Here is a 140,601-nt window from a genome sequence, read left to right as displayed (position 1 = left end):
AGGCAAACGGACAAACAACGAACAGGTAGATGAAAAATGAAAACAGTTGTGATATTGTGGAAAAACAAGAACTTTTAAAATAAAGCTATTAAAACTTTAATCTTGTTAAAATACTGCCTCTGTCATCTCTAAATAGAAAGCGATGGTGCAAAAGGTGGTATTGGAGAAGCTCTCCTTAAGTCCTTGCTTTATGTATGAAGTTGAGTGCAGAATCCTATGATACCGAACCCTGCAGGGGAGAGGGACTCTTAGGGACATCTCAATACATTTTGTAAGATATATTTAGTTTATCAGAGAACCAAATACCGCCTGTTCTCACTTACAAGTAGAAGCTAAATGATGAGAACACATGGTCACATAGAGAGAAACAACAAACACCCGGGCCCACTTGAGGGTGGAAGGTGTGAGGAGGGAAAGGAGCAGAAAAAAACTAGGTATCAGGTACTATGCTTATTACCCGGGTAACTAAATAATCTGTACACCAAGCCCTGGCGACAGGCAGTTTACCTACATGACGAACCTGCACATGTATCCCTAAACCTAAAAGAAAAGGTTTCTTAAAAAAAGGTTTAGTCTGTTTAGTTTCCAAGACAAGGATCTCACTTTTATGATGTTGGGGGCCACAACAATTTAATCTCCAGCTCTTTGGGGAGTCATTTTCAGGAAATGACTTTTCATTCAGCACTAGAAAGGTCATATTTGAGAAAGTTCCTCACAAATTAAAAAGGCAATTTTAGAGTACTTCTGAAAATGACATATAAGCTTAAATAATTTTTTTCTCACAAACAGATCTATATTTCTGATATACAGGTCATTTCCCCAAGGAAATATGTATAAATGTTTATAAAATGCAAATCTGTTAAATTGGTAGAAAGAACAGATGTACGTTATCTTGTTTTAAAATACATATTAAAAGTACATAGTAAAGCATTATATATAAACATTAGAATTAATTTTCTAATAGAAAAAAAGACATGTAGTTGGGTCAAATTGCAACAAGCAATCCACAGGGTAATTAAAGAAATGCCACCTGAAAATCATACATCCCAACCATAGTCAAGAAGTGATGGAATAGGAGTTTATCTGTGCAACTGCTAATACCAACCAGCTAGTAACAAGTGATCTCATGAAATTATTGAATTTTGAGTTAAAGCGAACCTTGAGAAACCCAACAGCTTTCATAAAAATGACCTAAGAAGGTTCCATGAGTGACTCTTAGGCTGTTCCAAAATGCAAGAAGGCATTCAAACATATTTGAGTGTAGCTTATAGTACCTGAAGAAAGAATAAGGAAAGTTACTTTTTCTAAAATAACTATCAGTTGGAGTCTAGCCAACTGACATTTAAGAATGTTAGTATATTGTGATCTCTTCCACCACTCACTTCTTAACCTCATTTCTATATCAGTGCAAGAGTAGAGTGGGTCGAAAGATTTTTCTTTGAAGGGCAAGTTTGGGGGACTTTTGTTGTTGGATGTGTGTGGTTGGTAAGCTAATGCAAATTGGACAGACAGTCTCTATCTCTCTTGCTCCATAAACTTCTTCCTTGATGAAAACATTAAAGAACCTCCTAGTTTGACTCCCTTCATCTAATGAAGATTTTCATCTTTATATTCTGTAAACACCAATGCATCATTCATGAATGAGAAAGAGGCCAAGGTTGCTATACATAAATGATTATTTTATTTAAATGACACCTACTTATTACTATGAGTACTTGGAGTTAATACCCTATCTCAAGCTGGAGACTGAAAGAAATCACTTCTGGCATCTCTGATGAAAAGCTACAAGTGGCTGGACATGGTGGCTCAGGCCTGTAATCCCAGAACTTTGGGAGGCCGAGGCAGGCAGATCACAAAGTCAGGAGTTCGAGACCAACCTGGCCAACATGGTGGAACCCCATCTATACTAAAAATACAAAAAAATTATCCAAGCATGGTGGCACGCACCTGTAATCTCAGCAACTCGGGAGGCTGAGGCAGGAGAATCACTTCAACCCAGGAGGTAGAGGTTGCAGTGAGCCGAGATTGGGTGCCACTGCTTTCAAGCCTAGGCATCAGAGTGAGACTCTGTCTCAACGACGGAAAAGGCTACAAGTGGGCCCTAGACTCAGGTACAGTAGATACTGATGGTAATTGAATTGCTTTTACTTTCACATACAAGGAAAAACACAGAACTCAGTTGTAGGCCATTGCACCATAATATTACATATTTAAATAGTCACAAATTTGATATTTTTCTTAAGTCACTTGGCCAAATAAGAGATTTGGTCATAATATTGCATAGATGTTCTTGTATAGCTGTACTAAGAAGGGGAAAAAGCATAAAATATTTTATGTAACTCAAAATTTGTTATATTTGGCTTTAAAGTCAAGCCAGAGTGAAAATTCATAACAACATATAATGTTAAATAAAAAAGAACACTGCTAAATAGTATATGGAAGAAAAATCCCAATTTAGTTGAGGAAGTATTTTTATAACATAGCTTTTCAACATTTATTGCAATATTTCATAATGCATTTATTTATATACTTACATATTTATATAATATGTACATCTTCGATATTTTAAACCAATGCCATGCGTATCCAGTTTGCCTGGAAACTAAGTTCAACATGTTTCCTGCACTAATACAGAACTTTTGATAGTGATTCCTAAGTCAGACAAAATTTCAATGTATGAGGAAATGCCAGAAATTGGATTTCTTCACTGCTCCACTTAAAAAGGAGTTCTCAAGCAAAAACGCATAGGAGCATCATCTTTAACCTACATATCACCAGTGAGCAAATTTCAGAATTCCTGGACTCAGATTGATGTGAGCAAATGAAAATTCTGTCCCTCAACCAAATAAATTTGTCCCATGAATTCTCTGTAGTGGATGCTGTCGAATGGTAACCTGGGTGTCAAAAGCCATTGCCATCCTTCCTTTTGCCAGCCTACACACTGTCACAAGGGAGGCGGGCCTGGCAGGCAGAAGCCAACACAACTCACACCTATGAAGTTTTTGGGTAACCACCACACTCACCCAAATCCCTCCAATGCCTGCAGCATAGACATACATTTACTGCCTCTTCCCTTGGGTGATTTTAAGATTTGCAGGAAATGAAAAGTCAATTCATGTTAATACTTATTTATTTAACAAATGTATATTGAGTGTGTACACCATGCTAGGTGCTGAGAATACAGTAGTAAATAAGACACGGGAGGAATTCAGGGGACGTCCACAGCCACCATCCTCTTCTCTGAGGACAACCACTCTCCTCCACACTGTGGCTCTCATCCACCAGCTTTTTAAAAAATGTTATAGGACTTTATCTTGGTAAATAAAATAGATTCAGTTCCTTTCCTAGGAGAGCTTAGAGAAGATTGGAGGAGACATTCGGTAAGTAACTAAACAAATGTGTAGTTACAAAGGGACTCAGGGCCTTGACGAAAATAATCAAGGCCCAGTAGATGGGAATATCCGGTGATAATACCAGAGAAGGCAGGAATGAGGAGGTGACTCAGGCCAAGCCCTAAGAATGAGCAGGCAGCAATGGGAAGGGCTTTGGAAAGAATGGTGCAAGTTTTGTAAACAAGGCCACAAATAACTTAGCACATACCAGCTTTCAATAAATCTGTCTAAATAAAGAAAACAGGCAAACTACTATAATTAAATCTTCATAACTGGTGGAAGAACTTAAAATTGTAATGTTTTCTCTAGCGATGCAAGATCTAATGTATTCTCTTAAAAATAATATGTGTCTGTTGAATAGTGCTGCACTTTCTCGACCACACTCTAAATATAGCTTAACTCAGTTAATTAAAAACAGCAAAATGGAACAAGCATTAAAATTCAGGAATGAAGTGAGGAATTCAATCTCTTTGCTGATTTGCTGATGAACGTGAGTCAAAAACTGAACTTAACCTTCAAAGCAATAGAAGGAAAATCACATACACACCATGGATACAATTATGTAAAAAGTATGTGTGTGTGTGTGTGTATGTGTGTGTGTCTATGAGTGTGTACATATGAGTGTTTATAAACAAAAGAATGGAAAGCAACAAGGAAAATCAAAGCAGTTGAATTATTATGGCAGTAGGATTCTGAGTAATTTGTATTTAAATTTTTGATTTTATGTTATAATATTATTTAGGGCAATAAGTGGAAGTTTTTCAATGAAGCAATTTTAAGAAACCTTTAAAAGTACTTCATAAGGCCTCACAATTTAATCTTTGCCTTAGGCTATAATAGTGCAAGATAAAAGTCCAGTTACCTTGGCAACTATTTCCTTCAGACATAAGCCCACACAGACATGCCCAAAACCACGTGTACTGCTCCTAAGACTGAGGATACTGATGCTGAAGTGTTCCTCTTCCAGCCTTTTATGGTCTTCTATCTAAATACCCAGTGCTCATTTGCAGCTTTCTTTACCTTTTAAGAGCTGAGATCGCCATCATCCTGACATAACCAGCTTCTTATCCTCTCACCTTCCCTAACCTTACTCCATCCACAGGAGTATAAATAATCCAAGCTCGTGCTGGATCCTAGTCACAGCTACTGCTAGGCTCTGGCTAAACAAAATCCCTAATTAAGTTTGATAAATCCCTTACTCTATCTGCCTAAAAGAGGAAAGGGGGAACTCTCACTGGTAGAAGACATTATGTGGAGCATTTCTGTTTCATTTATATACTATGTCTGGCATGCAATAAAAAAGTATTAGACATGCAAAGAGGGAGGAAGAAGTGACTAATAAGAGAAAACAATAGAATTTCATCACTTGTAATGACTAATTTGGATATATCTCAGGAATGCAAGGGTAGTTCAACATAAACAGTTCAAAGGAAAAACAACATGCAGTCAACTCAATAGATGAAGAAAAAATTCATTTAATTAAATTCAACACCCATTTGTGATAAGTAATCTCTTAGCAAACCAGGAATAGAAGAGACTTCCCTAACCTCATAAAGAATATCTACTAAAAATCTGTATCAAACATCATTCTTAATGGTTAAAATCCATTATGTATGCTCTTTAAAACAGAAAAAAAGATAAAAATGTCTGCTGCAGCCACTCTCTTTGACACTGCCTGCGAGGTCCTAGCACACAGAAATAAAAGCAAACAAGTGTGAGGACTGCAACGGGAGAAACAAAACTTATTAAACACAAAAAATGTGATTGGAAAATCCAGATCACTCTGTAGAAAATGTATCATTGAAAGGGTTTAACAAGGTGGCTAAGTAAAAAGTGGTTAACAAAAATAAATTCCATTTATATAACCAACAAAACACAGGAAACATCAACTTAAAAATGTATTAACTTAAATAACAAAATTATAAAATATTTAGGAATAAATCTAACACAAAAAGAGTGAAGACTTTCATGGAGAAAATTAGGTGTGGTGCCTGAATGGACTAGAACCGTGCTGTCCAATATGGTAGTCACTACGCACATGTGGTTATTTAAATCTCAATGTAAACCAATTAAAAAGATATAGCATTAAGAATTCAATTCCTAAGTCATATTAACCTCATTTGCACTGTTCAATAGGCACCTGTGTCTAATTGCTACCCAATTGATAGAGTAGATACAGAATGTGTGCATCAGCACAGAAAATTCTAGTCCAGACAGCACTGGACTAGAATATGTCAATCCATCACATACACTTTTAATACGAATACAATCATTTGTACTACACTGCTTATGTTATACCTCTGTATTATTGTGTTCTTATGTTGCTAAAAAAGACAAACCTGAGACTGGGCAATTTATAAAGAAAAGGAAATTTAATGAACTCACAGTTCCACATGGCTGGGAAGGCCTCACAGTTATGGCAGAAGGCAAAAGAGGAGCAAACGCTCGTCTTAAACATTGCGTCTATCAACATGTGGGGATTATGGGAGCTATAATTCAAGATGAGATTTGGGTGGGGACACAGCCAAACCATATCAATCCCCACAATGGAAATACAGATTAGAAGTTGTAAAGTTGTAAAGTTTGTTTATCTTCTCTTTCTTTGAGACAGAGTCTCGCTCTGTCACCCAGGCCAGAATGCTGTGGCACAATCTCGGCTTACTGCAACCTCCACCTCTAGGGTTCAAGCGATTCTCCTGCCTCAGCCTCTTGAGTAGCTGGGATTACAAGCATGCGCCACCACACCTGGCTAATTTTTGTATTTTTAGTAGCAGCAGGGTTTCACCATGTTGTCCAGGCTCATCTTGAACTCCTGACATCAGGTGATCTGCCCACCTCGGCCTCCCAAAGTGCTGGGATTATAAGTGTGAGCCACCACACCTAGCCCAGTTTGCTTATCTTCTATGTTTGTGGGGGATATTTGTCTTTTGTGGGGGATGCAGTTTGCTTAGCATCAGAAGGTCCTTCGAACACTTAAGAAACCAACTATCTTGTGAGTCTTTTCATTGTAAAAGTTCCAATGGAGAGACAATTGCTCTTCCAGTACCCTGACAACAAAAATACAGGCACAAGACACAAGACTAGCCAATCAAATACTCTTTGAAGAGCTGGGTGTTGAGTAAGCAACACAGAGATGCTGGATTAGTTCAGAGTTCATTCTGGCACAGGTAGTGGTAGCCTCTAGTATCTAGTGACCACCAATGGTGCTAGTGTCCAGAATGCTAGTGGCAGTTTCTAGTATCTAACAGTGGCAGCATCTTAATCAGGTCATTTACGTTCTGGCCATGGCTGCAGCTCCAGCTTCCTGGATTCTCTTTGGTGCCTGCCCACTCTCCAAACTCCAGCCTTGTCTCTAAGAGCTACTTAATATCTTCCCTAATAAATTCCTTTTCTAAGTTAGAAGGAATTGATGTCTTATGGATTATCTAGTCCAACCTTACTGAGATTCATAATGTAAATGCAAGTAAATGGAATTCTATCTGTTTTAACACTTATGTATCTGTCAGCTTAGGCTAAGCTACACTGTGGTAAAAAAAAAAAAAATGACCTCCCCAAATCTCAGTGGCTTATGAAAAAAGAAAGATTTATTTATCACCTTATGTCCATTATGGGTCAGCTGTGGTTCCTGTCCATGTCATCTTCTCTCTAGACCTGATGAACCCAAACTAATGGGTCAGCTGCCATCTGATATATTGTAGGTATCATTGGTTGAAAGAAAAGAGACCAAAAATAAAACTCCTGCTGGCTCTTGAAGCTTCCATGCAGAAGTGATATTCATCATCTCCCCTCATATGATGTTCACTAAAGCAAGTCACACACTGTGATGTATAATCCTCCTAAACAGAGGGACACTGTAAGTCACATGGAAAAGCCTGATCTAAGTGATATGATATCCTGCAAGGTCCCACCAAGGAGGTCATCAAATATTTGAACAATAATACAACCTTACACTGCCATTATGACTCAGGGCTTTGTTTATTAATTTGGTAAATTTCAAATTCCATAACATGAATGTAATGAATTTATTTTGAAAAAACTGTTTTTCTGGAGATTGGTTTTGAAACATTAATATTAGTAATATCTGATTCCGTTTATTAAGCTTAGATGCAGGGCTTCGAAAGTGTGACATTGCTATACATAACTGAAACAAGGATGAGTACATATTGAAATTCCACTGTAATTTTAAGTAAAAATCTATGTTGCAAAATTACATTAAACATCTACCAAACCTAGAGTTAAACTTCGGGACTTTAGGGGATATACGTCTAACTACTAAAACCTGCATAGGAAAATTGATGGGCAATTAAAGGGAAAATAACATGCTCACAGATAATATAAAGCAATGATAAGAGAGGAGAGATGGAATAAAGGAAGTTCATAGGATGGAATAATTATGGACTTCTGTAGCTTAGAGATTTAACAGACTTGTGGGGGGAACAGATTGCTTTTCATGCAATCCAAACGATTGTATACCACATACACACACACACATACACACACACACACACACATACACACACATTTCTTTTTTGAGACAGGGTCTCATTCTGTCTCTGGCTGGAGTGCAGTGGCACAATCTCAGCTTATTGCAACCTCTGCTTCTCAGACTCAAGCAATTCTCCTGCCTCAGCCTCCCAAGTAGCTGGGACTACAGGCATGAGCCACCAATGCCGAGCTAATTTTTGTATTTTTAGTAAAGATGGGGTTTCACCATGCTGCCCAGGCTGGTCTTGAACTCCTGAGCTCACAGCAATCCACCTGCCTTGGCCTCCCTAAGTGCTGGGATTACAGGCATGAGTCACTGTGCTCGGCCTACACATTTTACAATAATTTTATACCACAGGATACGTGTGTTTAGGAAGAGACATACAGGGAAGAAAAAAATTGATTCAACTTATAAGAATTCCTAAATTTTGTCCTTACTAAACACAATGGCTCTAGTGATGAAATTTCATTAAATTCTTTTTTGCCAAGTAAATTACAAAACTAGGGGAAAATACCCTTGCTTCCTTTTTCTTAAAAAAAGAAAATCTTGCGATCTTCATCTTGTAGATAACAGTGAGTATCTGGATTTCAAAATGCCAAGTTTTGCATGTGGTTAATCAAAAATAACTTTTTTTTTTCACACAGTCTCACTCTGTCGCCTAGGCTAGAGTGCAGTGGCATGATCTCAGCTCACTGCAACCTCCCCCTCCTAGGTTCAAGCGATTCTCCTGCCTCAGCCTCCTGAGTAGCTGGGACCACAGGTGCGTGCCACCCCATCCAGCTAATTTTTTGTATTTTTAGTAGGGACAGGGTTTCACCATGTTAGCCAGGATGGTCTTGATCTCCTGACCTCATGATCTGCCCGCCCTGGCCTCCCAAAGTGCTGGGATTACAGGCATGAGTCATCATGCCTGGCCCAAAAATAATTTTTGACACAAAAGTTGGAAGGACTATACTTGTAACAGGTAGAAATGTCAAATTATGCAAATTCAGTTAAAGCTATACTTTAAGTAAAGGTCAGTACAGTTTATTTGGTTAGTAGTGCAATATGGTTTACTTCTTGAGCTAAAAACAAAAAATGATGCGAAAGAAGCCAGACTAAAAAAAGCTACATATTATATGGTTCCACTTGCATGAAATATCCAGGATAAGTAGATCCATAGGGACAGAAAGTAGATTGGGGGCTGGGGGCTGGGGGCTGGTTGGAGGGGTATTAGAGAGTGGCTATTAATTGGTACTGGGTTTCCTCTTGGGATAATGAAAAAAATTCTGGAATTAGATAATGATGATAATTGCACAACTTTGTGAATATACTAAAATCCACTGAATTATAACAAAAAAATGCACATAAACTTTAAAAAACTCATATGTTGGCCAGGCACGGTGGCTCACGCCTGTAATCCCAGCACTTTGGGACTAGAGTCGGGTGGACCATGAAGTCAGGAGATGGAGATCATCCCGACCAACATGATGAAACCCCATCTCTACTAAAAATACAAAAAATTAGCCGGGTGCGGGGGTGTACGCCTATAGTTCCACCTACTTGGGAAGCTGAGGCAGGAGAGTCTCTTGAACCCAGGAGGTGGAGGTTGAAGTGAGCAGAGACTACACCATTGCACTCTGGCCTGGTGACAGAGTGAGACACTGTCTCAAATCAAACAAAAAACCTCATTAAGTTACAAATAGTGTTTATGTGTATGATTTGGGGAAATTATTTTCAAAGAGTCACTTCTAGAATTACTGACATATAGCCAAGTACAGTCTGTAATGCATGCTAACAGATAACTAGGTCAGCAACAACAAAATCACCAAACAATTCTAATAACCTCTTTCAACTATATTCCTTATTAAGTACTTGTAGGGTCTTCTGGCAAGTAAAACGATGAACAAATAGAATTTTGTTTTTGATCTCCTTTTCTTTCTAACAATGCTATTGAACACTAAAACAGAAAATAACACAAAAGAAAGGGAAGGATTATAAGATAACTGAACAATTAGCTTTATAATAGAGTTTGAACATACATAGCCTAAGACTTTATAGTATATGTGATGTTTACTCAAAGATACTACATACATGGAGAAGAAAACTCCAGGCTGGGCACAGTGGCTCACGCCTACAATCCCAGTACTTTGGGAGTCTGAGACAGGCGGATCACCAGAGGTTGGGAGTTCAAGACCAGCCTGACCAACATGGAGAAATCCTGTCTCTACTAAAAATACAAAATTAGGCAGGCCTGGTGGTGCATGCCTGTAATCCCAGCTACTCAGGAAGCTGAGGCAGGAGAATTGCTTGAACCTATGAGGCAGAGGTTGGGGTGAGCCGGGATCATGCCACTGCACTCCAGCCAGGGCAATAAGCGCGAAACTCCATGTCAAGAAAAAAAAGAAAAGAAAAGCTCCAAAATATTCTGGGAAAAAAAAATATTCTCTCCTTTCCAATTACCCATTCTTCCTACTCTCAAATTGTTATGCCTATCATAAACTATGGTCATGCCCTCTGAGCTTGTTTTTAATCTTTTACCTAAATGTATGAATGTATTGATCTGTCATATTGCTGGCTCTTCCAAATTTCTTAGGTGCACTCATTCACCAAATATTTCTTGAGGGCTTTCTGTGTACCAGGAACTATTCTAGGGGCTGGAGATTAGCTGTGAACCAAAAAGACAAAAATCTCTGACCCTGTGGAATTTACAATTCAGTGAGAGGAGATCAACAACAAACAATATAATTGAGCAAGGCATTGTATTTCTTTCCTATTTTCTTTTTTTGAGACATGATCTCGCTCTATCTCCCAGACTGGAGTGCAGTGGCACGGTTTTGGCTCAGGGCAACCACCACTTCCCAGGTTCAAGCAATTATCCAGGCTCAGCCTTCCAAGTAGCTGGGATTACAAGCACGCGCCACCATGCCCAGCTAATTTTTGTATTTTTAGTAGAGTTGGGGGTTTCACCATGTTGGCCAGGGTGGTCTCGAACTCCTGATCTCAAGTGATCTGCCTGCCTCACCCTCCCAAAGTATTGGGATTACAGGCATGAGCCACCATGCTTGGCCTCTGATTTTTAAAAATAGAGTCAGGGCATTATACTTCAATTGTGAATAAGCGTTATTTTAAAAAATCAGGAGTTCAAGACCAGCCTGGCCAACATGGTGAAACCTCATTGTATGATGAAACCTTGTTTTTGTATTTTTGTAAAAATACAAAAAATTAGCGAGTCGTAGTGGTGGACACCTGTAATCCTAGCTACTTGGGAGGCTGAGGCAGGAGAATCTCTTGAACTTGGGAGGCAGAGGTTGCAGTGAGCTGAGATTGCACCACTGCATTCCAGCCAGGATGAGAGTGAGACTCTGTCTCAAAAAAAAAAAATAAAATAAAAAATCAGAAAGAGTGCTAGGGAATATAGGGAATGTAGGAAGAGGCCAGGGAAAGCCTCACTGTCCCAGGTGACATTTGAGCTAGGGCTTGAGAGAGGTAAGTTAAGTCATTAGAAATATGAGAGGCTGGTTGCAGTTACTCACGCCTGTAATCCCAACACTTTGGGAGGCTGAGGTGGGAGGGTCACTTGAGCCTAGGAGTTTGAGACTAGCATGGGCAATATCACTGAGATCTCATCTCTACAAAAACAATTTAAAAATTAGCCAGGCATGGTGGCATGTGCCTTGTAGTCCCAGCTACTCGGTAGGCTGAGGTAAGAGAATCTCTTGAGCTTGGGAGGCAGAGGTTGCAGTGAGCTGAGATCGCACCACTGCACTGCAGCCTGGGTGACAGAGCTAGACCCTGTCTCAAAAAAAAAAAAAAAAAAAAAAAACAAAGAAAGAAAGAAAGAAATCTGGGGTATGAAGATTCCAGGCAGAAGCAACAGCCAATGGAGAGGCCCTGTGGCAGAAATATGCCTGGTATGGCCAAAGAGCAGCAAGGAAGCCAGTGTGACTGAATGTAGCCTCCACCAAGGGGGTATTAATAGCAGGCAGGGAGCTCAGAAAGGTAACAAGAAGGTGCCAGATTAGTGAAGCTTTAAAGCTCACTGTAAGAACTTTGCCTTTCTATTGGAGACAGGAGCCAACAGAAAGTTTTGAGGAGAGAAAGGTAACCTGATCTGATTTGCATATTTTTTCAGTAACACTCTGGCTGTTGTGTTAGAAATGTACTTAGGAGGCAAGAGTGGAAGTCAGGCGACCACTTGGGAGGTGATATTTGTATGACAATTGGTCATCTAGGTGACAGTTAGCCAGGTGAGGACAATGCTGGCTTAGAACAAGACAATGGCAGAGAACATAATATGTGGTCACATTTCAGGTATTTTTTAACAGTGTTATTGAGGTATAATTTACACATAATAAAATTCACTTGTTTTAAGTGTACAATTCAATGATTTTTAAACAAATTTACAGAGTTATTCAGCTATTACCACAATCCAATTTTAGAAAATGTCCATTACCCCAATAGGGTCCCTTGTGCTCATCTGCAGTCACTCCTCTTTTCTCCCACCAGCCCCAGGTAACTGCGAATCCACTCTCCATCTCTGTAGATTTGTGTATTTCAGACATTTCACATACGTGGAGTCACTCAATACATGTTTTTTTTTCGATTGACTTCTTACATTTAGCAAATGCTTCCAAAGTTCATCCGTGCTATAGCATGTACCCTTACTTCATTACTTTTAATTACGGAATAGTTATTGCTTTGAATAACTATCCCATATCTTGTTGATCCATTCACCAGTTAATAGACATTTGGCTTGTTAACACTTTTTGGCTACTATGAATAGTGCTGCTATGGATGCTCACAAATGAGTCTTTGTGTAAATGTATGTGTTCATTTCTCTTGTGTACACACCAAGGTGTAGAATTGCAGGACTGTATGGAAAATTTATGCTTAACTTCTTTTATTTTTTATTTTTAACTGAGTCCTACGTTTGTTATGATGCTTAACTTCTTAAGAAACTGCGGAATTGTTTCCCAAAGTGGCTGCACCATTTTACATTCCTGTCAGTAACGTACAAAGATTCTAATTTCCCCACATCCTCACCAACACTTGTTATTTTCTGTGTTTTTTTTTTTTTCTAATTATGGCCATCCAAGTGGGTGTGAAGTGGTTTCTCATGGTGGGTTTGATCTGCATTTCCCTAAGGACTAACCACGTTGAGCATCTTTTCATGTGCACATTGGCTACTCCTGTAGCTTCTTTCCTCTTGTTTGATGAAGTGCCTATTCAAATCTCCTGCCCATTTTTAAATTGGGCTTCTGGATATATATTTGAAATAGAGCCAATATGATTTGCTGACTGATTGGAAGTATGATATGAAAGAAAGAGAGGAGAGTTAATGATGACTCCATGTGTTTTAGCTCAATGTACACAACTATGGAGTTGCCATTCTGTGGAGAAGCAGGCACTAGAGAGTAGAATGGGAGCTGGATTTTAAACATGTTAAGTTTGAGATGCTCCCTAGACATGCCAATAGAGTTGTCAAGTTGACTGTTAGGTTTCTGGATCTGGAATTCTGAGGGGGTGATGAAAGCCTGAAGATAGACAGGGGCGTCATTAGCATGGAGATGGTATAGAAAGCCGTGGAACTAGAGATAACCAAAGAGTCAATGTAGATGGAAGGGGTCCAAGAATTACATTCCAGGATATTCCATACTTAAAAGGTCAGGAAAGAGGAACCAACAAATGATTCTGAAACAGAGTGACCAGTGACAGGGAAAACCAATGAGAGTGCAACCTACTGCAAGCCGTATGAAAATGTTCTCAAGAAGGAAGCAAGTGTGTTGAACGCTGTAGACAGGATTCAAGGCTGAGAATTCTTCCCTGAATGTAGTGACATCGAGGGTGGAAGTCATTGGTGACCGAGACAATCAGAGAGATCCATGTTAGACTCCATGCTAGGAACTCGGGCATTTCATCCAAAGCTATAAGCAGGAAGGCAGACTTCATAGGCCCAGCTGCTGTGGACAGTTAATATGCACTTGGAGGACTTGGTGAAAAATGCAGATTCAGATTCAGTAGGTCTGGGATGGGGCCCTTGTTTTGGTATTTACTCCCAGGTGATGCTGATCCCAGGGCCTCAATATGAAGAGTAAGAGTGCAGGGCTGATTTCATTTGTGGTTATTACAGTTCTTTTCTGAGTATAGCTCTCATGGGGAATGAAAATGTCAACTGTTTGGGGTTGATTCTAGGGGATTTTTTATTTTCCAGGGGTTTAATATCATTGATAGTTCAACTCAGATCTGTGGCTTGAGAAATGGAGAAGAAACACAAGAATCAATGATTTGGGATCCCCGCTGGGACCTGTGAGCCATGGGAAAGCAGGTTTTTATGCAAAACCAAAAATGTTGGAGGCCAGGAAACTGCCCTGACAACTTCAGAGGCGTGGGGAGACTCACTCTTTATCTGTCAGTGCTCTGGCTAGGGCCCCCTGAAATCCCCTTTGAGAAAGACTGCCATTACAAGCACGGGTAAATTGGGGCTAAGGCTCAGAATGACTTACCAAGATAAATATCCAACAGAGACCCTCTCTCCAATTTCTTCCTTACAGTCATCTGATTTTTTTGGTAACAGCTTTATTGACATTATATATACTATACAATTCACTCAGGCAATGGCATGATCTCAGCTCACCGCAACCTCTGCCTCTTGGGTTCAAGCAATTCTCCTGCCTCAGCCTCCCGAGTAGCTGGTACTACAGGCGTGCGCCACCATGCCCAGCGAATTTTTGTATTTTTAGTAGAGACGGGGTTTCACCATGTTGACCAGGATGGTCTCGATCTCCTGACCTCGTGATCTACCCACCTCGGCCTCCCAAAATGCTGAGATTATAGGTTTGAGCCACTGCGCCCGGCCACAATTCACTCATTTAAAGTGTACAGTTCAATGGTGTTTATCATGTACATCCATCACCACTATCAATTTTAAAACATTTTTAGCACCCCCAAAAAGAACTCCCATGCCCTTTTTTTTGAGACAGCGTCTCCCTCTGTTGCCCAGGCTGGAGTGCAGTGGCATAATCTCTGCTTACTGCAACCTCCGCCTCCTGGGTTCAAATGATTCTAATGCTCCAGCCTCCTGAGTAGCTGGGACTACAGGCATGCACCACCATGCCCGGCTAATTTTTTGTATATTTAGTAGAGACAAGGTTTCATCATGTTGGCCAGGTCAGTCTCGGATTTCTGACCTCAGATGATCCACCTGCCTCAAGCTCCCAGAGTGCTGGGATTACAGGCATGAGAAATCACATTCAGCTTCATTTTTAAATGCTCATAAAAATCCACTAAATTGTCTGGAAACTTTCTGCTCAGCAGTTTGTGAGATTTCACAACGCTGGGGGACAAAAGCCCATCTGTTGAAAGAAAACAAAACTGAAAGAATAGAAATCCTCAGTCTGAAAAGATAAGACAAAACAAGATGGCCTGGTGGACTCATAAACATCAACACACAGTCCATGTAAAACCTTCAAGTCCTTTTTTGCTAGACATGGGTGAACTTTGACTTTAGTTCTTCCCAACTGACATGCACATGAAGTCACACACTAGGGGGAAGAGCCACATGGGACACTGTTGGACAAGTGCCTGGCCATGCTGTGGTTAGAGAAAGAAAACTGAAACTGGTTTTGCAGCTCTGTGTTTATCATTCACAGATAGGCGCACTGGGTGGAATCCAGCCAGATGACTCAGGGCCTCACAATTTCTGCACTTTGGAAATTTCTGAATTTTCTGTTTCCGTCTACAAAGGGGACTTTCGTGAGTTAACGATATCATTCTGAAGCGGTAAAACTAGCTGCCGGGGAGATATCTGTATCTACGTTCACCTGCATTTCAAAAGTGAATATAGTATATTCCAAAAATAAAAAGTAAAGAAGTTTTTGAATGGGTGAAGTTTTAACTTGCTTATTAATTAGATATGTAACTTTACCATGGTTATTTTAGATTTAAAAAAAGTATTTGCCACCGTTTGAAAAAGATTAGTGACAACTTGGAACCTACCCCGATTTGTTCCCATTTACATTTTATAAGAAAGAAGAGTATGTCCAACAAAGTAATTTTAATTCTATTTTTGTCTCTCTGTCCAGGAGGGTACTTACAATAATTTAACAAAGATGCAAAACAACTATTTCTTCATAATTGATTGTTATTTCTCTAGATCATACTGGCAGAACATGAAGATAGGAAAGGTCCTATATTTGGCTGGGCATGGTGGCTCACACCTGTAATGCCAACACTTTGGGAGGCTGAAGCACGTGGATCACATGAGGCCAGGAGTTCAAGACCAGCCTGGACAACATGGTGAAACCCAGTTTCTACTAAGAAAAAAATACAAAAAGTTAGCCAGGCATGATGGCGTATGCCTGTAATCCCAGATACTTGGGAGGCTAAAGCAAGAGAATCGCTTGAACCTGGGAGGCAGAGGTTTCAGTGAGCCAAGATTGTGCCACTGAACTCCAGCCTGGGTGATGGAGTGAGACTCTGTCTCAAAAAAAATAGGCTCTATACTTTATAGGAAATGATATTTGAGACTGCATTTATATATTTATAGTCTTAAAATTCATAAAAATATATAAACATATAAATGTTCCTTAAAAAGCTACATGTTCTTAAACTTTCAAATTTCAGTATTTTAAAAATTACTCACTTTTCAGAACACTGGATAAACCAAATGGATGCCACAAGAAGGTGTCAGGAGAGCCAGCAGTCCTAGCCAGGTGGTCCCTCCCAATTCCTCCATCATTAGGAGGAGTATACTGGGCTAAGGTGGGATCCATACAGCACATGCTCCTGTCATTGAAAGAACAAACCACAATTATAAAATAGCAGCACCTGCCTGGAATTACTGGGAAGCCTGCTGTTATTTCTAGAAGCAATCTGACATACAAAACAAACAAACAAAACCTACTCACTTTGTTATGACTTAGTCCTGGCTTTGTCTCGGTGTACCCTTGGGCAAGTAACTCAATCTCTCACAGCCTCAGTTTCTTCACCTCTAGAATGCTGTGTGGCAGGGTAGTTGTGAAGATTAAAGGACATGCTGTACATAAAATGCCAAGAATCTAGCAAATATGGTGCTGGAACAGACTTTCCCATTTCCTCTGCCTGGCCTTCTTCCCCTCAAGATTTGCCCTAAGGGTCATGGCCTCTATGAAGCTTTCCCCGACCCTCCCACACTGGGTTAGTTGATCCTCTGGGGTCTTCTGCACCCTTTTCCAGTGGGTGTCTCCCTCAGAGCTGTTAAAAGGTGAAATGATTGCTGGCTACACAGCATGGCGCTTCCCCTGCGTTTTGTGGGGCTTGAGGCCTGGGATGGTGTCTTAATCATCTTTGCCCCCAGCACCTAACAAAATGCAAAGCAATGTACTATCATGAACACAGAGCATTTCTGATGATGCATGGTAACATTTGTGGAAAGCTATATATATTTTTTTTTTTTGAGACGGAGTTTCGCTCTTGTTACCCAGGCTGGAGTGCAATGGCGCAATCTCAGCTCACCGCAACCTCCACCTCCTGGGTTCAGGCAATTCTCCTGCCTCAGCCTCCTGAGTAGCTGGGATTACAGGCACGCGCCACTGTGCCCAGCTAATTTTTGTATTTTTAGTAGAGACGGGGTTTCACCACGTTGACCAGGATGGTCTCGATCTCTTGACCTCGTGATCCACCCGCCTCAGCCTCCCAAAGTGCTGGGGAAACCTATTTTTTTTTAGATGGGGTCTGTCTCTGTCGTCCAGGCTGGAGTGCAGTGGCATGATCACGGCTCACTGCAGCCTTGAACTACTGGGCTCAAGTGATCCTTCCACCTCAGCCTCCTGGGTAGCTGAGACTACAGGTGCACACCACTACGCCTGGCTTAATTTTTATATTTTTTGTAGAGACAGAGTTCAGACTGGTCTCCAACTCCTCGGTTCAAGTGGTCCTCCCACCTTGGACTCCCAAAGTGTTGGGATTACAGTTATGAGCCACCGCTTCTGGCCAGAAATCCCAGTTTTAAGTAATAATGCAAATGGGACTATATGGAGTTGTCATCTGGTCTCCCTTCTGATTGTGGGGCTCTTCTAAAAGCACGAAGATGCCTTCTATCACCTAGGTACTTACAGTAAGTATCTCTGAGAGATACAAAAATAATTACTTTAGTAAAATATTTCACATTTACTGGGAAGTTATAAATAACAAAGCAATCTGACCCAGAAAACGAAGGGCCAGCCCTTGCCAGAGCAGTGGGGCACTGCCAGCTGCAGGCTTCCTGACTGGTATTTAGAAATGGTAGTGGCGAATGAAAGGAGCCTCTCATCACAGGAAGTGCTCAGGGAAGAGACAGAGCTGCAATTGTATCCAACTTTTTATCTCAAAAAAGTAACACAGACAAAGGAGAGTGATGTGGAAAAACCCATCAAGAGTCAAGAGAGTGCTCCTACATTCAGGTATGACAACTGGTGTTTATGCCTTACACAGGGACTCCCAGTAACCATGGCAACCAGGATATAGGAGATACTTGTCCAGTGTGAGTTTCCACACTGCATATTATTGTTTATTTATGGGCCATGGGTAGGGAATTTGGAATTTAGTGAATTTTATGAAACATCAATTTGCAAAGTTGTCAAGGACTTTGCTTGCTATAAGGATTCAGGGAGCCCAGTCTCTGTGTACTCTTGCTTGAAACTAGTTATGTGGCATTTGCACCACTGCAACGGTCACCTGTTGTCCCTGCATGGATCCTTGCTTCCTTCCCCGTCTAATTCAACGTAACAGCCAGAGTCATCCTTCCTAAAGGGTGTTCAAATTACATCACCACAAACCCCCCAGCTTCTGTGGTTTCCCGTCATGCTTTAAGAACCCCCCAAATCCTTACCATGGCCAACAAGAGCCCTCATGATGGCCTCTTTGACTGCATCTCTCATCCTTGTTCCCCTTGCTCACTATGACTTAGCTGCCGTGGACTGTTGCTGGAACTTGACTGTATCAGGCACTTTCCTGTGCCAGGACCTTCCATTTGTTGTTTCTGTAAAAGTGATTTTAAATTAAAGAGTCTTGGCCAGGCACGGTAACTCATGCCTGTAATCCCAGCACTTTGGGAGGCGGAATACTTTGGGAGGATGGCTCGAGCCCAGGAGTTTGAGACCAGCCTGGCAACATGGCGAAACCCTGTCTCTACAAAAAATACAAAACTTAGCTGGGTGTGGTGGCATGTGCCTGCAGTCCCAGCTACTCGAGGGAGTGGGGATGCTGAGGTTGGAGGATCAATTGAGCCCAGGAGGTTGAAGCTGCAGTGAGCTGAGATGGCGCCATTCACTCCAGCCTAGGTGACAGAGAACCTATCTAAAAAATTTTTATAAAACCAAAAATTAAAAAAAAGCCAAATCGCATGAGCCCAGGAGGTTGAGGCTGCAGTGAGCTGAGATGGTACCATTCATTATAGCCTGCATGACAGAGAACCTGTCTAAAAAAAAAAAAAAAAAAAAAAAAAAAAAAATCTTTACCCAGCAGTCAATTTTGAAGAAAATCCTTTTTTTTAGGGGAAAGGACATAGGATGTGAAAGAATTATCTATAGGCAGAAAAGGTAATGCTGTCTCATTCACCAAAAGAAAAATACAGATTCCTATTTTCCTATCTTGAGTTGCAAAACTAATAAAGATGAAACGAAATGAGGAAGACCATGCAGATTTTTGTATCTTGGAGAGTAAGGAAATTTCCATTTCAAGTAATTTATTTGTCTGAACATTTAGTTTACCAAATTCCAATATAAATAAAACTACACACATACACACAAACCCCAAAAGCAAAACACAAACGCTGACTTGGACTAATCAAATTTGGTTTTTATGTGCTGTTCTGTTTTGTAACCACTGAATGCTTTTTCAGATTATTCCAAGTCATATGAAACGACACTTTGTGAAACTTTAAGTGCTAGATGACCTTGCAAGTTAAGGACTAAATATGTTGCCTCACAAAAAGCAGCCGGGGGAAGACATGGGAGAAAGTGTATCAAAATAGATTTCACACTTGATGGCATTGAGCCAACTCTTCCAAATCATTTGCAAATACAAACGTAGTTTAGTTTTATGCACGTTTTGGAGAATTTTGTCAGGCAGGTAAAGCGTACATGCAGTTAGGCCTTCAGAGCTCCAACAAAGGAAATTTATAATAGAGTTGAGAAAAGAACAAGTGAAAAAGTGAAAATGTGTAGGTTTGTAGAGACCGCCAAAGTAAACTTTCTAAAACTATAAAACAATGAACATTCTGATTTTTTTTAAGGAAAAAAATCAGCCATAATCACATAGAAGGCTTGCTGTATTCAAATAATTATATAAACTGGTTAAACACTATTTGCAAAGGCCTCAAAGAAGTAATTTCCTCTTCATTTATTAGATAAATGTCTGTTACTACATTCAAAGGCTAAGGCAATGGACTGCCTCTGACAGATTAATGACCATTAATGTCCATCTCAAGGACACTTGCCCTTGAGAACATGATGTGGGATGAGTTCCGGGGTGACTTTTTTTTTTTTGAGACAAAGTTTTGCTCTTGTTGCCCAGGCCAGAGTGCAATGGCATGATCTCAGCTCACTGCAACCTCTGCCCCTGGGTTCAAACAATTGGCCTTGCCTCAGCCTCCTAAGTAGCTGGGATTACGGGCGTGCATCACCACAGTTGGCTAATTTTTGTATTTTTAGTAGAGACGGGGTTTCACCATATTGGCCAGGCTAGTCTCAAAATCCTGACCTTTTGATCTACCTGCCTCAGCCTCCCAAAGTGCTGGGATTACAGGTGTGAGCCACTGTGCCCGGCCTCGGGGTGACTTTTGTGGTTGAAGGGAGACCTGTGAGAAAAGGGGAAAAAGAATGAAGATGTACAAAGAAACAAGAGACATTTTGATTAAACTGCTACTCTGACTAGAAAAGATGATATTCCTAATAAACTTTTCAAAAAATCATTAGAGTTTAGCAAACTAGATTTTTAAAAATTATAGACTTGAATATAGAAAAAACTTAACTCATTTGATCACACAGGGTAATTGTGAGAGATATGCAGATATATTTTTTAAGACTTTTTAAAGGAATTTTCCATTAAATCTCTTAAATCCTTAAAAAAAAAAAAAAAAAAAAAAGAAGATCCAGCCACCCAATGTTAGTCATTTCGTCCCTGACCTCCAGGAACACATTTCTCAGAGGTCAATATTGAGCCAGTCTCAGTGAGTCTGGAGGAAGAAAATCTGGGATCTGTCTGAATTGGACTATTTATGGTTGTGTCACTGGGCAAGTCACCACACCTCTGTGGACCTGTTTCCTCATTTGTGAGATACCTGGAATTAACACTCTTGTCTTAGAGCTGTAAAAAGGATCAAATGAGAGCCTATTTCTCAGTAGTTCTCAACTCTGACTGCATCTTAAAATAACTTGAGGAGTTAAAAAAGAAATGTTGATGCCTGGGTCCCATCTCATAGGTTCCAACGGAATTGCTCTCGGGTGGGTTCTCAGCACCAGTGGGTTTTCAAAGCTTCCCAGATGATTTTAATATGCAGCCACTGCTGAGAGCCACAAGCCTGTTACTAAAGCAGCACTTCTCAAACCATCCTGTCCTAGAAGGTTATCTGGGGATCCTGCCAAAATGTAGATTTGGATTCAATAGTGTGGGGCCTGGGAATGCATTTTCCACAGGCTCCCAGTTTATGCTGAGCTGCTCTCAACCACACTCTGAGGACAGTAAGGTACTAAATGACCATAAGGCCCAACATAAATAGTCATCTACTCCCTCTCCCCAAACTGTAACTTTTAGGGATGGTGATGTGAGCTTCAGCTAATGACTTTCTTTCCTCCTCCTTCTGTTTTAGAGAGTAGTGTGTATAAGATTTTTTAAAAGCACAAAAGAGTTGCACAAATAAAAGGTATCACTCGGGTTATTTGTTAAGAGAACACTGATTTACAGTTACAAGCACACCCAGTTGCTATGGTACCACTGCTCCCCACATTCATTGCAAATTACATAAGTCATCATTTGTTCATCTGCGTTTGAATTCCGCACCCAGGTGGGAAGGAAAAGTGTTCCTCTGGCAATTGTGGTGACTTTGCAATTGTATTTCTCACAGCGTCTGCATTTTATTTTATTTGTCTGTGTGCCATCAATCACTTGGGGAAGGTAATGTTCCTGAATACAAGATTCTGTGTAGGAGGCTCTCAACTGCTTCAGTTCCTTATTGGCCATCTCCATGACACTCATTTCAGCAAACTCTCGTGGAGACATGGTCCCAGAGAACAAGTTTTGTTTTAAGTGAGAATTTTTGGGGTTCTTCAAATTGGCAACTTTGCTTCTGATGCAAGTTTTATATTTTTTGATGTTCTTTGAATAAAGGGTAAAAACATGCTCTTCAATTTCTCTTGCAAAGTTTTGCCACAAATCGGCTCTGGGTTGATCTGTGGAAGAAGTAGTTAAAGCTGAGTAAAGAAGCTCTATGCATTTAGTTCTCATGGGTGTTGGATCCAGCAACTCACTTGATCTCTTCCCAGTGGATTCAGGGTCACCATCCTCAAAATGCTCTTCCTTAGGTTTCAATTGAATGGCTCCATTTTCAGGCACAATCATTTCACTGGGTTTTGCAACATCTTGGGACGATAGAGAATTCGAGCTGCAGATGCCCAGTGTCTCATCATAACTTGGGTCATGAGAAAGTCCTGAATTTTCTTCTTTATTACCCCTCACAGGAAGTAATTTAGGGCTGTCCCTTGCTTTGAAGTGAGTCTCTTTATAAACAGCTTTCCACTTTGATAGCAAACACTTGGCTTTCTTTTTCAAAGCCACAGAGGGGCAGTTTGTCAGGACTCTGTACACAACTCTGACCACATCTGTCTCCTGGAGATGCTCCTTAGTCACATAAATTGTTTCTAGCTCAGTAAGGTGGTTGCCAAGATCCTCAAATTTCCTTTTAGACATCAGTTGCTCAATAAGGGAGGCTCTGGCAGCTATCTGGTTCTTGTTAGACATCTTTACAACTGCAAAGCAAAAAAGAGGTTTCCGCTTTCTTAAGTTTGTCTTTGCTGGCTACAGCTTCTGGATATTAAAAAGCACTTTTTGTCAGTTACCTAGGCAATGTTTTATGAAGGAGTCATGTAATACAAATGCATGTGACATGCTAGAAAATGGAATCTTTAATGTGGTATGGTTTACTTTCAAGAGTTTAATTCCTACTAGTTAAAAAACAAACAAACAAACAAAAAAACCAGTATTGCAAAGCCTCTATATAACATCTGCTTAGAGGCTTGCTGGAGGATCTGCCATAGCTTGTCCAGCTCCAATTTTACAAATCAATTATCTTTAATCTTTTAGTCATTCCATTTGGGTGGAATCTGGTGGTCATGCTGGAGATGAAATCATGCCAGTGTCAGCATCAATATGGCAAGGCTGAACAGTGCTAGACTGTTTTTCCCCCAGAGTCAGCTACATAACTGAACTACTTGCTCATTTCATAATCTTTAAAGTGGCATTCTTCTGAATATAAAAGAGTAAGAAACAGGACAGAAAAGGTTTGCTAATGTCTCAAGCAATCTAAGGAAACTGTGAGATAGCACAGGTTGAAAAGCAGCCAGAGCTAGATCTGCAGGTCCCAAAAGCCAACAGGCTACACTGTGCTGCCTTAGGAGTCTTCTGAACAAGGGAAAGGTTCATTCTCAAGGATCCAGGTGATTTATGACTTTAGACTTACTGGTTCCTACATTTTGGTTTCGTTAATTTAAAAAAAACTTTTTAAGTGTGAAAAGTTGCTCAATGATTATGTCTGTGTGAATCTCATCCTAGGCAGGCAAACATTTACTTTATCTAAGTGGTCTATTTTTTCCCTCCACATAATGTACATAATCCTGTCTATATGATGTCCTTGGATCTATATTTATCTGTCTGGTCTAAATGTAAACATATGCATCTTGACAGCAGGGACTGTGTCTTTTCAAAAATCTATGGGCTCTGTTTTATAGCACTTGATACTAAATAATCACCACTGAACATACACAGGCTAAGAACACTAAAGTGATTACAGAGAGAATTCATACAATCTTCCCAATTACCATCTGACAAGTGACATAAAACACAATGACCTTTTAGTAATCCTACTTCCATAAATTTAAGTAAATGAGAGAAGTGGAGACTGCATATGTAAGAATTTTCTTCTAACTTAGGAGAGACTGGAAGACCCTCAAACAGGAGAATGGTTAAAAATACGGCATACTCCCAGGATGATACAATAATGTAACCATTTAAAAATCATGTATTTAGATAATATTTCATGACATAGAAAAACAGTCATTATGTGAAAAAAATCAAGATTTGAAACTATATATGAAACTACAGTTATCATATGACCCAGCAGAACCAAGAGAAATGAAAACGTATGCCCACACAAAAACTTCCACACTAACGTTCATAGCAATATTATTCATAATAGCCATAAGTGGGAAATAATCGAAATGTCCATCAACTGATGAATGGATAAATAAAATGTGATTCATCCACACCACAGAATATTATTCTGCCATGGAAAGGAATGAAGTATTGATACAGGTTACAACATGGATGAACCTTGAAAACATTATGCTGAGCAGAAGTCAGACACAAAAGACCATATATTATATGATTTTATTTACACGAAATGTCCAGAACAGGCAAATCTATAGAGACAGAAAAAAAGATTAGTTGTTGACTTGGTGGAATGGGACAGAAGAGCAGTGGGGTGAAGGAGGAGCAGCAGCTGATAACATACAGGATTTTTCTTGGAGGGGGGTGGGACAAATAAATTTTCTAAAGTTGACTTATTTGTGGTGATGGGTTACCCAACTGTGAATATACTACAAAACACTGAATTGTACACTTCAGGTGAATTGTATGGCATGTGAATTACATCTGAATAAAGGTGTTATTTAAAAATAGAATCTGATCCAAATTTTATTTAAGAATTATATGAGAAAAGACTGAAGAGATACACAAAATTTTTAAGAGGGGCATTTTCTGAATGGAAAGATTTTAGGTAATTTTCATTTGTTCTTTTACTCTTTTCTGCATTTTCTGTGATGAGTATGTATTGTTTTCACAATCAGAAAAGTTATAGGTCTAATATGATTTCATGATAAACTGTATACATTTAAGATATCCCTACTCAAAAATGGTGTGAGTGATGGATCAATCACCTTCTACCCACCTTCCCTCTGGAATGATACATGTACTTAACATTACTGAACTGCACACTTGAAAAGGCTTAAGACAGGCCGGGTGCAGTCACTCACGCCTATAATGCCAGCACTTTGGGAGGATCCTGCCTTGTGATCCGGTGGGCGTGGTGGCATGCACCTGTAGTCCCAGCTACTCAGGAGGCGGAGGCAGGAGAATCTCTTGAAGCCAGGAGGCGGTGGCTGCAGTGAGCCGAGATCATGCCACTGCACTCCAGCCTGGCGACAGAGCAAGACATCTCAAAAAAAAAAAAAAAAAAAAGGCTTAAGACAGTAAATTTTATGTTTTGCATATTTTATCACAAATAAAAATGTTTAAATAAATATGAAGAGATCAATAAAAGAACATAGAACATATGAAATGAAGAGCTTTTGGGTTGTGACAATTCCCTTCCAGAATCACTCTGAAGCTCAAAAGACCTTCAGTTGAAAACTTCTGACCTGAGTCAAATATTGCTTAACTTCCTTTCGGGCACTGTAGGCCCAACTCTTATTAACCATTTTTCTCAATGCCTAGCAAACCTCCATCCTGATTTCCTCAGTAGTAATGCATACAGAATGCAGGCACACTGAATGTTTCTTCTTGGTTAAGAAACTTTTCAACAAGTAGGGAAGGGCTCAAGTATATTGAACAGCTTGAAACTTTATCACTGTGACGCAACTGGGTGACTTCAAGATCTGAAGAAGACAATTTGGAGAGAAATGCTGGCAATAGAGAGTGTGAATATTTTTTATTTTTCTGTGCTGTCTTGCCTGTTCTTTATTAAGCTTTTGATTCTTAGGAAGAATTCTCTCTTTTAATGTTTGCAGTCTTTAAAAGTGGAATTTTAAAAAGGGAAAAAGAATTATCTTTAAAGTATGGGTTTAGATTAGGAAAATTACGTAAGATCCTGAAATGATGGCCTTCTGTGAAACCAACTTTAAAACAAAACAAAAATGACTGCCAGAGGCTTTCTATAGTCTAGCTCCCTCTGGTGGTTAAAAATGCAGAACTCAGAATCTTGGTTATCTAAGGGTTCTTAACTGTTCAGATATTTTTGGATAAAGTTTGAGGAGAGATGCACCTGTTTGAGATGCAGTGATCGATTTCTGAGGAAATTATGAATGCTTATCTGAATGCAAAGCCACAGGTGATACAGCCACTCTCAAGAGACAATATTCTCATTCAAGAGGGAAGGTGGGTAGAAGGTGATTGATCCATCACTCACACCATTTTTCAGTAGGGATATCTTAAATGTATACAGTTTATCATGAAATCATATTAGACCAATAACTTTCCTGATTATGAAAACAATACACGCTAATCACACAAAATACAGAAAAGAGTAAAAGAACAAATGAAAATTACCTAAAATCTTTCCATTTAGAAAATGCCCCTCTTAAAAATTTTGTGTATCTCTTTGGTCTTTTCACATGTAATTCTTAAATAAAATTTGGATCAGATTCTATTTTTAAATAACAACTTTATTCAGATGTAATTCACATGCCATACAATTCACCTGAAGTGTACAATTCAGTGTTTTTTTAGTATATTCACAGTTGTGTAACCCATCACCATAAAAAAATCAACTTTAGAAGATTTGTGCCACCACTCCCCAAGAAAAACCCTGTATGTTATCAGCTACTCCTCCTCTTTTACCCCACTACCCTTCTGTCCCACTCCAACAAGTCAACAACTAATCTTTTTTCTGTCTCTATAGATTTGCTGTCTGGACATTTGATGTAAATAAAACCAACAATATGTGGTCTTTTGTATCTCGCTTCTTCCACTCAGCATAATGCTTTCAAGGTTCATCCACGTTGTAGCACGTATCAGTACTTCATTCCTTGTCATGGCCGAATAATATTCTGTTCTGTGGATGAATCACATTTTATTTATCCATTCATCAGTTGATGCACATTTTGATTATTTCCCATTTTTGGTTATTATGAATAATACTGCTATGAACATTTGTGTACAAGTGGTTTTTGGTTTTTTTTAGATGGAGTCTCGCTCTGTCACCCAGGCTGGAGTACAGAGGCTAATTGCAACCTCTGACTCCTGGGTTCAAGTGATTCTCATGCCTCAGACTCCCGAGTACCTGGGATTACAGGTGTGCACCACCACACCCAGCTACTTTTTGTATTTTTAGTTGAGATGGGGTTTCATCATGTTGGCCAGGCTGGTCTCGAACTCCTAACCTCAGGTGATCCACCCGCGTTGGCCTCCCAAAGTGCTGGGATTACAGGCATGTGCCACCATGCCCAGCCTGTGTACAAGTGTTTACGTGGACATACGTTTTCATTTATCTTGGATCTGCTGGATTATATAACTCTGTTTAATCTTTTATATAGCTTTAAATCTTGATTTTTTTCACCTAACTTTATGACTATTTTTCTATATCATTAAACATTCTTTAAAAGTAGAATTTTTCAATGGTTATATTATTGGATCATCCTAGGAGTATGTGATAGTTTTTAACCATTCTCCTATTTGAGGGCTTCCAGTTTCTCCTAAGTTTGAAGAAAATTCTTACATATGCAGTCTCCACATCTCTCATTTCCCTAAAGTTATTTCATAGAAGTAGAATTACTAAAGGTCATTATGCTTTATGTCACTTGTCAGATGGTGTCTGGGAAGATTGCAGAATTCCCTCTGTAATCACTTCAGTGTTCTTAACCTGTTTGTGTTCAGTGGTGATTATTTAACATCAAGTGCTATAAACAGAGTCAGTGGATTTTTTGAAAAGACACAGTCCCTGCCATCAAGATGCTTATGTCCAGCAGTCTTTTCATCCTCTGAAACTGAAGCTCTGCACCTATTAAACAACTCCTCATTCTTCCCTCCCACCAGCCCCTGAAATCACCATTCGACTTTCTGTCTCTATGGATGAGACTACTCTAGGTACCTCATATGAGTGGAATCATAGTTATTTCTCTTTTTGTGACTGGTTTTTTCACTTAGCATAATGTCCTCAAGGTTCATCCATGTTGTAGCGTGTGTCAGAACTTCCTTCCTTTTCAAGACCAAATAATATTCCCATTGTCTGTATATACATTTTGTTTATCCATTCAAATGTCAATGGATGCTTGGGTTGCTTCTGCCTTTTGGCTATTGTGAATAACACTGCTGTGAGCACTGGTATACCAATCTTCCTCTGAGACCCTGTTTTCAACTATTTTGAGTATACATCCAGAAATGGAATTACTGGATCATATGGTAATTCTGTTTTTAATTTTTTGAGGACCCACTATATTGTTTTCCAACCCCCTCTACATTTTTAACAGCATTGAAATCCAGTCAAACTTTCTAGTCCTCTGTGGGACAATAATGTAGACATAAAGAATTTATCCTAGGAGGTTTAAAATTCTGACAATTGCCATAAAAAGAAAAAGCAAGGCGTATGTCCAGCTTAGTTCTACATAGTTCATTCAATAAATATTAGGGGTTGAGTATGTACTAGATGCTGAGCCTAAAGAGATAGTCTCTGCCTTGAAGGAGCTGATAGCCCAGTGGAAGGAATACTGACAAGAAACTGGCCAGTTACAACACATGTGGTATTTCAACACGGACAGATACTGGCTGCTAGGGGAAACACACACAGGATGGTACCAAACCGTATCTGGGCTCTCCATTATCTGGACAGCTACATCACTGCCTTCATTCTCTCTCTGGCCCTCACAAGGCCCAATTGTGAGTCTGGCACTTTGTTAGAGGGATCATCCTCTAGTACAGACCTCAGCAAGATATTCCCTCATTTTCCTGCTTAAAGCCCTTCAGAGGTTCCCCCTTGCTTGCAGGATGGAGCCCAAGCTCTTTGGCCAGGTGGCAAAAAGGACCCTAGCTGGCCTCCCCCTTGACTACTCTCAACCACTGATGGGCACAGCTCTGGGCCTTTGCTCAAGCAGCATCCCGAGCCTGGCTTATCTCTCACCATTGGTGGTTCTCAACCCTGAATGCTTATTAGAATCACCTGGGGAAATTAAACAACAAAAAACAAACAATGGCAGGGCCTCACTCCAGAAAGGATGAATTAGAATCTCTGAGGATAGGGCCTGCATATTGGCTCAGCTCTCCAGGGTGACTCTGATTTAAACCACTCACAGGCACACAACCCTCCTCCACACCCCAGCAGGACCTCCCAGTTAGGCTGCCATCAGTCCCAAAGACAACTCTGGTCCTGCTCCTGGACTGAATGCAGACAACTCTCTGACTTCGGCTTTTTCTAGATGAGTCCCATTAAGTCAGAAAAGATTAAAAACACCTACTGTGTACAATGCAGCTGACAACCTTCTCTACAAATTACAAATGACAACTGTAATCTTTTAAGTGTCATAATGTACACAATTCCTGACACTCCCTCACCTACCTCCTCACAGTCGAAGGCAACATTCAGGAACTCTCCGGACCATACACACTCCTGTCATCTGAATCCTCACAATACTCCTGAAATACAGATAATAGCTTATTTTCATCTTACAGGTGAGAAAACCTATTAAAAACAGTAAATAATTTGCATGTTGTTTTCTTCACGGTGTTTATCACATTTAAAAAACATTTCTCCTGCCTTCCCCACAAGACCACAAGAGAAGATCCACATGTTTTATTTACCTATACACACCTAGCAAACACCCAGCCAGTGCTTACTACTACTTAACACATTTTCGTTGTTAAATGAGCGATGAGCATTCAGGATGCTCTCTCTCCTCTCTGCTTGTGAGCTTCATTTCTTTTCATTACACACCAGCTTGCTTGTACTCACTGCACCTAAGCCCAATGCCCCTCTGCCTCTTCCACAGGAGACCAAGCCCATCTCAATTCTAGTTAAAAAAAATCATTCAAAAAATTCTAGTTCAAAGAAATCTCATTAAAAAAACAAAAAACTATGGTGACCACTGTGGGCTCATCAAGTGGGTTTGAAGGGTTAAAATATTTGCATAAGGAAGGTCAAGCAGGTCCAGCCCCCAGAAGTGAGGGGTGCTAACCAAGTTGGATAAGTTTCTTGACCATTCTGTGTCTCAATTTCCTGATCTATGAAATGGGAGAAATCCAACATCCTATGATTAATAAGAATTAAATGAAAGTCTTGATAAAATGCTTTGAACTATGCCCGTCACACAGTAAGCGTGAATAATAGGATGTGGGTCTACACCTAAAAGGCTTAAAAATATCAAACCAGGCATTGTTGTAGAGCAGGGGGTCAGCACATTTTTTCTGCTAAAGATCAGAAGGTACATATTTTGGGCCTTGTAGGCCATATAATCTCTCTGGACTACTCAACTCTGCTGCTCTTGTAGCAGCAACAGCAGATACAGAAAATAACAGTGGATGAGCATGATCTTGTTCCAGCTGACTTGTTTACAGAAATGGGCAGGCTCGATTTGGCTGCAGGCCAGTTCGCTGACCCTTTTCTAGATCAGTGCTGTGCAACATTAATATGACATGCAAACCACAAATGTGATTTAAAAATTTCTAGTTGTCACGTTACAAAACAAAAATAGGTGAAATTATACATTTTATTTAACCCAGTATATCCAGAATACTGTCATTTCAACATGTGAATATGAACAAATTGAAGTATTTTACATTATTTTTTCATGCTAACTCTCCAAATTCACTCTGTCTTACACTTACAGCACATCTCAATTCAGACTAGCCAGATTTCAAGTGCTCGAACCTTATGTAACTAATGGTTACCATTATTAGACACCATAATTCTAGAACTGATGTTAAAATGGATAATGCTTAGATGCATACCTATACCAAAAAGTTTATACAGTGCCAGGAAGAGCAGGCACGAAATATCAGATTGGATGCATATAAAAGCTTGTAAAGATTAGCTAATATTATAGTAAGCAAGGTGCACATATCTGCACAATAATGGCCTAAACCCTGAGAAAAACGAGAGGAAAGTTGTGGAAACAATGTTCCCAGAAACTGGTAACAAGTCAATAATAACCTAGATCTGTTCAGATCTTTAGATCTCCTTAAAGCCTAAATAGAAATTGTAACTTTCTAGTCCTAACCCACATACAGCTCCCAGCTTCACAGGAAGCCCCGCCCTAATGATGCCAAATGTTGGCAGCGGTGTCGCGGTTACTGAACAGCCACTCAGGACTGCGCTAAGGCCCTTTCCCTTAATGGTGACCCCTAGTAAAGGTACAGCGAGGGAAGGGACCAGCCCAGCCGCCCGGTCTAGCCCGGGTTCGAGTTCCGGTGGGTGGGGGCAAGCAACCTGCAAAGCCTGCCGCTAACCATCTCGGGATGACGGCCCGGCACCCAGCACACAAGCAGCGACGGTCCCGAGGGTTAGCCCACCCTGGCGACCTCGGCTGTCGGAGAGGAAGGGGCAAGGGTGCAAACACCTTTGGGCTTACGCCGCCCAGGGCGCACCGGAAAGCCGCCGCAAGCCGGGGTGGGCTTCCGCTGGGAACAAAGGCTCGTCCTTTTGTGGGACAAAGGCCCTGGCAAACCCAAAGTGTGACTCACTGAAAAGCGCAGGCGCAGTTCCGGAGCCTTCAGCCGCCCCGCGTCCACGGAGAACTTCCGGATCACCAGGACTGGGAGGACCGGAAGGCTCAGCCAATCCAAGCCTCCAGGCCAGCGCACGTGGTCCTGGGATCCGGCGCCTGCGCGCTAGACAAATGGCGCTTGCGTAGAGCGATCGGCGGAGGCCGTGGGACTGCTCTCCCGCGGCTTCCTGGAGGCGGAGCTATGGCCCCTCCCACGGCCGGAGAGAAAGAAACCGCACTTTCGTTTTTCAGCAGCAAAGTTTGTTGACGTACTTTACAACTTATACTTTTGGCTTCTACTCAGGACAGGCAAGACAGTGCTCAGCTAGATGTTGACATAGCTCTAGGCATAAATGTGAATCTATTTAAGGCAGTAATTAATTCAAAAAGTGTTTATACCATCCTAGAATGCATCAGTTGATATGAAAATAGTAAATGTTAATTGACTGGTCATGTGCATCCTGGACTTCTCACCTGTGCACATTCTCATTCTTTGTCTGCAAAGGGCCAAAAGCACAGTGATGGTTGAACGAATGTGATAGCCTCCTTTGCTGATTCCTTACACTAAGGTAATTTGGAAAAAGGTTCAGGGAAGCAGCGTATCCATTCCAATACTCTGGACTGGGTGCTGGCAGGAAGCACGCCGATTGTATGATTAAGTGTCATAATAAATCTTACCTAAAAGGCAGGGAGACAAGACCAGTGAATCATTAACTGGGATAGGAGATGTGTTGTCATTTTTGTTGTTTGGACAATGTTTATGTTTTTTTTTCAGCATTCCCACATGATTACAAAAGAGTCTTGTTTTTGTCTTGATCCATCCGGTCAGAGAGCGGCCACGTCTGATGGTGTTCTTGTGAAGTTATTTATGTTCCACAAAGCACCGAGGGCCAGCTGTGAATGCAGAGCAGCTGAGAGCTGTCAGGGATTCTTTTTTTCTTGTTGTAAATTCCAATTCATTGCGTAGAAAATCAGCCTCAGGCCAATAGCCTCCTGCTTATTTAATTTAACATGCTTTATTGGTATTTCTCTTCTCGTTGTTACTTTTTTGGTTCATTTTATGAGTACTCTTGCTCCACTTTGTAAACACTGATTTAAAAATCCAAAGGACTATTGACTCCAAGACCAACCATCTCTAGTTTCAGACAGTTACCTGGGAAAAATACTTTGTGATCAGATTTGTAACATCCAGTTATTACAATATCTGATATTTGTCAAAATAATCACACTCAAATTATGAAAGACTCAACCTGAAAGAGTCAGTTTGGAAACTAGAAGTTACTACAGTAATTGTTATTAGAGCTTTGAGGCATATTATAACCAATTTCTCATGAACTCTATACTGAAGAAAAAATAGAAATTAGTCAAAAGTCTAAAATCAAAAACAACCTAGGTTTTTCTCTGGTGTGAATTATAAAACCATTATTTCAAGAGGCAAGCTATAATTACTGTGTAGTCCTGCCTTGTCTATTACAGTAGCCACATGTGGCTATTTAGATAAAATTTAAAATTCAGTTCCTCAGTTGCACTAGCTAAATATCAAGTTCTCAATAGACACCTGTGGCTAGTGGGTACCATATTGGATAGCACAGATATAGAACATGTTTATTGCTGCAGGAAGTTCTGGCTGAGTTCATCTGGAATGAATCTACAATAGGGCTGCCAACGGATTCTAAAGAGGTTGCTGAAAAGTTGGTTCTTTTGAACAATGTGAAAATGGAATGCCTATAAAAGTACTCACTTCTATGATAATTTATCATGCATAGTTTTCAGGCCTTTGTTTTAAAATCATCTTTCAGCTTCTTCAAACTCTGGAATTCTCTTGACAAATTTCCCTTAGTGCAGCAGAAACCCCTTTTCAATCCTTATTAAGTCTCTGAGTGGCAATATATTAATAGATATTCTGAGCTCATGCAGACAGCCCTTTCCTGCAAATTCCCAAGGTAGAGAAGCAAAATGCTTTATGGGTCTTCTCCAGAGGCTAATGTTACACATTGCTGAGAGAACAGTTACAGATGTTTTCCATGGAATGAGGTCAGAGAAACTGCCTCTTTCTGGGTTCTAAGGTGCTGGCTAGTGTTGATTTCCTGATAAAACACCAGGACTAGACACTGGGCTTAACTGGGGATGTTCTTATAAGTCACAGTACATAAGGCATGAGATTTAAATAATGAACAGTTCCCTTGAAATCTCAGGAGTTACAGAAAATTAGAAAATAGAACAAAAAGGCATACATTATAGAAACAGAAGCCTTATGTTTAAGTTCTGCAACATATTTCTCAGACTTACGCAAGTGAAATGACAGAGAAGCAGTGAACATGATATCTCCAGGGAAAATCCCCAGAGGTTCCCAGAAGAGCTAGTTCTACAGGTCAGGCAGTGCCTAGCTGGTGGGCCACAGATTGCTTAAACCAGTGATTCTCCACCAGGGGTGGGAGAAGTATATCAGAAGTACCTGGGGAGCATTTGTCAAACACATCGGCCAGACTTTCTCCAAGCTGGGCAGGATGGGAGTAAGGTATAGTGGGAGACTGCACTTCTGGTTTAAGAATATTTTCCCCCAGCTTAAAAATTCTTCACTTTTAAAAATTCCATAAGAACTTCCTTGATTGGTATTCCTTCATTGGTATATAGCCTTTTATATGTAATGGCTGTAAACAAATGCTTGAGTTGTATTTTTAAACTGAATAATAACCATAGAGTAAAGCATACCAATCTTAAAATTACAGCTTGATAAAATTATGATATATGCTTAGAGAATCATTACCCAGATCAAGATAGAAAACATTTCCCCTAACAGGCACCATTCTGCACCAGCCACTACCATGGGCAACCTCTATTTGACCTGTATTTCCATGGATTATTGTATCTAGCTCCTTTCACTCCATATGTCTATGGAATTCACCCATGTTGTGACTTTTAATTCTGTGTAGTATAGGATTGTTTGCATCTACCACAATGTACCCATTTTACTGTTGATAAACATTTAGGTTGTGTTCAGTTTTGGACTACTACAAATAAAGCTGGTGTGAACATTTTTACCCATGTCTTTTGGTGAACAGAAGCTCTTATTTCTCTTGAGTATATACCCAGAGATAAAATGCTGGGCCCATAGGATAGGTGTATATTCGTTTTGGCTGACACTACCAAACAATTTTTCAAAGAGGTTGGTCCAATTGACACTCCAGTCATCAATATCTGAGAGTTCTAGTTGCTTCACATCCTCACCAGGAGTTGGATTGTCAGTCCTTTTGATTTTAGCCATTGTAGGCAGACCTTCATAGGTCAGTGGTTTGCAACCTTTGCTACATATTAGAATCACCTGGTGAACTTCTGAAAATCCCAATGACTAGACTGTACATCAGGCCAATGAAGCCAGAATCTCTTGGGTCAGGACTGGCGTCAGTATATTTTATAGCTCTTTGGGTGTTCCCAGTGGGCATCCAAGACTGAAAAATGTTGCCTGAAGTTATTCTGATGCTGTCTTTAACTTCACCCCCAATTTTCACCCACCAAGAGCTACTGATTTAAAATATTCTTAATAGTGTAAACTAGGCCAGGTGTGGTGGCTCCCAGTTGTAATCCCAGCTCTTGGGAGGCCAAGGTGGGAGGATTGCATGAGGCCAGGAGGTTGAGACCATCCCAGGCAACATAGCAAGACAAAAAATAATTTTAAAAAATTAGCTAGCCATGTTGGTGCATGTCTGTGGTCCCAGCTGTTCAGGAGGCTGAGATGTAGGAGGCTAGATTGAGCCCAGGAAGTTGAGGCTGCAGTGAGCTATGGTTGTACCAGTACACTCTAACTGGGTCACTGAGCAAGACACCATCTCAAAAAAAAAAGTGTTAACTAAATGCATTGATTCTTTAGACAATTAAACTGAGCCATTCATTCTTACATAAATAATAACTCTATCTCCCTTGATACATGAGGCAAGATAAACTTAGAGGGACCAGGGATTCATTCCCCTTTTTTTGGAACCTTAGCAAGAAGCTGGTTTAGCAGGTCTGAATTAGCCCATTGGAAAACTCACTCGTAGCAGCCTTGGTGTGTGACCTCCTTTGGGAGGCAGAGGTAGGCAGACTGCTTGAGCTTAGGAGTTCAAGACCAGTCTGAGCAACATGGTAAAACCCCATCTGGACAAAAACCACACAGATTAGCTGGACCTGGTGGCTTGTGCCTATATAAATATATATGAATTGGAACAGGGCATGTGCCCTCAGATGGTGAACTTTCCCTGGGTCCACTTGCACCTGATTCAAGTGTGCTACTCTATGGGACAATGATGGCAAATATGGGGATTGAATGTGTGGTTTTGCTTCTCTGCCTTTAAGTTTCCTAACAAGCTTTGCCTAACCTCCCTTATTGTTAGTGGTATGTGTGGCCCTCTCACATTATATTGCATTACAATTTACAGTTAGAACCTAAAGTGAAGAGAAATTAAGTAGCCAGTATTCGATCCTAGACAGTCTTATTCCACAATAACACTATAGGCTGTAACAGAGTTGTTTTATGGATTACTTTATTTTTTTCCTCATGTAGTGTCTGCATTTTCCAAGTTTTATCAATGAACCTTTTACTTTTATAACCAGATTTTTTGAGGCAGGGTCTCACTCTGTTGTCCAGGCTGGAGTATAGTGGCACCATCATGGCTCACTACAGCTTTGACTTCTTGGGCTCAAGCGATCCTCCCACTTCAACCTCCCAAGTAGCTGGGACTACAGGCACAAGCCACCAGGCCCAGCTAATATGTTTAGTTTTTGTACAGATGGGGCTTTACCATGTTGTCCAGACTGGTCTTGAACTCCTAGACTCAAGCAGTCTGCCCACCTCGGTCTCCCAAAGTGCTGGGATTCCAGGCATAAGCCACCACGTCCAGGCCTGTAACCAGATTCTAAAAGACTTTTAAGGATGTGCAAAAAGAGAGCTATTGGTGTAATAACTGAGATTAAGCTATTATAAACTAAACTCGGTATTTCTGATTTGTTACAAACAGAAAATAGCTTTCAGCTTTATACTTATCCATTGATCACATAGATTTTGAAAATCTGACTTCCATTTCCCTGCATTTTCCATTGCATTTTTGTCATTGTTGCATTTCCTTGATGACTAATGATGTTGAGCTTTTCATTACGTACTTATTGGCCCTTTGTGTAACTTTGGAGAAATGTGTCTTCAGAGCCCATTACTAAATTTATCAAGGCATGTAGTTTGGACTAAGGCTTCAGTGTTAAGACCAGTAGAGCCAAGAAATGCCCTTTTTTCTTGTAGTTCATTTGTTTTTTGTTTGTTTGTTTGTTGAGATGGAGTCTTGCTGAGACACCCAGGCTGGAGTGCAGTGGTGTGATCTTGGCTCACTGCAACCTCTGCCTCCCCGGTTCAAGCGATTTCCTGCCTCAGCCTCCTGAATAGCTGGGACTACAGGCGTGTGCCACCACGCCCAGCTAATTTTTGTATTTTTAGTAGAGATGGGATTTCACCATATTGGTTAGGCTGGTCTGAAACTCCTGATCTTAAGTAATCTACCCTCCTTGGCCTCCCAAAAGTACATTCGTTTCTAAAAACCACTGGAACACTGCAGATTCGTCCTGGATATAACTCAAGAGACTTTAGTTCCAAAAGGCTATTGTGATAATATTTTTTCTATCACAGGAACAAAATGAGCCACCTATAAATCTTATTGAACAGGCTGCACTCTCTACAGTGTAAACAGGAAGAAACTTAACTTTTTTTCCTCACCATTACATTGCAACAATCTCTGTTGGCTGTCTGCCTGGCCCCTTGCTGGAGGTCCCAGGGTTGGAGCTTGGAGCTTGAAGCTTGAGCAAATCCTGTAGTTTTTTCAGTCACTTTCAGGTATAAAGAAACAGTCTGATTTTTAAGGTGTTAAGAAGTCTAGTCTAATCTAATATCAAAACTTCAGTCACTCATTCCATTCAGAGCTCTGACCTTCCCCCGACTCAGGTGTGATCTACAACTCTGTGGACCAGCAAAAGTAAAGGCAGGTGAGTCTGTGTCTTTACTCTCCTTATTCTATCCTTTCCCCTATCCCCACTGCTATTTTCTGGTCTCTCCAGGGTCAGGACAGTAGGAGGAAAGAGGGGTATAGAGATCTTATTTGATTAGTATTGTGATTGAATGGTGGCCCCCTGAAATTGATAGATAGTCCTACTTCCTAACCCTGGAACATGTGAATGTGACTTTATTTGGGAAAAAAAGGTCTTTATCAATGTCATTAAGTGATGGATTTGGGGATGAGATCATCCTGGATTACCTAGGTCCTAAGTCTAGTGACAGATGTTTTTATAAGAGACAGAAGAGGAGAAGACACAGACACAGGGAAGGCCACGTGAAGATGGAGGCAGACATTGAAGTGATGTGGCCACAAACCAAGGGATGCCTGGAGCCACCAGGAGCTAGAGGGAGCAAGGAAAGATGCTCCCCTACAGCTTTTGGAGGGAGCGTGGTCCCGCTGACCCCTTGATGTCAGACTTCTGTCTCTAGGGCGGTGATAGAATAAATTTCCATTGTTCCATGTCACCCAGTTTGTGGTCATTTGTTGTCTGCCACAGGAAACGAATACCATCAGCAATGTTGGTATCAAAGCCCTCTGCATACTGATGTTCAAATGCTATTAGATTGGTGCAAAAGTAATTGCAGCTTTTGCCATAAACTTTTTTTTAAAAATTAATGGCAAGACCCGCAATTACTTTTGCACCAACATAATACCTCTTTTGCTCTTTGGAGGGGCCCCCTTTGGAGATTTTTCTGGGGGCCCTCCCTTTGCTGGTGGCCCCTTCTCACCCATTCCATGGTTCAGATGCTGCACCCTCTGGTTGACCGCCAGCTCCTGCTTTTGGTGGCACATCCCACACAAATATTTTCTGTCAGGTTACCTCACCCGCAAGGAGACCTCCTGGTCAGGGTCCTTCCAAGACAGGCTAGGCCCAGCTGCTTGCTTGATGTGCACTTAGCCCATGGGGACAACCCAGCAGCTGTGCTCCACACCCAGCCCCAGAAGCAGGGCTGTTGCCTCTACAGCTGTCTTGTCATCTTCACAGTCAGTCCTAGGTAGTTCTAGCTAGCTTCTCACCTAACTTTTATTTATTTATTTTTTTTTTGAGAGTCAGACACCATTCTACAACAGGGCCAACTGTACCCTTTCAGGGCAGGGCACCTGTCAATCTCTCTGAGTGGTTCTCTCAAAGTCCCCCTCACTTGCCTTGGAGTGGGGATGGCAAGGAGGCTTCCAGAACCGTAACAACCCTCTTTCACTCTTGCCTTCTCCTGTACCTAAGCTGAAAAATGGCAAGGGGGCATGAGTGGCAGGAGTTTTTGACTCACCACTTAGTAAGCTTGGGTAAATGTTCTAACATCTCTCATTAGAACCAGCGGACACTTAACATTGTGCTCAGCTTTAGGGCTTTGGACAAAACTGAGTCAGGAAATGTCCCATTTAACATCCTCTTGTACCTGTGGTAATCTACAGATCAGTTCCATACCTCTTATTCTCCTTTTCTTGAACTCCTGACCTCAGGTGATCCACACATCTTGGCCTCCCAAAGTGCTAGGATTACAGGCGTGAGCCACTACGCCCGGCCCTTTATTCTCCTTTTCTACACCATTTGTCCATTTTACTAATTTCCCTAGAAGATATGTTATTCTAACACAGATTTATGGCAATATATTTAGTGGAGAAATGATGAAGGACCAGAAAGTCTGGCTTCAGTCACCTCTTAGTTGATATGGTTTGGCTGTGTCCCCACCCAATTCTCATCTTGAATTGTAGTTCCCATAATGTCTATGTGTTGTGGGAGGGACCTGGTGGGAGGTAATTCAATCATGGGGGCAGTTACCCCATGCTATTCTTGTGATAGTGAGTTCTCACAAGATCTGATGGTTTATAAGGGGTGTTTCCCCTTTTGCTCTGCACCTCTCCTTGCTGCCACCATGTGAAGAAGGATATGTTTGCTTCCCCTTCTGCCATGATTTTAAGTTTCCTGAGGCCTCTCCAGACCTGCAGAACTGTGAGTCAATTAAACCTCTTTCCTTATTAAATTACCCAGTCTTAGGTATTTCCTCACAGCAGTGTGAGAACATACAAATACATTGGTGCATATCATAAGATGAAAAGTCAGAAGCAGTGCAACAACATCTTTACTATTTTGTTACTAGGGATTCTTCAAAATTCTCTTTTATCCAAAGAATACAGAAGCACAAAATGGAATGGAACAAGGGGACACCAACTCTACTCAAAGACCTATGCCTGCCTATGCAGTTGCTATTTACATTGCTCTGAAGAAATCCGAGCTGAGGCCCATCATCTGGGGTTTTGTTCTGCCAGAGTAGCTTGTTACCAGGGAGTAGTACAGTCTGCTGGCGATCCTGACATGTGGACCGCCCCATGAAATGCCTCACTTCATTTTGGTTCTCTAGTTTTTGTTTTAAAGGCAAGTCATTTTATAACAGCAGTTCATCAGCATAGTGAGACATAAGCACTAAACATTGAAGCATTGGTCTGTGCTGCTTCCTTTATCCTTCATTATTGCACACATGGCCTCATGGCTCATTCTCATGGACTGACACTGTACACACCACCCACAGCTGTTCTTTCATGATGTGACCTGGCATGCTGCCAGGAGGACATATTCATCAACAGTGACAATATAAAGGACCCCCGTGTTCTCTTCTTAGTCTTCACTGGAAGACACATTTAGCCAGAAGTGTACTGTTCTGATTTACAGTGTCCAAGCGCTTTTCCATTTCAGCCTAATTTTCTCACAAAAAAAAACCTAATACATGGAGTTGCTGCACCATTTGGCTCACATAACAATGTTTATTTTTATTTTTAAATTTTTATTTATTTATTTTTTGAGACAGAGTCTCACTCTGTCACCCCAGCTGTAGTACAGTGGTGTGATCTCAGCTCACCACAACTTCGACCTCCTAAGTTCAAGCGATTCTCCTGCCTTACCCTCTCGAGTAGCTGGGATTACAGGCATATGCCACCACACCAGCTGATTTTTTTTTTGTATTTTTAGTAGCAATGGGTTTTACCATGTTGGCCAGGCTGGTCTAGAACTCCTGATCTCGAGTGATCCACCCACCTCGGCCTCCCAAAGTGGTGGAATTACAGGCATGAGCCACTGTGCCCGGCAATAATGTTTATATTCGTTGTTCTTCATTTCAAACCTTGGCTCAAATACCAACTAGGTTTCTGGTTGCTGAAGAGAATGAAGGTGTCAACTCTTTTGTCGTTATGAGAGTAGATCTATTAGACTGGTATGTGGCCTGGGATAATTACATGTACTGGATCTCAGATTTGCATTATGGGGTTCACATGGTGGGCTTTGGTGAGTTTGGACCACCCAGCTTCAGCCCACCTTCCAAATGGCCAATCAGGTGCCTATTCTGCCCTAGCCAGGTGGCAGCCAGATGACCCCAGCTGGCCCGATTGTACATCCCTCCCTGGAATGTGAATTTTGAGTAGAAGAATGTGGAGTCTAAACATGGTGAAAGATCATTCAGGTGAGGGTGGTGTCCTTATGAGATCATTCCTCCAATGGCTCCTTTCCCATAGTTCTGCTTCTAGCCCAGTGGCCCACTTCCAAAGCTGGCTGGCTGGCCTCTCCCTCCACCTGTACACTCCTGCTATCCTTACTGTAACTTTCCTCTGCTGGGTCTGTTTCAGTGGCTTGCTAACAGTAAACACTAACGGACACAGCCTTTCTTAATGTGGCTGAAGGACATCAGAAGAGAATCCCTGACCTTACCATGGTGCTGGGTTTCCTTTCTTATTCATTCCTTTGGATGAAGGCATTGGAAGCTGCTATTATAAAACAGCAACTATTACTTGGGAAAGGTTACACTTGAAGCTCTTTATTCCGTATGCCTGAGTTATCTTGTAAGGATCGTCTCCCTTCACTTGTCAGAGACCAGTGGAATGGGACACAGGAGAAGTAAATGTTGATGAGAACTGGGAGGGAATGAAAGGTTTGAAAGATTGGATTCTTCTATATCTTAAGGGTGACTGAACTGGAAGGTTCTGGGTACCCAGAAAGAAGCTTGAGTTCATAAAACACCAGAGAGGAGAAGCAATGGAGCAAAGAGGGAGCAGGAGATCCTGAAAACAGCTCTGTTGTTTGCCTGGTGGCGGCCACACACATGCAGCCACAAGGGGGCACTGCTGGAACTCTGAGAGAAGATTGCAAAAAAGTGATGCAAAGGGAAAGCGTCTCATATTCAGCAGGAGAGCTGGGTGAGGATAGACTGGACTCATCTTAGGAGGAAAAAGACTTAAAAGGAGTAACGGGGATAGAAAAATGAGATGTAGAAACTTCCATCACTATCCAGAAAGACTAATAGATGTGGGGCTGGTGAGAGTTCCAGGTTCCTGAGCAGCAGGAATATTTGCTCAAGCTTCAGCCCCTGGGCCCATAGAACTTCCTCTCCAGATGCCGATGCCATTCATCTCCAGCAACCTGGATGGCAGGCCAGGGCACACCCACGGCAAAAGTCATCTGTGGCTGGATTATGCCTGAGTCTGTATAACTTCAGCCACAACCTACCTGTCACTGGGAGGTGAATTCACTCTAGGTGTCCCAAGTCATTTGGCACAAAGCCAGACAGATGAGGTTCATCTTAAGGGGTAGGAGTAGTAATACTTTTACTTTTTGAAGTAAGTTTTTACCAAAGTTTGACACATATATAGAAAAGTCAGTGTACAAATCATAAGTGTACTGCTTGTTAATTTTCACAGTGAACATGCCCATTCAAAAAGCATCATGAAACAAAATTACCAGCCTCCATAAAGTTCCCCCCTTGTGTTCCCCTCCAGCACCCCCCAACCACGGGTAAAAGCATAAACAGAATCCCAACTTTACCATTATAGATTAATTTTGCCCGATTTTGAAACTTAAGTAAACCGAAGTGTACAGTATATACTTTCTGGTGTCTTGATTAACGACATATTTTTGAAATTTATCTGTGTTGCTGTGGGTAGCATTGGGTTGTTCATTCTCATGCCTTCATAGTCTTTTATTGAATGAATACACTACAGTGGATTCATATACCTAGCAGTGGAATACTGCATTGGTAATGCTATTTTTGGTCATAAATGATGATCAAAAATTTTAACCATAAATAGACAATACCAAGTCTCTTGTATGATTTATGTACCTGAAAAGGGCAATTTCAAATGTGTTTTGAATAACGTTGTCATTGAAATAAATATATAGGCCATCAAAGAAATTATTGAGAAGGAAAGGGTAATTAGCTCTTAGCTAATGACATTCAGCACTCTTCATGCTATACAAAGTGACCATAGAGAGGAGGAAACCAAACCAAACAGACAGGTAAAACAACATAGAAATGTAAAACAATTCATGTGACTCTACCAAATTGATTAAAGGTTTACACAAGATAATTACTTTGGTCAAAAATGTGCATATGTAACCCCTCTATTTTATGCATATGTAACGTTTTTATCTTAAGCCCATTTACAGGCAGCTCTTCCTGGCCCCAAGCCAGACTCTCACCACCACTGCATACTACTGCCTCCCAAGATGTAAGCCTATTTATAAATAATTTTACAGATTTTTTTCACGTGCATATTAATGCTATAATTTTTTATGAAGCATAGATATAATGTTTAAAAGTACAAGTTTTTTTTGTTATACTTTAAGTTCTGGGGTACATGTGCAGATCATGCAGGATTGTTACATAGGTATACACATGCCATGTTGGTTTACTGCCTCCATCCTCCCATCACTTACATTAGGTATTTCTCCTAATGTTATCCTTCCCCAACCTCCCCACCCCCTGCTATCCCTCCCCTAGCCCCTCACCCCCCAACAGACCCCAGTGTGTGATGTTTTCCTCCCTGTGTCCATTTGTTCTCATTGTTCAATACCCACTTATGAGTGAGAACATGCAGCGTTTGGTTTTCTCTTCTTGTGTCAGTTTGCTGAGAATGATGGTTTCTAGATTCATCCACGTCCCTGCAAAGGACATTAACTCACCTTTTTTATGGCTGCATAGTACTCCATGGTGTATATGTGCCACATTTTCTTTATCCAGTCTATCCTTGATGGGCATTTAGGTTGGTTACAAGTCTTTGCTATTGTAAACAGTGCTACAATAAACATGTATGTGCACATGTCTTTATAACAGAATGATTTATAATCCTTTGAGTATATAGCCAGTAATGGGATTGCTGAGTCAAATGGAATTTCTATTTCTAGGTCCTTGAGGAATTGCCACACTGTCTTCCATGATGGTTGGACTAATTTACACTCCCACCAACAGTGTAAAAGTGTTCCTATTTCTCCACATCCGCTCCAGCATCTGTTGTCTCCAGATTTTTTAATGATCGCCATTCTAACTGGCGTGAGATGTTATCTCAATGTGGTTTTGATTAAAAGTGCAAGATTTCTAAAAAAGTCAACCTAGAACCCCATTCTCCACATACAAAAGGACCCTTATTTGTATGTACAAAAATCACAAGTTTATATTACCTTACCATTCCTTGACCAGACAGAATGATGAAGCAACTCCAGGACAATACTTTGAATAGCGACAGAACACAGCTATTTGGTATCTGTAGTCATGGTCTGATGAAATTAGAAGAAAGGTTGAGTTCACTTACTGGTTTTTCAGATATTGACTCAGTCTAAGCCTTTTTGACATTTTTAGAGGGACTCAGACTTGCCAAAGGAGTATTTTTTTAATCCCACTTAAAATCAATGTACTGAAATCAATTCACCAACATTCAATAAAAGCCAGTTTCTAAAATAGAAACGTGTCTAGCCACTACCTCTACCCCCCATTCCTTCCTGGGGAGAAACTATCAGTGCTTTGGACTGTCAGGCTGATAGCTTTCTACCTTCCATGAGAACTGCATTTGCCGAACTGATGCTAAATAGTCATTATCCAATTCATCCTGTCAGGTTTCCAAAACACTTTAACTGTTCTAAGAGAGGAGCCAACTTGACTCAAAAAACAAATAACTGCTTTTGGAGGAGAGTATCAAATTATAGCATGTTCCAAAACTGTGATACTTCTTCCTCAAAACTTGGAATGATTTCACTCTATGTTTGTTTCTTTTGCAGAAATTAAATCACCTAACTGATAGAGTCTGATTGGAACCAGGATTTCAATAGTAGTCCTGGGGAAGTAAGTTCCAGAAAGTACACTTCTCTTCACTCAAGGGCCCTATAAAGGGGAGAATGTTATTTGCAAAGTTACAGATTTGTGAGAGGTCACCATTACTATCAAGTCTTTCTGTTGTCCCCTCATTGAATTAATCCTAGAAAATGAAGAGTCCATGTTGGGAAGTGGTTCTCCACAGGTCTGCCCATCTTATGCACATAAGCCCTGGCAGCCTTTGTTCTCAACTACTTTTTCTTTCTTTCGTTTTTTTCTTTTTTTTGAGACGGAGTCTCACTCTGTCTGTCGCCCAGGCTGGAGTGCAGTGGTACAATCTAGGCTCACTGCAACCTCCACCTCCCAGGTTCAAGGTATTCTCACACCTGGCTAATTTTTTTTTTTTTTTTTTAGTAGAGACAGGGTTTCACCATCTTTGCCAGGCTGGTCTTGAACTCCTGATGTTGTGATCCACCTGCCTCAGCGTCCCAAAGTGCTGGGATTACAGGCATGAGGCACTGTGTCTGGCCTCTTCTCAATGATGTTTGTATAGTGAACAGCCTTGGGGAACAGGGATAGCATCTTCCAGGCAGACTTGGTTCCTAAGATGATTGGGATTGTCTCTTCCCAGGACAAAGTTTGGGAAGCTTTACTATCAGCCCTCTTATTAAATTGGAGATTTGCAAAACTCGCGGCTCCTTAGCTGTGGCCCAAGCTCACTGTGCATGCTGCACTCTGTTGCCCAGGCTGGAGTGCAGTGGCATTATACTGGCTCACTGCAACCTCCACCTCCCAGGCTCAAGCAATTCTCCTGCCTCAGCCTCCCAAGTAGCTGGGATTACAGGTGTCCACCACTACACCAGGCTAATTTAGTAGAGATGGGGTTTGACCATATTGGCCAGGCTGGTCTTGAACTCCTGACCTCAAGTTATCTGCCCACCTCGTCCTCCCAAAGTGCTGGGATTACAGGTGTGAGCTACTGTGCTTGGCCAAACCTAGTGTTTTTTTTTTTTTTTTTAACCAATATCTATGAAACCAGGATAGGCTAACCTGCTAGCTTGTAATTCAGGTAAAACATCAGCTTTTCATAGTTCTGACCTATGAAGACATCTCCATGTAAAAAATATTCCATAGCCAGCCGACAAGTATTCTGTGTTTTCAAGGAAAAAGGAGAGAACAAAAAAAACGCAGGCTTCTGGACAGGCATGGTGGCTTATGCCTGTAATCCCAGCACTTTGGAAGGCCGAGACGGGTGAATCACCTGAGGTCAAGAGTTGGAGATCAGCCTGGCCAACATGGTGAAACACCATCTCTACTAAAAATACAAAAATTAGCCAGGCATTATGGCATGCACCTGTAGTCCCAGCTACTCGGGGTCTGGGACAGGAGAATTGTTTGAACCCAGGAGGCGGAGGTTACAGTGAGCTGAGATTGCACTACTGCACTTGAGCCTAGGCGACAGAGTGAGACTCGGTTTCAAAAACAAAAACAATGACAAATTTGCATGCTCCCTCAGGCTAGGCTGGAGGCCAGTGCCATCTCAGGGAGGCATCAAGCAAATGCCTGAGCAGTGGGGACACAGGGGTCACCCAACTCCCAGCTGCCATCTTTCAGAAGAGGTATAGAATACACCCTCCACACTAGTTGGAAGTCCCCTGAGGTCTGTAAGGGAGGGGCAGGTCAGACATCCCCAGCCACGAGGAGGCTTTTCACAGCCCCCTGAGCCGATGGTAAACTTCTGGAGGGATCCACAGGTGGGGCGGAGGCCTGACAGGTTGGGTCAGGAAAAGTGGATATGAGGGAGAGCCAAGACTGGACTTCAGAACACTGGTGGTGACTCAAGGATAAAAAGACATGATCACAAAAGCAGAAGCACAGGCAGCCAGTGGACCTGCCAAGATGCCCCATCTCACTGTAATCAGCAAGAAGCTGGTGTCTGCCCCCAGTGAGGTTGACTACAATGATTTGCTAATATGAACTGTGTGCAGAGAGTGAGGGAATACTACTCTCACTCCACTGTTACTGGGCCTGTGAATTGGTGAAGCCACTTAGGAGGGGAACCCGGCAGTAACTACAATGAAAAAGACTCTGCATGTCCCATGGGAGAAAAGTGGCTGGGGTTCAGTCAGCACCCTCAGAAGTCAGGTGCTTTCCCCTTGAAAATGGAATAGGGAGAAAGAGAAGCTCCAGAGATGACATCTCCATGACCACAGCGAACGTGTCCAGGCCTGATGACATTATGTGCCCTGGGGTTTTACCTGGTTTAGGGTAGGCTTCCATGTTGTCATCTTTGTTTGGGTAAATCTGAGGCAGACAGAGGGTAGTAACCTCCCCAGGGATTCCCACCACTCGGCTCTCAACCACTGTGCTCTGCTGTGTGGCAGGGGAGTGGAGGGAGGCCACTCTCTTGTTGGAGGGTTAAAGCGACCCTCCCATAGATCCATGCATCTTACAGATACTGAGCATCAGCCCCGGAGCCTGCCCAGAATTGTGTAGCTGTGGTAGCAATGCCAGCTCTGGAACCATCTCTCCTGGACCGCTCTTGGTTTGGAAGACCTAGAGAAGGCCAGTGGGAAATCAATTTTCCAAATTCCTAGGGGATTACTAGGAGAAAATTTTCCATACATCTGAAGGTTTAATGCTTCAAGATCCAAATGGTGGCTGGGCGCGGTGGCTCATAACTGTAATGCCAACACTTTGGGAGGTTGAGGCAGACAGATCACATGAGATCAGGAGTTCAAGACCAGGCTGGCCAACATGGTGAAATCCTATTGTACTAAAAATACAAAAATTAGCTGGGTGTGGTGGCACACACTTGTAGTCCTAGCTACTGAGGAGGCTGAAGCACAAAAATTGCTTGAACCCGGGAGGTGAAGGTTGCAGTGAGCCCAGATTGCGCCACTACACTCCAGCCTGGGCGACAGTAAAACCAGGTCTCAAAAAAAAAAAAAAAAATCCAAATGCTTTTATTTTAAGCACTTGTGATGGTAATTTTTCTTAAAAATACATGGTCAATTTCCTTGCTTGTTTTTAAATGTTTTACTGTGGAGAATTTGAAACATACAAAAAAGTAGACCACTTAGTATTCTGAGACCCCCATCACTCAGTTTTGTCAATTATCATCTCATGGCTTTTCTTGTTTCCTCTAGACCAGAGGTCGACAAACTACGATTTTTGGGCTCAGTCTGGCCAGCTACAGGCTTTAAAATTAACTTTTTAAAGAATGCAACCACTCTCATTCATTTTCATGTTGCCTATGGCTGCTTTTGTGCTACAGTGGCAGAGCTGAGTAGTGGTGACAGAGATGTCTAGCCCACAGAGCCGGACATATTTACTGTATGGCTCATTCCAGAAAGAAGTTTATCTCTTCTTCTAGATACCCTCATCGACTCCCCCATCTCCCCCCATTGTTTTTGAAGCAAATCCCAGACCTCATGTAATTTCATCTAAGTAGTTCAGTGTGTTTCTCTACAGGGAAGAATTTTTTCTTTATAAAAAGCATAACCACAGTACCGTTATCCCACCTGAAAATATTGCATAATATTGCCAGATATCTTGCAAGTGCTCAAATTTCCACTTGTCTCCTTGTTTTCTTAAACAGTGAATACTCAACTCTGTGCAGAGCCAGTGCTCAAGTGTCACCTTCTTGCTTTGCTCTTAGAGATAATGGAGAGATATTTGAGGGGTTTTTAGATGTGACAAAGCTCTGACATCAGTCTTAATGTTATAGCAACATGGCTCAGGGGTCTTTGCTCCAGGAGCGAGTTACCTAACTAAAGGTACAACCCCTGGCCAGGGCCCCCCATTCTGGACAGTTTTGGATCATTTCCTTGGTTAGGATCAGACTTCAGTCTGGGGAAGAGTGGAGGTAGTGTTTTGAGGAGGGAGTGGGACTTCCTTCTTGGTCACGTGGCTGGACACAGCCACCTCTGTGAATTATTAAAAGAGGATCCTCACAGGCCAAAGACCACCCAGCCTGAGACAGGCAGGCCTGTTCGGCCAGTTTGTTTCATTCCCCCAGAGGGAGGGAATGAGACAGCCTGTGGAACAGGGAGAGGATCACACCACATGGGTCACATCTGCTGACAGTTGTCTACCTCCTTGCCTTTGAGAACTCCAAACAGTGTCATTCAGTACCCCTTCTTGCTGTGATGATAAAGGCCCAAATGTGGTCTTGAAATCTTCAACTCAGGGCTTTAGTCAGCCAATGACATTTGGCCTTAGCAGGCAAAAATGGCGGTTCATGTCATTGTTATTTCAGTAGTTAATTTTAACTTATGGGGCTGAAGGATGTGAGGACATCCTGGTGGATGTTACTTAGTGTGTACAAGGAAACAGCCAAGCACCACTCAGTGATAAATAATTGGGCATCACTACAGTTCATGGAAGGTTGAAGATCATGGTTTTGTTGAACATTCAGCCTGCACAGTTGTGTAATTTTCTCTAACTGTGCTTAACAGCCTGGAGACACAATGAAGAAAAGAAGGCAGTGGCAGTTGAGTTGATTGGGGACTCTTCCTGGTGGCAGTGGAAGACACATGAGCCTGGGACTTGATGGACATTGATAAGAGTGTCTTTGAAGAGATGATGGGCCTCAGAGTCTAGGCTATATTTTGTCAGAGAGGAAAGTCAAGCCAAGAGGAGTTCAAGAGATAGAAAATGGAGATGTCAAGGGAATGGAGGTTTCAACAAGGCCAAAGAGTAAGTATAAGGGGAATAGGAAGAGGGGGAAGCCAGAGAAACCAGAGAGTGGGATGTTGGCGTTCAAGGGTTCACAGGCAATGATCAAGGCCAAGAGGTGGCCACGGTACAGTGCCTGAGGAGGAGATGATGGTAACTGGGATAGATGAGGTCAAAGGACTGTGAGGCTAGGATCTTGGATGGTTATTTGTATAGATATCGCCATGCTGGTCAATGACAATGGCTAGGCAGGACAGAAGGCTGTAGAACTATTTAACTGCACCTCCAAGGAGCAGCGGCTTTTACATTACAGAAATGAGAGGTGGTGAATAAGAGTGGAATAAGGAGAATGTCACTCTCAACTTTAGACCCTGTCAGCTGTGGAGTGTGGGAAGATGAGTGGTTTTCATTTGATAAGACTGCAGGGGGAGAGATGTCCCTTGGAGAGAGCCCAGTTTCAGCTAAGCTTGAGAGATGGAAGAAGAGACCTTTAAGCATGAATTAAGATGGAGGGGGATTTGTTTACCAGACAATGGAGCATGTGTCGTTGGGGTAGAAATAGTGGGGAGAAGTGCCAAGTGGAGTGAGCCCATTACAGAGTGGGCATGAGGGGGGGAGCTGATGGGTGAGAAGAGGGGGAGTTTGCATGTTGGGTGGTGGCCAGGGACAACAGATACGGGAGTCATGGCTGAACTAGCTGACTTTAAAAGGTTTCACAAGGAATCCAAGTATGATTTAGTGCTGGTGCAGGCTAGAACTGCTTGACATCATAGGCTACTGACTGAAATTCAAAACAATATGTTGGTATTTAAGGATCTAACAAGTTAGTCCATAAGAGTCTCCCAGGAGAGTGATCACCTGGGTCTGCATTATGCTGTTTGAAATCATAGATAGGCCAAGAGAGGACTTGTTTTTATCTTACTTAAGAAAATGTCTAGCAGTGACAAGTCTGGGAAAGGGATAGACACTCCACAAAATCATCAGGGACCCAGGCTTCCTCCAGTTATGTACTTCACAAGGTGAGGACCTTGCCCTCTTGATCTCAAGGGGGTTCATGTAGCTCCTGCTTTTACAGCTACATTGCAAGCAAGGAGGAGGAAGGGAAATGCCAAAAGAGGGGGCTGCCTGCTGGGAGCCTCCTTTAATGATCCTTCCTGAAAGCCCCAAGAATGACTTCGGCTTCCATCTCAGGGGCTTCCCCATCTATAAGAGAGGCTGGGAATCGTAGTCTATTAGTTGAGCACATTGCCTACCTACCCTCTCCTAAAAAATCTATGTACATGTGGTCATACTGGTAAGGAAAAAGATGAGAATGGATATTGTGTAGGCAACCACGAGTCTCTGCAGCAGATTTTAGAGGAACATGAAACTTAACTGAGCTTTACGCACTGATTTTTTATCCATATGTAGCAGAGTTCCCAGGCCTCCTGATTTCATTTCTCGTTTAACATTTCTTCCTTTAGCCTAAATCAGTGGGGCACTGTCCTTCATTGTAAGTTCTCCTCTCCACTGTCCTTTCTTTTTTCTTTTTGAAACATGGTCTCACTCTGTGGCCCAGGCTGGAGTGCACTGGCGTGATCATAGCTCACTACAGCCTCAAACTCCCAGGCTCAGGTGATCCTCCCACTTTAGCCTCCCGGGTAGTTAGGACTACAGGTGCATACCACCATGCCCTGCTAATTTGTGTAGTTTTTGTAGAGATAGGGTTTTGCCATATTATTCAGGCTGGTCTCAAGCTCCTGGCTCAAGAGATTCACCTACCTCCTCCTCCCACAGGGAGTTGCTAAGATTATAGGCATGAGCCACCATACCTGGCCCCATTGTCCTTTCTTCTAAGCCACGTTATGCTCTCAAATGTCCTTGGTCACTGAAGAGACGGGTTCTTCTTTAAGTTCTACAATATCAGAAATCGCTTGTATTAGTTAACTTTTGCTGTGTAGCAAACTACCCCAGAATTTAGTGGCTTAAAATAACTATTTTTATTATCTCTCAGGATTCGGTGGGCTGATTTGCCTTAGCTGGGCAGTTTTTCATCTGGTCTCATCAGAAACACTATTTTTGTGGTTTCCATAACTAGTAGTTATCCTAACAGGTACAGTTACAGCCCTGTATGGATTTTGTACGCCCAGCTTCCCTCACACTAGGGAAAACCAATGTGGTCCCCACCTCATCTTAAAGGTTGTGTGTGTTGGTTCTATTAAAGAGAATATTGTTGAAGAAGGATTAGTTAGAATTTAAGTATTTTAAAACCTTCAAGAGTGAGGTTTTAATTTTATATTAAAATTAAATTTTAAAGATTAGTAAGTGAAACACCTCTCTTTTATTCCTCCCATGGTTCAATGCCTTAATTGCTTTAGGTAACAGAGAGCAAATATCTGGAGAACCCTCATGTTTCTAACCCAGAATCTTAAACAGATTATCAAATAGTCTGCAAGGAATACACTCAGGATTCCTACACAGAGCTCTTCCTGAATTTGGAAGAAAAGAGGAAGAAAAAGAAGGCATCTGTGTTTCTTTGAATCCTGCTACCTGCTCATCTAGTTTTAGGTAGTTCTCTGAGGCTTTGAACTCAACAATATATGCTGGCTGGGTGTGGCGGCTCACTAGCATAATCCCAGCATTTTGGGAGGCTAAGGTGAGAGGATCGTTTGAGGCCAGGAGTTCAAGACCAACCTGGGCAACATAGCAAGACCTCATCTCTAAAAAATAAAAAACAAACAAAACCCCTAATATATGTGAATCTGCTTTGCAGTTATAAGGCCTAATAAAGCAGTCATATTTTCCCATAATAGAAAGTACCTTTGGGGCTGGGTGCAGCGGCTCAACCCTATAATCCCAGCACTTTGGGAGGCCGAGGTGGGCAGATCACCTGAGGTCCTGAGTTCGAGATCAGTCTAACCAATATGGAGAAACCCCATCTCTACTAAAAATACAAAATTAGCCAGGCGTGGTGGCACATGCCTGTAATCCAAGCTACTCGGAAGGCTGAGGCAGAAGAATTGCTTGAACCTGGGAGGCAGAGGTTGCGGTGAGAAACCAGGTGAACCTAGGAGGCTGAGATTGTGCCATTGCACTGCAGCCTGGGCAACAAGAGTGAAACCTGTCTCAAGAAAACAAAATAAAACAAAGCAAAAACGTATCTTTAAAAAATATGAAGTAATAGTGAAAAGAATAAAAACTATATTTTTCAGAAAAGCAAATATCATTTACATAAGTAAACAGAATCAACAACATATTTTCTTAGAAAAATTAAACCATGACACAAGATTATTATTTGGATATTATTAGTACAAAAAATTTAAATATACAAGCTTGGCTATGAAAGATCCAGCTAAGCCGCTTAGGCGAAAGTCTGTCTCTGATGTCAGTTTCCAAGAAGTATCATAAAAGTCAAACAGTTAAACAGTTCTCTGTGCTTTTAAAAAAAAAAAAAAAAAATTTCTAGAAATGTTGTAGAGAGAAGCTCAGCAACTCACGTAGACAGATCTGTTATACTGGGGAGGGAAGATAAACTGACATTTCCATATTTTATAACATAATGTGGAAAGATTCAGAAATGAATGAGAGGATACAGTGATACTATATTTAAAGCAAATATTGGCGTATCTTATACAAGAAAGACATCTTACAATAAGATTTCTGTCGGTACATTACAATTTTTCAGCTAGTATTTCTAAAATGCCAGGGTCCTATGAAACAATATCAAAGAACAGGGAACTGACATACAAAGTCAAATATAAAGATAGTAACATTCAGTCCTCCACAGATAAAAGGCTGTCTGGACATAAGCCTGAAACAAGCAAGACGCCATCCACTGCGATTTCACTGATTTTGCCCTTGCCACGTTCTGCTTCAAAAATGATCTAATAATGGAGAGAGAATTAAAAAATTACTTCAAACTACTGAAAGCAATGATATAATCAAACTACTTAATAGTTGTTAACTTGTGTCCCTACTGCATAGAAACCGCCTTCAACATTGAGTATGTGGTAATAGATTATTTTCTAGATGCCAGGTGTCTACACTGAGAGAACTACATTTGGTGAAAACGAGGTCATAGCAAAGCCCGCGTGGATTCTGAAAAACTCCATAAAGCCGAGAAGAATAAGATTTAAAAAGAAACTTTGAGATTCCCATTTAAAGAAAAGCAAAACAAAAAATAAAATATGGTTTTCTTTACAAAAACCAGTGAGAAGAAATTTAATATTCCTCACAAACATCTAATAAAAAACTATATAGTCAAAAGGGAATTGTTTTGATATATTTAGATTTTAGATTTTATAATAGTGTAATTATTTTTCTTAAAATAGTGGTTTTTGTATTTAGAGATTATCTGGAATGTTGTTTTCATGTGTTGCAAATGTTTCGTAATATGCTGGCTGGGTGCAGTGGCTCATGCCTATAATCCCAGCACTTTGGGAGGCCAAGGTGGGTGGATCACCTGAGGTCAGGAGTTTGAGACCAGCCTGACCAACATGGAGAAACCCCATCTCTACTAAAAATACAAAATCAGCCGGTCGTGGTGGTGTATGCCTGTAATCCCAGCTACTGGGAAGGCTGAGGCAGGAGAATCGCTTGAACCTGGGAGTTGGAGGTTGCAGTGAGCAGAGATAGCCATGCCATTGCACTCCAGCCTAGGTGACGAGCGAAACTCCGTCTCAAAAAAAAAAAAAAAAAAAAGAAAATGTTTCATGATATGCTATAATCACTTTTGTCTAATGAATTTATTAATAATCAAAAGAGAAACAAACTTCTTTATAGTTTAGAAACTTCTAATATAGAGAGAACAGAGGATGAATACCAGAAAAATTATCTTCAAATTGAACACAGACATTTATCCAAACATGTTTTAAATAAATATGATTAAAATCAATATTTGCTGAATGAAGGTTTTGTTTTATCTATTTATTTTTATTTTTTTGAGATGGAGTCTTGCTCTGTCGCCCAGGCTGGAGTGCAGTGGCACAATCTCAGGTCACTGAACCTCTGCCTTCCAGGCTCAAGTGATTCTCATGCCTCAGATTCTAAGTAGCTGGGATTACAGAAATGTGCCACCATGCCCGGCTAATTTTTTCAATTTTTTTATTTTTAGTAGAGACGTGGTTTCACCATGGTGGCCAGGCTGGTCTTGAACTCCTGGCCTCAAGTGATTCACCCACCTAGGCCTCCCAGAGTGTTGGGATTATAGGCATGAGCTACTGTGTCCAGCCTGAATGTATGTTTTTAAGTTTCTTCAATTGTAATGTTTTAAAAAAATAAATAATTCATGTTAATGTTATAATCAGATAAAACACTAGAAATACGGTTAAATTCAATAATTATGAAAATAATAATAGCTACAATTTATGGAGCACTTGTCCAATAACATTCACTCTTAAGAGAAGTATGTCTCCTCTCCCATGCCTCCTATAAAGAAGAGACTAGGCCTAGGGGTTTCTACAATCCTCAAAATCTGAAATAAGCAGATTTAAAGGATAGCAAAATGATCCTGATTCAAAGATGATTAAAATTACCCTGGAACAAACATTTTAGAGAGAAAAGAATATTTAATTTGAAACATGTTATTCTTTAAAATGAAATTCAACAATAGCCTACGTATACTGTGGTTACAGATAGATCAAAATACACATTCATGTGCAAAGTAAAATGTGAAGTATAAAAACACTCATGTTACTGTGGTATGATTATGAATCTTAATTTACTTTCAATAAATTAATTTCCTTTGGTCATTTCTAAACTTTTAAAATTCAAACTTATATAAATCAGCATTTTAAAGAAAGATCCTTTAAGAATCATGCTCACAACAATGCCACCATGCAACGATTCACTATCCCCAGCACTATCTCTTTTTTGCTTAATAAATCACAGAATAGTTTTCAAAAATGAAGCAACTTTAGGCTCGTTGTCATCACCATATCCAGCTTTCTCTGGCTCTCCAAAGAGGAGAAACCTCAGGGGACAAATGGAGATGACAAGGGTCTATGACTGCCCACTACCTGGGCTGCCCTCTTTTGCTCTCAATCTGAGTGCATTTTCTTGAGAAGTGTTGGAGACAAGCTATCAATAAGCAGGCAGTGATAGCACAACTGTGTACAGAAGTTTCTTTTTCCTTTAGTCTCTTCTCAGGAGGGAACTGCTTTCAGAAAGATGCACCTTTTGCACCCAAAGGAACTTTTTTAAAAAGCAGGGGTGAGCCAAACAGCCATTACAGCAACGAGGCATGCTTAGACTCAGGCATGTGTTCCCTGAATTCTTCAGTTCTGGGGGAAATCTTGATGGGGGGATATTGAAGGGTAAGGAGGCTTCCTTACGACTAATCCAGACTAAAGAATATATTCCAGTTTAGCAATATCATATTGTCTAATGTTATATGGGATAATGAGGGCAGGTATGTCTACATCTTGGCATATCGTGGCTTTTCCAAAGACCCCTGACTGATAACCCCTGGATAACTAGAAATAAATGTCAAGATAATTAATTGACATACTAATTTTGTGCTTGTTTTTCTTTTCTTTCTCTTTCTTTCTTTCTTTCTTTCTTTCTTTCTTTCTTTCTTTCTTTCTTTCTTTCTTTCTTTCTTCTTTCTTTCTTTCTTTTTTTATTTTTTGAGATGGAGTGTCTCTCTGTCACCCAGGTTGGAGTGCAGTGGTGCAACCTCGGCTCACTGCAACCTTCATCTGTTAGGTTCAGGTGATTCTCCTGTCTCAGCCTCCTGAGTAGCTGGGATTACAGGCATGCATCACCACGCCCAGATAATGTTTGTATTTTTTTTTTTTTTTTTAGTAGAGATGGGGGTTTCACCATGTTGACCAGACTGGTCTCAAACTCCTGACCTCAAGTGATCTGCCTGCCTTGGCCTCCCAAAGTGCTGGGATTACAGGTGTGAGCCACTGTGCCAGGCCCCTGGTGTTTGTTTTTTACTGTATTTTTACTTAGTCTGTTCCCTCCAAAATTAGGCAGGATTTTAATGTTCTTTTTTAATCAAGGAGATTTGGGATACAATAATCAAAAGCAGACTCTTCTGGAAGACAGTCTCTTTCCTGACATTTGTTACCCACAAGCTTAACTTCCTGAGACTGTGGTTGAAGGTAGAGGGTTAAGAGGAGAAGTGGTGAGGGGAGATGTGAGATTCTCCCGTACTAGGAAGCTGCACCACTGCGTCTCCCTGGCAGAGCCCTGGGCAGAAAATGGTTGTCTGATGTTTCTGTTGAGGCTAGATTCTCAGCCACAAGATTCCAACCCCAGTAAAGGTTTGTGTGTCTGGTCCTGGCATGGAAGTTGAAGAGATGAGTAACTTCGAAGGTCAAGTAGGTGCAAAAGATGTGGGTATCCATGGCCTTCATGATGAAGTAAAGATGTGCTGCCCCCTTCTTAATGTCCGGGCCACTTTTAGCCTTTCAAAAGCTCAGGCTACCCCAGGGAGGGAGCCCCTTTCCCAACCCTGCATAAGGAAATAGCCAAGATTGAATTTCCTCCCAGCCTATTGGGATGGGGCTTTGTATTCAGAAATAATTTGATTTTGAGAAAGTAATGTGACTTACCTTGTATGCCCAAGTTTATGCAGCAAGAGTCACATCTGTTACAAATGTTCACAGCCAATATGACATTGCTAAACTGGAACATATTCTTTAGAGTGGATTAGTCAGCCTCCTTACCTTTCAATATCCCCCCATCAAGATTTCCCCTAGAACTGAAGAATTCAGGGAACAGATGCCTGGGTCTGAGCATGCCTCTTACGAAAATACTGCTGTGTTCCAGTGTGATTGCTGGCTAGGCTCTTTGGTGGCATGTCTACAGAAATGTGCATTAAAAAAATCACTCTTTTGATAGTATACTCACCCTGCAAGCTACCATGTTATATAAAAAATATTCTCCATAACATGAATTCAGTCAACATGGAAGTAATTATGAATGCTGTGCAGAGGCACGTTTCAATTTTCTAACAAGGGATGTCATCCATATATAGCATGGCTCAGTGCCACAGTCTCCAAACCATGCCCCAAACACAACAAGAAAAACACGTGGACTAGATTTGTATTGATTTAAACGTACTGCTCTAAGAGTAAACTCAAATTAATGCATGTGTCATTCCTAAACAAGCACTGGCTGCTTTTACCACAGAAGGCAAGAGTGGTTAGGAAACTCACTAACTGGTACCAACATATACTTTTATTTACAGCCATGTCTTATGACATATTTTAAATAAGATGCTCTGCTTTAATTAAAGCGTGACAAGTAAATGAAAAGATGTTAAATTTGCATTAGTCATCTTTCACAAGCAAAGTATAAATAGAATCCCAATACTTGGCTCTACTAATTGTTCTTCCTATTATCACCACTTCATGTGCCTCTTTTTAGCTTTCATCTTATCTTTTTCCTTCCCACCTTGAGTAAACTCTTCACAAGGGTCCACAGTGGCTGCCTCCAGGCTCTGATCCCTTTCCCTTTTCCTCCAAAGGAAGAACTCTTGTAAAGGTCACCAGCCACCTCCTGACAGGTCAAACTCAATTAGACTCTTTGCCATTTTTATTCTATTGTTCTTCCTCAGTGTTTCATCCACTTGACCATCTTCCTCTTAAAAACTCTGTTTCCTTTTCCTTCATTAAACCCACTGTGCAACAAAAGATTAACTCAGTAGGTCTGGGTTGTTCAAACCCTACACATTCCAAAGAAAGATTTGGCCCGTGACTGGTTCTTAGGAGATAACCTCTAAACCCTTGTAATATCCTGTTGGATTAAAACTGCCTTTGTTTACCTGAGGCCTTAGGCCATGCCAGATAGTTTATGGTAACAACGTGACTTATGGTGGAGGCCTTGAGTCACATGGTATCAACTTGACCACTAGAGAGGCCAGAAACTGGATAACTAAATTCAGCTACTCAGATGATCACATGGGCAGACTGACTCCCAACAAAAACCTTGGACAGAAAGGCTTGGGTGAGCTTCCCTGGTGGGCAATACTTTTTGAGTGTCGTCATGTGTGATTGCTGGGAGAATTAGTAGCTGCCCATATGACTCTACTGGGAGACAAAAACTGCACGCCTGTGCCTGGTCTCTCCTGGATTCTGCCCTATGTGTCTTTTCCCTTTGTTGATTTTATTTATTTATTTATTTTTTTTTTTTTGAGGGAAAAAGAGAAGAAGGGGAAAAAAAGAAAAAGAGGGAAAAAGGAATATTACTTCATTCCTAAAATGGGTTTCAATAATGGCCGATCAATATTTTGAGTGTTTAAAGTGGTTAATGCATATTTTATGTGTTTAAAATGGAGACCTCTATTGTGTTTATTTGTTCTGGCTCTGAGTTCAAGTCCTGGATATCATTATCAATTTGTTGTCTCGTTGAATCTAAATCTCATTATGTGTCTTATGTATCTGGGTGTTAAGATCTCTTATTGTTGCATTAATCCTTTTACCCTTGCATCCTTGTAGCTTTGAAATCTATTTTATTAAGTGTGAGAATTGCAACTCCTACTTTTTATTTATTTATTTTTGCTCTCCATTTGGTTGGTGAGTTTTTTTCCATCCCCTTGTTTTGAGTCTTTGTATATCTTTAGATATATCGTTAGATTTTGTGGATAATGTATATTTTGTGTGTTTAAAATGGAGAGCTCTATTGAGTTTATTTGTTCTGGATCTTAGTTCCAGTCCCGGATATCGTATCAATTTTCTGTCTCGTTGAATCTAAATCTCATTATGGGTCTTATGTATCTGGGTGTTAAGATCTCTTATTATTACATTAATCCTTTTATCCTTGTAGCTTTGAAATCTATTTTGTCAAATGTGAAAATTGCAACTCCTGCTTTTTATTTATTTATTTTTGCTCTCCATTTGGTTGGTACGTTTTTTTTTCCAACCCTTTATTTTGAGTCTATGTATATCTTTGGATATACCGTTAGATTTTGTCTGTATCTTTTGATTGGGAGATTTGGTCGATTTAAATTTAGGGTTGCTGCCGTTTGATATTAACTGGCTATTTTGTCCTTTTGTTGATAAAAATTCTTCTTTATGTTAATGCTCTTTACTTTTTGGTGTATTTTTAGAAAGGGTCATACTGGTTGTTCCTTTCTGTGTATAGTGCTTCTTTTAGAAGTTCTTGTAAAGCAGGCCTGGTGGTAATAAAATCTCTGAGTACTTGCTTGTTCATAAAAAATTTTATTTTTCCTTCAAATGTAAAGCTTAAATTGGCAGGATATGAAATTCTGGGCTGAAAGTTCTGTTGATTAACTATATTGAATATTGGCCCCCACTCTCTTCTAGCTTGTAGGGTTTCCGTTGAGAGATCTGCTGTAAGCCTAATAGGCTTACCTTTATGGGTAACTTGATCTTTCTCTCTGGCTGCCCTTAATATTTTCTCCTTCGTTTCGATCTTGGTGAATCTAACGATTATGTGCCTTGGGGTTGGTCTTCTTGAGGAATATCTTTGTGGTGTTCTCTGTATTGCCTGGGGTTGAATAGTGTCCTGCTTTGGTAAATTAGGAAAATTTTCCTGGATAATGTCCTGGAGAGTATTTTCCAGCTTGAATTCATTCTCTCCGTCACATTCAGGTACACCAATCAAGCGTATATTAGTTCTTTTCACATAGTCCCATATTGCTTGGAGACTTTGCTCATTCCTTTTTATCCTTTTTTCTCTATTCTTGTCTTGTTGTTTTGTTTCATTAAGTTGATCTTCGACCTCTGATACCCTTTCTTCTGCTTGATCCATTCGGCTGTTTAAGCTTGTACATATTTCACTAAGTTCTCGTGTTGTATTTTTCAACTCCATAAGTTCATTTGTATTCCTCTCTATATTGTCTATTCTTTTCAACATTTCATCTAACCTTTTTTCCAAGTTCTTAGTTTCTTTACATTGGGTTAGAACAAGTTCCTTTAACTCCCAGAAGTTTCTTATCATCCACCTTTTAAAGCCTACTTCAGATAATGGAACACAGTCCTTTTCCATCAGGGCTTGTTCCGTTACTGATGAGTCCTTTTCCATCAGGACTTGTTCGGTTGCTGATGAGTCCTTTTCCATCAGGGCTTGTTCCTTTACTGATGAGTCCTTTTCCATCAGGGCTTGTTCCGTTACTGATGAGTCCTTTTCCATCAGGGCTTGTTCCGTTACTGATGAGTCCTTTTCCATCAGGGCTTGTTCGGTTGCTGATGAGTCCTTTTCCATCAGGGCTTGTTCCGTTACTGATGAGTCCTTTTCCATCAGGGCTTGTTCCGTTACTGATGAGTCCTTTTCCATCAGGGCTTGTTCGGTTGCTGATGAGTCCTTTTCCATCAGGGCTTGTTCCGTTACTGATGAGTCCTTTTCCATCAGGGCTTGTTCCGTTACTGATGAGTCCTTTTCCATCAGGGCTTGTTCGGTTGCTGATGAGTCCTTTTCCATCAGGGCTTGTTCCGTTGCTGATGGGTTCTGATTTTGAGTATTCTCGGCCTTCTTAGGCTGTTTTTTTCCCTTCATTGTAGATGACCCGCCTTTCTAATTAGTTTTCTGAGTTGACGTCCGACTTATTGATTCCCAGTGCTGGGATCCGAGCAACCCACTGTGGCAGCCTTAATAGCAGCGATAAGACTGATGGTGCTCTTCTGCCCGGGAATCTCTGGTCTGGCTTCCCTCTTGAGTCCGCAACAAGCGGCTCTGACTTCCCGGAGCTCCAAACTCCGGTCAGTAGGGGAAGCAGTCCCGTTGGCTCTGCATGAAGAGCTGCTGCGCTGAGACGCCGGCAAAACCGCTGTGGCGGCCACAAGAGTCACGCTGGCGACCCGTGGGGCTCCTCCACTGGGAATCGGCTGATCGGTGAGTGACGAAAATTCGTCCAAAAGTGTGGCGTCGTCTCGTTCTCTGGGCTTTCACTGGGAGCTACAATCCTGAGTTGTTAGTGGTCGGCCATCTTGGATCGATCTCTGCTGATTTTAATCTATACAAACTGTACTTGTGAATATAACAGCTTTTCTGACTCCTGTGTGGTCCTTCTAGGGACTCACTGAACCTAAGGTTGGTGCTGGGGACCCTGACAATAGCCACTCTCTCAATTCAGTTTAAAAAAACATTAAAAAAAAATCACCTTCTAGCCGCCATTCACTATACTAAGTTCTGGGCATAGAATGAATGAGAATGACATTCTTTTACATACCAAGAAATGTGTAACCTGATTTGGAAAGATGCTGGTGAGAGGAGCCTGACAAACAGGTCGTTTCCACAGAACATGATATGCATATGCCAGATAAGTATGCATGAGTTGTGCCAATTAATCACCTTGCCTGTTCAGCTCCAGAATGTAAGTTCTTTAAGTGTAGGGAAAAAGTCTTATTCCTCGTTGTATCCCTAATGCCTACATACTTCAATAAATGTTTTGTTTCGTTTGTTAAATCATTGCAAAAGAATGCAAATATCAAGTTATATCATTTTCCCCCCACTTACACTTTTGGTAGCATCAGTTCCTTGATACAACTGAATTTCCCCTGTCTTCCACTTTCCATCCTTACTCGTGGTCTCCTCCCATGCCAGTACATTATTACTGTTTTTCACAAACACTCGAAGTTTCCCGACTTTGTCTCCGGCCAGCCGGTAATCAAAGAGCAAACAGAAGTTGCTTTGGGGCTGCAGGTCAGGGAGGAGAAGTTTCAATCGGCCAATGTCTTTCTTGTGACCTGCCAAGGCCGGAACTGCCATATAGTATCCAATAGCTTTAAGAGACAGGGAAAAATGCACAATTAATGAGGCCATTGTAAGGAGTTTGGCTTTAATGTATAAAAAGCTATAAAAAGTGAACAATCACCTTCTATAGGGAAAGCTGAAGTCCTTTTCATTTTGAACATAGGAACAAAAGTTTCATGTTAAAATAGATTTTAGGGATCACACAATTGAAATCTTGTTATATAGACAAGTAAACTGAGGGACAGAAGAACTTTTTCCACATTCACAAAGCTTGGTAGTAGCAGATATGGGGTAAGAATCTAATTAATGATCCTTGAGCACTGCAGGTAATCTGCAGTTGATGGAGAACTTGTGTCCCAAAATTTCATTTCCATTTCGGTGATTTGAAACTTGGAATGCATTTCCCCACTGAGTCAATTATATGTAAGATGACTGGCTTCTTAAGTGGGACCAGAAAGTTGGAATGCATATTCCCCACTGAGCCAATGACATATAAGATGATCAGCTCCTTAAGTGATCTGCTCCTTAAGTGGCGAGATCTCAGCTCACCGCAACCTCTGCCTCGCAAGTTCAAGCAATTCTCCTGCCTCAGCCTCCTGAGTAGCTGGGACTACAGGCACACACCACCCCACTCAGCTGGTGTTTAATCCACAACACACCTGCACTTGTACTAGTGGTTTCATGGAGCTCAACTACCATGTGTAACATATCACTCCAATTTCTGATTTAGGATGACAGGAACACTGTCCTCCAACTCCTGCAAATCTTCTAAGTAGCTTTTAACCTGTGGTAGTGGACTTTTGCTCATCTCCCATCTTCAGGTTGTGGCTTTGATGAACTTGGGCAAAAAGTCTCAAAGACTAGGGTCTGAAGAAGTTGATAAGAAGGAAAAATTCCTGTAGAAGCCAGGAAGAAGACACTGGGTAATGGATGGTCTTCTGCTACTCCAAATCAGAGATACTTGCGGGACCCAGGCTGACATTGCCTTAGTTTTCAGTGCATCCAGAGACTGGTCTTCTTCCCCAGCTAGTAGGGTATCCAGATTTAGCAAATAAAAATACAGGATGCCCAGTGGAGTTTGAATTTCAGATAAACTACATGTCTGAGACATACTAAAAATTATTCATTGCCTGTCTGAAATATAGGCATCCTATACTTTATCTGTTATCTCTTTCAGCTACGTTCTCTCAGCCTCCTGAGTAGCTGGGATCACAGGTGTATGCTGCCATACTCAGATAATTTTTTCTTTTTTCTTTTGCCTTTTTTTTGGAGACAGAGTCTTGCTCTGTCATCCAGGCTGGAGTGCAATGGTGTGATCTCAGCCCACTGCAACTTCTGCCTCCCAGGTTCAAGAAATTCTCCAGCCTCAGCCACCCAAGTAGCTGGGATTACAGGCACACACCACCCCACTCAGCTAATTTCTATATTTTTAGTAGAGATGGGGTTTCACCATGTTGGCCAGGCTGGTCTTGAACTCCTGACCTCAGGAAATCCAGCCACCTCGGCCTCCCAAAGTGCTGAGATTACAGGCATGAGCCACCGCACCTGGCCTCTTTTTTCAATATATTGTCGAGATGGGATCCTCCTATGTTGCCCAGGTTGGTCTCAAACTCCTGGGCTCAAGTGATCCTCCTGCCTTGGTCATGTTTCTTTTTCATATTTAGCTGTACAGAGGGAATGAAAAGCTCACCTAGAGAGCCAATGGAGGTGCAGGAGGAGAGGGGGTATGATTTGAATGATGCAAAAGCTGAGAATCCTGGGGTTATTTGTGAATTGAGTGTTTGTAAATACGGAATTTCCATTGGACAGAAAACTCAACTTGAGACCTAACGTAACTGTATTTATCAGTTGTGGAGGTCCTGGAATAACCTATGGGCTCCCAGTATGATATAACTCTGGTAGACATAAATTTAGAGATGCCATCATGGAAGAAAAGAGAAACTCAGGTTCGTCATCAACAACATAGCTTTTCCAGTGATATGGTGTTTTCAGCCTGGTTAAATTTGCCCTTTGCTTATGCTGAATCTTTAGTAAAATCTCACTCATACAACTGCTGTGTGAGATGTATCCCCTCTTCCCTAACCCCAAGATCTAAAAGGAATTATTGTTAGGGGATATCTAGGTTTTCTGAGTGCATGTGAGGGCATTAAAGGAAAGATGTTGGGGAGAAATTAGTCTAGAGGAAGGTAGAAGAAGGATCTTTTAACTGAGGGCTGAGCCTGTACATTCCCAAAGAAATAATTTGATTGGTAAGGAACTGGAGTCCCTGAAGATTTAACAGTTGTCCTTAATTATTTAGTCAGTCTTCAAGAGACAGAGATTCAATCTGTGCTCTAAATGGGATCTGCAAGCCAGACATGTAAGGGGATACTTAGGGTCCATCAGTAATGTTTACGTAGGCAATGGGAAGGGTGGGAAGTCTGCAGCTCACAGATAAGATTGAGAAAAATTCAAAGACACACGGCTTGAAAGAAAACCTCAAGCAACAAACAGAAGGGAAAGCTCAGTCCAGGAGGTCAGGCCATTGACTTGATGCTTATAATGGTTTGAGGGGCCACTCTACTAAAACACCAGGTTTAGGTGGAGGTCACATTTCCTTTCAAGATTTATTTCCCCCATGAAAACAAAACAAACAAAACAAAACAAAAACTTACAAGGTTCCATGACTGGTAAACTGGGAAGAAGAAATAACTTCTTTCTATCTTTTCCCCAACGCTTCCAAACTTTATACAAATCTCAACATCTCTCTCTCAGCAGAAGGAGAATGAATATGGAAGATGTTTGTTCACATATCCTTTGTGGAGGCAGGTGTGTGGGAGAGGGATTAAGTAGAATATATGCTGGTCAAATTAGTCATCTATCAAGGGAGACCTTGGAAGGTCTAAAAATTTCCAAAAATGACAAGCAACCCTTCCCTGATGAGTAGTGGGAATAACAACCCGCCACTCACGGAGGGCCTTCTATACCTTCACCATATTACAGAACATGAAATTGTCAAATCTAAATACCATTATCTCGATCAGCAGGATTCCAGTCAAAATCATCTTCTCTATCCTGTTTCCAGTCACAGATCCCATGATCGAAGCTGCAGTCAACCGTGACATTTAAATCTGCTGAAAAGAAAGAACACATTTCATAACTTCTAAGAGCATTAGGAAGATGTCTAACATTTGGAGCTTTGGAAGGCAATACCTTGTTTTCAGTTGCACAGAGTACAGATCATGGCATACCCTGTTTTGAGTTGCATCTGTGAAGCCATTCTGAAAAAATTCTGTTGTGATATTAAAAAAAACAAAAAAAACTTTGGGAGGCTGAGGCGGGCAGATCACGAGGTCAGGAGTTTGAGACCAGTCTGGCCAACATGATGAAACCTCATCTTTATTAAAAATACAAAAATTAGCTGGGCATGGTGGTGGGTGCCTGTAATCCCAGCTACTTGAGAGGCTGAGGCAGGAGAATTGTTTGAAGCTAGGAGGTGGAGGTTGCAGTGAGCCGAGATCATGCCATTGCACTCCAGCCTGGGTGACAGGCAAGACTCTATTTCAAAACAAAAACAAAAATAAGGCCAGGCATGGTAGCTCATGCCTGTAATCCGAACACTTTGGGAGGCCAAGGTGGGCGGATCGCAAGGTCAGGAGTTTGATACCAGACTGGCCAACACAGGGAAACTCTATCTCCACTAAAAATACAAAAAATTAGCTGGGCATGATGGCAGGCACCTATAATCACACTGCACCCCAGCCCAGGTGACAGTGTAAGACTATGTCGCAAAAAAAAAAAAAAAAAACAAAACCAACCAAACAAAAAACAGTTAAAAAAGTAAGTAATGGGCAAGATCCCCATGCACAAAGAGAAACAGAGAATATAAGCAATTGTTTATTAAATTCAGGCCAGAAAATAAAGTATCTCCTACCTGAATAAACCAGTGAACACCTTGCTGGAACTTTCTACTTTTTTTTTTTTTTTTTTTTTTTTTGAGACAGGGTCTTGCTCTGTCACCTAGGCTGAAGCGTAGCACGAACCTACTATTTTAATACTGGCACCGTATGTATGATGTAATGATGTTTCCCTTGGGGCTTTATGAGTGAAGCAGGGATTCATAAACAATCATCTCACTGTATGAAGAAATGAAAATGACATGGACGACGTGAAAGAGCATACACTTGGGAGAAAGTGTTATTTACCTTTGTGTTCTAGTTTGGAAGTTAGCGCTTTTCTCTGGAGCAGAACCAGACCAAATTCACCTGCTTCATTCACCTTAGGGGCTAATAAAGAATACTTGGTCAGTTAAGAAAAACACTTAAAGCCCACATGCTCAGAAGGTATGCATCAAATGACCAAACAAAGAAGGTTAAATCATGTATTCTAATTATAGAATATATTAGAGCAGTGTTTCTCTAACATTTCCAAATGATTTACATTGGATCCAGTTTCCTCATCTAGAACGTCTTTTCCAGATAATCCCTTGAGTGAACTAAGCATCTATACTGTTGATACATCCCTTCTTACCAAGTTTTGGAAACATGCTCTTTCTTTCTTTCTTTCTTTCTTTCTTTCTTTCTTTCTTTCTTTCTTTCTTTCTTTCTTTCTTTCTTCTTTCTTTCTTTCCTTTCTTTGTTTCCTTCTTTATTTTTTTTTTTTTTGAGATTTTAACTCTCTATTAAGGCAGAGAATGTCACTGGATGCTAGTTCTTGGAGGGGTAGGCCTGTGTCTACTTTTCCTTTGGTTAGATCCAACTGGCATTTGTATATATGACCACCAGTCACAGAGCCAAGACTAGATAAGGCAAAATATAGAAGGAGCAACAAATGCCCAGTCAAAATGAATGGGAAAGTCTCAGTGTGGAGATGCAGGGTGGGTTAATATGGAAACCATCCTGGGGGACTGAGCCTTATGGTGGGTTCTATACAGCAACCAGTGAAAAAGGAGTATGGGAGTTCTCTAGTTCACATAGAAAACTTAAGCTCCACTATAAAATTTATCCTCCTACATTTGTCGATTTTGGCTTTTAAAATTATAACCACACAACTGTGAGGTTCCATTTTCTTAGGCTACGCCTGTCAAAGTGCCTTCAAGGAGTGAAAAGGTAGAGCTTAGCAGATCCACGCAGTGAGCCTCTCGCTGATTTGGGGGCATGCATTGTGGAGAGCTGGGCAGCCAAACCACTGCAATTGTAGGACAAGCGGGCTTCCTTGGCTGAAAGTGAGAATGGAAGGTCTCTGTCTAATAGGAAGCCTCCCAGTTAGGGGAACAGGACTTCCTTTCCTTGGTTCCTAGCACAGCAGGTTTGATTGGGTGTCTGTAGAAGTTGTTTGTTTCTAGACCTTACAGAGAATACTGCTTCTCAAGACTTAAGGCCCAACCCATTTTACTTAAGCTGTAAAACTGGCTTTTTGTCTTCTTCTATTTACCAGGAGAAATTGCAAATCATTTTTCATAAAACATACAAAATAAAAGTAACACTCACAAAACACATCTCCTCGCAGGCTTCGCTCCTGTTCTATGTCATTCTTCAGGGCTTTCTCTTCTCTTTTCTTCTCTGCAAACCCCTCTTTCATTCTCTCTTCATTCCCTTTTTTATCTCCATGAGAGTTCCCACCTCTGGAAATACTCTCTTCATGGTTGAAGGGTTGCAAGTTTGCCTTGTGGGTAGGAGTCCTGGTGGGTTCTGGGGTGACATTTTTAATTTGTACCTTCTTTTTCATGCTGCTTTTGTGAGCAAACAACTTCTTGATTCTGTCTTTGATGGTACCAGGTGCTCTGAGGACTTCCTGCCCAGAATTTTCAGGGATAGCTAAAACAAATAAGAGGCAAGATGTTCCAAATTGGCTGATAATTACCCACAAAAATGGAGCATTTAAAAAGTGTAATAAGTGAATGCTTCCAAAATGAACCCACATGAGGCTCTACCATTTGATATTAGGAAGAACTATGTTTGTATCTGTTTTAAGCAGATCAGTGTTATGGTAGTTACTTAATTATCTTTTGTTTTGCTTCAGAGACTACTTTAGTGAAACACCTACTGCTATCCAGTTGGGCTACAGATCCCAAAGACATGGATTTGCCTGGGTCTTCTAATATTTCTGCTTTCATTCTGGTATTCTCCAAAACTGGTATTTTCCTGGTAGCCTTATAGATTTGTCCAAATTTGATGTTCAAAGATTAAAGCTACAGCATTAGTTTGAACCACATAAGTTGTTAATAATGAGTCACTTGTGACCTACAAAAATGGTGACTTACAGTTCAATATACACATACTCAACTTTCTTTCCCCTCCTTTCTCTCCCCCTTTTCACCTCAGTCAACCATTATCTAAAGTTAAATGATTTTATTTATTAAACATTTCAGAGAGGCTTCTATAGTTATTTTTCATTTACTATTTCTCACTGCAAAAGTAAATTACTTTAAAAATATACCTCTAGATCAATTGTTCCTAACCTTCAGTGGACTAATGACCCTTGGAGGAAAGAGTGTCGAACTCAAGAGGTCGAAAGAGTTCATTTAGTCAGGGACTCTTGTCTTGTAGATGAGGCAACTAGGTATTAAGTTGACTTGCCCAAAGTCACTCATCTAACTAGGGACAGAGCTAAGATTTGGGAATAGAACATATGAATGACTCTTTTTCTTTTCTTTTCTTTTTTTTTTTTTTTTAATATTTGAGACAGAGTTTCGCTCTTGTTGCCCAGGCTGGAATACAGTGAAATGATACTGGCTCACTGCAACCTTTCCCTCCCAGGATCAAGCGATTCTCCTGCCTCAGCCTCCTAAGTAGCTGGGATTACAGGTGCATGCTACCATACCAGGCTTATTTTTGTATTTTTAGTAGAGACAGGGTTTTGCCATGTTGGCCAGGCTGGTCTCAAACTCCTGACCTCAGGTAATCCGCCCACCTTGGCTTCCCAAAGTGTTGGGATTACAGGCATGAGCCACTGCACTTGGCCACCAATGACTCTTTTTCAAGTCCTATTTCTATGATAGATTGGTTCCTGCTTTAAGATTAAGGTTACTTTTCTCTAGACTGGTTCAAATTCCTTGAGGTCTATAATTCAAAGATATATGCCTCCTTTTCAGGGATATATTAATGATAATTCAGAATATCCAACTGATATAAAAAGTAATTTTTTAAAAATTAAAAACACTGATCTTTAAAATCAAACATATTGCCTCACTATAAAATATCTAGGTATGTACTAATCTACGAATAAGCAAGAAAGGGTCTAATAACACCTCAATCAATTCACCTAATTCTATTATTTAGAAATAGTTTAGAGGAAAATGGAACAAGGAAGGAGACATTAATTTTGATGCCTAAAAAGAGTACTATAAAAAATTAGACTGGGATTTTATTACGGTATTTTTTTTGGCAATATATTTTGTTAATTGCATTTTAGGTTTTGGGGTACATGTGAAGAACATGCAAGGTTGTTGCATAGGTACACATGTGGCAGTGTGATTTGCTGCCTTCCTCCCCATCACCTATATCTAGCATTTCTCCCCATGCTATCTCTCCCCAACTCCCCACCCCCCACTGTCCCTCCCCTATTTCCCCCGACAGACCCCAGTGTGTAGTGCTCCCCTCCCTGTGTCCATGTGTTCTCATTGTTCAACACCTGCCTCTTGGCAATGTTTTAACCTCTTCTGCTTTATTCCTTCTCCATCATTTGGGTGATTCAATCTATATCAAAGTCGTAGGAAAAAAACCAAAGAGGAGTCCACAATAGTTGGGGTAACCAACAGGGGAAAGAAAAATGCTTTGAAAATATATATGCTCTAAATACATTGTTTTTACTTTGGAATCAAAAGAGCAACATCTTTATTTTCAGTGAAATATTCTAGTTATTTATCATTGTGACAGCTTTACTATAGGTATGAAACCAACAAGTAATGGATCATTACTCATTTTCCTGACCTTCAGATGGCCTGTTTCAGCTACTTTGTCAGAGGTTGCTTGTTAAGTTATGACCATAATGTGTGATTATATATAGAACTTCCTCTGGAGGCCCCACTGTAATTCTGTCCATGGTTACCAGCATCTTTCCCAGTACCCAGCAAGAAAAATTAACAGGAAACGCCTATTCTCTGTAAATTTCCTTTTTGCAATCAGTAACATAAAACTAAAGACCTTTCATAAATAATGAGGAAAGCGTTTCAACCCACACCAGGCAGACCTAAACATCTGCTTTCAGTTTCTGCTTTGAAGTTCAAATGTTCCTATCGAGAAGAAACAAAAACCAAAACATCATAACCTAGATAGTGTCGACAATTTCATTCTATTAGTATGTAAAGAGAAAGCTGGACAAGGATAAAAATGCACTTTAATGATATGCATATGCATAAGTAGATTTGGATTTATTTAGTTATTGCTGCTTTAAATTTGACATTATGATGGTTTTCTGTTAAAAACTTATTGATTATTACATCATCTTTTTGAGAATATAAAAATGTGGGAGGGGCTAGGTGCAGTGGCTCAGCCTGTAATCCCAGAACTTTGGGAGGCTGAGGCAGGTGGATAACTTGAGGTCGGGAGTCCGAGACCAGCCTGGCCAACATAGTGAAACCCTGTCTCTATGAAAAATACAAAAGTTAGCTGGGTGTGGTGGCGGGTGCCTGTAATCCCAGCTACTAGGGAGGCAGAGGCAGGAGAATTGCTTGAACCCAGGAGGCAGACATTGCAATGAGCCAAGATCATGCCACTACTCTCCAGCCAGGGCAACAGAGTGAGACTCTGTCTCAAAAAAATAAAAAATGTGGAGGGAGTTGCAGTAGGAGGGTCTTCGGCACATTTGGGGAACTCAGATATAAAACTTAAGTATTTCAAAGTTTTCAGGTTCACAGGCCAGTTTTTTGTAAAGTTGACAATTTCTCTTGGTAGGGATTTGAGACTTCTCCAAATACCCATGTTGTCAAACACTTCAACCAACATGAAAACCCTAATTTTAATTTCATATCTTTGGGATAAAACTTTACAGAAGATCACTCTTAAGTGAGAATATCTTACCCAGGAGGACCATGACTGACATTCACTCAACTGTCTGGGAGGAGAAAAGTTCTACTAATGTGGGCTTTAGACACAGTCCTGGGAGGAGGAACTTAACCACAGATGAGGAATGTATTCCAGCATGGGATCCAGGAAATAGGAAGGGGCTAGGATGGAACAAAAGGTGAGCCAACAGAATCTGCTGGGGAGGGCAAACTTTTTGAGCTCTCCATCATAAAGGATTAACTAATTGGTCATGAACACGCCTGCCCTGTGTTTAAGCACATAATCCTGAAGCCCAGTTTCCTGAGTTTGATTCCTAGCTCTGACATCTTCTAGGCATAGGTCCTCAAATGAAAAATTAACTTATATTTGCCTCAGTCTCTCCATTTATAAAGTTTGGATAAGAATAGGGTTTTTTCTGGGAGGCTTACCTGGGTGAGCACACATCGATTGCTAAGATTAGTGTTGGCATGTACTCAACATGTGTGCTGTTATTTTTAGCTTTCATCACCAGAATGTTTAACATCTTCTCCTGAGTTAGAAAAATCCCCAGACCATACCTCCAAATTTCTAATGCTTATAGTTGAAGAAAAAATGGGGACGGCCTGGTTGTACCAAAGCCCATATTCTTGAATACACACTATATAAACTGAATTAAGACATAAGCATATTTTTAATGACTAAACAAGCTGCTTTTCAATAGAAATAATTGTCGAATTTTGGTAAGGAGGGCTTTGTGACTATTATTCTTACTCTTAGTACATGCTTATTAAGCATTTCATATATTCTGGGCTGGTACTAAACCCTTTAGATGGATGTTTACTTATTCTGTATGAATAAATTTAATCATCAAAGCAATATTAAGGGCTAGATACTATCATCTCTATTTTTCAGGTGTGGAAACTGAAGTACTGAAAGGTTAAATAATCTGTTATCAGTCCGAAGGTAGCAGGCTAGGGAGCCAGCAATCAAGCTAAGGCAATGATTCCAGAAGCAAGTGACAGTTTCCTTTCCTAATTGGCTGTTACTCCCCAAACTGGGTATTATCTGGCATTTGGTTTTCTGAGAATGAGGTGTAGCTGCTGTCAAATCAAGACCAAATTATCTGCAGCATATTATTAATACTCGTATGAGAACAATAAAACATACACATCTACATTTAGCGTGCTTCTTCCTTTAGGTATAGAGAGTGGTTTAAGCTAATCTAACTCTTTTTCCATATTGTGATATAAAGTCTGAACTTTTCAAAACAATGAACTTAATAAAAGTTGCTACATCATTATATATATATATATATATATATATATACTTAATGTAGACAGAGTCTTGTTGTGTTGCCCAGTCTGGAGTGCAGTGACACTATCTCAGCTCACTGCAATCTCTGCCTCCTGGGTTCAAGCAATTCTCCTACCTCAACGTCCTGAGTAGCTAGGACTACATGCACATGCCATCATGCCAGGCTAATTTTTTGTATTTTAGTAGAGACAGGGTTTCACCCTCTTTCCCAGACTGGTCTCGAACTCCGGAGCTCAGGCAATCAGCCTGCCTCAGCCTCCGAAAGTGCTAGGATAACAGGCATGAGCCACTGCACCCAGCCTATGCCCTATATTATTCAATAGCAATTTATGTGCATACAAATGTATTTTGCAATATAACATTTTATAATACTAAATGCTAACTAGATGCAATTCTCTCATTTTTGTTTTTATGACTCTTGTGTGTATATAAGAGTGGATTTTGGAGTATCCTTTAAGCAATGAGTGTTAAGGCTTTGTTAAGATGAATTTTTGACAGTGACATAGCTGTTTATTTTATGGAGAATTAAAGGAAAATGAAAAGGTTTAGACAAGTAATAGAGTGAATGACCCAAAGATAGTTTTCTTCTTTAAATAAGCATTCCAATGAAAGACTAAAGAAATAATTTAGCTGCAGAATGGACAACAAAATGCATAATTTTCAGATATTTAATAGAACAGTGTAATGATTTTGAGGTTTCAAAGAATAAAGACAAATTTCTTTTATCCTAAAATAAAGTTGGATGGTCCAAGAAAAACAGACATTTTCTTGACACAAGAAATGTTTGTGTTGATGTGGGATTTACAATTTCAAAGCACTGGGTTACATTCTAGAAACCTAATTGCATGTTTAAAAGTGTCACCTTCATTTTAAGATTAATAATACATTGTGGTTTCAAGGGGATCAAATGACGAGGAAGAAAGATGGCTCCAGGTTTACTCTGGGCCTTCGATTCTTATGCCTAGAGATAGGAGAGTGAGTATGTGGGGGTGAGTTGCCCACTTAGTGAAACAGATGTTTTCCTGAGGTGTCTTTTTTTTATATGCACAGCATTTTTGCATTTATCTTTGTGAAATTTCAGAGTGTGTGGCCTTTAACAAACAGCTGATTGAAATGACACTAATAACAATCACAGCTAACTTTAATGAGCATCTACTATGTGTTCCTGCTAAACTAAGCTCTCTGCCTGTATTAGCTCACTTAAACCTCACAATGAACCTCTATGAGACATATTTGTTTTAGTGTGGGTTTCTCCAAACAGAGCCCGAGACACGGATTTGGGTGCAGATGGCTTATTTGGAAGGTGATTCCAGGAGACAGAAACTGGGGAGAGGAGACAGTGAGACAGGAAGAGAGATGCGCCAAAAGATGGTGCTTAGATGGACAGGTAATCACTGTGGGTAATTGGGGCTCAGTCCTGCTGGGGATATCTGGAAGCCAATGCAGAGCACACCTCAGAACTGTCCCACCCTGTGAAGTGGAAGCTGGAGTATTTATCCAGACTCCTGTCAGAGAGAGAGCACAGCTACAGATACACATACAACTGTCTACTCTGCCTTGGGAGGATTAGCGAGCTCCAAGAAACTGTGGCCTGGCCCATTACAAGAACCCACCACAGTACTACCACAAACCCCATTTTGAATAGGAGGAAACTGAGCTTAGAGAGTTAAGAAATTTGCTAAAGGTCACAGCCAGCATGGGGCAGAGCTAAGATTTAAATTCAGGCCTTCTCAACCTGGAATGTACATGTTCAAATTTGGTGGCATCAAGGAGATTTGATCATGGGTCCCTTGAGCACTCATCCAATATGGAAAGCTGATTTATCCCGTCTCTTCTCTGGGGACCTCCCAAGGTTATGGCGTCCTTCCCCACAACCTACCTATGCACAGCCCTGCATGGGCAGCCAATCTCTCTCTCTCTGAATCAAGTTTCAGAAGGACATCATCGGATATTTCTATTTAGAGGGATAGAAACCATGGCATCCAGTTGCTGGACACTAAGTGGTCATTTAATCCCATCTCCAGCCCAATGCAGGAATCCGTTTCAGAGCCCTCAGCCTGCAAACCAGGGGCAGTGGAATGTCCTTACTCCATGGGGTTCCCTGCTCCACTCCAAAGTACCTAGCAGCCATGTTTAAGAGAGAATGTAACCACCTGCTGGACTTAGTTTGCTTGGGAAAGCCACTTTTAGTTCATATTTCTTAAAATATTTACAGGCGCAATTTATGCTTTTCCATACTATATTTCCCAGACCAAATGCTGCCCTGTTCTTTTGGCAGTTCTTCACAGAATTTGATTTCCAGAATCAGTTTCTTTGGTTATATTCTTTTGTACATGCTCTTATCCAGTGGTACTCAACAATAGCCCACTGGGGTACTGTGAGCCTTTTATGGGTGTAGCGCTAAATGTCTATCATGGTACATATGGTTTATTTTTGTATGACTGGTCAATATTCTGACAGCCATTTGCATCATTGGGAGCATTGGCCAGATGGTGGTATGAGATATGACATAGGTCAGGGTACACCTTGCAGCCACATTTATTGAACATGTGGGAACTCTGCTAAGGGGTATATAAAAGAGTTGAATCAGGACAGTCAACAAGTCTAGTCACATGATGAGCCAGTGCTAAAAGGGACATGGCCAGAGGGATAAACCTGGATGATTTTTTTTTTTTTAATTTTTTGAGATGGAGTCTTACTCTGTTGCCCAGGCTAGAGTGCAGTGGTGTGATCACTGCAATCTCTGCCTCCCAGGTTCAAGTGATTCTTGTGTCTCAGACTCCCAAGCAGTTGGGATTAAAGACCTGCACCACCATGCCTGGCTAATTTTTTTGTATTTTTAGTGGGGACAGGGTTTCACCATGTTGGCCAGGCTGGTCTTGAATTCCTCCTCAGGTGATCCACCTACTTGGGCCTCCCAAAGTGCTAGGATTACAGATGTGAGCCGTCACACCCAGCAGAACCTGGATGACTTTAAACATTGTAAGATATTGTGTACTAGGGGAGTGACTGCACTGAAATCACAGCTGCCTTGCCTTGGAAGACATTCCTGGTGTTCACCAAGATTTCTAGTTTTCTTCTCTTTTGGAGCACAAAGCAAGTTTATTATTATTTTTGTCCCTTAATGTTAGATACTTCCAAACTGAATAAATTAAGAGCTGGTGCATGATTTTCTATGCTTCTTTCTCTGCTGTGGCAAACCCTAAAGCCTTGAATTGAGACCATGGTACCATAAGATGACGGGGCCTCTGTCAGCCTGTGTCCTTAAGTGACTGTATTGAGAAGAAACCCCTGAAAAATTATCTTTGGACATATTACATGAGTGAGAAATAAACCTTTATTGTTGTTCTAGTTATTAATAGTAGTGACATTTTATTGTTAGATGGCTGGTTTATAAATTTAAAGTTTTAACATACAGTATGAAAGAATGTATCAGCAAGAACAATAGAACTCTCTGGTATATACATTAAAACAAGTGAATCTGGGCCTGAGGATGACAGACGAATTGATCATACTTATGATGATTCAGCTTCATCATATTTTGATTCGGTTGTGCATTCCGAAAAACGTCCTGATTCACTTGGTTTAAAAACCTTTGTGGTTTTAAGCCAATGATATTTTAGGTTTGCTTGTTACTGCACCATAACTCAGTCTGTCCTGATATATTTTCTCCATGTCTTTTGTCCTGAAATCTTATGTTCAGTATTTGAAGCATGTTGTGGCCAGAAAGATACTAAGCACCTTTGCTCTTCTTTAAGTTTAGTGTCTACAACTTCAGTGAGTATTGGAGATATGGTCCAATTAGCAAAGAAAAAAAGGCTGAGGCAAAGAGTTAAACTCACCACACTACACACACACACACACACACACACACAGACACACACACAGACACACACACACAGTATGAGAGTGAGAGAGAGGGAGACAAAGAAAGAAGGAAAGAAATAAAGAGAGGAAGGAGATATGGGGAGAATGCTTCGTCGGGAAGAGCTCAGACATCACGATCAAATGCTACTTACCGGAACACCGAAATCCATTGCCTTTATATCCCTGCTTACATTTACATTTGAAGGACCCTTGGGTATTGAAGCAATTGGCATGGTGGCTGCACGTATGGGAATCCATAGTACATTCGTTTATATCTAAAAAAAGAACATTCCAGTGAATAACTCTGTGGTACAGGGCTTGCTGAAAGACTGTCCCTTCCACTTGATCAACTGCAGGGCTCAGCACTAAACATCGCCGACAAACCAAGCATTGCCTGAGAACTGAGAGGTGTTCAGAACTGCAGGCACACTGGCCGGCAGCCCTGGCTTTGTTTGCTGCCTGGTATGTAGGGAGTGTGTTTGCTGCTCCCCCTCCCCCACAGCAATTTCATCTCCTGTTTATCAATGTTATTAAAATCTGCAAGATGTTTAGGTTTTTCTCTTAACTTTTTCATCTAACTTAGAACTAAATAACAATATCGAAAAATCAATTCTGTATTTGGAAGGGCTTGAAACTCCTAACAAACAAAAGACATGATCAACTAGGAACCACTGACATCATCTAACTTATAGGCACAGGCATTCTGTTCTAAGACTGCCAGGAGAAAGGGTCAGGCTGGTCTGAGCTTGTCTGCTAGGTTTAGAGGAGACAAATTGCCAAATTTCACCCCAGTGAGAGGTTCATTTGCTGTATTCTCCACCCCATTTTCTATCTATGCATTTGTAGACATATATATATACAACATATCCTGTTAGTTTTAATTTAGCCACAAAGCTGAGCTCAGATGCTAATCTTAATCACTTTTAAAGTCTCAAAGATTTGTTTCCTTTTGAAGCTTTCCATGTGGATTCCACTCTGTCCTGTGGAAACTCCCCTTAGGTATGAGGAAACAGGATTAAACTCTGTAACATAGCATCATAGGATTACAGGACTGGTTGGGTCTGCAGGAGGGCGTGGGGTCCAAGTCCCTGAGAAACATGGATTTTATGATCCTCTCTAGGATGGTTTTTGTGTTTGAGATTTGAGGGAAGAGCTGTGGAAGCTTCACAAGATGGTTCAAAACACAGCAATTGTGTGTTGCCCCAACATGATTACATAAGACATGTCCTGGGAAGCCCTGAGTATATAGGGTTGAAAGAAATCCTATTTTTTCTCAACCATTAGCCTTCCATGTCATGCATATGCCTTTGTTACACATGTGTAGAGAAATCCACAGGGAGCCCAAATTTCCCTTTCTATAGGTCAGGCCCCATCCTATAGTATATAAAGGGCAATAGGAATGCATCCAAGCATTCCCCAAATACCCCACCTCACTTGTTCATGGATGCCTGAAATCCATTCACTAAGGAACAGAACAAAATATTTATTTCACATAGATTAGGGCAATAGCTGACTGGTACCAGAATCTTATCCGAGAGCGATTTTCATGACTGTGGAAAGGGAACATTATATTTGGAGCTTGAACTATGAAAGGGCTGAAAGAGGAGAAAGGAAAGAGCATGGGCCTTCCTGTCTTTCATACATTTCTCTAAAGCCACCCCTGATGGAAACTGTTATAAACAGACCACTGAGATCAAGAATACATAGACCTTGTTATTCTTCCTTTTACCAAATATAAATACTGCTTCATCGTTCCCATTTTTAGATTTGTAACTGGAGATGGAACCAAAAACATAAAACAAAAAGCCAAGTTAAAAGGAGTCCCACCAAAATCATCTCGATAGTCATTTCCACAAGAGAGCTGTATTCCTTACTTTAAATCTTTATTGACCTAGCTTTATAATTGATGTCACTGGAATTCCCTAAATGTCAGATGTTTAAAAAAATCTTTTCCTTATTGTTAAGCTGGTCAGCTCAGCGATTGTTCAACTAATAGATTGAATTGACATCAAAATATCTGCAGAGAAGGCCCAAAGGTTTGGTGGGGACAGGAGAAAAAAGGAAAAGGTGCCATCGAATCTTACCTACACAGTCATATCGGCCACTGATATATTGCAGTTTGAAACCAACTTGACATTTGCAGTAGTAGCTTCCAAATGTGTTCACACATCTTCGATTGTAGGGACAGATGGCTTTGCCAGAGGCACATTCATCAATATCTAGGGTGTAAAACCAGAAGGTGTCAGTGATAGCAAGAAAAGTAGCCACATGCATGCATACATGCACACTCACACACACACACACACACACACACACACACACGCAGCATGCACTGTGCATGCACACGTGCAGTTTCTTTACCTGGGAAACTGGTTATAATATGGTGGTGCCAACATCATATCCTCTGGCAAGTGTTCTAGATCCCCCAGGCACAGACACAGCTCTTTACTTTATCTATTTATATTACTTTATACCTCTTTAAGAGGCATTCTCTTTCCATAATGTCATTGCCTACATTCACATCTTCTGTTAGGCCTTGGCTGTTCTTGGGCAGGGAGCATGTATCTGGCTTGGTACCTACACATTTCATGTGTGCTGAGGATTTTCCCTAGCTCAGTGAATATTGTATATTGTATAACAGATACAATTTTTGAAACTAGAGTCCGATAGTTACGCTTTAAGTAAACCAAATGTACACACTTTTACAATTTTCATTTTACAAAATAACTACTTCATTAGTAAGACTGTCCAAGGCCCCTGCAATATTGACTCACAGAAATGTGGTTGTGAAGGCATGTACTTATGCATAAATTGTGGGTCTGGTGTAATTATGTAATGATGTAATCTTAGCCATCAATAGGCATATTGTTCCTTTTCTACCATTGAGAGTCAGGTTACAGAGGGGCTGACAGCTATTCTGACCCATCCACTAAGCCTCAGGCTTGGTTTAACTTTCAGATGTCAAATCAAATAGATGGTAGGTTGTTCTTCTGAATCTGGCTTAAACATGCAAGTTGATGCTGTCTTACTATTTCCCTTGCTTTTTTTTTTTTTTTTTTTTTTTTTCTTTTGAGACAAGGCCTGGTCTGTCGCCCATGCTGGAGTGCAGCAGAACAATCATGGCTCACTACAGCCTCAAACTCCCCAGGCTCAAGTGATCCTCCCACCTCAGCCTCCTGAGTAGCTGGGATTACAAAGTATGCAACATAGTGTCTGGCTATTTTTTATTTATTTTTTGTAGAAATGGGGTCTCCCTATATTGCTCAGGCTGGTCTCAAACTCCTGAGCTCAAGTGATCCACCCACCTCAGCCTCTGGCATAGCTGGACTACAGGCACACACCATGCCTGGCTATTTTTTTTAAATTTTACTTTAGGTGTATACTACATCCAGCATTTCTCCCCATGTTATCCCTCCGCACCCTTCCCACCTGTGCCTGGCTATTTTTAACAAAAAAAATTTTTTATAGAGATGGGATCTTGCTATATTGCCCAGACTGGCCTCTTGAATTTTTCAAATAATAAACAAGTGTTGGGTTGAACAAAATTATTTTTGGCAATCATTTTCATGCACATCATCTTCCCCTTCCAATAAAAATGGCACCCAACACTCAAAGAGGTGGGTAGAAATTTAGATTCAGTTTGGTAAAGAATTAACCTTGTCATATAAGTCTTATTATACTAAAAAGTAGTAAATCCTGTGAATGTAATTAAATCTTTGATTATTCTCAAAGAATAGAGACAAAATTTTAATTTACATGTATATTTTTAAAAAGTGTTTAACTTGGATGAGTTTTCTAAATGCAGTGGTTTTTTTTTTTTACATTATATATAGTTGGATAAATAAACATCTAGCACCTTGAATGAAAAATATTTCTACTGCAGTGCAGAAGATTATGAAATTATACTGATATGTGCTTCTTTAAATCACAGAAGATTAAGAACTCTTTCAACATTCTGATTTGGTTTAGCATCCCTCATTAATGCTAAGTGCTCACTTGCTCTAAATATTATGTATATTACGTGCAATGTAATTAAGTGTTACGAATATATACAATTCAATAGTTGAACCTAACTGAAATCCACAAAGGAACCAAAGCACAAAGTGAAAAAACTGTTGCTTCAGTTGCTGAAGGTGCCCTGTGGGTGCTCCATCCATAGCTCCTCGGCACTCAGTAAGTTTCCATACTTGCCAAAGGATGCCTGCTGCACATACGACATTGTGCTTTGCTCCTGACCCAGGCTAGGCTGGGAGTGCTGGAGAGTCGTGTCCCGGAGCAGCTCCCCCATCAATGGAGGGCAGAAGTTGATGAATGAATATCCAGTACCTTCACCCCAGAGGGAAAATTCAGGGGTAGCTTCCCTCTGCCTCCCAAAGGTGACCCTAGCTCATTTAACCCGTTCATTGTATTCACCCAGCACTGGTGCCTTCCTTTCTCTGGGTTACTTCCCTACTCCTCAACCAGTGTTTCCTGGGATCACTTCCCAAATCAACTACTTGCTCAGGGTCAGCTTCTACGGAGCCCAAAACTAAGACACAAAATAAGACAAGGGAGAGCAGGAGAGGAAGGTTGTAAGCCAATGGATTTGACTAAATTCAAAGTTCCAAACAAACAATTTTTATGCTCCCTTAATTAATATGATGGACTTAATCTGCTCATTTTCTCCAGTTAAATTAATTATACTTAGTTCATACAACTTAGAGCAAGTTTTAAAGACAACATGAAATTGATTACATGCTAATGTAAATCATATAGAAGGCATATACTATTTTTAATAATGTTATACCTAAAAAATCAATAAATATAGTTTTCCAGAAAATATTAGCTAGGACCCAGAATAAAACCCAATGGTAATTAGGATCATAGTCATTAAATTACAAAATATAAGTAGGGGAATTTGTATTGGATGATAATTTAAATAAACTGTACATAGTAAATATACTAAAATTATCCTTATCCCTTTTCCACTATGGCATTAAGGCAATATAAAATAATAGAAAAATGTGCTCTTTAGCATCCCAGAATATGTCTAGGGCATATGTGGCTAAAAATATATCAGAAACAGATATAAACCTGTACTTTTAGAATTTTGCAATGTCTAGTCAAACAAGCTGATTGTGATGAATGAAAAGAGATTCAGTAAAGGGGGAGTCAAGGAAGGAGAAGGAAGAGTGGAGGTGATTCCTGCTGCTGTACCTAGACAGACTCTTCCATCTGGTGCCAGGCGGAGTCCTGAGGATGGACAAAGACACTGTGGCCCTTCTTCTGTGTCTTCACAGCCATACTGACAGTTTGTCATAGCACATGTCCTAGAGTCTGAAAAAGTAGACAAGGATTAGCCTTTCTCTCTTAAGATGATAAAAAGAGCTTACTAAGAAACTGTCACCAAATTCTGGGCCATTGAATGAAACACATTGCATGGCATTATAGGACAAGTTTCATTGTCTGAGTCCCAAATGGGGAGCCAAAAGGAATCGGTAGGGGTGGCACCTTGGTGGTCCGGGGGCTTAATCCTACTCAGGGTCTGCTTTCTTGGCCACTGCACTGAATTTGACTGTCTTTAGGCAGGGCATGCACCCCACACCCCTCAGACTGTATCACTTTCTCCACTTGCGTGTGTTCTAGCCTCTCTTTTATGAGGCCACCTGGCTGGCCTCAATAGGTTGAAATGCAACTGCTGATGGAGATTATCAACCCAAGTAATCAGTGTAAAAGAATCTACTCTGGAGATCTCTTCATACATATCTAGCCTCAGTGAGAGTCACTTAAGTACAAGACTTGGCCTTTTAGGTGACTGAACTAAAACATGTGGCAGATATAGCTGATCGGCTATCTGAAAGCCATTCTGGACTCTTTTCTCTTGTCATTCCTAGCACTGAAGTTTTCCCAACTTTCCTTCAGCAAGGAGTGGCCATATGACCAAGTGTGGCCAAAGAGATATACAAATAAATCCACTGGAGGGACTGGGGCTCCTGGAAAAGATATTAGTGCATGATAAAAAGAGACAGGCATGAAAGAGGCATTGGTTCATTGGCATCACTTGTACCCACTTAGTGTTCTCTATTTTCCATGTGTGTGTGATATCTGGAGCTGGGACAGCCATATTGTAACTATGAGGCCACACGCATGAGAGTAAAATCAATACTCTGAGGATGACAGAGACTGACTTCTTGAGCTGTTCTGGAACTGCTTGCCTCCAGCTTGTTAAGTAAATGAGACAATTTACTTGGCTTTTCTTTGGTCACTTGTTGCTAAATATAACTTATCTCACACAAATCCATTTCCATAGCAAGGGTCTGTGTAGATTAGAAAGGCAGGGGGGGCTAAGAAACTCATATGGTTCCAGTCCAGTGTCAGAACATGCCAATCATCTAGCTGTACAAAAGAGATCCAAGGAGTCAAGTGGAATCCAATCAGCATCCAGGAGAGAGGTCTAGGGCTATCTCGACCCTGAGCTATATAAATAGGGAGGCACAGGTAACCCCTAGATATATAGAAAGAGACCCAATGTATTGTAACAAACACCTACCAATGATTATATTATTCCTTTATTCTTTCTTGTTTTCTCTTTAGTTGTCTTCTTTTAAAATTAATTTTCAAAATTAACCTAATTCTATCTTTCTATCTGAGGAAAGATATCTTTTTTGGCACTGACTAGGCTTTTGTGGAATGTTTCAGAAACATCCATTAGCATATATCTTTTTCGAAATTTTAAGTGATTACTATAAAAGGCCGGATAGCAGTTCCCTTTAGGGAGGGGTGGGAGGAAGAGGTTCTGGCTGAGTTCTATTTGGTGGTGGTTACAAGTGTGCTTGCCTTATAAGAATTCATTAAACTATGCATTTGTTTCGTGTGAGTTTCTGTTCAATTTATAATAATAAAGATTTTTTTAAAAGGCCCCTCGAATGCCTGCTTTCAAATGCTTGCTTGCTAACAGAAGATCTAAGTGACTGGTGGTGTTGGGACACTTTGTCAAGAAGGAGCCTATGGAGCAGTGAGCCATGCACTAGGCAAGATTGATAATCTTGGGAAAACCCAGGATCAGCCGGGTAGTCTGTTGAACTCCGCAACTATAGGAAGCTGGCCGACGGCACAGGCTCTGGGTTTGTTGGGGGCTGTAAGGCAGAGGAAAGAAGGATGGAGAGAGAAAAGGGAAGAAGGGAAGGCAGGCAGGGAGGGTGGGTTTTCCTTTCAGTTGCCACATAAAACCTGAAAAGCCTTTCCTCTCAATAAATGAATGGATATAGACTCTCACTCTCCCACAGGACATGGGTTTTTCTTTATCACAGAGGGGCTTTTCTTTTCAGGAATGTGAGTGAGTCCGAATGTACTTCCAACAACTGTCACTAATCTTTGGGAGTGGGGCAAGGGGCGTGAGAAAGCTAGCTGGTGGGAAGAACTGTGGGAAGAACTGATGTTCCGAGAAGGAATTTAAATTTATCACCTCCCTAAAACAATCTGCTTATTTTGTTCAACATGCTTATTTTCACAAGGAAACGCAATCTATATATAGATGCAGATATAGGTATATAATTTATTTTTCCCCTAGTTTGTCTTTTTATTTATAAAGTAAGCATCCAGTGTAGGCAAATCCCTAGAGCAGGAAAGCAGATCTGTAGTTCCCAGGGGCTGGAGGAGGGGTAGTGGAGAGTGACTGGGTCCGGTTTCCTTTTGGAGTGATGAAGATGTTCTGGGATTCAATAGGGGTGATGGTTGCACAATATTGTGAATGTAGTAAAAACCATGGAATCATACACTTGAAATTCGGGTGAATTTCCTATTATTTTACCTTAACTTTTTTTTTGAGACAATGTTTCGCTCTGTCACCCAGGCAATCTTGGCTCACTACAACCTCCAACTCCCGGGTTGAAGCAATTCTCATGCCTCAGCCTTCCGAGTAGCTGAGATTACAGGTGCACTACCATGCGTGGCTAATTTTTTTATTTTTAGTAGTGACAGAGTTTCTCCATGTTGGCCAGGCTGGTCTCGAGCTCCTGACCTCAGGTGGTCCACCAACTTCAGCCTCCCAAAGTGCTGGGATTACAGGCACGAGCCATCATGCCCGGCTTTCATAATTTTTTTTTTTTAAATTAAGTGCCCCAAAACATTTTAGCTGGCAACAATATTAGAGATTTTTTAAAAAAATCACTGAAGTCAGCTTTTCCCCAAGCACCAAATGGCAAAAGCCACACCTTAAACATTGAGAGCAGCCTGATAGTTGAAACTTACTCACACACGTGGCATCTGGCATGAGCATGTGGCCACTGAGGCAAAAGCACTTGTAGCTTCCGTGTGTATTCACACATCTGTGTTGGCATGGCCGGGGGTTCATTCCACACTCATTCATGTCTGCCGGGGCATTTAGAAAACAGGGAAAGGTGAACTGAATCAGGAAATATCCAGATGGACAAGATTAGACCCCAGTCTTGGGAAAGACAACTGGGTTATCTTCCCTGAATGCCACCCCTTACACGCTTCCTCTCCTACCATCAAACTCTATTTTAAAGGATTGGCGAGAATGTGGAGAAAATGGAATAATCATACACCACGGGAAGGAATGCAAATTGGTACAACACTTTGGAAAACTGCTTAGCAGAATCTACTAAAGCTATATTTAGACATACTCATGACCTGGAAATCCCAGTCCTGGGTATATACCCAACAGAAATGTGGATTTTAGCCCACCAAAAAAACCCTACATACTAAAACGATCATAATAGCATGATACTTGATAGCCCCAAACTGGAAGTAATCCAAACACCTCCCAAAAGAATAGATAAATGACTTGTATATTCACACAATGGACTACTATACAGCAATGAAACTGAACAAAAGACAACTACAGGCAACGATGAATGAATCTCACGAACATGATATTGAGTGGAAGAAGCTGGATACAAACGTGTACATACTGTATGAGTCCATTTATATACAGTTAAAAAAACAGGCACAGCTAATCTGTGATATAAGAGGTCAAGATATGGTTCTCTCACTGGGCATGGAAGTGACTGGAAAGGGTGTGAGCGAGTCTTCTGATGGGTAAGTTTCTGGTTTTTGATCTAGATACTGGTGACACAGGCATTTAGAAAAATTCATTGAGCCATACATTTTTGATATATGCACAATTCTATGTGTATACTACTTGACAAAAAGAAATAGACAATTTATATATTTCTCCCTTTCATGCTGTCCCAAGCAGCCGATGACATAGGCTGACAGTACAGCCTCCTGTCAATTATTGTTACTTTGGGTGGCCCTGCACTGGCCAAATTACATTCCTCTAGAGGGAGCACTGGCAGACAGCTCTTAGTGGTGAAATTGAAGGACAATATTTAATCCTGAGTAAAGATGTTCACAAGATGACATTTTGGGCTAGATGATCCTGTGTTATCAATGATAAAAGAAGGGTACAAAACTCTGTGTACAGATCACTGCAAAATTTGTTTAAAAAATACACAGGAAAAGAAAAGCCTAGGAGGGTATGCTCTAAATGTGGCTAATGGTTATCTTCAGGTGGTAAGATTGAGGGTGACTTTCTTCTCTGTGCTTTTGTGTTTTCTAAAAAAAAAAAAAAAAAAAAAAAAAGTAACATTTTTATTAAAATAAAAAATGACACATAAGGAAATAAAACTTTAAAACAGATCATCTGTAGAGGATCTTGCCTTTGGAAGTGTGGTCACGTAAGGGTTTCACATCTTAACTCTACCAGGAAAGATACAGAGAGGAAAAAACAACCAAATTCTATGGAAGGCAAAAGGTCAGCATGGTAACAGATTTTTGAAAATAAGAAGGAGCTGCCCTCATCTTTGAAAAGATCTTATATGGGGATTTTCCAGCGCCCTAGCTGGACATTTGAAACCCTCTTCTCCATTGCCTATCCCCTTTGCCCTACCATCTCCCTCATTGATTCTAAACTCTTTAAATGGGGGAACTGAGAAATACTGATTGGACATAATGGGAATCCCAGGAATATCCCATAGTTTGGCCCTAACTCCAAGGTGACTCACTCATTTCTTAGAAGGAGTGTTTTGGGAAAGACAGGAGTTGAGGCTGAGGGCTGTCACCATTAATGGATGTACGTGGACTTTGATCAGGCTGTCACAGGGCAGGGAGGCTATGGGAAGATGACAGACTGCCTCAAAACTTCAGCCAACTGAACCACTCCCTCAATGTTAATATTTTACTGGGACTTTTAAACAAGCATGAAAAATAATGTCTTTATTCCAAATCTCTTGAGAAGGTATCAGAACAGAATCCAAACACACAGAAAACCAAGTTTTCTGGTGTAAAATCTCTGGTGAGGTGTATAGCTGAATTATTACTTATGAAAGTACAATTCTTTTTTTTTCTTTTTTTTTTTTTGAAACAGAGTCTTGCTCTATCATCCAGGCTGGAGTGAGTGCAGTGGTGCAATCTCAGCTCACTGCAACCTCTGCCTCCTGGATTCAAGTGATTCTCCTGCCTCAGCCTTCCGAGTAGCTGGGATTACAAGTGTCTGCCACCACGCATGGCTAATTTTTGTATTTTTAGTAGACAGGGTTTCACTATGTTTGGTAGGCACGTCTCAAACTCCTGACCTCAGGTGATCCACCCACCTTAGCCTCCAAAAGTGCTGGGATTACAGGTGTGAGCCACTGTACCTGGCCTGAATGCACGATTCTTGAAGCACCTCTCTCAAGGAGTTGCATGCAATTCTAAGAAGCATCTTCAGGGCTCTGGCCTCTATGCTGGTGGTAGGATACAGAGAGGCAGATTCCTCTCTGAGACTGCAGGGATGGCAGCTCAAAGAGTGGCTATTTCAGTGTATGGGGCTAACCTCTGGGCTTGGCAGAAAGGGCTAGGAGTGGTAGAATGGAGTGGGTATCTAGCTTTCCCTGAAATGCCATTCTCCAAGGGCAGCTGAATTTGATTTGTTGCTCTTTGTTCAACTTAATTATAGGACTGGGGACCCTTTCTGAATTATTGCAGGTTCCTTCATGCCAGGGTTTCTCAACTTCCGTTGACACAGTGATTATTTGTCGTGGTGGCTGTTCTGTGCATTGCAGGATGTTTAGCAGCATCCCTGGGCTGCATTCACTAGATGCCAGAAGTAGCTCCCACGCCCAGTTATGACAACCAAAATTATCCCCACTCATTGTTCTGTGTCCCATGGATGACAAAGTCACCCCAGTTGAAAACTGCTGATCTATGGCGAAGACCATATCCCTTGCTCCAGTGAGGCATTTTTGTAATTATTATTACACTTTAAATTCTGGGATACATGTGCAGAACGTGCAGATTTGTTACATAGGTATAATCATACCATGGTGGTTTGCTGCACCCATCAACCCATCATCTACATTAGGTATTTCTCCTCATGCTATCCCTCCTCTAGCCCCCCACCCCAGGAAAGGCCCCAGTGTGTGATATTCCCCTCTTTGTGTCCATGTATTCTCATTGTTCAACTCCCATTTATGAGTGAAAACATGCGGTATTTGGTTTTCTGTTCCTGTGTTAGTTTGCTGAGAATGATGGTTTCCAGCTTCATCCATGTCCCTGCAAAGGACATGAACTCATCCTTTTTTATGGCTGCATAGTATTCCATGGTGTGTATGAGCCACGTTTTCTTTATCCAGTCTATCATCGATGGGAATTTGGGTTGGTTCAAAGTCTTTGCTATTATACATAGTGCTGCAATAAACATATGTGTGCATGTGTCTTTACAGTAGAATAATTTATAATCATTTAGGTATATACCCAGTAATGGGATTGCTGGGTCAAATGGTATTTCTGGTTCTAGATCCTTGAGGAATTGCCACACTGTCTTCCACAATGGTTGAATTAATTTACACTCCCACCAACAGTGTAAAAGCGTTCCTATTTTTCCACATCCTCTCCAGCATCTGTTGTTTCCTGACTTTTTAATGATTGCCATTCTAACTGGTGTGAGATGGTATCTCATTGTGGTTTTGATTTGCATTTCTCTAATGACCGGTGATGACAAGCTTTTTTTCATCTGTTTGTTGGCTGCATAAATGTCTTTTTTTGAGAAGAGTCTGTTCATATCTTTCACCCACTTTTTGATGGGGTTGTCTGTTTTTTTTTCTTGTAAATTTGTTTAAGTTCCTTATAGATTCTGGATATTAGCCCTTTGTCAGATAGATAGATTGCAAAAATTTTCTCCCATTCTGTAGGTTGCCTGTTTACTCTGATGATAATTTCTTTTGCTGTGCAGAAGCTCTTTAGTTTAATTAGATCCCATTTGTCAATTTTGGCTTTTGTTGTCATTGTTTTTGATGTTTTAGTCATGAAGTCCTTGCCCATGCCTATGTCCTGAATGGTATTGCCTAGGTTTTCTTCTATGGTTTTTACAGCTTTAGGTCTTACACCTAAGTCTTTGATCCATCTTGAGTTAATTTTTGTATAAGGTATAAGGAAGGGGTCCAGTTTCAGTTTTCTACATATGGCTAGCCAGTTTTCCCAACACAATTTATTAAATAGGGAATCCTTTCCCCATTACTTGTTTTTGTCAGTTTGTCAAAGATCAGATGGTTGTAGACATGTGGCATTATTTCTGAGGCCTCTGTGCTGTTCCATTGGTCTATGTATCTGTTTTGCTACCAGTACCATGCTGTTTTGGCTACTGTAGCCTTGTAGTATAGTTTGAAGTCAGGTCATGTGATGCCTCCAGCTTTGTTCTTTTTGCTTAGGATTGTCTTGGCTATACAGGCTCTTTTTTGGTTCCATATGAAATTTAAAGTAGTTTTTTTTTTCTAATTCTGTGAAGAAAGTCAATGGTAGTTTGATGGGGTTAGTATTGAATCTATAAATTAATTTGGGCAGTATGGCCATTTTCAAGATACTGATTCTTCCTATTCTTAAGCATGGAATGTTTTTCCATTTGTTTGTGCCCTCTCTTATTTCCTTGACTGGTGGTTTCTGGTCGTCCTTGAAGAGGTCCTTCACATCCATTGTAAGCAGTATTCCTAGGTATTTTATTCTCTCTGTAGCAACTGTGAATGGGTGTTCATTCATGATTTGCTCTGTCTTTTATTGGTGTATAGGAATGCTTGTGATTTTTGTACATTGATTTTGTATCCTGAGACTTTGCTGAAGTTGCTTATTAGTTTAAGGAGATTTTGGTCTGAGACAATGGTTTTCTAAATATATAATCATGTCATCTGCAAACAGAGACAATTTGACTTCCTCTCTTCCTATTTGAATACCGTTTATTTCTTTCTCTTGCCTGATTTCCCTGGCCAGAAATTCCAATACTATATTGAATAGGTGTGGTGAGGGAGGGCATCCTAGTTTTATGCCAGTTTTCAAAGAGAATGCTTCGAGCTTTTGCTCATTCAATATGATATTGGCTGTGGGTTTGTCATAAATAGCTCTTCTTATTTTGAGACATATTCCATCAATACCTAGTTTATTGAGAGTTTTTAGCATGAAGAGGTGTTGAATTTTGTTGAAGGCCTTCTCTGCATCTATTGATATAATCATGTGGTTTTTGTCATTGGTTCTGTCTATGTGATGGATTACATTTATTGATTTGCATATGTTGAACCAGCCTTGCATCACAGGGATGAAGCTGACTTGATCATACTGGATACATTTTTTGATGTGCTGCTGGATTCAGTTTACCAGTATTTTATTGATGATTTTTGCATTGATGTTCATCAGGGATATTGGCCTGAAATTTGTTGTTGTTGTGTCTCTGCCAGGTTTTGGTATCAGGATGATGCTGGCCTCATAAAATGAGTTAGGGAGGAGTCTCTCTTTTCCTATTGTTTGGAATAGTTTCAGAAGGAATGGTACCAGCTCCTCTTTGTACCTCTAGTAGAATTCGGCTGTGAATCCGTCTGGTTCTGAGGTTTATTTGATTGGTAGGCTATTAATTACTGCCCCAATGAGGCATTTTTATTCACCACATTTACAGCAGGGTTCTTCAAACTTGGGACTACTGACATTTGGGTCTGATCACTCTTTGTTGCAGGTACTGCCATCCTGTGAATTGTAAGGTATTTAGCAGCATCCCTGATCTCTACCCATTAGACACCAGTAGCACCCTCTCCAAATGTCTTCAGACACTGCCAGATGTTGCTTGGGATAAGGCTTCCAGATTTGGCAAATAAAAATACAAGATTCTAGCTGGGTGCAGTGGTATGTGCCAGTAGTCCCAGCTAGTCAGGAGTCTGCAGCGAGAAGATTGCTTTGAGGCCAGGAGATCATGGATACAGTATAGTCACTGTACTCCAGCCTGGGCAACATAGTGAGACCCCATATCTAAACAAAACAGTGCAGGATTCCCAGGTAAATTTTGAATTTCAGATAAATGACTAATCCTTTTAAAGTATACACACATCCCATATACTATTTTGGGAGCTTGTTTGTAGGTTCTAGCAGGGGAGCACAGCTACCCTTGACTGAAGGCTGGTCCTTCTCTATTGGGGATGGTTGTCCTCTTTGCCTCAGCACACAGCTTCCAAAAGAACACACATGGAGCAGTAAGAGAGGAAGAGGACAACTGCCTAGCCAGACAGATCAACCAAATCAGCCCTGGTGAGCAACGGGGTGACAAATGTCACAGCCAGATAACCCTCACACCCCCCATACACAATTTTAAACATATAATATAAAATTGTTTGTTGTGTATCTAAAACTTAAATTTAACTGTGTATCTGTATTTTATCTGGCAACTCTTCCTGGGAGACAAAATCACCTAGGTTGAGAAACACTGTTATAGATATTACAACCTCTTTAATGTTTTCAGACAAACAATCTAGGATGAAAGTTATAAATTACTTATTACAATATATCAAGGCCGGGTGTGCTGGCTCAGCCTTTAATCCCAGCACTTTGGGGAGGGAGGACAAGGGGAAGATAGCTTGAGTCCAGGAGTTCAAGACTAGCCTGAGCAATGTAGTGGGACCTCGTCTCTACAAACACTGTAAAAAGTAGCCAGGCAAGGTGGTGTGTACCTGTGGTCCCACCAATCAGGAGGCTGAGATGGGGTGATCACTAGAACCCAGGTGGTCAAGGCTGCAGTAAGCCATGATCATACCACTGCACTCTATCCTGGGTGACAGAGTGAGACTCTGTCTCAAAAAAAAACAAAAAGTATATGAAGTATAATTAAAATATGCACATCATTCAACCCAACAAATCTACTTTTAAATATTTTTCCTACAAAAGTATTAATTCAAGAAGGCAGGGCTATGCATAGAACAATGTTAGATTTAGCACTGTTTGTAATGGCAAAAAATTGGAGACAATATAAATCATGATGGTTAAATAAAGCATATTTTTGCATAAAGGATAAAAGTATTCACACTAGGAACTAGGACACAGCCTTAAAAAGTGTAAGGTAGTTCTGTGTGTGCTAACATGCAAAGATGCCTATGAGAAATATTTACGCTTGTACTATAACAGAAAAAGATTTCCAGGATCTAAGACAAACTTAACTGTGCTTGTAGTAACAACTGGAGGAGGCCACTCTCACTTTTAAGTTTATATCTTTTTGCACCATTGAATTTTTTAAAAATAAAAATATACATAAAATACTTAGGTAGTTTTAAAAGCTATAAAATTATTTATTTTAAAAAAGGCTCTTTTATCTGTGTTATGGAAAGAGATGAAAATAAAAAATATGAAAGGCCTTTAGCTTATAAAACAAAATTGTTTTTTAAAAAAGGCCTTTTATTGGGCATCTTGACAAAAACATCAGAATTTTTACATTTTCCATAGAGAAGAGATTGAAAAATCTTGTCCTGAAACCACCTTCATTTGAAGACTTGACTTTAAAAAAACTCTAAGAGATCCTGTGTACCATGTTGCGTTGCTAGCCCTGCTGCAGTGATTGAATTTGAACTTTGACCGCGGGCTACCTTACTGACCTTGACTGCAGGTTTTCCCAGTGTATCCTGGAAAGCATCTGCATTTGTTTGGTCCCACACACTCACCAAATTTGCATCCAGGTTCGCATGTAGCTGTGGAAGAAAAAGACGTCTTGATGATAAAAGAACAGTAGTTAGTGTAGTGAAATGCACACAAAATTTAGAGCTATGCTTTTGGAATATTAGTTTATATTCCTCTTGGGTGGCAGAGAATTCCATGGGGACATATGGAGGACCATCGGCCTCCTTTTGAGTCTGTTTTCACCTTTTAGACACTGGAAAGTATTTTTCTTGTAAATGAGATAACCCCGCACCACACCCGCACCCAATGCATGCAACTTTATTGTAACTTTGTTTGGCAACGCCACACCTCCAGTGGTATTCCATGAAACATAAAGCCTCCCAGACCACAGCCAGCCAGTTTTACATGTAATCACAAAATATTTAATAAAACAAGTAGTAATCCTGGGCAAATGCCAAGGTCATTCCCCTTCCTTCTGTTTCTTGCCCTATTTCATCTCCTCCATATTTTCTCTATTGAATGATCAAAATCTTTTTAATGCTGTGCATTATCAATCAGACTGAACAAGCAACAGATTGGAGGGAGGAAGGTGCTACTTCTAGCCATAAGGATGAGAACTAAAAGCATGATTATTATGATGAGGATGATAATAGAAGCATCAGAAAGCGTCACAAAGGTAGGATTGGTTTTTCTATTGTATTCACTTCTTTATCCCAACTCCTGACACAAAGTACACAATAAATACTTGTTCAATGAATAAAGTGGTAGGAGAAACAACAGGTAAGATGTTATAACTGATTCAGTTGGTAGCAAGAAAACAAATAGTCAAAGATAATAGACAGTTTGATTCCAGCTCACAGGGAGGAAATAAAGAGAAAAAGCAGTAGATAGGAAAAAAGGTAAATGGGAAAGTCCCAAGAGTAGAAAGGGAGAGGATATAATATATGAGAGAGAAAGGAGACTCTTAGGGTATCAAGGACTCTCAGCAGTTTCTGGATATAATAGGAGCTCAAGAAATAGCCATAATATGAAAGAATGACTCAGCAATTGCCCAGGAATGGTATGTGTCTACTTCTCCATCCATCAATTCCCCTAGGTCCACTTCTAAGCAAACCTGTTCCTAAAGATATCAGCATCTTTCCCTACAACCCCAGACCCTATTTTTTGTTAATATCGTAATTCCTCTCCCAGTTACCTGGACTCAAAAATTTCAGTTTTCTATTTTGTCTTGTCTCCAAACCACTCAGTTGTAACATCCAATCCTTGTTTCTACTACCAACTCATCCATTGAACAACTATCTATCTAGCTAACAGGAACTACCTTGCCCACAGACACTTGGAAGATGATGCTGAATCCCTCTCTCTCTGTTTTCCCCACTGTAGCTGTGACCAGTGCCTCACTGATGCAAGGGTCTAACAGCCTAGTTCCTTGTCTCTTGGCAGGACAAACTCTCGTGCAATTAACACCCTAGTGGTCCCTGTGAGATAAGGCTGAAGCTAGACTTCTTTTGAAAACACATCTCTGCCTAGCCCCTTCCCCTGCACCCTCATTCCCTTTCAAATTGCTCCTAAGACACCCTTTAATGGAATATTTGTACAAGAATCCCCTTTTCAGGCTCTGCTGCTAACAAACTTGATATCAGACATGACATTAATATTCCAAAAGCATAGGTCTGATCATGCTACACCTTGCACAGAGGTCATCATATAATCTTTATGACCTCCTGAATACAGTATAAGTATCATAACCAAGTTAAAACTAGCATGATCTGGCCAGGCATGGTGGCTCATACCTGTAATCCCAGCCCTTTGGGAGGGCGAGGAGGGCAGATCACCTGAGATCAGAAGTTTGAGACCAGCCTGGCCTACATGGTAAAACCCCATCTCTACTAAAAATACAAAAATTAGCCAGGCATGGTGGTGGGTACCTGTAATCCCAGCTACTTGTGAGACTGAGGCAAAAGAATCAGTTGAATTCAGGAGGTAGAGGTTACAGTGAGCTGAGATTGTGCTGCCGCACTCTAACCTGGGTGACAAGGCAAGACTCTCTCTCAAACAAAACAAAACAAAACAAAACCCACAAAAACAAAAAATCAAACCAGCATGATCTGGCCTCCACCTTTTGTAGCCTCCCCTAGGCAAAGGCAATACTGTGGGCAAAAGACATTGCTTGCTGTTCTCTAGACCTACCCTTTGCTTTCTGCCTTTTCTTACCCCTCCATAGGATACTCTTCACTGGTTTCCAGTGGTTAATACCCTCCCCATTCTTCAAGGACCACCTCCTTGCATGGTCCCTTCTTCTTCTTCATCGTTTTTTTTTTTTTTTTTTTTTTTTTTTGCGGCGGTTCCAGTTTGGGCCAGGCCAGACCATGCCCATAGCCCCTTCTTCTAAAAGCCTTTACAGATTTCTCCAGCCACCTATGAAAGCCTGCTCAACTTCAAGAACTCCACAGAACTTTGGCAGGCCTCTCCTGTGAAACTGATCAGTTTCTGTCTTATTAAATAATGAGGCGTATATCTAGCTACAGTGGTTGTCTCTCATCCACTACTTGTCTCCAAGTGCCTTTAGGACAGGGACTTAAACATTAATCATTGTTTATCCCAGAGTGTTTAATATAACATTATAAACATGTTTAATATTTGAACATTTTTGAATAAAGTAATTGTTGTGGAACTTTTAATAGGGGAACATTTCATGGCCCTGAACAAATCAAAAGGGAAAAATGCTTCCCCAGCAAAGTTTTTCCACCTTTAGAGACAAAAGAGAGAATTTAATTTCCAATGTCTATTTTGTTATAGATATGTACTTGGAGTTGCAACTTTAAATTCAGGTGCCAGAATAATAAATCTTTTTTTTAAGCCCTGAAAACCTCTGGTTGTTCCCTGGAAACTGATTTCTAATGTGGTCCAGACAGGAGAGCCCAGGATATATGCCAAATAGAACGTAGGAGAAATGGTGAGTTAATACCCTTGCTATAAGGCTAAAGCTTCAGAAAGATGTTTTCAATTTAGAGTAACTTTGGATCTGTGACTTGAACAGCCAATCCACAGCAAGAGAAATTCAGTTTGTGTTTAAAATGGCCTGAGATTGAAGCATGCTTTAGACAAAGTGAAAGTCTTATTCAGTTCTCCCCCAGACTTCTCCATCTGCAGCTTTTCATCAGGTACTTGTTCCTGGACAACTCTGTATTTCATCTCACTAAAGTGACATACATTTTAAGGTTAATGATATCGAATTGATGAGACCCTGCCTTGGGAGCAGATTTAGACAGGGTAGAGGCTGAGAGCTAGAGAGCTCCAGTACGCATGGAGGCAGGGCTTCAAGAGGAGTGAAGGGCAAATAGATGGACAGAGGGGAAGGTCTGGGTGGACTGGGATCTCACAGCCTGGGGTCTGGCTCTGCTTGCTGGGGCAGGCTGATATGCATTCTTATTATCATGCATCCCACAACTCTGGCTTAGAAATTAGAAACCCAGCAATCAGGGACTAACTACCCTGTTATTTGGTGCTTCAAGGAACATATAACTTTACCATCAAGAAGGACCATGCAGATTGGATAAAACACAATACACATTTTAGAACTAAAAGTCATTGCAATTTAAGACCTGAGTATTTGACTGGAGCAGTAGGGGTGCTGACCGAATCTTCAGCTTGCAAAACTTGCAGAGTGAGCATTCTGCTTAAACCCTCCACACTTGCCTTTTTGACATCTTGCTTTAAATTCTTTCATGCCTGTGGTATTATACAGTTCCTGAAAGCATTGAGAATGTGATTGGCTGCATGTGTCATGGCCAAACTGCTCTTATTGAGTTACAGAAAAGCCCTTCCTAGAAGCCAAACCTTACCTTCATTTATTCACCAGCGACACGCTGGGTCTTACAGTTTTATAGCAGTAGATGTTGAGTTCTTTCAACTGTAAGAGAGAATCTAAATCATGTGTTTCACGTGGTTTTTGCCCCTTTCCACCTGACTGACTTCAAATAAAAATGTGTTGTGTTTAGAAAAAAAATAAAGTCACATTTAATCCCCCCATCACCTGGTGCTTTAATGAAGAGAAGTCTGTGATGAGAATTATTGGTCCTTCCCAAAGGAATGGTAATTTATGAGGTATTTTCTGTGCATGCCAGGTAATGAACTCACCCTTTAATGCATACATTTCTTACCCTCAATGGTAGGTATTACTCTCTCCATGTTGCAGAGGAGGAAATGGAGCCTTAACTAGCTTCCCTTAGCTAGCTTGCCCAAGGTCACCCACGTCAGTCATTCTCAATACCCTTGATTGTGACACTATCAATCCAATCAGGATGAGGACCCACCCTTTTAATTGACACAAGTCCCAGGAGGATATTCTAACTTCTTTACCTAAGTAGGCAATGATGATCTTTGTTTTTTTCTAGTATTTTCATGCTTTTGCCATCTTGTCACAAGCAAATTTTGATGGCAGAAGGTTTTGAATAATATGGAACACATGGAAGCAATATCAATATTTTCTACTGTTTTATAGATTTTGGATATTATCAAGTTCTCCCCCCATTTATGATCAATCCAGGAACAGGCCAGCAAAGAAAAGGTAGCATTGTTATTTCTAAAAATAGCTAACATGTTAGTGCTTTTATGGGACCTGCAATTGTGCTGTTACCCCATTTAGCAGATAAAGAACTTACGATGAGGCATATGCTACCTACTGAAGGACACAGGGACAGTGAGAGTACATTCCTGTCCTGAAGGAACATACCCCTGATGAGATAGTCAGTTATGAGGAATGTGGATTTGGTTCTGCTACATTGCCAGTGTTGGTCATTATAAAAAGTCATAAAAAGAGAAACAAGGCAAAAATGTATGCTCATCTCTACCTTCCTCAACCTCCTTGAAATGATCAGAGGCCTCTCTTGGGGTTCCTAACACATAGTCTGAGAAATGTCCAATATACAAAAAAATCAGCAAAATACTTAAAGTCTTTGCATATATGCATGTGTACCTTGAAAACATTTAGAAATTGGCAGTATGGATTTTTAAAATGTGGGTAACAAATATGTAAGTTAAAAGGCTTACTTGTTTGAGGCTGAAGCTTACTGGTCGGGTGATTAATAATTAAAAAGTATATTTTATTGAAAGTCAGCTGGAAAAAACTATAATTAGAGGAGGAATTTATTGGCCTGCTTTTTCCCATCTTAGTTCCTTTATATTAAAAAGAAAACAAAAACAACCTAGTCATACTCACTAAGATAATCAAAAAAATAATTGACAAGACAGTCTTCTAAAATAAATCATGCCAAATATGATGGTGTCGGTCACATTTTGTCTGGGAAGACATCTCATAGAAACCCAGACCTTGGTTATTGTTAGTTATGCATGTCCTTGCCTAAGAGAGCCACTGGCAATTTTGTGGCAGTTCATGGTGTGACATATAAAAACCCAAGAGCCCAATCTAAGTGCAGGGTCTGAATTTTTACAAAATTACCTTCACAGACTCCCTTGCTGTTTCTTCTCCAGCCGTAGCAGCAGGCCAGTCTAGTTCCATAGTGACAGACCCCAGGCTGATGTGTGGATGTTAACAACCCATGATCCCTTGCACTGCAGATAAAGAACTGCATGTTAGTATTGAGAAAATAGAAAAGACAGCAGAAACTCTTCCCTACTACTAAAAGAAACAGAGATGTCAATTACCTGGTTAATTTCAAGAAACCTGCAGCAAGTGCTAAATTAGATTTTGAAAACCTGAATTTTGGGTTTGCCAGCCTTCCTCAATAATTGTTTCAACCATTTCCTTCTTCCCCATAAAAGAAATGGGTTACATTATCTATAAAACTAGGGCACATGAAGATGTCCAAAATGTATGTTTTCGAACCTTGTAGAATGCCACTTTTCAGATCTGCTCTGTATAGGCACAGCAACTATTCAGTTCTTTGTCCAGTTCAGTGACTTTATGGCCCTGTGGCTTCGTCCCAGACCACTTTAACCCCACTGGCACCTGGGAACCATTGAATAGACTGGAATCACCACACACTATAGATGATTAAAAGCTGCAAGGGCTCATTCAGCAAAGCCCTCTCATGTTACAGAGGAGGAATCTCCTGTTCAATGGAGTGGAGTCACATCCCCAGCAGAGCTGGGTGTTGGGAATTCTAGCTCAGAGCTCACTGCTGTTCCACGTGATCTCCTGGAAACCCAATTTGTTAAACTCCTTAATTTTAGAGCAGAAATCAGCAAACATTTTCTGTAAAAAGCCAGATGGTAAGTATTTTAGGCTTTGTAGGGCCATAAGATCTCTGTCCAAGCACAAAAGCAGCCATAGTTAATAGTAAACAGATGGGCATGATTGTGTTGCAATAAAACTTTATTTATGGACACTGAAATTTGAATAGCATATAATTTTCCTGTGTCATGATATAGTATTTTCCTTTTGAGCCATCTTCTAACATTTAAAAATGTAAAAACTGTTCTTGACTCACGGACTGTTCACAAAGAGGGGATCACCTAGCCTTGGCCCACAGGCTGTAGCTTGCCTGATCTAGATGCCTGAAAAAGGTGAGTCTCCTGCCCCCCACCAAGTGCCCCCAAGTAGTGCTGCCATGGATGAAGCTCACTGCATGTTTACCTATTTACCGTCCTGGTGTTGGACAGGGTTGCTACCACACTTTGAAGAAAAATACTTGCGTTGTGTATTTAGTCGAGGGCTGTGACTCTTTCCTTACATGTATGAAATACACTGTAAAAATGTCTCCTGGGCTCTTTAACAGACAAAGGAATGCACATTTTACCATGTGCTTTCTGCTACTGGACTGAACTTGTTGCAAGTTAATAATATCTAAGTCAAGGTCGGGAAGTTAAACAACCTTGTAGATTTCCCTCATGGTCTGCCTCTCCCACAAATTTGATTACTCAGTTAAGAGCTATAAAGATATGGTCTGAGACATTTCATTTACTGAGAGCACCAAATGTGAAGATGACTTTAACATTTACTTTTCCTTGAAAGGGACTTTTTTTTCATTTGTTAATGGAATTAATTTTAGGGACTCATAAGTCACTCAAACATTTAGAACAGGGTTTCTCAACTTCTACACAACTGACATTTTGGGCCAGATCATCGTTTATTGTTGGGAGTTGTCTTATGTATTGTAGGACATTTAACAATGGTCTTTATCTACAGAGGCCAGTAGCATACACCCCTCTAGTTCTGATATTCAAAAATGACTCCAGACATTGCCAAATGTCCCCTGGAAGGTAAACTTTTCTTTCATTAAGTAGTACTACTTCAAAGTAAAGCATTTATTGTGTACTTGCTATGTTCCAAGTACTGTCTCAGGCACATAAAGTACAGTGATGAAAAGGACCTGGTCTTTGCTCTCTTAAGTTCACAGTCTGTTGGAAACAGATGCATTCAAGTATACGACAGCATGGCAAATATTATCAAAATGCTCTGATAGAGTTTTGACTGAGAAATAATGCAGCCATCTGTCTAATGTAATTTGTGTATTCCTAACAATTCTGCAAGGGATGCCACAATCTTGACCCAGTCTGTGCCTAACTGTTTCCAAATAACCTATGATAAACTCCAATATTCTGTAGCATAGTAGGGTGACTACAGTTAGCAACAATGTATTGTATATTTCCAAGTAGCTAGAAGGGAGGACGTGAAGTGCTACCAACACGTAGAAATGATAAATACTCAAGATATTTGAGTATTTGATGGATACCCTGAGTACCCTAACTGGATCATGATATAGTCTATGCATGTAACAGTCACATGTACCCCATAAATGTGTAAAATATTTTGTATCAGTAAAAAAGAAGAAACTATGGGTGACTAACCATAAAGTATGCTGAATAAATAAGTGCCAGTCCAAATACAATGATGTCCTTAATAAATTTTTCATTTTAGTATTTTAAAAATTGAGATACAATTCATATAACATAAAATTCACCATCTTAAAGTGCACACTTCAGTGATTTTAGTATTTTCAATATGTTAATGCACTCATCGCTTCTATTTAGTTCCAGAATATTTCCATCACCCCAGAAAGAAACCCCATACCAATTAACTAACCCTCCATCCCCTGGCAACCACAAATCTGCTTTTTGTCTCTGGATTTGCCTATTCTGGATATTTCATATAAACGGCATCAATACAATATTCAGCCTTCTGTATCTGGCTTCTTTAACTTAGTATGTTTTCAAGTTTGATCCATGTTGTAGCCTGTAACAGTACTATATTTCTTTTTATTGCTGGATAATATTCCATAATATGGATATACCACATTTTATTTATCCACTCATCAGTTGATGGACATTTGAGTTGTTTCCACCATTTGGCCATCATGAATAATGTTGCTATAAACACTGGAGCACAAGTTTTCGTGTGGACATATGTTTTAATTTCTTCTGGTATACCAGGAGTGGGACTGCTGGGACATATGATGCAATGGACAGAATGTTTGTGTCCTCCAAAATTCATATATTGAAACCCTAATGCCAAGGTGATGGTATTTGGTGGTGGGGCCTTTGGGAGGTAATTAAGTCATGGGGTGGAGCCTTTATGAATGGGATTAGTGCTCTACAAAGAAAAGGCCAGAAAGCTTGAGAAGTTGGCAGCCTGCAACCCAAAAGAGTGCCCTACCAGAACCTGACCATGCTGATACCCTGGTCTTGGAATTCCAGCCTTCAGAACAGCGAGAAATACATTTCTATTGTTTATAAGCCACCCAACCTATGGTAATTTGTAATAGCAGCCTGAACTGACTAAGACACATGATGGCTGCATGTTTAACTTTCTGAAGAACTGCCAGATTGTTTTTCAACATGGCTACATCACTTCACTTTCTCACCAGCAATATACGAGCGTTCCAATTTCTCCACATCTTCACCAGCACTTGTTATTGTTCATTTTTTAGAACTGTAGTCATCCTAATGCTTGAGAAGTAGCATCTTGTGGTTTTGATGTGCATTTTCCTGATGGCTAATGATGTTAAGTGTCTTTCATGGGTTTGTAGACCATTAGTATATCTTATTTGGAGAAATGTCTATTCAGGTCCTTTGCCCATTTTTAAATTGGGTTATTTGTTTTGATGTTTTTAAGATTTGAACACAAGATTGAAATTTTTTGGTAAAAACAACTATCCCCATACCTTGGTGAAAAAAAAAAAAACCCCTTCTGCATAGATACACAATAAGTCCATTTCTTTTTTTTTTTTTTTTTTTTTGAGACGGAGTTTCGCTCGTTACCCAGGCAGGCTGGAGTGCAATGGCGCGATCTCGGCTCACCGCAATCTCTGCCTCCTGGGCTCAGGCAATTCTCCTGCCTCAGCTTCCTGAGTAGCTGGGATTACAGGCACGCGCCACCATGTCCAGCTAATTTTTTTTGTATTTTTAGTAGAGACGGGGTTTCACCATGTTGACCAGGATGGTCTCGATCTCTTGACCTCATGATCCACCTGCCTCGGCCTCCCAAAGTGCTGGGATTACAGGCGTGAGCAATAAGTCCATTTCTTAACCATACACATCTGTGACAAACCTTGACAAAATAGTACAATCTGCTTTCCCTCTTCCTTTAACAGCACAAAGCTGATGCCTGGGGGAGCAAAATAGAGAGAGGAACTAACTTTGCCTGGGAAAGAGGAGAAAAGTGTCACAGGGTAGGTGACATTTGAGTTAGATTTCAAAAGAAAACATGATGAAAGAAAAGCTGTATAGGGAGAAATTCTGCCTTTGGAATTTTAATTCCATATTTTTATAAGAAATGTGGGATTCATTTAATTAGAGTTCAATCTAGCAACAAAATCTTAGAGATGATCTGCCAACTTCTTGACTGCAGATTTGCAAGCAATATGCACCCCAATCACTATAGGAAGGACCTTACCTATTTCCTAATGCAAAAAAAAAAAATTCAGTTTAATCCTTAATAGGGCATTAATATGTATGAAGTATAGTGTTAGGTGCTGAGGATACACTTATAAACCTGGCAGAGAGGGTCCCCTACTCATGAGCTTTTAGACAAGGGGTTCAAGGTAATAGAGGCACTCAATATATTCAGTCTATTACAGAAGCTTAAATCAAAGAAACATAATTCAGTCTAAGGGGTCCTAGACATTCCCTTTGAAGGTGCAAACTTTAAATTAGACTTAAGACAAATAGGGTTCAACCACATAAATTGTGAGAAATTACAGGCAAAGGGAATAGAATGAGTGCAGACTAAGAGGTAAAAGACACCATGCTTGCTTGTGCTTGAGGAACGAGTAGATGACCAGAAAAATAGAGCAAAGGGAGGAAGGAGTCAGTTTGTAAGAGATGAGCCCCAAGAGGTGGGCATAGGCTACATCACAAAGGGTCTTGAGAATCAAGTTAGGGTTTGGGGTTTTATATCTTAATGGCAATAGAACAGCACTGAAGGGTTTCAAGTAGGAAGGTTATTTGATAAGGTTTTTCTTTTGAAAACATTATCATGAAAGCAGTCTAGAAGATAGACTGGAGGGAGGCAGAATGGAAAAGATATCAGTTGGCTCAGAAGATAGATTCTACTTGCTTGGGCGAGAGCAGTCGCAGTGGAGGTAAGGAGAAATGAATGGCATCAAAGTGGGACCAAAAGACTTGGTAATGGATTAGGGTCATTCATTCATTCAACAAGTACTTACTGAATGCATACAATGTATCAGACACTGGGCTAGTTTCCAGAAGTTCATCAGCAACCAAAAGAGAAATAAGATTTCTGTCCTCATGGAGCTTATATCCTAGTTGATTGGCCATAGAATGTGAGGGGGATGCACCATCAGGTAGATGGCAGGACTGTATTTCTGGAATGAGGAATATGGGTGGAGGAGCATGTTAGGGAATAAGATAGATGATGAATTCTTTTTGGCACATGCTGATTTTGAGTACTCTAGATAGATAACCTAGAAGAGGTGTTGAGCAGGAAGTTGGATATTTGAGTGAGGAGTCCAGGAAGCAGAACTAGATTTGTGAATCTTCTGCAGGTAGATGGTTACTAATTCTATGGAAGTGGATGTAGTGTAAGAAGAGGAGGCTTAGGGCACAGTCCCAAAGATGCCACCATGTAAGAGATGGACCAAAGAGCAGGAAGGTCCAGAAAGAAGTCCAGGCAATCCTCAGAGGAACATCAGGTTAGTACATTGTCAGGAAAGCCAAATGAAGAGAGTTTTTCTAGTAAGAGAGTGGGATCAACTCTGAATGTTGAGAGGCTGCATAACATGGTGGTCAGGACTATGGTCTCCTTCCTGGGTTTGAATTCTGGCTCTATTATATATTAACTCTTTGACCTTCAGCAAGTTACTTTGTCTTTCTCTGTCTTAGCTATCTCTTTTCTAAAACAGAGAAAACAACTCTATTTACCTTAAGGGTATTCATAATAATGAAATCATTAAATATATGTAAAGGGCTTTGAATGGTGACTAACACAGTAAATGCTCCCTAACTGATTGCTTTTATTTGTACTAGAAGTAGGATTAATATTATCAGATGTGTTGATCTTTAGAGGAGGGCCATGTTTCCCACAGAAGGATCTGCCTTAGTACCCCTGCCATGCTCACTCATTGGTGGGGGCAGCCTGTGGGAGTTGTAGCCTCACTTAAAAGTGCTGCTGGATTTCCAAGAGCAGAGTAGCTGGGACCGTGGGTCAATTATGCTCGCTGCAGTTGGAGGTCTGTGAGGTGCATCCTCATAGCTGCCACAGGTTGCATGTGACTTGCCTTTTTTATGTTTGTAGGAATAAATTTTCACTCAAAGGTAGATTATCATAGAATTTCATCTTAAATAAAGTGACCCTAGATATAATCTGATTCCAACCTATCATTTTCTGCATGAAGAAACTAAGGCCAAGAAAAAACTGAGTATTTCATTGATATTAGAAGCCAGAGGGGAACACACTTCACCAAACTATTCACCTACTCATTTATCCATTTGTCTACCCAAATTTTATTAAGTAACTACACACATCAGGCACTGTACTAGGCACTGAGACTATAGGAGGTTTGTGAGAAAAGCCCCATTATACTCCAACATATGACCCTACCAAAGGGGCAAGTTCTCAGGAACTAGAGGGAGATACAGAAGTTTGTACATTGAAATGGGGGGTAACGGGTTTTCTGGAAGAAATGGGGCCCCATATGAATGGAACTTATCCAGGAAGAGTGGGAGGAAGCTGTATGGTGAAGAAGGTGTTCCAGGCAAAAAAAATAGCCCGTGCCAAGGACAACGTCATTAAGAACATGGGGAGTTGGTGGCCTGGAAATCTGAGTGTAGATTGTGGTATGTGTTAGGAGCAGAGGAGTGAGAGGGGCAGCAGGGGAAGGGGGCAGGGAAACAGCAGGGGGCAAAAAGACAAAGGCCTGTGTCCCTCCTGCAGGCTCCAGAGAGTGACAGGAGGATTTCAAGTAGCTGGAAATATGAAGAATTTTGTAATACACAAAACAGTCTCCTTAGAAGTAGGGTGAGCTCACTAAGCTCCAACAAGATTTTCAGTTAGATGTGAAATCACACAAAACCAAACTGAAATTTGTTGAAATCTGATATTTTTTAAAAGCCTAATCAGAAACCAGCCCAGAGTCCTTGGTACAGGTGGCCAAACCTACTTCATATGTACCAGTCAAAGTCAATTACTTGGGATTGCGAAGAATACTGCCCTGGGGTTAACTAACAGGAGAAAGTTCCCAGAAGATAAAATTCATATACTGTTTGCACATTACCACAACTCTCAAGAGAAATCCTCATTTTCTCGATCTTTATTGCTTTCACATGCCTGCTTTCAGGTGAAAAGGTGAAACTGAGAAATCAGAGGTACATTAATTTCTCCCAAATCATTGTTTTTGATGTTGTATAAAGTCTCACTTATAAAACTCCCCCAAATGCTAATGACTAACACTTTGGCCATCACAAATGTATTAACTTTGTTAATAAATTATGATTTCTTATCTGCTGTAAGGAATTCCTTTCCCTGTCATAAAAGCATCTTTGTACTACAGTTCTGTTGGAATTTATGGGAAATTTGCCATCAAATCTACATCACTCTCATCTGTTAAAAAATGGAAGTAATTGTCGTTTAAGAATCAACTCAATTCATTATTCAGAACTATAAAATGGAATCTGAAAAAAAAATAAAATGGATAGCACCTCTTTCAAAAAATAAAAATAAAAAAGAAATAAAATAAAATGGAATCTGATATTCAGATGATGACACGAATCACAAAATACCAGGTCAGCCTCTAACTGCTTTGTGCATGCAGCAATGTGTTCTGTGTGTATTTCCTAAAGCAGACCAAGCAGCTTGAAACAACACTGTAGGAAAAATCAGCAGAGAAGCATGTGAGTCCATAAATGAGCCACTTGCCTTTTAATTAATGATGGGTGTGATGCCCATGTATTCACTAAGTTTTCAGAGACAGCTTCAAAGGACCAGCCACAACTGGGCTTTTCCTAGTTTAATCATCAAATTCTACATCTGTTCATAAAAATGGAAAATAGCTTAAAGAGGAACAACTATTAGTAGACAGAATTGCTAGTAATTAACTTGCTGATTTGTAGATGTCAGAGGAAACTGATTTATTCCACCAAGAATCCAGTTCTGTATTCTATGCTTCCCAAGTCCTTTTTGAAAGTGCACATGTGCAGCTATTTAAAATTATGGATAAAAGGAAAATTAATTATTAAAATGTTTACGTATAAATTGAAACAATATGATCTAAGGGAAGAAAGGAATCCAGTACAGGCAAGCATGATATTGACAATAATAAAAGAGCACATTATCTTGTGAAAATTGTCAAAAACTGCCAAGAAAAGCACATTAACTTTTAGTTTCTACACAGTTCTTGAATCATGTTCCAAGTTAATGTTAGCAAATGATTCAGATTACTTTCCCAGCATCCTTTTCTTCCACCTGCCCTCTGCTCTAATTCCATGCCCACTCACTAGCTTTCCCATCACTAACTTCAAAAATTCTTTTACTTTAATACCTGGTTGTAAGCATTCTACATAAATAGACATAAACTATTAGGCTAAACCATATCAACTCACCATTTTTATATGTTAAAAGTGACCAAATATCTATGACTTCATATGTTGCAATTTAACAATTGTGAAAGAGGAGATTAAGTGCTCACCAAATCCATTTCTACATCTCCTGGACACAAAACTACCCAAGAGTTCCCAGCTGCCTGCCAGTTAGGTAGGACCACGTGACTAGTTTTGGCTAATGAAATGTAGATGGACAGGATGCAGGCAACCTCAAAGCCTGACTCATAAAGCCTCTTACAAAATCTTTAGTGGACTTATTTCCCATCAGCCCTTGAATAAAGAGGAGTATTCATACTTGAAGAAAGATGGCGTCCCAAGATGGGTAGAAGCTGGCCGCATATAAAGGCATGCAGCAGAGTCCCTCAAATACGTCTTACAAGGCAGGTAAAGAAAGAAACTTTTACCATATTCAGTTACTGAGATTTTGAGGTAGTTTGATGCACTAGCCTATCCTGATCAACACCACAGTATTTCAAGAGCCATTTATTTTCCTAAAGTCTAGTATACAGCGTTTCTCCTTGCATGTGAAGCCATTTATATAAACAAATCTTACAAAGCTAACAATATAGCTTTGTATATATGTTGTGTTTAATTTCATATTTGTGAGGCTTGCATTTTTTTAATGTGTTAAGTTGGGCCAGTGCATTCTGGAATATCAAAGATATTAAGAATAGCATCAATCACTGGAATTTAATAGAGAGCTGGATATAAGTGAGCTTTTATGCATTTGGCTAGATTGACCCAGCCCCATGGAACCTGACAAAACCAGAATAATTGATAGAAATAAAATATATCAACCTAAAAACAGAATATCTAATTTTGGACTGAATTAATCCTATCAACATCCTCTGCCACCTTGGAAGATCTAGATGGACTGGCCAGCCTCTCTCTCTCTCTCTCTCTCTCGTTCTCTCTCTCTCTCTCTTTCTCATCTCTTCCTAAACAATATTTGGCACATATGAGGCTCAGGGAACTGAGTCTTGAGACAGGGAAATGCTAATGTACGTGAACAAGTCTCTGTGGAGTGGAGGCCCTGAGCTGTAGGAGTCTGAGCTAAATGCTCAATTGCCCACTTTCTTTAATGCATTATACAGCTTGATGTCTACATTGATCAAATTAATCAGAAAATCGCCATCTCCACAGCTGAAGTTAATTTAAAAACATTCCAGGGATTGTGTAAGTAGTGTAGTATTTCTTCATAGGATTCCTTATTTTCTGCAAAAATATGCTGTGCCAGAATTCTTAGTACATTTGTTTATGGTCAGGTTCCAGGAAACTTCATTATATTCTCCAAGACAAATTGAGAAAAACTTTTTTTTTGCTGATGTTTAAATACATTTAAATATTGCCATAGAAATGAAATAAAAGTTTTCTAAATAGAGATTAAAAGGTCCAGCCATGAAGACTTTTGTTGTTGCTGGTTTTGATTTTTGTTTTGTTTTTATCATAGCTCCACTATGGCAAGTTCATTGTACCTAGCCAGTTAAAATTAATTCTGGGCTCCCATCTATCTTCAAGAGACAGAGTACAAGTCCATTGGGCCTAGGGATACCCCAATACATCTCACTTTCCCAGATGTGTAGGGGCTTATGTACCCAGTAAAAAACTTGACTGGATTATAAAGCTCTCCTATACTAGTTTGTGTTGATATGTCTTCAAATTTCTAATGCCATGACTGGTAGGTATAGTAGTAAATCTCAGGTAAAAGTTGGAACTTTCCATTGCTTCCTCTATTTTCCTCATTTATCTTCCAAGCTCAGGAGTTACGTGGAGATTGGGGATGGGGAGTGTCTTGTTTTAGGCTCCCCCAGAAGCAGACCACAGACAAGAATTTCCATGGAAGTGGTTTACTTAGGAGGGGAAGTGAGCATTGATAAAGGAGTGGGGAAGTGAGATGAGGAAGGGAAGGCAGTCAATAAAGCAAGTGTTATCAAGACAGCTACATTTATTCTCCATCTCATTCGTTCATTCACAGTAAGCATGAGGGAGAATGATGTAAACGGAAGATGGCGTTAGAGAAGTAGTCAAAGTCTAGATCAAGCAGAGCCATTTATGCCATTTTAGGTAGAATGAATTTTATTCTTAATCTGGTGGAAAGTCACTGAAAAGTTTTAAGAAGAGGGCTGACATGGTCTGATTTAAATTTTAAGAGGAACACTTTGAAGCATAGAGGCAGCAAAAGAAAAAGCAAAGGGAAGATATTGTGGTTCAGGTGAGAGATAATGGTGGTGTAGCTGGATGATGGTAGGTGGGGGCAGGGAGTGGGGATAGAAGGGGATGGACTTGAGATATGGTTTATAACAGGACTTAGTAGCAGACGTAATACAAGTTGGGAGGAAGAGACCCACTTGTCAGGAATGATACCCCAGTTTTTGGCTTGAGCCAGGTTGGATGTTGTTTGTTCTGGGGTGAGTGAGAAAGGATGAAGTGGAGAGAAGCAAGTTCTGAATGATGATCAAGAGTTCAGTTTCGGATGTCTTAGGCTCAGTGATGCATATCAATGAATAGGTCAAGAATGCAGCAGAAAGAGGCTGGGGCTTGAGATTCCCATTTTGAAGATATGAATATATGTACAGATGGCACTGAAAATGCTGGAACTGGGAAGATCACCTGGAGAGTGTAAATAAGAAAGAAAATAGGGTCAGATTAATATCTGTGGAAATCCAGCACTTTAAATCCTGTCAAAGAAGGGAAGAGTAACCAGTGTGGGAGAAAGCAAATCAGAATGTGTCGTTCTCTGTGATGGTTTTAAAATATGTCCGTAAATTATTTGATGCACATCCTTTCAAAAGGTGAAGTTAAATTCCCCTCCTTTTATGTGGGGGTTGTACTTAGTGACTGACATCTAACAAAGAATACTGTGGGAGTAATGGGGGTAACTTCCAAAATTAGGATACAGAAGGCATTGTAGCTTCCTCCTTGTTCTCTCTCTTGGATTAGTCACTATGGGGGAAGTCAGCTAACATGTTGTGAGAACATTCAAGCAGCCCTATGGAGAGGTCCACATAGACAGAAGCTCAGGCCTCCTGCCAACAGCCATGTGTGTATGCCATCTTGGAAGCAGATCCTCCAGCCAGAGTCAAGATGTGAGATGGCTATAGCATTGATCAACAACTCGACTGCAACCTTGTGAAAAACTCTAAGCCCAAGAAGTGTGGTGATGTCTCAAAGAACTAAAAACAGAATTAACATTTGACCCAGCAATCCCATTTCTGGGTATATGCCAAAAGAATAAAAATCATTGTACCATAAAGACACATGCACACATATATTCACTGCAGCGCTATTCACAATAGCAAAGATATAGAATCAATATAAATGCCCATCAATGATAGACTGGATAAAGCAAATATGGTACCTATACACCATGGAATACAATGCAGCCATATAAAAGAAAGAGATCATGTCCTTTGCAAGAACATGGATGGAGCTGAAGGCCATTATCCTTAGCAAACTAAGGCAGGAACAGAAAACCAAATACCGCATGTTCTCACTTATAAATGGGAGCTAAATGATGAGAACCAATGGGCACAGAGAGGGAAACAACAGACCCCATGGTCTATTTGAGAGTTGAGGGTAGGAGGAGGGAGAGGATCAGAAAAAATACCTATTGGTTACTACAGTTAGTACCTGGGTCACAAAATCTGTAAAACAAACCATCATAACATGAATTTATCTATTTAACAAACCAGCACAGGTATCCCTGAACCTGAAATAGGAATGGAAAAACTCCACGCCCTTTTACTGTTAACCTAAAAGTGCTCTAAAAAAGTCTTTAAAAAAGCCCAAGCCCCATCTAGCTAAGCTGCTCCTGAATTCCTGATTCATAGAAAATGTGAAATAATAAATGTTACTTTAAGCCACCAAATTGTGAAGTATTCTGTTGCATAGCAATAGATAACTAATAAATGTGGTGTCCATAAACCAAGGAAAGACTGTACTGAAGAGCAAGGTGATGATGTTTGTTGATGTTTGTTACTTTGGTATTTTGAGTTTTAATTTTGTACCTGTATTCATTAAATCTGAGATATCATGGATTATAAGCGCACTATTATTATCTACATCAGAAAAGAAAAATGCTGCCAATTAAACTAAATGATAGCTCATTACCTGAATAATTATGTGCAATTGTGTCATAATTCTGCGCGTGAATTAGTCAAAATTGTGTTAACTTTAAAGAACACAGAGCCCGCAATGGCCTGTTTGCTTGCTATTGCTCTCAGAACCATGTCCAAACTCCTTGGCTCAAAGTACTGGGCTCCTCGCAGCCGGGTACCAGCCTGCCTTCTTTGCTTCTTGGCAGCCACTGGGCTAATGACCTAAGATTCTGGCCAGTCCACTCTGTATCTTGGGCTGATGCCTTCCTTGTGCATTTTTTTGCAGGTATGTATCTATATCACAATACCTACTGGGAATTAAACATTAGAATATTTGTTTTCTACTCCCATTTTATATCAGGTGGGCTCACATTTGCTCCATATGCACAGTATAAATGTTATCTACTACATTGAGTTTTCCCTGATTCTCTCATGTGGACTCAGTTTCTCTCTTGTCTGTATTCTGTGGAATGTTTTGTGTGTGTACACACACACACACACACACACACACACACACACATCAGATATATATAAACTTGTTCTATATGTTTATACATATGCATATAAACATATAATATATATCCATTATTTGAGATGCTATACTGTGTGTGTATATATATATATACATACATACATACTTTTATTTATATATAAATAACATTATTTGCCTCTCCATCCCCCTTCCTTGGTCATTTATTAATTTACCTAATTTTTAATTCAATATGTACTATGTGCCAGGCACTGGCCTAGAACCTGGATGTATACCCTTCCTCCCTGGCTTCCCTGGCCAAAAAGGAAAGAAAGACATTTTGATTACCCTATGAAGTCGTCTAGTGAGAGAGGCAGTACATATGAATCTCTGGCATTTAGAAAAATGTTTGGGCACATCAACTGTTCAGTTAATGTTGCATTAAATAGAATTAATTTTAACACTTTTTATAATTTTTTAAAAAATAAACAAGACCTTCACATTGAAAACAGGTCAGTTATTTAAACTGACCCACTGGGACCCAGCAAGTTAATTGATGAAAATAGAAGTTCTACTGATCTCTGTGGATAAAATATTTAATGAAAAGTGACTTAACTATCCTTGGGAAACACCATGGCTTTTAAATCTGTCACTTGTTTAATGTGAGATTCTGCACAAATCACTTAACAATCTATTCTTTTGAAATTCAGGTTACTCATCTATATAATTGGAGATGTGATCTATAATTTACACATGGTCAACATTGCCAGTGGGACCTCAATCTCTGTTTTCCCCTTCTTTCTTAGTAATAAGACCCCTATTACATAGCCACTCGGAATACAAACTGCATTTTCCAGCCTTCACTTCAATAATATGTGGCCGGGGAACTAAGTTCTGGCTAACGGGATATAAACAGAAGCGCCACATGCAACACTTCTAGGATGTGTCTGAAGGGAGGAGGGATGTTCTTCACTTATTTCCTCTTATTGGCTGGTGATATAGATTGCATGTTTTTCTCTCAAATCTCATGTTTATATGCAATTCCCAGAGTTGGAGGTTGAGACTGGCAAGAGGTGAGTGGATCATGAGGGTGGATTTCACATGAATGATTTAGTGCCATCCCCTCGGTAGTGAGTGAGTTCTCATGAGATCTGGTTGTTTAAAAGTGTATGAGTGTGTGGCACCTTCCCCTGCCCTTGTTCCTGCTTTTGCCATGTGAGACACCTGCTTTCCCTTCACCTTCTGCCATGATTGGAAGCTTCCTAAGGCCTCACTAGAGGCAGAAGCCACTAAGCTTCCTGTAAAGCCTGCAGAACCATGAGCCAATTAAACCTCTTTTCTTTATAAATTACCCAGGCTCAGGTATTTCTTTATAGCAATGCAAGAACAGCCCAACGCAGCTGGTATTTGGACCTATTTGCTGAAGCTCAAGAAGCCATCTTAGGCCACAAGGGGAGGGTCTTCTGATGGAGCCATTAAATGGCAGCATCTGGGTCCCTGACTCCATGAAGGGCCAGCCATATCAGCCCAATTACTCATGCCTTTGTGAAAGAGAAACATATATCTATCTTGCTTAAGCCAAGGTTATTTGAGTTTTCTATCACTTGCAGCAAATTCTGAGGATCAAAAAACAATGTTTTCACAGTAACTAGCTGCTACAAGCCCATTATCCCTATTCTGACATTTCCTGCTTAAAACCTCCAATGCCAAATAGCTTGTGAGGCCAGTTTTCAGTATGCATTCAACTGAAAATAAAGATCAGGTGGACTTTTGTTCTTTGATCCCATGTGGCTTCTATCTTTTCTGAACATACCTTATGTATTGGTGTGCTACGGCTGCTATAACAAAGTACCACAGACTAAGTGGAGGCTGGAAAACCAAGATCAAGGTGTTGGTAGGGTTGGTTTCCTCAGAAGCCTCTCTCCATGGCTTGTAGATGGCTTTCTTCTTTTTGTGTCCATAAATGGTCTTCCTCTGTGTGTGTCTGTTTTCTAATCTCCTCCATTTTTTTAAAAAAAAATAAGCTCTGGCAAGTTTTATTAGAGAAAAAGTTTGTATGGTTTACCTTTCACCAGTCTGTTCCGGCATGCTTCCAATGATATCAGAAACTTCTGGATAAATGATAGCTAGTGTGCAGAATCTGTGGTATTTTCTGCATGCTATGCCCAATTCAACATTATTGCCACTGTAGTGATGGACACCAGTTTTGGCCAACATGCTGTAACAATGCTGTTTCAGATTTCCTCAAAGCTGTACAATTGTTGGCAAGGATGACCAGTTTCACTTTGCTTTGTCTGATCATCTTCAGAGTCTTCTCGTACTCCAGCATGGACTTTTCACTTTTCATAGTGAGTTGGAGCCTACAATTGATTGACTTCAGTGACTTTTTCATCTTCTTTGCAGCCACCATCTTCCTGTCTTAGGTGTGGGATGGCCCCCAGCCAAGAGCACCCACCAAGATGGCTGGGGCAGGAGAAAGGCCCTAATCTCTTCTTCTAATAAGGACAGCAGTCATGTTGTATAAGGACCCACCATAATGAACTCATTTTAACAGCTCCTTTAAAGACCCCATCTCCAAATATAATTACATTCTGAGGTACGGTGGTTAGGGCTTCAACATATGAATCTTGAGAGAGTACATAATTCAGTCCACATCACCTCAGGACACCTACATGTCCTGCCCCCACTGTCCTCAGAGGAGTTTTTGTACTGAAATTTGCCACCAGGAGTGCAAGTTCATTAGCGGTAGTCCCCTGTTTTACTGGATCAGTGGTAAATAGTTGTTGGTGCATTGTGGTACATGACCAACCTCATTTCTGATTCCTGAGACTTTTTTGACTTGGCAGGAGGCAGCTCTTCCTGTGTGCACAGTAGGCTGAAAGTTCAGAATCCCCTTCCCCGGAAGCCCTCAACCAATGATTGTTGGGATAATAAACACTCTGGCACCCTTGTCTTCAGAAGACATAACTAGGATGCTCGTGTTCTACTGTCTCCTAGGATTCCCCAGCAGGACTGACTCAGAGTGATGACTTATTTTTACAACAATTCTTTCTCTTCTCTGTCCCACTTCCCTACCAGAACTTCCTGGGATCACCTCTCAAATAAACTACACACAGAATCTGCTTCTGAGAAAATGCAAACTTAGAAAGGGAAAAGTGGTGGTACTTAGAGTAAGTGGATGGAGCACTTACTCTACACATGTCCTTTGAATGTGCTGAACTAGAGTCAAGCTAAACAGAATCACTGGTGATCATTTGTAAGAAAGCACTTTGTAAAAATGTTAGCTTTTCTGTATTCACTTTTTTTTAGGGAAGACATTTGGAATAGTGGGACAACACTGGTCTTAGGGCAGAAGACCAAATCAAATGTAATTCATGGGAAATCAGCTAATTTCTTCAAGTTTCTCCATTCCCTGGCCTGCCAAATGAACATAATACCTATTTCTTAGGGTTGTTGAGAGAATTGATTGAAATAACATTGAAAATGGTTAACACTTACTAGTGTCAACCAATTATATTTGATGAATGCCAATCTGATTTATGAAGACTAGGTAATATACTTATTTTCATTGTAATGTTTACAAAACCTTGATTTATGCTCATGAATTACATATAAATAGGACTTCAACACCTTCTAAGCCAATGAAATTATTGAAATAAGACTGCCCAGAAATGATTTTTAAGTTGTAACTAGATGATTATATTTCCTAGAAACACACAGCTCTTGAGTTTTGGGTATATTCTTACAAATTACAGTTTAAGGAATAAAGAAATAGGTGATATACCAACTATTCAAAAATCACTAAAATCACGTTTAAAGATAAAATCTAGCCCACAGAAACAAAAACAATATACTTGCAGCTCAGGCTTCCTGTGAAAGTCTGAATAATGTGTCCCCTACCCCGCAGAGGTACACGTCCTAATCCCCGGAACCTCTGAATGTTATCTTATACACCAAAAGGGACTTTCCAAATGTGATCAAGTGAAGGATCTTGCAATGAGAAGATTATCCTGGATTATCTGAGTGAGCCTGATATAATCACAAGCGTTCTTCTTAGGAGGAGGAAAACAAGGAAGAATCAGAAAGAAGGCAAGGTGACAAAGGAAAAAGATTGGAGTGATGCAGCCACAGGCTAAGGATTGTTGGCAGCCTCTAGAAGCTGCCACCTGAAGAAACAAGAAATGGATCCTACCGTGAAGCCACCAGAAGAAACCAGTCCTGCTGATGCCTTAATCTCAGCCCCGGAAGATTCATTATGAACTTCCGACCTTCAGAACTGCAAGACAATAAACTTCTGTTGTTTTAAGCCATGGAATTTGTGGCTAATTTTTACAGTGGCACTTTGCTACCAGGGCTTTGAGGAGAATCAATTCTCCACATAGCATGCGGTCTCTGTAAGGAAAGTCTCTCAGCAAGAACCTAGTCATTCCCTCCTTTCTCACATTATTTTTACTTGAATTCAATAGAGAAAAAATATAAAGCAGAAATATGTTCTAAGTAATGAGTTACTCCAAAAGTTAATCTCCAGAGTAGCAAAGTTAATCATATATTTATCTTATGTGCCCAAGGTAAAAAGATCAGTGTTAGGACCTAGAACACTAGAGATAGAGTTCAGATCAATAAATGTTCTAGACCAGTACTGTGCAATGGAAAAATATAGCCATATATGCCATTTAAAATTTTCTAGTAGCCACGTTTTTTAATGTGAAAGAAACAGAAGCAATTAATTTTACTAACATTTTACCTAGTGCAGTATATCCATATTACCATTTCAACATGTAATCAATATGACATGATTGGCGAGATATTTCCTATTCTTTTTTTCCTACTACATCTTGAAAATTCGATGTGTATTTTATACTTTTTACAGCACATCTCAACTTGGACTGGTCATGTTTCAGGTACTCAATTGCTACTTGGGGTTCCTGGTTACCATCTTTGCTTTATTAGACAGAGCAGATCTAGGGTATCTAAATAGTTCTAATACCCAAAGGACAAACGAAATATAAGGCAAGCCAAATTCTGAAGCTTAAGAGCAGATACATGCATGCAGCTAATGATTTATTCATTTCACGAGTGTTCATTGTCTACTATGCACTAAGTACTGTTTAAAAGGCACATAACTTTCTAGGTTATAAAATCATAGTGTAGTGTTTCAATTAAAAACAACTGTTGCTTATTTTGGAAATCTCTATGCAGCAGCCACAGTTTTTCGTATAAGTTGTGAAATCCCAGGAAATAACCAGTAGACCCATTTTTCTGCAATGGGTGCCTTTCCTTCACTGTAACAGTGTCTTATCCGTAATGTGGAGCCTAGAGCTGATTAAACATAGGTCCTGGACATTCCTGAAGAGCTGACCACTTGACATTTCCAAGCATGTTGAGCAAATAATAAACACACCAGCTCGTAAACTTGATAATCGTCTAAAGAAGCTATGGTTCACATCTTGAAAACTGCAGAACTGCAGAATCCTGACATGGATTCTCCAGTTTAATATTCTTGGGTTTATCCAGGGGCTTTTTGGCTTTTAATTTAATTTGGTGGCACTTTGAAAGTGAAGCTCCTGGAGGTCAGTTTGCCAGCCACTAAAGAACTATTAATCTCATCTCCAAATAGCATTCGGTCTTTTTGAAGTGGGCTTTCCAGCAATGCAAGAACCTCTAGCATTCAAGGAACATGTGATTATGAGCAAATTGCATCTGCTTACATTTTTATCATGAAAAGGAAATTGAAGCTTGCCATCATACATTCTACGAATCTGGTTTGAGGTTTGTTCTGTTTGAACTTCAAAATCTCTTAATTCCATGGCTAACTCTAATGAAAGATTTTTTTGCTGTAAGTCAAACAAAGATAGGCGAACCTTCAAGAAGCCTGTACCAAACCAAAGCTCTTATCCTACTCTCCCCCGGAGTCACCACTGAAACATTTCTGTAGTTCAGCAGTCTCAGCTGGGAGCAATTGTGCCCTCCAGGGACCTTGGGCAAGATCCCAGACGTTTTTGTATTGCCACAACCTGGTGGTGGGTGGGGTCAAGGTTGCTACTAGTATCTAGTGGGTAGAGACCACAGGTGCTGCTAAGCATCCTGCAATCACAGGGCAGGACATCACCCCAACAAATAATCATCCAGCCCAGCCCAAAAGGTCAATAATGCTGTGGTAGAAAAACCATACTCTGGTGGACACCTAAGTAGAAAGCAAGACATCACAGTCAGAGAACCAGAAATCCTTTTCCGTCGGGTGTTTTCCAAAAGACTGCCCTAGTGCCCTGGTGAAGAACAAAGACTGGGCCAGAATACCTAGGCTTGCGTCCTGGCTCCATTGCTTACTGGATACGCTTCCTCAGGCAAATCACGTCACCTTTGTGCCTCGTTTTTCTCTTCTACAACAAGGTGATGATCATAATAGTACCTTACACGCAGAGCCATCATGGGCTTTGGGTAGGTTAATAGTCCGAAAGTGCTTAGAACAGTACCAGGCCGACAGTAAGCACGATGTAAGCGTGCATTTACTAAGCAGCTTTGTCAATCTCTGGAAAAAATGTTTCAGGTCTCAGCTAAGCTTACGGGCAGTAGGGAACAGCTTTAGAGTCTGCATTGCCATAGCAAGAATGAGAATGGTTGTCATCTGACAACCGCGTCCTTTCTTTCCAGTTCATCAACACTAATCAGAGAGCAGTGAGGAGAGCAGTTCGGCTGGCTCAGTAAATGCTTTATCGTCCTTGGTTTCTTTCCCTCTTCCCCAGCAAAACTAGCGACTGACAAGCACTTGGTGTCCTGTGAATAGAGTGAAAATCACGAAACCGCACACAGAACCCACCCACCAGCATGCATACCGACCCTCATACACCTGCCCCCACAACAGGTCTGCAGACCACCAAGCCTGCACGCACCCACGGGTCTGCGCGCAGAGCCTCCCCCCTACAACCCTCCGGACGCAGCCAGGTGGGGCACAGCTGATGCAAAAGGAGCTAACTAGGAGCAAATTCCCGCCACAGGAGAGCAGGGAGGAGAGCCCGTGGACGTTCCAGGCCTGGTATCCAGGTTAAATACCGTCTCAGCGCGCACAGGCACACGTGCACACTCACGTCCATACACGCGGGGGTGCCTGCAAAGAGAAGCGGCCCCAAAGCGGCAACTCAGGCCGGGGGTAGGGGAAAGCCAATCGCCAGTCACTTACCTGGCCGGGTTCCCGAAGCCACCTGCCACCCAGGGGAGCAGAAGGGGGAGCGCAAGGCCCCAGGGCAGAGGCATCTTCGCGGGGGTCCTCCCTCCTCCTCCAGCGCCCCCTCGGGAGGGCGCCGGCCGGACCCCGTCGCAGCTGAGCGGCCGCCTCCTCTCTCCTCGGCCGCTCGGGGTCTCCGCTGCACTCGCAGTTACCGGGTGTTGTCTCTGCAGGCTAAGGGGAGGCCGGGCACCGCGGCGGGGACGCTCGCGGCCTCGGGAGGGGCTGAGGGCGCCCTGGCAAGCCTGGTCGAGACTCCTCTGCGGATGAAGCTGGACCGGGTAAGCGAGGGAGGGCGGGGCGGGCCGTGCACATCTGGCTGGGACCCGCCTCCAGCACGACCCGCGCATCCTCCGCGCTCTCTGTTCACCCAGAAACTTCCCCCAGATTCAGGTCACTTCACACTTGTCAGAGTCACCATCTCCTGCCATCTATTTCAGGCATGGGCCAGATTTTAGTAATACCTGCACTCCAGGACTTAAGAATTTAGTTGAGAAGTCGAAGCAGGATGGAAGGATACAATTCCTAAGACAGGCTTCCTCACTTCTCTTTGGGTTTTCACGTTCTCCCGTTTTTCTTCGACAAACTGCAAATCATGGGATGCTACAGCAGGAAGGTCACTATGTCCTGGGCAACCCTGTCATTTGGCAAGTAATCTCTCAGGCCCATTTGCAACAGCTTACTTACGTGGGACCTCAGATGATATCCCGATATAGTATCCAATGCAGAAATTCATGGCAGAAACGTGAATGCTATATGAATTCAGAATCATTTGGGTACTGACACATTCTTTGTTCCAACAATGTGTTACAGTAGAATGAATGACTGGTCCCTTTCTGTCCTTCTTCCTACGTCCACACCCTTTGGCTTCATGGTGGGCAGAGCCTATGACCCCACACGTTGGCTTTGGACCAGGCCGTATGACTTGTTTGATCAATGGTTTAAGGGCAGAAAAGTTGCAGTGTGCCAGTTCCAAGCTTAGGTCTTAACACACCTGACCCTCTATTATGAACATGAGAAGACCTTGTACCACCTAGCCTGGTGGTCCAGGGAGAATGAGAAACAGGTGAAAAAGCTACCTCATCAACCTGCAGACCTCTAGCTTGAAGCAGAAATACTCGATGAAGCTCCACATACATTAGCCAATCCACACATATATGAATGAACTCAGTTAAGGTTGCCAATTGTCACCAGCCAATCTACTGAGGCTTATTTTGGTAGTCCTCTGACACACAGTGACCTGTTGTGAGAAATGAAATGAAAAAGGATACAGAAAAAGAGGAGGTTTGTCTTGATTAGAAATTTGATTCATGGTTTTACAGGCATATGCTTAATGCTGGCCAATGAATGCTTTACATTGTAATCGATGTTCTTATTGGTGCAAGCCACGGTTAGTTGGGTTTTCTGTTTTACAGTTGAAGGTATCTCCATGGACTCAGTGCCCTTGGTAGGTAACTACTTAGACCATTGAGCTGCTCATAACTAATAGTGTCAGATATTGTCTTAATCACTTAACATGTGTTATCTGATTGAACATCCACAAGATAGAGACAGTTAGTTTCCCCATGTTTGAAGTGTCAAGAAACTGAGTCAGAGAGGTTAAGCAGCTAACAAGTATAGAACCAAAACTGGAAACCAGGGCTTTTCCCCATTGGGACCTACTGCTCTTATATCAATCTCTTTTCTCATCTTCTCACTTTTTGGCAGATTCATATGTCAGATGAGTATCATGAACAAGGTAATAAGATGCTCTCCAAGGCTGTCATCAAAACACTTTGAACTCTCCATACCATAACTTGTTTTATTTACCAAAAATATTAAAACTAAAAGAAAATAATACGAGGTATCAACTCTATTCCTGCGAGGATCTTAAAGAAAATGGAATATAAAATTTGTCTTGGTGTGAGCTTGCCCACAGGCAGACCCTGAGGCAAGGATTCAAGTGAAAGTAGTTTATTCCTGAGGTACAGAGAACATGGGTAGTGAGTGAGGAAATGAAGAAAAGAAGACAGTATCAGGTGTATATTAAGTTATCATTGTGTGAAACTGGAGGTTCCTGCTGCTGGGGATCTTCCACAGCCAGCATTGAACATGCATCTCCAAATGATTTTACCTTAAAGGCAAGGGAACGTGGGGTATTTATACAGCACTTTCCCATTCAGTCATTACCTGAAAGCTTCTACTATGGTACTGATCCTAGGACTCAGTCTTCTGTCTGAGGGCCAAAGAAAACCCTCAGACAAATGACTAGAGATACTGACTGTTGAAGGTCCTACTGAAATGTAAGGCCTGAGGGGATATGGATAGCAGCACGAAATTAGCAGCTTCCTAATATCTGGAAATAAAGTTGAATTAAAAATTATGGAGTTTTGCCCATGCCACTGCTTCCTAAACATGAAGATAGTAAAAGTGCTAACAAAACATGATTTGTCTAAAATGTGAGGGCTATCTGCCTTCTTAGCCCTGAGTTATAAAGTCAGACTAACATCTTGCATTGAAATTATCTGTAACATTCTAGCTTTAGTTTCAGCATTTTGACGCTTTCTGCTTTTTGTTTGTCAGAGCTGAATTCTCTTCTAGAGGCTAAAAGGCCTCTAGAACATTACAACAGGAAAGTTTGGGGGAGGTCAAACACTCCCCAACCAACCTACCTATTATTTCCCTGGGGGAGCTGTGAACAAAAGAGCTGTCACATAGTTTGAGCAACAGAGAAAGAACATGGAAACGATGTGTTGCCAGGTGAGAAGACTTTGAATACAAATTGCCACATGGAGGCAGGTGTTTTTAATAACTTCACTGGTGTTGCTGACTTTGAAAAGAAACCTGAAAACTGATCTTTAGGAGGGTGATACGTCATCATTCTACAAAGAAAAAAACAATCTTCGAAGAGAATCTCATAAAATCGTCCGGCTACATTTTCTTCCAATCTATTTCCACTTAACCCCCTGTGTGGAACAAGTGTGATGGGATATTTCTGTGCTTTCTGAATACATATACATGACACACGTATAAAACTTTTAACACTTGTAATGTGGCAGGCACTGAGATCTAAAAATTATTGTAATATCAGCACCAAAAACAAAGCATTATCAGAAGAAAGAGCTGCATAGAAGAGTGTCTAGGCCAGTGTTTTCAAGATTTAATGTCAGTACAGATTGCCTAGGGATCTTGCTAATATGCAGATTCTGATTATTTAGGTCTGGGGTAAGGTCTGAGAATCTTAATTACTGAAAAGATCTCAAGTGACACCCATGCTGCTTGTCTGAGGACCACACTAGGGGTACTGAGGGTCCAGAAATCATCTGGACCAGTAGTTCTCAAGTTCATCTGCATGTTGGGATCACTTGGGAAGCTTTGAAACTACTGATGCCTGGAGCCCCACCTTCCAAGATGCTAATGTCTGGGCTATGGGTAGAGCATGGGCACTTTCAGAAATTCCTCTGGCGATTCTAATGAACAGCTGATTTTGAGAACCACTAATATGAACCAACTTCCACATTTTACAGATGCAAAACCTCAGCTCCAACCTGTGGAGCAACTTTCCTGATGTCTCACATAGGATGAATTAATGTCCCTGTGTTTCTACCACAGAGCCCTCCGCCTCAAACTTCGTGATGTTTCCTTAATCATCATTCCTACTGAAGACAAAAATGGCACCTCTTAATTCTTAATCTTCTGTGTTAATTGTAACCCAGTGCCTTGTTCTAGAAATTGATATATTTTCCTGGTCTGTTTCTTTTCATTTCTTCTTACTCAATGAAAGGAGTCAGTCAAGAAGTATATGACTCTCAACGCAGACACTGGCAAATTCTGTATGGGAAGGTGTTTCTTGATATACACATTGGTTTTCTTCATCTTGTGCCTGTCAAGAACCCAGCTCTTAGAGCGCTATGATGGAAGAAAATTCCCAATCACTTTCCATCTTCTTTCCCTTTCTTTTCCACCCATCCCTCCTTTTCTTTCTCTCTGTTCCTTTCCTCCTTTCTTGCTCACATGTTTATTGGGGCCCTACAAAGTGCTGGGCCCTGTGCCAAGTAGTGGAGGCCCTTGGTGGAAATGTGTCCACCAGACAGTTCCTGTTTCTTTTTTCTCCCTGGTGAAGTGGGCTGGACGACTAACACATGGTTCTCAGAATGTCTGGTCTTTCTCAACAATATAATTCTCACCTCTTGGAGAGCAGGGAAAAAAAACACTAAGAGAAGATTAAAGGGGAAAAGATGACACCTTGATGCATTTTTCTCTCAAGTTTTGCTAGGTCTTAAAACTCACCACTTAGTATTTGAGGGAGAGGAAGAAATTGATATTTATAGAGTGATTATTATATGTTAGATATTTTGTAAAGAGTAATCATTTAATCTTGACAACACCTGTTTAAGGTAGGCATTATTATCCCATTTTATACATGGGAAATGTGAGGTTTACAGCAGTTAAATATCTTTCCTAAGATTACCTAAGAAATGTATTGAAGAAAAGATGGGCTCTGAAGTCAGACTCACTGGAGATTAATTTTGCCACGATATTTCATTCTTCATAGTGAGATTTTTAACCTGGCAAATGTGGGGTAGTATCAATTCACTGCAAGAAATAGCAAATACTACTTTCTATGTAGGGGAGTATGTTATAGTGAGAGACAACATGGCCTTCCTCTGATTTTTAAGGGGGAGTTCATGGCTTTTTAGATGTCACTATTAAATAGAAAAATCCCCTTGACTGTGATTGAAATTCCATTGCCTAGATGTTAGCTTCCTAGACTTTAAAGCAAATTCATAAATTTCCAGCTGAAGGCATTCAATCAGCAGGGGCTTTTCTTTTTGTCTTCCTTGTGGGGAGGATTACTGCTTGAGTCTGTCCGGTATACTTTCTTCCTGGTCTGGGCATAAATATCCTTTGCTATTTTCTTGTTCACAATTGAATGTAATGATAACTTGACATACTCTTGCAAGGCTTGTCTATTTATTTTTTTCCTACATAAATCCTATGTAATGATCTGTGAGAGCTAAACCCAGGCAACTCAGTTTAGATAAGCCTTAAAAGTAAAGACTCTTATTCAAAGTCACTCCAACTTGATTTGGAAATGTTTGGTTGTGAAATGTTCTGTGGACTTGAATTGGAAATACATTTGTGATCCTTTTTTAAGAAATAAAAATAGTAAAATTTTCTAAAACAAAAATTTTCTTTCTTTTGTAGAAAACATACACCTTCCTATTTTCAAAAAGTCCTCATCTATGGTTTATAGGCTTGTTCATTCCTTTAACAAATGTTTATTGTCCTTTCACCAATCATGTTCTGGACACTGTGTTTGGTTGGAATATAAAGATGAATAAGACATAATCCCTTCCCCTGAGCAACATGTTATTAGAATTAATGACATAAGTGTTAACAGAAGTACTTCAGGGTGCTGCGGAGACAAGAAAAAAAATCAATTATTCCTGCTGTATGCATATAATTGTCCTTGTTTTATCCCCTGCTTTCACAAATCATTTTATAAAATAATTTTTAGATGGCAAGAGTTTTAGAAAATAGAAAATCTTAAAAAGGGTATTCTGTCAGATAATAACTTGTTGAAACCCATTGTCCTGACACAGGAGTTCTGCTGCTCTTGAGTGAGGCAGCATTGCTGGGTAAAGGAGCCTAGGACTTGAAATTAGGAGGTTGAGAATTTAGTTCAGGAATCTACCAACTAACTTCCTCAACCTGGACAAGCCAGTTCACCTGTTTGGGCCCCACTTTCTACATCTATATCTAGGCATACGTCATTGGATTGCAGTGCACTTTATTGTGCTTTGCCGATACTGCGTTTTTCACCAATTGAAAGTTTATGGCAATTCTACATTGAGCAAGTCTACAGTGCCACTTTTCCAACAGTATGGGGTCAGTTCGTGTGCCTCTCATGTTTTGGTAATTCTCACAACGTTTCCAACGTTTTTATTATTGTTATATCCGTTATGGAGATCGGTGTCAGTAATCTTTGATGTTATTATTGTAATTGTTTTGGGGTGCCATTAACTGCACTCACAAAAGATGGCAAATGTCAATAAATGTGTGTGTTCTGACTGCTCCACCAACCTGCTGTTCCCTCATGTTTTGCCCTGTCCTCAGGACTTCCTATTTCCTACAACACAACCACATTGAAATTAGGTTAATTAATAACCCTACAATAGCCTCTAAGTGTTCAAATGAAAGGAGGAAGAGTCAAAGATCTTCAGCCACAACATTCCAAAGCTTACCCCAGAGCAAGGCCCTAACTCTCTTCAATTCTGTGAAGACTGAGAGTGGTGAGGAAGCTGCAGAAGAAAAGTTGGAAGCCAGCAGAGCTTGGTTCATGAGGTTTAAGAAAAGAAACCGTCTCCATAACATGAAAGTGCACGGTGAAGCAGCAAGTGCTGATGGAGAAGCTGCAGCAAGTTACCCGGAAGATCTAGCTAAGATCATTGATGAAGGTGGCTACACTAAACAACAGATTTTCAATGAATATGGAACAGCCTTCTATAGGAAGAAGCTGCCATCTAGGACTTTTGTAGCTAGAGAGAAGTCAATGCCTGGCCTAAAAACTTCAAAGGACAGGCTGACTCTCTTGTTTGAAGCTAATGCAGCTGATGACTTTAAGTCAAAGACAATGTTCATTTACCATTCTGAAAATCCTAGAGCCCTAAGAATTATACAAAATCGACTCTATCTGTGCTCTATAAATGGAACAGCAAAGCCTTGTTTACAGCACATCTGTTCACAGCATGGTTTACTGAATATTTTAAACTCAATATTGAGACCTATTGCTTAGAAAGAAAGATTGCTTTCAAAATATTACTGCTCCTCGACACCCAGGAGCTCTGATGGAGATATGCAAGATTAATATTGTTTTCATGCCTCCTAACACAACATCCATTCTGTATCTCATGGACCAAGGAGTAATTTCAACTTTCAAGTCTTATTATTTAGGAAATACATTTTGCAAGGCTATAGCCAACATAGATAGTGATTCCTTTGGTAGATCTGGGCAAAGTAAATTGAAAACTTCTGGAAAGGGCTGAGTATAGTGGCTCACACCTGTAATCCAAGTACTTTGGGAGACTGAGGGGAGCATTACTAGAAGCCAGGAGTTCTAGACCAGCCTGGGCAACATAAGGAGACCCCATCTCTAGTAAAAAAAAAAAAAAAAAAAAAAAAAAAAGACTTTCTGGAAAGGATTCACCATTCTAGATACCATCAAGAACATTTGCAATTTGAGAGACTGAGGCAGGAGAATTGCTTGAACCTAGGAGGCAGAGGTTGCAGTGAGCCATGATAGTGCCACTGTACTCCAGCCTGGGCCACAGAACGAGACTCTGTCTCAAAAAAAAAAAAAAAAAATCCCAAGCAGTTGAATACCACACCTTCCATTTTACTAATCTTGTAAATGTGATGTTTTTGGGTATCGTACAAAAATTTGAAGGGTGTGAAAATGAAAAAAAAAAAAACCCTACATCTTTTAAATTTTTCTCTTGGTTCAACAAAATACACCATAAGTTCCCTAAAAACAGATTTCTCATGTACGTAAACTCTAGTATTCCCTTCTTTTGTCAAATGCATTGTACTGCTTGGATGCCAGGGACAAGAATTCACATAATTGGGAGCTTACTGTAAAAACACAATATGTTAATAATTACATATTTCCTAGATATAGTCATTTTGCCAAACATAAAAAAACTTAATAGTATTTTGTTGATGTTAAATTGTCTTCAGATTATGAAAATAAAATATTCCATATTTGCTACCAAGTTCCATTAACATTGCAGAACATTTTAGATGGGTGCATATATTCAGGCATTAATAATACAACACAGCTCTGATGGAAATATCTGTTCCTGAAGTTTATAGCTAAAGGTTGATTTTCCTTGTTCTTTCATTCAACAAAGGTTTACCCAGTGCCTACCATGTGCTGGTCATTGTGGGACACAGAAAGGGACAAGAGAAAACTCCTCCTCTAAGAGAGCTTCCTCATAATCAGGGAAGATAGACAATAAACAAGTACACAAATATATAAGTAATGTAATTGACACCTTTAGTTGTAGAGAGATTTTTTAAATAAGCTGAACATTTTGTTACATATATAGACCTTTTTCTTCATTTGACTATATAATAACAGGAAAAAATGGAAGGTTTTAGTAAAGTTGCTGGTCCATGTTTGGTTTTACACATTATTTATTTAAACCACATCTGCCTTCTAAAGCATTTTTCAAAGCAACATTTTTACAAAGATTTTTTAAATAGCAAAACATTCATTTGGATTCTTTTGGATAAATGGATGGGGTATTAATGACAACATGTGTGTTTTGCAAATATAACACTGGAGCTCATGCAAAACAGCTGCCCAAAGCCTAATATTAGGGGTCTCATATTAGTTCATGGAAAATGTATGTTACAAAAAAGTATGCATGGATTTCCATTTTCTGTACAAAAATAAACTTTAACTTGTTATAACATGTCTGAACAGGATCAAGTTTGAGATACTAAGAAGGATAAGACATCAGTTTGAAAAGAACCCCTCTTAAAGCAATATGAATTCTGCTAAAATTGAATTAAGAACAAACATCAAATTTATGGTATCCTGGGCAAAATGGCAAAAATCCCATCTCTATAAAAAATACAAAAAATTAGCTGGGTGTGGTGGCATGTACCTGTAGTCCCAGCTACTTGGGAGCTGAGGTGGGAGGATCATCTGAGCCTGTGTGATCGAGGCTGCAGTGAACTGAAATTGCTCCACTATACTCCAGCCTGGGTGACAAAGTGAAACCCTGTCAACAACAACAACAAAACATGGTGAGACTTGAGTGGAAGAATGGTGAAATCATCAATGTTTTAGGAAAAGTTTACGGGGACAATGCCCCAAAGAAATCAGCAGTTTACAAATGGACAACTTGTTTTAAGAAGGAATGAGGTGATATTGAAGATGAAGCCTGCAGCAGCAGACCAATCACATCAATTTGTGAGGAAAAAAATTCATCGTGTTCATGCCCTAATTCAAGAGGACGAATGATTAACAGCAGAAACAATAGCTAACACCATAGACATTTCAATTGGTTCAGTTTACACAATTATGACTAAAAAATGAAAGTTGAGCAAACTTGCACGCAGTGGGTGCCAAAATCATTGCATGCAAATCACCTGCAGACAAGAACAGAGCTTTCAATGGAAATTTTAAACAAATGGGATCAAGATCTTGAAGCTTTTCTTCAAATAATTGTAACAGAAAATGAAATATGGCTTTCCCACTACCATCCCAAAGACAAAACACAATCAAAGCAATGGCTACCAAGAGGTGGAAGTGGTCCAGTCAAAGTTAAAGTAGATAGGTCAAGAACAAAGATTATGGCAACTTAGAGAATGCTCAAGGCATTTTACTTGACTTTTTGGATGGCCAAAAAACAATAGCACATGCTTATTTTGGGAGTGTTTTGAGGAAGTGAGCCAAAGCTTTAGCAGAAAAATGCCTTGGAAGTCTTTACCAGACAGTCCTTCTCCACCACAATGATGGTCCTGCTCATTCTTTTCATCAAACAATTTTGTGAGAGTTTTGATGGGATATCATTTTGTGATATTGGGATATCATTAGCTGTTTGCCTGACACTCCTGACTTGGCTCCTTCTGACTTCTTTTTGTTTCCTAATTTTAAACAATCTTTAGAGGGCACCCATTTTTCTTCAGTCAATCATGTAAAACGACTGCATGGATATGGTTAAATTCCCAAGACCCTCAATTTTTTTTTTTGAGACAGAGTTTCACTCTTGTTGCCCAGGCTGGAGTGAAGTGGCACAATCTTGGCTCACCACAACCTCTACCTCCCAGGTTCAAGTGATTCTCCTGCCTCAGCCTCCTGAGTAGCTGGGATTACAGGTATATGCCACCACGCCCAGCTAATTTTTGTATTTCTAATAGAGACAGGGTTTCACCATGTTGGCCAGGATGGTCTTGATCTCTTGACCTTGTGAACCACCCACCTTGGTGTCCCAAAGTGCTGGGATTACAGGCATGAGCCACTGTGCCTGGCCAATCAAGACCCTCAATTCTTTAGGGATGAACTAAGTTGCTGGTATCATAGATTACAAAAGTGTCTTGAACTTGATGGAGCTCATGTTGAGAAATAAAGTGTTTATTTTCATTTTTATCTTTTAATTCAGTATTTCCAGGAACTTTTTAAACTCCCTTCATATTACTAAGTCCTGAATGCTCAAGGGATCATTCAACATCAGGAAATGTGAAAAAATAATACAAGTGTGAACTTTGGCAATAAAGCAGCATAGGATATCCTACTCCTTAAAGGAGAAAAAAATGTCTTTATGATAGTTGTTCTCTATTATTAAATTTTACTTTCAGTTTGGAAGGGCTAAGTTAAGAATCCCCTGTTCCCTATAATTTTTAATGAATTGAACCAAAGACTTGACTCAAACCTGCCATCAGTGTCACCTAGATGTCAACAATACTATTGAAGTATAACCCAGGTCTCACCTCACCACCCTGAATTTTGCATAATGCATTTTCCTGTAATGAGAGTCCCAAGCATGGATTTATGAGATCAAATATAGCTGGACGTCTAGGACTCATAAACCAAGTGATTTACCTAAAACTGCTACTAATCGTTGGTAAAGTCATTTGATGTTGTATTTCTTCACTTATCTCAGAGGGTTAATGAGAATACTTTTAGGATATAAGACATTCAGAAAGTTTGTATTCTGATTTGAGTGTAGGTAAAAATAGATCACGGGCACCACTTTTAAAGGAGGTAGGTTAAAGCCTGCCATCTATGGTATTATTTCATTCTGGTACATTTTCCTTTCTGTCCAACTCAAATCTATTCTAAAACTGAGAACTCTAGTTTCCATTCTTATTAGTAAGATTATGGGCATGAGAAATGATGAATTATAAGACAAGATCTTACTCTGTTACGCACACTAGAGAGCAGTGGGGCAATCGTGGTTCACTGCAGCCTTGAATTCCTAGGCTCAAATAATTCTCTCACCTCAGCCTCCCAAGTAGCTGGGACTACAGGTACATGACACCACACCTGGCTAATTTTTGTATTTTTTGCAGAGATGAGGTTTCGCTATGTTGCCCAGGCTGTTCTCAAACTGGACTCAAGCAATCCTCCTGGTTTGGCCTTCCAAAGTGTTGGGATTACAGGCATGAGCCACCACACCCAATTAAAGTCAGTATTTACTATAAGAATTTTACTAACACTTTCTAACTTTAAAAAAGCTTATCAAGAAACATGTCCTGTTAGCCTCTTATGTTCTATAATAAACCCTTTAAGGCTTTATTCTGAAGCTATATAAGATCTGTGACACTCACAAACATGCCAATGGGAAAATTCAGCCAAAAAATGTTTATCATATGGTGGCGTAGGGAAGCATATGTGTTTCAATGAAAAGCAATGCATTGTTTAGATCATACCCTTCCTGGTTTTCTGATTCTAGCCTTTCATTGTCTTTAAACTGTTTTACAACTCTTCAAGTTATAGGTGGCTGGTACCAATGCAAAATCACTTTTATCTATAGACATGTACATCATGCCCCATGGAAGTTCAGGTGACTTTCCTCACCCAAGCCCTTGACACACACTTTTGCATTTAATCATCATATCAGCCTGTGACATAAAAACGATTTTCATCCCCATTTCCCCATCAGGAAATGGAAGTCTAGAGAGATCCAGAAACTTGCCCAAGTCCCTTTGTTGGTAAGCAAGGAAATCAGGATCAAACCCGGTAAGCCTGATGAATACAAATTATGTTAGTTTTCAGGTTATCATAGAGAGAAGTATGTTCATGGTCAGAAGAGAAGACATTCCTACCACCAATTTGTCATTGAGTGTAACTTGTGTTGTTAATTTCCTCTTTATAGGGTTACCTACTTTATCCAAATAGATTACAGTTCCATGGGCTTGCCTCCGCATTTCCCTCTGTACCTTCTTCCTCTCATCTCCAAAGGACAGACACCATCTGTGAACAGGTGCAATGGTATTTAAAGAAGACAACCCCTCCTCTGGGGATCTCAATGCTAGTGCTCTAAATATGGCAGGCAGAGCTGGATTCCCTGCTGCAGTGCCAAGGAATTTCCAAATTTCTCAGCTAGTGTCTGGAGGTCCCCTGAAGATCCAAATCCTTTGTAAAAAGATCTCTTTGGACTGATCTGCATGGTATAATTCAAAGCATGCAGCCCTTATGTCAGAGATGCTCTGGTATTGAAGAACCTAGGCTATTTCTTAAGGAATCTTGAAAAGCTCCAGATAAGCTCTGTCTTTTGTATAAGCCCTGAAGTAGCTGGCACCAGGTCCCCAAACTGCCCGCAGTTGGACTGTGGCATAGCAAATAGAAAGTATTACATAAGAAATATTTGATAGAGAACTTTGAGCGAGGACTGCTCTGTTTCTGAAAACTTGATCACTCAAAGCAGGACCAGTATCATATTTTTAGTTTTTATTTTGGAAAGTTTCAAACATTTGCAAATGTAGGGCAGTATAATGAAGCCTCATGAACCCATTAGCCAGCTTCAACTATGACTGTCATTTTGCCATTAAAACTCTCCTTTTATTTTGCTGGAAATTTAAAGCAAATCTAAGGCATTTATATACTTTCACTAGTAGATACTACTGTATTACCTTGTAGCAGATAAGGCCTTTAAAATAGTAACAATAATGCCTACATATTTAAGAGGAAAGAAAATGTATCCCAAGTCTATTACTCTGGGTAAAGCGCTTACATAGGTCATTTGCATTCCTTTTTAAAAGGAAGAACTTTGGGCCTTGGGGGAGCTAATCTGTTCTGTGCAGTGTCTACATGGCTGTCTTCACAGGAGCCAAGTGGCCTCCCTGAAGAAAACAGCTATGTTGACATGGAAGCCTACAGCTGATTGGGAATGAGGATTTCTCCCAAAGGCTCCTGAGAGGTTGGAGAGCCTAGCCATTGGATGAAGGATGGCCATAGGCCATTGCAGAGGCAAGCTAAGTCCTCTATCATTGTGGCTGACTGAGGCAAAAGAAGAAGACTAGCCTGAGGAAGATACCATAGACTCCAGAAGAAGCTCCATCTAGTCATCAGTTTAAAATTTTACTTTCTGTTTTATCATTCCTTCAGTGATTTCCAAGCTTTCAGTCAAGTCTATTAAATACTGAGCAGAGCTTTGTTCAATATCATGGTGAACTGCCCAGTGTATTTTACAGCTGCAGCTTACTTGGCTATCACAGTGCTCAAAACACATGTTTAAGACAATGTTAGAAAACTGGTAAAATTTCCCTCCAAATCTGGTCCTCTGGCTTCTCTTTCAAAATCAGAAAATGTGGCAATGTGAAACCTGAATTCTGCCATGGCATCATCTGATGGGGGCTGAATAATAGAGCCTGTGTCCCTCCACTGGACACATATTTGCCCTATCCCCACCCTCAGCATGCGCTCTGTCACCTCCTATCCTCACCCTCAGCATGTGCTCTGTCTCTCCTATCCCCACCCTCAGCATGCGCTCTGTCTCTCCTATCCCCACCCTCAGCATGCACTCTGTCACCTCCTATCCTCACCCTCAGCATGCGCTCTGTCTCTCCTATCCCCACCCTCAGCATGTGCTCTGTCATCTCCTATCCCCACCCTCAGCATGTGCTCTGTCATCTCCTATCCCCACCTTCAGCATGTGCTCTGTCATCTCTATCTCCACCCTCAGAATGCGCTCTGTCATCTCCTATCTCCATCCTCAGCATGTGCTCTGTCATCTCCTATCCCCACCCTCAGCATGCGCTCTGTCATCTCCTATCCCCACCCTCAGCATGCACTCTGTCACCTCCTATCCTCACCCTCAGCATGTGCTCTGTCTCTCCTATCCCCACCCTCAGCATGTGCTCTGTCATCTCCTATCCCCACCCTCAGCATGTGCTCTGTCATCTCTATCTCCACCCTCAGCATGCGCTCTGTCATCTCTATCTCCACCCTCAGCATGTGCTGTCTCTCCTATCCCCACCCTCAGCCTGTGCTCTGTCATCTCGTATCCCCACCCTCAGCATGTGCTCTGTCATCTCCTATCCCCAGCATGTGCTCTGTCATCTCCTATCCCCACCCTCAGCATGTGCTCTGTCATCTCCTATCCCCACCCTCAGCATGCGCTCTGTCATCTCTATCTCCACCCTCAGCATGCGCTCTGTCATCTCTATCTCCACCCTCAGCATGCGCTCTGTCATCTCTATCTCCACCCTCAGCATGCGCTCTGTCATCTCTATCTCCACCCTCAGCATGTGCTCTGTCATCTCCTGTCCCCACCCTCAGCATGCGCTCTGTCATCTCCTATCTCCACCCTCAGCATGTGCTCTGTCATCTCCTATCTCTACCCTCAGCATGCGCTCTGTCATCTCCTATCTCTACCCTCAGCATGCGCTCTGTCATCTCCTATCTCTACCCTCAGCATGCGCTCTGTCATCTCCTATCTCTACCCTCAGCATGTGCTCTGTCATCTCCTATCTCTACCCTCAGCATGCGCTCTGTCATCTCCTATCTCTACCCTCAGCATGTGCTCTGTCATCTCCTGTCCCCACCCTCAGCATGCGCTCTGTCATCTCCTATCTCCACCCTCAGCATGTGCTCTGTCATCTCCTATCTCTACCCTCAGCATGCGCTCTGTCATCTCCTATCTCTACCCTCAGCATGTGCTCTGTCATCTCCTGTCCCCACCCTCAGCATGCGCTCTGTCATCTCCTATCTCCACCCTCAGCATGTGCTCTGTCATCTCCTATCTCTACCCTCAGCATGTGCTCTGTCATCTCCTATCTCCACCCTCAGCATGTGCTCTGTCATCTCCTATCTCTACCCTCAGCATGCGCTCTGTCATCTATCTCTACCCTCAGCATGTGCTCTGTCATCTCCTATCTCTACCCTCAGCATGCGCTCTGTCATCTCCTATCTCTACCCTCAGCATGTGCTCTGTCATCTCCTGTCCCCACCCTCAGCATGCGCTCTGTCATCTCCTATCTCCACCCTCAGCATGTGCTCTGTCATCTCCTATCTCTACCCTCAGCATGCGCTCTGTCATCTCCTATCTCTACCCTCAGCATGTGCTCTGTCATCTCCTGTCCCCACCCTCAGCATGTGCTCTGTCATCTCCTGTCCCCACCCTCAGCATGCGCTCTGTCATCTCCTATCTCCACCCTCAGCATGCGCTCTGTCATCTCCTATCTCTACCCTCAGCATGCGCTCTGTCATCTCCTATCTCTACCCTCAGCATGCGCTCTGTCATCTCCTATCTCTACCCTCAGCATGCGCTCTGTCATCTCCTATCTCTACCCTCAGCATGCGCTCTGTCATCTCCTATCTCTACCCTCAGCATGCGCTCTGTCATCTCCTATCTCTACCCTCAGCATGCGCTCTGTCATCTCCTATCTCTACCCTCAGCATGCGCTCTGTCATCTCCTATCTCTACCCTCAGCATGCGCTCTGTCATCTCCTATCTCTACCCTCAGCATGCGCTCTGTCATCTCCTATCTCTACCCTCAGCATGCGCTCTGTCATCTCCTGTCCCCACCCTCAGCATGCGCTCTGTCATCTCCTATCTCTACCCTCAGCATGTGCTCTGTCATCTCCTATCTCTACCCTCAGCATGCGCTCTGTCATCTCCTATCTCTACCCTCAGCATGTGCTCTGTCATCTCCTATCTCTACCCTCAGCATGCGCTCTGTCATCTCCTATCTCTACCCTCAGCACGCGCTCTGTCATCTCCTATCTCCACCCTCAGCATGTGCTCTGTCATCTCCTATCTCCATCCTCAGTGTGTGCTCTGTCATCTCCTATCCCCACCCTCAGCATGCGCTCTGTCATCTCCTATCTCCACCCTCAGCATACGCTCTGTCATCTCCTATCCCCAACCTCAGCATGCGCTCTGTCATCTCTATCTCCATCTTCAGCATGCGCTCTGTCATCTCTATCCCCACCCTCAGCATGTGCTCTGTCATCTCCTATCCCCACCCTCAGCATGCGCTCTGTCATCTCCTATCTCCACCCTCAGCATACGCTCTGTCATCTCCTATCCCCAACCTCAGCATGCGCTCTGTCATCTCCTGTCCCCACCCTCAGTGTGTGCTCTGTCATCTCCTATCTCAACCCTCAGCGTGAGCTTCATCATCTTCTATCCCCACCCTCAGCGTGTGCTCTGTCATCTTCTATCTCCTCCCTCAGCGTGCACTCTGTCATCTCTATCCCCACCCTCAGCGTGCGCTCTGTCATCTCCCCAACACTCAGGCTGAGGGCAGTTGTCATTTATCAGTGAGTCTGAACTGCTCTTCTTCTTATAGAGAAGAAATATTTCTTTTTATCCAGTCTGTTCCCCAAAGTAGTACAATGAGAGATAAAATCTACCAAAAACTTCTTGGTAGAAGTTTTCAAGAAAAATGAGAGAGAACAAATGTTTAAGTGATGACCATTTCTACTTAGTATGCAAACACTTCTTCCACTCCTTTGCTTATCTTTAAAATTTCTTAAATTATTCATTTATTTATTTAACTGACAAATTAAAATGATATATATTTATGGGATACAACATGATGTTTGGAAATATGTATACATTGTGGAATGACTAAATCAAGCTAATTAACAGATCCATCACCTCACATACTTATTTTTATGGTGAGAACACTTATCTAGTCTTAGCAATTTTCAAGTATATAACACATTGTTATTAAATATAGTTGCCATATTGTACAATAGATCTCTTAAACTTATTCCTCCTAACTGAAATTTTGTATTCTTGAGCGACATTTTCCCAACTACGCCTCGCCTTGCCTCGCCTTGCCTCGCCTTGCCTGATTCCAAAGGCGGTTGTACTTTAGGAAAGTATAACTAAGGTTGTGTCCCAAAAAGCAGCCCCTAAAAAAATATATTTATTGGGCGGTGTTACCAGGGAAAGTCAGAAGGGAAGTTGGAAGGACCAGGAAAGGAAGGTGCACAGGCAAAGATACAATGTTGGGCAAAGTACTGCAGAGAGTTTTGTGGCCCAGTCCAACAGGAGAGCTCTGGAGATAGCAAAGGTCGTGACTCAGAGTTGTCAGGGTGCAAGGGAGCTGGGGTATTTACACCTCCTTACTCACCAGTCTTGAGTTGAGAGCTGTTCTTGGGAAATACATAAATTCCCACATGTAGGTAAAGTGGGGTCAGGTAGCTGGAGGCTGTTCCACTTACAAATGGGCATTGGTACATTGCTGGCTATTGAGAGTAAATGCACACGGGGAGACACTGTGCTCTGAAATGCAATGGGTGCCAAGGGCATGTGGCTGAAGCACTGTTAGCATCTGCTACAGAGTGGGACGGGGCCAAAATCTTGACTATGGTGCGGACAGAGGTGTGAGAAGGGCAGCAGCTCAATGGAAGATGGGAAAGTCAGGAGGCAAGAAGTGACAGCTGATCAAAGAAGCCTGAAGCTGTGCTTGTCAAATGAAAGAGACAAGCAACAACCAGGACAGAATGGGGGAACATGCAAATCTCCTTCACAACTTCCATAATTCTAATCACTGGGAAGGGGATCTGGTAAGACTCCTTGCCACTCAAGGGGATCAGGAGCTTGCTCTTTGGTCACTTGGAAAGGAAAGGGTTGTCCCTGAAAGCTGGAGAATCTGGAGATATCTGAGCTATAGAAACATATATGTACATATCTCCCAACAGGCTAACCACAGCATCCCGTAGTCTCACCATGCCTGCCACATATTCCAGAATACATACTGCCCAATGCCACAATGCTGAAGGAGAATTCTGGGCAGCTCCAGCCCTCTGAAGATGTACATTAATCCAGAGAGCTTCTGTTTATCACTTATGGGCTCAGCTAGGCTACTTCTTGTGCCCAAACAGACAACAAGATCTCCAAATGTCCAAACCTATATCTTCCATGACTGCCTGCCCCCACCCCTACCCCTTACCCTGGCAATTCCCTGGAGAGAAATGGGGCACTGAAAGCATCTGAGACACATATCCATTTTATCTCTTTACCACTGGCTAGGGTTAACTCCTGCTCTGGCCTAGGCTATACGTAATCCTCAGGAACTCTTTCTGCTTAAGACCTATACTAATGCAGACATACACAATTTAACATCCCAGGGAAACATACGTTTTGTATCTTCTGAGAGGGAGACATCTCAGGGCTCTGGCCACAAATGTTAAAAAAGAAAAAAGAGTGATTGAGATGGAGTAGGAGTTGTCAAACTTGTTCTGTAAAGGACCAGATAGTAGATATTTTAGGCTTCACAGGTCATGTGGTCTGTCACAATTACTCACCTCTGCTGTTATAGTACAAAAGCAGTTACAGATAATACTTGAATGAGCATGGATGTGTTTCAACAAAACTTTATTTATGAGCAGGACTCAAGATGGCGCTGTGAGAACAACCCAGGATTGGAGCTCTCGTTGAATCCGCAAGGAGGTGAGTCGGAGTTGCATTTCCAGACTGATCTTTGTTGCCCACAGAACGGGGAAACTCCCAAGTGTAAGGGAGACACGGGACGCCAGGCAGTAAGTCTGCCTGGCGAAGCCGGCAGCCGGGGTGGTGGCAGCCGGCCCGACCCAGCAATCCCCACAGGGCGCGCTTGTCCGGGTGCCCTGTTGAACCGGCAACCTGAGACTTGAGAGGGCTGGACTTGAGACTGAACGAGACTTGGACAGTAGGCCAGCCCAGGGGATTGCAGAGACAGAGCGTTCGGGGTACCCAGTGGGACGAACAAAACCGCGATTTCAAACTATCCCGAGCAGACGGTCTGAGACGCTCTGTGAGGGAGGGGCGTCCACCACTACTGAGGCAACCCGCCCCAACTGAGATACACGCCCACTGCTGACGCAGCCTCCCGTTGCCGAGGCAACCCGTCCCTACTGAGATACACGCCCACTGCTGACACAGCCTGCTGTTGCCGAGGCAACACGCTACAACGAAGAGACTCCGCTGCAGGGCATGGCGGAGACCACAGCAGAGCCTGCAGGAACAGGGCGAATCACACAACAGCAGTGCGGAGACTCGGCAGGCAAACAGTGGCTAGTCTGCCTCCTAGCTGGGCAGGACACCTCAACAGACATCGAAAAATAAAGCCCGAACCCCCCAACACAGAGCATTTGAGAAAAAAAAGAGTTTTTTAAATGAGCTCTGTTGCAGCAGAATCAAACATAGCAGCCTAACAGCCCTGAATGAACAACAGAGCTCACAGCTCAGCAATTAAGCCCCTATAAAGTACAAACTATCTCCTCAAGCAGCTCCCTGACCCCTCTATATCCAAAAGACTGACATTTGGCAGGCATCATCCTGGGACAAAGATAGCAGAAAAAGAAACGGGTAGCATCCCTCACTGTGCCACAGCTGCTAGAGTTGCACCCCAGACAAGCAGGGCCTAGAGTGGACCTCAGCAGTCGTACAGCGAAGGGGCTAGGCTGGTAGAAGGAAAACCAAGTAACAGAAATACTTCATCATCAACAATCTGGGTGTCCACTCAGAGACCCAATCGAAAAGTCAGCAACTATGCAGACGACAAGCGGATAACCCCACAAAGATGGGAAGAAACCAGCGAAAAAAGGAGGAACACACCAGAAACCAGAACACCTCGCCTCCTAGAAAGGACCAAAACTCCTCACCAGCAAGGGAACAAAGCTGGACGGAGAATGACTGTGACGAAATGACGGAATTAGACTTCAGAAGGTGGATAATGAGAAACTTTTGTGAGCTAAAAGAACATGTATTAAATCAATGCAAAGAAACTAAGGAACTTAAAAAAAGATATGAGGAAATGATAACAAGAATGGATAACTTAGAGAGGAATATGAATGAATTAAAGGAGCTGAAAAACACAATACGAGAACTTTGCGAAGCATGCATGCACAAGTTTCAATAGCCAAATTGACCAAGCAGAAGAGAGAATATCTGAAGTCGAAGACCAACTCAATGAAATTAAACGAGAAACCAAGATTAGAGAAAAAAGCGCAAAAAGAAATGAACAAAGTCTCCAAGAAATGTGGGACTATGTGAAAAGACCTAACCTACGTTTGATAGGTGTACCAGAAGGGGACGAAGAGAATGAATCCAAGCTGGAAAATACTCTTCAGGACATCATCCAGGAAAACTTCCCCCACCTAGCAAGACAGGCCAACACTCAAATGCAGGAAATACAGAGAACACCACAAAGATATTCCGCAATAAGAGCAACCCCAAGGCACATAATCGTCAGATTCAACAAGGTTGAAATAAAGGAGAGAATACTAAGGGCAGCCAGAGAGAAAGGTTGAGTTACCCACAAAGGGAAGCCCATCAGACTCACAGCAGATCTCTCGGCAGAAACACTACAAGCCAGAAGAGAGTGGGGGCCAATATTCAACATTCTTAAAGAAAAGAACTTTCAACCCAGAATTTCATAACCAGCCAAACTGAGGTTCAGAAGTGAAGGAAAAATAAAATCCTTTGCGAACAAGCAAGTACTCAGAGATTTTGTCACCACCAGGCCTGCTTTACAAGAGCTCCTAAAAGAGGCACTACACATAGAAAGGAACAACCAGTACCAGCCATTCCAAAATCACACTAAATGCTAAAGAGCATCAACATAATGAAGAATCTACAACAACTAACAGGCAAAACAGCCACTTAGCATCAAAATGGCAGTATCAAATTCACACATAACAATCTTAACCCTAAATGTAAATGGACTAAATGCACCAATCAAAAGACACAGACTGGCAAATTGGATAAAAATCCAAAACCGATCAGTGTGCTGTATCCAGGAAACCCATCTCACATGCAAGGATACACAAAGGCTCAAAATAAAGGGATGGAGGAAGATTTACCAAGCAAATGGAGAGCAAAAAAAAGCAGGAGTTGCAATTCTCATCTCTGATAAAATAGACTTTAAAGCAACAAAGATCAAAAGAGACAAAGAAGGCCATTACATAATGGTAAAAGGATCGATAAAACAAGAAGAGCTAACGACCCTAAACATATATGGACCCAACGCAGGAGCACCCAGATACATAAGGCAAGTTCTTAATGACTTACAAAGAGACTTAGACTCCCACACAATAATAGTGGAAGACTTTAACACTCCACTGTCAATATTAGACAGATCAACCAGACAGAAAATCAACAAGGATATCCAGGGCTTGAACTCAGACCTGGAGCAAGCAAACCTGATAGACATTTACAGAACTCTCCACCCCAAATCCACAGAATATACATTCTTCTTAGCACCACATCACACCTACTCAAAAATTGACCACATAATTGGAAGTAAAGCACTGCTCAACAAATGCAAAACAACTGAAATCATAACAAACAGCCTCTCAGACCATAGTGCAATCAAGTTAGAACTCAGAATACAGAAACCAACCCAGAACCGCACAGCTTCATGGAAACTGAACAACTGGCTCTTGAATGTTGACTGGGTAAACAATGAAATGAAATCAGAAATAAAGAAGTTCTTCGAAACCAATGAGAACGAAGACACAACATGCCAGAACCTCTGGGACACATTTAAAGCAGTCTCTAGAGGAAAGTATATAGCAATAAGTGCCCATATGAGGAGAATGCAGAGATCCAAAATTGACACCCTATCATCAAAATTGAAAGAGCTAGAGGAGCAAGATCAAAAAAACTCAAAACCCAGCAGAAGACAAGAAATAACTAAGATCAGAGCTGAACTGAAGGAGATTGAGACACGAAAAACCCTTCAAAAAATCAATAAATCCAAGAGCTGGTTTTTTGAAAAGATCAACAAAATAGACAGACCACTAGCCAGATTGATTAAAAAGAAAAGAGAGAACAACCAAATAGATGCAATAAAAAAAATGATAAAGGGGAAATCACCACAGATTCCACAGAAATTCAAACCATCATCAGAGAATATTACAAACAACTCTATGCACATAAACTAGTAAACCTGGAAGAAATGAATAAATTCCTGGACTCCTGCATCCTCCCAAGCCTAAACCAGGAGGAAGCTGAAACTATGAATAGACCAATAACAAGGTCAGAAGTCGAGGCAGCAATTAAGAGCTTACCACACAATAAAAGCCCAGGTCCAGACGGGTTCACAGCCGAATTCTACCAGACATACAAAGAGGAGCTGGTACCATTCCTTCTAAAACTATTTCAAACAATCCAAAAAGAGGGAATCCTTCCCAAATCATTTTATGAGACCAACATCATTCTGATACCAAAACCCGGCAGAGACCCAACAAGAAAAGAAAACTTCAGGCCAATATCCATGATGAACATAGATGCAAAAATCTTCAATAAAATATTGGCAAGCCGAATGCAACAGCAAATCAAAAAACTTATTCACCATGATCAAGTAGGATTCATTAAGAGATATCATTCCTTGACCAGATGTGGTGGCTCACACTCGAATCCCAGTACTTTGGGAGGCCAAGGCGGGTGGCACTTTAGCTCCAGAGTTAGAGAAAAGCCTGGCCAAATGGTGAAACTCCATTTCTACTAAAAATATATATACATACAAAAAATTATCTGAGCGTGGTGATGTGTGCCTGTAATCCTAGCTACTTGGGAGGCTGAGGCAGGAGAATCGCTTGAATGTGGGAGGCAAAGGTTGCAGTGAGCCGAAATTGTACCAGTGTACTCCAGCCTGCCTGGGCAACAGAGTGAGACTCTGTCTCAAGAAAAAAAAAAAGGAAAGAAAAAGAAAAAAAGATATATTATTTCTCCTTTAATTGTTTTTCAACCATTTTTTAAAAACCATTCTTAGCTCATAGATGTATAAAAACAG

General features: G+C 40.9%; 2 protein-coding genes, 1 long non-coding RNA gene and 1 pseudogene across 10 annotated transcripts; all 4 read right to left on the bottom strand.

The window, feature by feature from the left end:
• Positions 1–16,514: 16,514 nt before the first annotated feature.
• Positions 16,515–18,845, bottom strand: LOC144581241 (uncharacterized). Its single transcript, XR_013531822.1, has 3 exons — positions 18,707–18,845; positions 16,767–16,857; positions 16,515–16,644 (listed from the first exon to the last, which is right to left on the bottom strand). It is a non-coding gene; the product is annotated as an uncharacterized LOC144581241 (long non-coding RNA).
• Positions 18,846–19,518: 673 nt separating this feature from the next.
• TCEANC (transcription elongation factor A N-terminal and central domain containing) lies at positions 19,519–31,606 on the bottom strand. Of its 7 annotated transcripts, none has more exons than XM_008988956.6 (3): positions 31,534–31,606; positions 29,414–29,490; positions 19,519–22,841 (listed from the first exon to the last, which is right to left on the bottom strand). In XM_008988956.6, exon 3 carries the CDS (start codon positions 22,831–22,833, stop codon positions 21,781–21,783), a length of 1,053 nt encoding a protein of 350 aa, XP_008987204.2. In that variant the 5' UTR covers positions 22,834–22,841; positions 29,414–29,490; positions 31,534–31,606; the 3' UTR covers positions 19,519–21,780. The 7 variants fall into 7 exon arrangements, 4 of the variants coding, with proteins under 4 accessions (XP_008987204.2, XP_078220392.1, XP_078220391.1 ...); XM_078364266.1 differs by having other exon boundaries at positions 31,280–31,581; XM_078364265.1 differs by having other exon boundaries at positions 31,410–31,581.
• A 20,930-nt stretch (positions 31,607–52,536) lies between these two features.
• Positions 52,537–118,157, bottom strand: EGFL6 (EGF like domain multiple 6). Of its 2 annotated transcripts, none has more exons than XM_017968758.4 (12): positions 117,826–118,157; positions 97,525–97,637; positions 92,042–92,134; positions 84,396–84,515; positions 81,363–81,482; positions 78,251–78,385; positions 76,319–76,441; positions 67,491–67,817; positions 66,207–66,287; positions 65,031–65,135; positions 61,786–62,051; positions 52,537–53,240 (listed from the first exon to the last, which is right to left on the bottom strand). In XM_017968758.4, exons 1-12 carry the CDS (start codon positions 117,897–117,899, stop codon positions 53,130–53,132), a joined length of 1,668 nt encoding a protein of 555 aa, XP_017824247.2. In that variant the 5' UTR covers positions 117,900–118,157; the 3' UTR covers positions 52,537–53,129. The 2 variants fall into 2 exon arrangements, with proteins under 2 accessions (XP_017824247.2, XP_017824248.2); XM_017968759.4 differs by having other exon boundaries at positions 65,031–65,132.
• LOC100400867 (large ribosomal subunit protein eL30 pseudogene) lies at positions 112,710–113,058 on the bottom strand (annotated as a pseudogene).
• Positions 118,158–140,601: the final 22,444 nt, after the last annotated feature.

The sequence above is a fragment of the Callithrix jacchus genome, chromosome X (assembly GCF_049354715.1).
Source record: "Callithrix jacchus isolate 240 chromosome X, calJac240_pri, whole genome shotgun sequence".
Lineage (NCBI taxonomy): Eukaryota > Metazoa > Chordata > Mammalia > Primates > Cebidae > Callithrix > Callithrix jacchus.
This window is presented reverse-complemented; position numbering and strand designations above follow the sequence as displayed.

Excerpts from the sequence above, each read along its gene's own strand:
- EGFL6 (XM_017968758.4), bottom strand. The coding sequence starts at position 117,899 with ATGCCTCTGCCCTGGGGCCTTGCGCTCCCCCTTCTGCTCCCCTGGGTG. Across the intron at positions 81,483-84,395 it reads GCCAGATGCCACGTGTGTGA|ACTCTAGGACATGTGCTATG; the intron begins GTAAGTTTCAAC and ends CTACTTTTTCAG. Across the intron at positions 66,288-67,490 it reads CCTGCGAGGAGATGTGTTTT|CCCCTAAGGTGAATGAAGCA; the intron begins GTGAGTGTTACT and ends ATTCTTTATTAG.
- TCEANC (XM_008988956.6), bottom strand. The coding sequence starts at position 22,833 with ATGTCTAACAAGAACCAGATAGCTGCCAGAGCCTCCCTTATTGAGCAA.